Source organism: Hoplias malabaricus, chromosome 10, assembly GCF_029633855.1.
Source record: "Hoplias malabaricus isolate fHopMal1 chromosome 10, fHopMal1.hap1, whole genome shotgun sequence".
In the NCBI taxonomy this organism is placed as follows: Eukaryota; Metazoa; Chordata; class Actinopteri; order Characiformes; family Erythrinidae; genus Hoplias; species Hoplias malabaricus.
In genome coordinates, this window is record NC_089809.1 from 38,088,636 (window position 1) to 38,198,553 (window position 109,918).

Below are 109,918 nucleotides of genomic sequence, written 5' to 3' on the forward strand. Positions count from 1 at the left end.
GAATTTTTATTGCAAGTAAGTAGCAATATGGATAAATAAATTCATATAGAGCCTAATACACAAAGAAGTCGCAATTTCGACATAGTAAGCCTTAACAGCGGGAAGCTACGTCAAAATTCAGGGCATAAAATAACGAATATGTAAGTTTTTTTATCTGAAAAAGAAAAATATACAGTTGTAACATTTGTTTTGGCGGGAATAACCGCGCGTATACACTTCTCAGTTTTCATTAATAAATGCTTATTTCAGCCCTGACTACAGTGAGAGGAGTATATAATATGAATCTTCAGGAGGTATTCTGTGAGTTTGTGCGTGTAAACAGCGCCGTGAAGTCGACAGTGTGGCAGTTGTGTCTGTGTCTCTGTGGCGGAGTTGATAAAGTTTTTTGAGAGCAATATGGCGGCGCCCAGTCGGCGATGTGAACACTCACAAATAAACCGAGTTTCCTGAGGTCTACCTGCGCTATAATGTCTGCTGCATGACCCGGAACAGGGTGCAGAACGGCCGGAGGGGTTATTCACACCGTCAGTGTGAGTACAGCGGGTCTCTGTGAGGTGTAATATCGGTGTGTAGTGACAGTGAGAGAGAGAGAGAGTGATGGGATGATAGAGAGAGGTGCAGTGTGAGTGTGGACCTCGTGTTCGAAGCGAGCACCAGTCTTTCTCATTTTGGGGATTAGACTGTAATTTCGCTCATTAGCTCTATTAAAAATAGTCTGTCGGTATGTGGGTATCATAACTCTGTCTGTTAAAGCCAGTGTCCTCCAAGACAGCTAGCGCTAGCTAATTGCTAACGTCCCCAACGACCCTGTGTTTAATGCTGTTTAAAATGCTCAGGCTGATTCAGTGGTCCCAGGTTTCTTTATGATGTTGTCAATGTGTAGTGGATGAAGGCCCAGTTCAGCTTTCCAAGCCTTTAGGGCATTTCTGTGCTCTCTTAGAATATTTCATCTAATTCCAATTGTAATTTTCCAGTGGGGTTTTGAAATTAATGATTTTATCCAAATTATTATTTTCCTGAGCTCTGTTGGAATGGCACATAAAACTCTTCTGGATGAACAGATTCTGACAGACAGGGTTTCTTACATCATACACCTAATGAACCAATACCATCAGTTTGCAGGGTGGTGCTTTCTAGGTGCAGACACATGTAGGAAGTGTGGGTGAAGGTGGAGGCGGAGGCTAATTACATATTCATTAACCTGCACATTTTAAGGTGTTTTTATGGCTATAATCTATGATTGAATTTAAAGCTTTATCTGTAAACACAGCATATGGAGTCTTTTGAGATTTGCCACACATCCTCTCCTCCTTCTTGTCTTCCCTCTTATAAGGTCTTTGATTGGAGTTTTTAATATGGACATGACACCAACTAGAGGAGGTTTACCAAAGGACAGACGATACTCTCTGGATCTTTGACCTGTTTTTGATAAATGAATGAGAGTATCGTCACTGTCCAAAGAAAAATATGTTTCTCCAAAATAGTGACTTTAAAGGGAAAGTTAAAAAAAAAATACTTTTAAATGGAAGTCAATGTAAAAAGATTTTATTCCAATATTTTTGCCTAATTTCTATTGATTCATTCTTTATGAAATTGTAAATTCGAGGACAGCTGCTGTGTTGAGATGTAATAGTAAACAAAAAATAATCAACAAAAACGGAGATGATATAAATATAATGTGAATATTTGCATTATTTATTTATTTATTTATTATTTTTTTTTATCTTCAGACTGTTGCTGCTATAAACAGTGTGCACGACTAAACCAGCTGATATGGCAGTAGCTTCACTGCATGGGTGGGTCACTAGAGAGAGCAAGAGGGACATGAGAGAGAAGACAGCAAGGCTCGCTCCAAAATAAGTCAATTTGAGGCAGAAAACTAAACAGTAAAATATTGTATAATAATAAAGAAAAAAAAAAGAGTAAAGGAGTCATTCAAGTCTGTGTTTGCGCTTTTATTAAAAAAGAGAAAAAGTGATTATATATTTGCCCCCTTCAGAGTGTGTTCCCGCCTTGTGCCCAGTGATTCCGGGTAGGCTCTGGACCCACCGCGACCTGGAACTGGATAAGGGTTACAGAGAATGAATGAACGATTGCTTATTTATTTGTCTTATGTTACTCTTATGGGACTGTGTTAATATCCTTTACTTTAAATGTCTGCCTTAAATACATTCAGTTGAGGAGGAACATAGCTGTGTGTTTACAGAGTGTGTGTGTGTGTTCAAAGGTTCCTACTTTGAAAATTGATATTATTTACTGTTGAAACAATATAAAATTCTGTTTGTTTTTAATCAATGGACTATTTGAAGTTTGGATCTTTATTGGAAGTTTGTTTTTGTGCTTCTTTAACTTTAGCTTAATACCCTGGAACTAGAGAATGATAGCACCACTGTAACAGATACATGCATATTTTCATGTTCATACATATTTTACATAGAATATTTTTAGTTTCAGAAAGAGAAAAGGGCGGCCTGGTTGTGCAGTAGGTAGGTGTCGCAGTCACACAGCTCCAGGGACCTGGAGGTTCGATTCCCGCTCCGGGTGACTGTCTGTGAGGAGTGTGGTGTGTTCTCCCTGTGTCTGCGTGGGTTTCCTCCGGGTGACTGTCTGTGAGGAGTGTGGTGTGTTCTCCCTGTGTCTACGTGGGTGTCCTCCGGGTGACTGTCTGTGAGGAGTGTGGTGTGTTCTCCCTGTGTCTGTGTGGGTTTCCTCCAGGTGACTGTCTGTGAGGAGTGTGGTGTGTTCTCCCTGAGTCTGTGTGGGTTTCCTCCGGGTGACTGTCTGTGAGGAGTGTGGTGTGTTCTCCCTTTGTCTGTGTGGGTTTCCTCCGGGTGACTGTCTGTGAGGAGTGTGGTGTGTTCTCCCTGTGTCTGCGTGGGTTTCCTCCGGGTGACTGTCTGTGAGGAGTGTGGTGTGTTCTCCCTTTGTCTGTGTGGGTTTCCTCCGGGTGACTGTCTGTGAGGAGTGTGGTGTGTTCTCCCTGTGTCTGCGTGGGTTTCCTCCGGGTGACTGTCTGTGAGGAGTGTGGTGTGTTCTCCCTGTGTCTGCGTGGGTTTCCTCCGTGTGACTGTCTGTGAGGAGTGTGGTGTGTTCTCCCTGTGTCTGCGTGGGTTTCCTCCGGGTGACTGTCTGTGAGGAGTGTGGTGTGTTCTCCCTGTGTAGGTGCGAGTGAGTGTGTGTATCCAGGGTGTGTTCCCGCCTTGCGCCAAATGATTCCAGGTAGGCTCTGGACCCACCGCGACCCTGAACTGGAATAGCGCTTACAGATAATGAATGAATGAAAGAGAAAAGAAGAATCAGATCTCTGCTTAAATTCTATCAATATATGCAAGGAATCTCAAAAGGAAGTGTCAAGAATAATACAGATAATGTATGTGTGTGCTCACCTATAATGCACTGTATATTTCTCTTGCTGCCTGTCTATCTCTCTTTCACAAATGGACAACCTTGAACATAGCGCTGAGCTGAGACAGTGCTGAGACTCACGAAGCATGTGGGCGTTTGGTGCTACAAACCACTCTTCTCCTCGCTGCTCTTCAGTGCTGTTTCCTGTGGAAAAGCCTGTAGCACTCCATGTTCTTGGTCCTGTAAAGTGGTCAGTAGCCTGTGTAGGGTGTTTGGCTCTCAGCTCATACCGTATATAGAACCCAGCCAATCACTTCTTCAGCAGTGAAGAGCATTAATAGGGGCTTTGTCCTCTTTTTCTACCACAGTAACAGCTTCTACTCACCTGGAAAAGCTTTACACTTATAAATATTTCTAAGAGGATTTATCGATTTCACACAGGAGCATTAGTGAGGTCAGTTAACGACGTCGGATGATTAGTTCCGGATCACAAACACCACTCCAGCTCATCCCAGAGGTATTTCAGGGAGCTCCATCCCTCCAGAGATCGTAGTTCCACTACTTCACAGACCAGTCCTTTGGGGCTGATGCCTGGCATTGGGCGTGGTGACCTTGAGTCTGGTGTTGCACCTTAAATTGGACATGTCATATTTCGGGTCCCAAGAAAACGTCTGTGACCTACTTTGGGCAAAACATCACAAAGATCAAGCTCCCTGACTAAACAGCCCTGTTCAGAACGGCTGGTGTCAGCACCTGTTCCTTTAAATGATAACCAGCCGGCCACTGTTCACTGTTCTGCGGGTCTAGTGCTGTGATTGGATAGACTCAGTCGAGGGGGTGGGACAATTCTAAAGTCTCTGTGCTTGTTGTCAGAAGCAGAGCAGGTTACTGAGTTAGTGAGCCCACGTAAACAACCTGTTTTCACAGTGTTTATGTTGGTGGTCTCCGGATCTTCACATTTTAGATGATTTGTTTGATTAAAATCCACTGAAAGTAGCTGAATTCACTACGCTGTGCCTGGACGTAGTGGAGCTGAAGAGGAATATTAGATGCATGCTCTGTTTGATGTAAATACATGCACTGTGTGATCTGTTGATGAGTGAACCCCTACTTTTCCACTTCCCGTGTATGAAAACCTATTTTTATTTTTGTAGTTAACTTCTAGTTTCCAGGGTGAGAAAATAATCACCTTGCGCAATTTCATGTTGTCATAGTAACCGCAGTGATGGGCCTTGGTTTGGTGGCTATGGGTTTAATATGCTTTGTTTTGCAGTAGAAAATGTACAGTGTGTTAGGCCTATGTTCATCTGTTTGACTGGACCAGTTCCAGAAGGTGAGCCAAACATGACTAGGGCTGGGCAATTAAATCTAAGTTGACATTCAGAACTTCTAATTGATGTAATCTGGCCTATTTGATTTGTCTCTTAGTTCTGTTCATCCTATTTTTGTGTTAATACGGTTCCTATGGCAACCACTTTGCATTCGTGTACTGTCCCTTTAAAACCAAACTACTGTGCTGTAGTCACATGATTCCGCTCTGTCACATGGAAACAACACGGAGGAGAACCTAAACACAGAAGCCAACCGAGCCACTTGAGCAGCTCGGTACAATATTTACAGTACAAGCCTCATCAGTGAACTACTAGGCAAAAAATTAAAACAAAATAATCCTTCATTAGTCATAATCGAGGTAAAATGTTCAGTTATTCATGATATTGCTTTGTGGTCATATCGCCCGGCTCTTACCACAAGTTTAACCAAATATCCAAACCTTCCACTTCCCCTTCCCTGGTGTATGAGTATATTTAATGAGTTTGTACCTCCATAGATGTCCAAGGTCTCCATGCCCAATGTCATCACCACCTGACCTTGCTCCTGGCTGAACACAGTCAACTTCTCACATCAGTGTGTACTGTACAGCCTTCCCTGAAGAGTTAGTGTTTGTAGTAGAGCACTGACATGGAGAGTTCTAGCATTCAGACTACAGCCTTGTACACAGTATGTTCTTGTTCATACCAGAGCTATTCTTCTGTATTTAAATGTAGCTTAAATATCATAATATTGTCAGTGCTTTGGCTTCTTGGTAAGGTCTTTATAAATTTATTATTATTATTATTATAAAACCATTTAAAACCATTTGAAAAATAAAAGTAGGGCTGGACAGTAATTCAGTATCAATATATATCACAATATAAAATGTTTCAATAATAATATTATAATTTTTAAACATTCATTCATTCATTGTCTGTAAGCACGTATCCTGTTCAGGGTCGCGGTGGGTCCAGAGCCTACCCGGAATCACTGGGTGCAAGGCAGGAACACACCCTGGAGGGGGCGCCAGTCCTTCACAGGGTGACACACATATTCACTTACAGACTCTCACCTACAGACACTTTCAAGTCGCCAATCCACCAACATGTGTTTTCGGAGCGTGGGAGGAAACCCAGACTACCTTTTTCATTTAATTCTAGCTACTAATTTGAGGGATCAGTTTATTATTATTATTATTTTAGGCCTATATAATAGATTTCATAGTTCTAGTTAAATTGAGGAAATTATTTATCAAATTGAGAGAACCATTTGTGAAATAATATTCGGGAAAAAATAATACATCTCAGCATTAATACAAATGAATATGTTTGAAACACATGAATTATTGGAAGTTTTACAACTGTGGATTCAGAAAATCTGCAGTGGCCTTGTTTCATGGTCCAGGATTTAAAATGTACTTTAGAATGCTGAGGTTTGCGTCCTGGGCGTACGTTTACTGTGTGAGGAGTGCGTACTCTGGGCGTACGTTTACTGTGTGAGGAGTGCGTACTCTGGGCGTCTGTTTACTGTGTGAGGAGTGCGTACTCTGGGCGTACGTTTACTGTGTGAGGAGTGCGTACTCTGGGCGTACGTTTACTGTGTGAGGAGTGCGTACTCTGGGCGTACGTTTACTGTGTGAGGAGGTTGGTGTTTGAACAGTTGAACCTTGAAGTGAATGCTTTCATGAAAAAGTAGTGAAAGGCTGTGTTCTTCCTGCTCATTAAAATAATAAAACGAATTATCCCTTTTAACACACACACAGATAAGTATTCCTAGAGAGCAGCCTATGCTCGTGTGGTTTGTTTATGCCGGGATAATCTGCTGACTGCCCGATACTACACAGACAAATCAGCCCAGCTGTAATGGGGAATGCTGAATGGAGTTGAAGTGCGGAACCTGTTGTGAATGGTTTGGACATGAATATGCTGTTTGTACATGCCATAACCATTTTCTGCTCCATCCATTCTGCCACATGAAGGAGAACCTAAACACAGAGGCCGACCGAGCGACCTAACCATTTTCTGGTGTGATTTCTAACTCTGCCCGACCTAAAATCTCATTTTCTTGTGTCTCTCAGGGCTTGGATACAGATGACCATGTGCAGGCTTTCTGTGTGTACCCTGGGCATGGTGAGACAGGGGAGATGTCTGGGTTTTCTGGTGACCCCAGCCCTGCGACACCGCAGATCCATTGTCCGGAGTCTGTTCAGTGAGACTGGAGTGTGGGAGCGAGAATATAAAGCAGAGACGAGGCGGCGAGTTGAGCGGTGGTGGCATCCTCGCATTCAGAAGCTATGGCAGCAGGAAATGAAGGAGCAGGTGAGGCTGCCTGTGTTATGACTGTAAATGATTAAATTGGGACTTGGGGAAAAGGCTTAAAAGGTTGGAGCTTGTGAATTAAAAGTCTAATAGGCTGGTAGGTTTTGGTTGAAGTCCAGCAGTGGCACTGAGGGGCATAAAAACAACTCCAGCGGCTCTGCTGTGTCTGATCCACTTGCACCAGCACAACACACACTAACACACCACCACCTACAGAGCTGAGAATGATCCTGGGGGTCCTGACCATTGAAGAACAAGGTGAATGGCATTGTTCTCTAATTGTAGAACTGCAGAGTGCTCCTGTTTGGTCAGTGGAGCTGAGAGAAAGGACAGTGAGTGGAGAAACAAATATAGCATTTCATTTTGGCTGATCAGTGAACTGTAGGTTATTGAGAGAGTTTTTTGATGGCTTTACTGTTCCAGGAAGTGTTTAAAGCCAGTATCGGAACATAAGAGACAGACATTCTTTAGAACTAGTTATTTTGTGACCTTATTCAGTTCTGAAAACGATATTCAGGTTGGGTTTTGTTACAGATGCTCAGTAAAGACTACTACACCGTGCACCGACCGGCCTCAGTGCATTCTGCTCTCTCTTTTCACAGAGTTTCACATCTCTGTCGCTTCAGCCTGGATACAGTATGATGTCAAGGCTACAGTATGAAAGATGTGGGTTCGGCTCCATGGAAACCTTTAACTGGGTATAAGACGGTGTGAATGCATCTGGCCCACTGACCCTTATAAGACTTAGCTTCCTGGTGTCATTATGTGGAGCATGATGAAGTGTCTAAACTCATAGAAATCTCTTTCTCAGTGCTATGTAGACAATGTTCTAAGGCTTTTTCTTGCTTTTAGTTTTTTCAGTTAAGGTGTAGAGCACAGCTGTAGTATGTATATATAAAATAAGGTCAAGTGACTGTTTGGTGTGTGTGTGTGTGTTTATCACAGACCATACAGTGCAGGAGAATGTTAGCAATGGACAGTGAATGTAATTTTAAAAAGAAACTTAAAGCTAAATTTAAAACATTTCATATTTCATTCGGTGCAGTGTAAAAGTTGCTGTTCCTCAGTTCTTCAGGGCAGTGCCTTGACATAAAATGCTTTGTTCTTTAGCAGTCAGTGCATGTGCACATTAATTTGGGGCACTCATTTTTTGTGGTCAACAAACAGTCTAAAAACATGGGATAAAACGAGTCATTCTGATTTTATGCTGCATCATACATACAGTGCAGGTAGTCTATGATTGTCCTGCTTCCTCGTCTGAGTGTCCAATCACAGCACTGGACCTACGGTAATGTGAGAGCACAAAGACTAGATTAAGCAGAGCAAATCAAACGCACCGAGCACATAGAAATAATAGCACTGAGTTAAACTGGGGAAAACTGTTGACTGACAGAGATCACATTTCGCCCCACATCTTTCTGCCCATCTGGCGTCTGGCAGCTGATGTGACAGTTCTGGGCAGTTTACATTCTTCTCTTGTATTTACATTTTTAAGAGTCTGGTATAGCACCACTGTTGGGTACATGCTGTGATGTTTTAAACTATTTTACAGTCACAACTGTTAGAAGATGCAGAGAAAGAAATACAGACAGAGTTGCTAAGAAATAAAACAAAAAGACAGGAGCTAAAAAAAGGCAGCCAGGTGTGTGGAGGAAGAAATGTGCACTGGCCTTCAGAGACGATAAATGGCTTTTCAGGTTTTGCATTCATTATCCCTTTTAAATTCACCTGCAGATGCCTGAGAATAACTTCTTTAACGAGACAGTGGGGAAATATAGTGAATGAATCAGAGGAAACATTTGCTAAACCCGGAATTTAACTAAGTCAACCATTCTGCATTTAGCCCCATGTGTGTTCGTCTGGATGTTGTCAGTATACGCATTTTAAAGGAGCACTAGGTAAGATTTGGGCCATGTTATGAAATAAATCACTTGTTTAGAGCATGCACACATTAATTTGGGGATCTGGAGCCCTCCAGTAAAACAGAAATAATATCCCTAAAAACATGGGATTAAACGAGTCGTTCTGATTTTGTGCTGCGCCTTCAAAATGCCTGAATTGTCTGAAAAAGCAAAAACGAGAACTGAGAAGAAAGAAAACGGCTAAAACCCAGAGCTTCTGCTCCTCGCTCGTCACTGCTGTGCGCTCAGATCAGGTAAACAGTGAGTGCCTTATTATCTTTTAAAGGAACGGATGCTGAATCGCAGCTGTGGCCTTTGATCCTAGTGGGAGTTTGACCAAAGCAGGTCACAGATTTCATGATGACCCCAGAACCATGTTTGCTTGTGGAAAAGGGGTTCATACTGTAAAAGGGTTTCATTAATTTATTATCTGTAAGCGCTTATCCAGTTCCGGGTCGCGGTGGGTCCGGAGCCTACTCGGAATCACTGGGTGCAAGGCGGGAATACACCCTGGAGGGGACTCCAGTCCTTCGCAGTGTGACACTCACTCACACGCTCACACCTAAGGACAGTTCTGAGTCATCAATCCACCTACCAACGTGTGTTTTTGGACTGTGGGAGGAAACCGGAGCACCCGGAGGAAACCCACGCAGACACAGGGAGAACACACCACACTCCTCACAGACAGTCACCCGGAGGAAACCCACGCAGACACAGGGAGAACACACCACACTCCTCACAGACAGTCACCCGGAGGAAACCCACGCAGACACAGGGAGAACACACCACACTCCTCACAGACAGTCACCTGGAGGAAACCCACGCAGACACAGGGAGAACACACCACACTCCTCACAGACAGTCACCCGGAGGAAACCCACGCAGACACAGGGAGAACACACCAAACTCCTCTCAGACAGTCACACGGAGCGGGACTCGAACCCACAACCCCAAGGCCCTAAATGAACTTAACAATCAAATATCATGTATTGATTGGTGAAATTGGTGATGACTAATTATTGGGGAGAAAATTCATCCAAATGCATCCAGATGTTTCTCAACATCTCTTTTAAAGAGTTATGCCCACTAGTGTACTGACACATGCATTCAACTGAAAATGTTTGTATAATCTCCAAGAAAAGCAGTGTCACTAGACTGAGATGCTCTGAAGCGGCTGTGCTCATCATGCTCAAGGCCAAGTGTGGGCTACAGGGGTGTAACCTACTTTTTTCCAACTTAACAGATCTAATTGCACTTTTCCAAGGCATGGTGCGCTCATAAAAACTGTCACTGGGGTGGTACCCCTCAGGGAAACATATTCTGTACCTTTAATTATGGAAATATTGTATTATAATTGTAGATTTTATAATTGTGTTGATTTTATGCGTCCCATTTTATCTCCAGGACCTATATTATGTTGTTGTGTCTTACACAGTTCTATAATGAAACATTACAAATACTCCGCTCTCCTTCTGGAGAAGACAATGTAATGCAACTTTAGGGAACACAACTGCATTTTAACACCACAGCTGTACCTTTTAAAAGTACAGTTTGTACCCTTAATGACCAATAAAGTACCAATAAAGTGGCAGGTGTAGTCTACGTACAGAGTGTACCACAACAATGGCAGCAGTAATGTTAGAGTTAATCCAAAATGTATTACATAACATGTTATATACATTTCCCCAATGTATGTTCATGTACTGTCCCTTTAAAACACACTACCATGCTGTAGTCACATGATTCTCCTCCTATTGGCAACATGGCGGAGAACCTAAACGCAGAGGGCAACCGAGCAACTCAAGCAACTTGTACCAAAGCAAAACACAACATCTGTTGTTTGGACGTGTTGCGTTGTGACTATAATTAAGACACTGAACAAAAAAGAAGTCAATTGTAAACGCTGAGAAAACGTTTTTAGCGACCAAAGCACAATCACACAAACACTGCTCAGAAAACGAGAGAGGAACAAGCTCCCAGCAACGTTAGAAAAGTATCCCAGCTTTAATACGGGAGTGGGTTTACAGTACTAGCCTCGTCACTGCACTACAAGAGTCAGTAATACAGAGACAAAATTAATTATGAAATTGATTTGCGCTCATATCGCTCAGCACTGAGTAACGTTACGCGTTGTTTACTCATCGTGTGTTCACGTGTTGTTGTTTGGGACTGAACACAGCATTTTTCGTTCCTTGTTGCAACGTCCAGCTCTTGCTGCATTCTTTCATCAGTCACAGATCCAGGGAGCGTTTGAACCTCTTCAAAAATACAATTTTACAAGCTGTCACTGTGATTCAGAGAAAAGCCAATGGAGATATTACAGAGAGTGAGTTTGTGCTGGATTTCTGCGTTTCATCATAAACTGACGGGTCTCTCTGACCAGCTCTCTGCAAGGTTTACATGTCTGCATTTAGTCCCTCGGCTCGCTCGCTTGGAACAGAATCAGATTCTAGGAACCAAAGCATAAAACAGACAAAAAAAAACCAAAACACTACGTTTATTCTGATTCCAAACGGAAAGGAGTGGCATCATCGGATGAGAAAGAAAGCTCCTCCGTGGTGGTGATCTGTTCCTTTAAGGGGATTTCCATTGTCTAAAAATAATCTGACACTTGAAGCATGATGAGGCCATTTCAGAACCTCTTTAACTCTGCTCCCATGTGTGAGACAGCGGTGGTCTAATTAATTAATTAAAAACACTTTTTTCATATCCAGGGGTGTGTGGGGTTGCCTGCTGGGACGGTGAGTTGACTGTGAGGGATCTGTGTGTGTTACCAGACTCTTCCAGGTCCTGATTTGACCCCTGTTTGCTTTGCATGTTGAAGGAACAGTTTTGCTAGAGTCATGTTCTTTATTCAGACCCCGAGCCCTCAGCTCACCTCAGTTGTACGAGTGTCTCACACACAGCATGTGTGTGTGTGTGTGTGTGTGAATTTAGGGCACAGCTTCCTGCAGGCTTGGTCTGGAGCCCTTGCCTTGTTACTTTGGCAGCCTGTGAATAATTCAAGCCTCTCTTGACCTGATCTGATTAATGCTTCCCGGACCGGCGGCCTTCTTCAAGACCTTATGAATCATTAAAAGTCAGAAACCCAAGTGTGTGTGGGTGTGTGGAGGCATAGCAGTGGCTGTGGCACATCTGCCAGACTCTATTTTGCAGGTCAGCTGTAAAGATCTGCTGGACCTTTATGATTTCACAGAGGACAGAATGTCCCTGACCTTAGAATCCTTTGTGGTAGGAACAGGTCTCCGCTGAGTAAGCCTTGGTATTAGGTTATAACTTAATCATAGCCATGTCAAGAACACTTACAGCGTATCAGTGTACCAGAGCGTCACACACACCTGTGGAAAATCTCACCCACCCGCCCAGTCACTCACTCGCTCTCTCACACACTCACACACACATGTGGAGAGTTCCACACACTCACCCTGTAACTCACACACACCTGTTAACAATTTCAAAAACTCTCTCTCTCTCTCTCTCTCACAAACACACACACACACACTCATGTGGAGAGTTCCACACACTCACCCTGTAACTCTCACACACCTGTGAACAATTTCACAAACTCTCTCTCTCTCACACACACACACACACACACCTGTGGACAGTTTCACACACTCACCCAGTAACTCACACACTCACTCAGTAACTCACACACACCTGTGGACAGTTTCACACACTCACCCTGTAACTCACACACTCACCCAGTAACTCACACACACCTGTGGACAGTTTCACACACTCACCCTGTAACTCTCACACACACCCTGTAACTCTCACACACTCACCCTGTAACTCTCACACACACCCTGTAACTCTCACACACACCCTGTAACTCTCACACACCTGTGGACAGTTTCACACACACCCTGTAACTCACACACTCACCCAGTAACTCACACACTCACCCAGTAACTCTCACACACCTGTGGACAGTTTCACACACACCCTGTAACTCTCACACTCACCCAGTAACTCACACACTCACCCAGTAACTCACACACTCACCCAGTAACTCACACACTCACCCAGTAACTCACACACACCTGTGGACAGTTTCACACACTCACCCAGTAACTCACACACTCACCCAGTAACTCACACACGCACCCAGTAACTCACACACACCTGTGGACAGTTTCACACACTCACCCAGTAACTCATACACTCACCCAGTAACTCACACACACCTGTGGACAGTTTCACACTCACCCAGTAACTCTCACACTCACCCTGTAACTCTCACACTCACCCAGTAACTCACACACTCACCCAGTAACTCACACACTCACCCAGTAACTCACACACACCTGTGGACAGTTTCACACACTCACCCTGTAACTCACACACACCTGTGGACAGTTTCACACACTCACCCTGTAACTCTCACACACACCCTGTAACTCTCACACACCTGTGGACAGTTTCACACACTCACCCTGTGACTCACACACACCTGTGGACAGTTTCACACACTCACCCAGTAACTCTCACACACCTGTGGACAGTTTCACACACTCACCCTGTAACTCACACACACCTGTGGACAGTTTCACACACTCACCCTGTAACTCACACACACCTGTGGACAGTTTCATACACTCACCCTGTAACTCACACACACACCCTGTAACTCACACTCACCCTGTAACTCACACACTCACCCTGTAACTCACACACACCTGTGGACAGTTTCACACACACACCCTGTAACTCACACTCACCCTGTAACTCACACACTCACCCTGTAACTCACACACACCTGTGGACAGTTTCACACACTCACCCTGTAACTCACACCTAAAAACAGTTTTCCATGTCCACCTACCAGTGTTAGTTTTTGGACTGTGGAAGAAAATTGAGCACCTGGAGGAAACCTACGCAGATACTACAAGAACACACCACTCTCTTCACAATGAAAGGAAGCAGGGATTGAACCCACCGCCCCAGGACCCTGCAGCTGTGTGTCTTACAGTGCCTTGCACTGTGAAGAAAAGGGTTTGTCTGCACTGCTTTGAGCCAAGTTCATTAAATACACTGACCGAACCCGTGAATGACTCAGTGTTTTAATCTCTCTGAATGAGGCCAGTTCTGTTGCTTGTTTCAACGTGAAATCATTTTGAAATCACCATTTTTACACGGCACATAATTAGATGACCAATTAGCATCAAGACTTACCTGTATGTAGACAACGTGACAACAGAGTAAAGCGCTGAGGACATTAATGGTAGGTTTTGCATTTAATGATGGAAAAGACTTGTTAAGTCTGCTTTGTGTGCTCTTGAATGTGGTCATTTAAAAGGCTTCTCTATAATTTTCTTCGTTTCACGGTATAGAAAATACAGCTTCTACTGGCTGACGGTCAATTTAACTCTGTTTCCCAAGTAAGAACCAGGAGGGTTTTCTCTGTTGATGCAGCATGGCATGTGAATAATCAGAAAAGGACTTTATTTCATCTTGACATTTTTAAAGTGAAACTGAAATATTAATCAGCAGCTGTGATTTTTACCAGCGACCTACGTTACTCATAGTTCTAAATTGTAACAGAGATGTTTTCATCCTGAAAATGAGGGTGTGCTGGTTTTCCTGACCAACTGACCACTTGCAGAACTCTTCTAGATGTCAGCCAACATGCTTGTAGCAGAGCACTAACTGCTTTATCTGTTGAGCTAGTAAAAGGATAGTAATAATGCTGGTATTGTTGTGTGTTGAGGGGAAAAGGAGGGCCATCTTACCCACCCAGAGTTACTTACTTAAACCCTCAGCCTTGAACTTCCTTGGCATCAATTTAAATAAAGGGCTTTAATCGCAATGCCTACAACTGTGGGGAACTGCAGTTCTCTCTGGTTTGTTTACGCTCAGAAGCTGCTCCTTTTAAGGTGGAGTTTGAATGTTTGAAGAGAAAAATGCAACTTTTGTGAGTGGAAGATGTTTAACTTTTCTGTACGATTTTATTTACTGTTTGATTTACCACAGAAACTCGTTTGCAACATGAGCTGTTCTGTTTTATAGCACTCACGTTCTGTGTTTACTTTCATGCAGTTAGCGCTGTCCCAAATTTAGAGTGGATTCCTAGCTATAATTTGAAACAGCAAAAATAAGTTAATTTTATCCACCTATGGAGCAGGAATAAAGCAATTTCCTCATCTCTTCAAGATTTTCAACGGTTGGAGTCTCTCTTTGCTCTGTTTCTCTGCTGTGAGCAGAGGGAGAAAAAGCCTAGCGTGTCTGATGAGCCACTTTGTTTTTCTTTTACTCGTTTAATGATATATGTTCAGATATTTTATCAAAAGTGTTTTTTTGGTTACAATTGTACACGTTTCCTTTAAATGTACCCTTTTCATTTAAGAAGTTTCATTTCATCAAGTGTCCACTGGATTTTATATTAACATTAATTTCTGATTAATTCCAGGTTCCAAAAGGTTCCCAAACAAGTGGAGTCTATTGTGAAATCTAGACATTTAAAAAATATGCTTATGTTATTTCTTTTCTCTCTTGATGTTTAGAGCCCCCAGAAGAAGAAGTTTTATGTCCTCTCCATGTTTCCGTACCCTTCTGGTCGCCTGCACATGGGCCATGTGAGGGTCTACACCATCAGCGACACCATCGCCCACTTTCAGCGGATGAGGGGTCATAAGGTAATTGCACAGAGAACGTCTCTGTTTCTCGGTGCTGATTCTCACACACACAAACACACTGTGTCTGTTTCTCTCTTCACCTGCCTACACACACTCTCCACTGTCAGGCTTCTGTCCTGTGAAGCTCTTTGCTCCTGGTCTCCTGTTTGAATTCCGGTTCGTAGTCACAGGCATCTGAATAAAAGGGAAGTTATAAAAACACATTTCTAATTATGCCTCCAACTTAACTGATGAAAAGAGTTCACAGGCTGCACTGCAGCATACCTCACCCTCTCTTTCTTTCAGTTCTCATTCTCCTTAATGGAAAGTACACTGATGTATATAATGTTCTTCATAGTTCCAGGATGTAAACAATCTCTGTTTACACTTCATTTTAGAGAAATGAACCGGATCAGAAATGTTCACAGTAGTGGGAACAGGAACCATACTATCTCTGGTTCCTACCACATGATTCAGAGCTGTGTGAACATTTCAAATCCTATATTTTCAAACATATTAGAATCAGTTTTTCTGTGTTCACATTACAAGCCTAATTAATCAATTCAGATTGTTTGTTCAGATCTGATTTGACTCTCTTGAGAGTTCACATTCATAAATGTAAGTGACCCCAGTAAACAATTATCCGTTGAAATAACGTAGTGACTGCCGTCTAATCAACGTTCTCTTAAGGTTGAAAATGAAAGTTGAAAAGACGTCCAAACACAGACATTGAAAAGACGACTATTAGATGTATTTTGGACGTCCATTGACGTTATTAATTGGTCCCAAAATAAATTACTTGTATAAAACGCATTTTGGACGTCCACTGACGTTATCGATTGGTCACCACTTAACTAACTTATTAAGATGGATTTTGGACGTCCATTGACGTTTAAACTATGTCCTTGACGGACACTACTTTTAGACCTTTTTTGAACGTCCAGGGACGTTCCTTGTTTACTGGGATCACTATCCTGTAATGTCTGAAACACATCGAACTTGTGAGACGACTCAATTGGAAAAACAGACAAGCAAATAGCTCATGGGTGCATCGCATTTTACTCGGGAGGAGAGCGGATAGCTAATCTACATAGTTAATTAGGACTAGAAGGCGGGGAAATATGTCAGAAATATGCTTTTACTGCTGCACCCAGAGATTGGCTGAATCTTAAAAGTCTCTCTCCACCCTACGTAGTGCAAAATGTAAATAATAAAGCTTCACAACTTGTGGAACTAGTGTCCTGTCTAGGGTCTAGGTGTAGGAAGTTAATTTTATAATCTGTGAAGTGCACTATAAAGTGAGCATGGTACTATGTGTATGAGCCTGATGGTCAGTCCCATTCTAAAGCTGATTAAGATATCAGCAACCTCGGAAGACTGGTTTTGGATAGGAAATAAAAAGTCTGTATTGTTTTTAGGACACTGCAAGCACAGACTCCTTTCGCCATCACTGTAGAGACAGCTGTAGTCTGTAATTTTCTCCGCAGCAGACGATTTCTCATCAGACCGCTCCTGAGTAGCTTTGTTTTGAAAACCAGTGGAGTACATCTTTAATTTTCTTTCTTTAAGCCCACCCCTCCCTCTTTCTCACTTCATTGCTTATCCTGTTTTTCCCGGTGTGCCCTTTGAATCATCCCATCACCCTTCGCTGTCCTTTCCGTGACCAATGCTTCTGGTCTGAGAGACAGGCAGCAGCTGCTGGGTGTTGTAAACACAGCGTTTAGTGGAGGTGAGGATTTAATGGGCCTTGACCAAGTGCTGGCACAGACTGAGTGGCTGCAGCGGCGCCCTGCCTCTGACTGAATTGAAACTGACAGGGTTCAGTCAGGTTTTCTTATCATGAGAGGTTAGAGAGGGGTGAAAATAGAAGAGTGAAAATGGCCATATCACTCGATAAACTTGATCTTGTGCATTAGAGGCATTATGCCATGGTGGCGGTTGGCCTAGGCTTAGGGGATAGGGCCAAACATCTTATGAGAGTGTGTTGTTTTAACAGTATGTTGGTGATGGTAGGGAGTTCAGTTCTTTACCTGGGCAAACATGACACACTATACTAATAAGAGCCCCTGGGAAAGACGCCTAACAGTACATTCTCCTGTTCTACCTCTGTCATGTTTAAACTGTAATTACTGTAGGTATAGAGCCTCAGACAACTTCTGGATTTTAGTTATCTTATGCATTACCTACTGCATTATTTGCAATTCTTGTTGTAAATTATGGTTATTTTGTGGAAGAGTGTGTGGGTGTCAGAGTTGGGGGCACAGGGAAGGCATGGCACAATATTTATGAAAATATTCGAGAACAGAGCTAATCAAACAAGAAATGTTTAAATACATAGTAAATAAAGCAAGTAGTTTCTCTAAATTTCTCTAAACACAAAATAACACTTTTAATGACTACTGCAGTCTCAGAATTGTCCAACCCGTGAATTAGAATCACAGGCAGCAAAGTAGTGCAACAGGTAGCGTCACTGTCTCACAGCTCCAGGGTTCTATCAGGAGTTTGGTGTGTTCTCCCAGTGTCCACGCAGGTGTCCTCCATGTGCTCTGGCTTCCTCCCACAGTCCAAAAACACATGTTGGTAAGTGGACTGGTGACTCAAAAGTGTCCATAGGTGTGAGTGTCTGTTGTCCTGTGAAGGACTGGCGCCCCCTCCAGGGTGTGTTCCCGCCTTGCGCCCAGTGATTCCAGGTAGGCTCCAGACCCACAGCGACTCTGAACTGGATAAGTGGTTACACACGATGAATGACTGAGTGAATAGGATCCCAGATGTTGTCTTAAAGGCTTTATTAGTTGTATCAGGTGTGCTTCAAATAAAAGGCATCTTATACCTGGACTGGCTATGGGTTTGTATACGTGCTAATTACATGTTAGATATATGGCTAAGTCAAGAGAGTTGTTCAGAAAAGACAAGTGAATAAGTTAGCACCTTGCAAAAAGATATTATAGGTACTGAATGTTTCTAGAGATAAACTTTAAAAACATAGTTACTGGTTCAAAATTAAAGTAACGTGGAATATACTCCCTGAATGTGGCAGAAAGAGGAAGCTCTCCCCGGCTGCCACTAGATCCCTGAGGGGGCCAGTGAAAATTTGGTGGCAGCAGGTACAGGAGTTTGTTTGTACAGTAAGATGCATACTAAATGCTGATGTCTCCATACCCAGAATCCAAGGTGCATACCTCTACTGCCCCAACGGCACAAGAAAGGCCAGCTCCAGCATGCTCACAACCACATAAATAAACCACAGATGTTTTGGGATTCCGTTCTAGGAGCGATGAAACAAAACTGATTTTTCAGGCCTATATCCAGTGGTATGTCTGGAGGAGGAAGGATGAAGCATATGTTGAAAAGAACACCCGGCCTACAGTGAAGCATGGTGGTGGATCAGTGATGCTCTGGGGCTGCTTTGCTTCTTCTGGCACTGGAAACTGGGGCGAGATGGATTCAGTCAAGTATCAGGAAATCTTACGAGAACACGTCATGGCGCCTTTGAGAAAACCAAAGCTCAAAAGCATACTTCAAGGTTTGGTTTCAGAATAAATCCAGACCATTGTTGTGTTTGTTTTGCTTGGTTTAACCTCATGTTTGTCCTCTCTGTGATTGGAGAGACTCAGATGAGGAGACGGAACAGTTCTAAAATGTCTGCCCTCTGTGTAAGATGCAGCGCAGTATGAGAACAGCTTGTTTTCTTCCAGGTTTACTCAATTAGGCAGCTCTCAGCAACAGACCGGGTGGTGCTGTTTCTCAGTATGTGGGTTGGTGGTTACCAGATCCACAAATGTAATGTACATATGCTGTACATTTAATTTAAAAAACGCTGCTCTGCTCATTCAGGAATTCTTTTAGGAGGTGAAGGCGCTCCATGGTTTCTGTTCAGTTTGTTTTTGCCCCTCAGGACTGACAGTGACAAGAAAGACCATGTGATGGGCATCTGCCTTGTCACTGTGGCAATCAGAGCATCAATTTCCAGCTCACACATATTTACTCAGTCACGCACAGGACGAAGTTGTCCCAGTGGTACACAAATGAGGAAACGCTGCTTGTTGAGACACAGAATCACTTGCCTCTGATTCTAACTGAGGCATTTTTCATTTTTAATTCAGCTTTCATCAGCTATTACACTGGCTCACGCTTTCCTCCTTCAGCAGATGGAGAGGGGCTGCTGGGGCTCTTTAAGACAGTAACTTGTGAGAATTTCTCTTCAAAGTCTCCTCTGTCCTTCACCTCAGAGTGTCTGCTTTTCTTCTGCCAACACATCTTTGGAAGGAAAGGTTTTTAGCCCTGATTTAATGCTTGGCAAAATCTGTTGTGTGAAGTTTGTAATGTAAGGGCAACCGAGGTAAAGGCAAAGCTACAGTCATTATTATAATATTAATGTACCTGCTAGGGATGTGCACAGCTACTCGAGTACTCTATTAACCATTTAGATTTCATTGTTTGGAATCCATTCCAACTGGAATGTCGTTTATAATGAGAAATCACAGCCGGCAGCACTTTGTCTTGGAAAACTGTTTACATCCACACCATAAAAATGTAATTCCCTCACATTGAAATACTACCACAACTTCTCACAGGGCAGAGAGCTATGCTGCCCCTCTATTCTGAAGCAGGTTGTTTACAACTGATGAGCGATGTTGAGCCAGAGAATGTTTCCTCACCATTTGCTGCACTCCAGTCTGTTTGCATGTTCATAGCCAGAGTAATGTGTTTACGAAGCCCCATTGTCTGTAAATGGGTAAAAAAAAAACAAATTGGCTCAGTCAGGTATGCTAGACTCTTTCTCGCTCTCTCTCGCTCAGTTTTGCTCGCTCACTTGCTCAAAGCATTTAGGAGATTTTCAGACAATGACCAACAAACAAAGATGAGGATATTGCTTTATTCCTGATCCATAAGTGAGATGGAATTGGCTCTAAATTCAGGAGAATGCTAACTGCATAAGAGTAAACACGGACATAAAGTGCTACAAACTATTTAGTTACAGATAGAGTTTCTGTTGTAATTCAAACGGTGAAAAAAAACTTACATGCAAATTAAATTTCAGCCATGTACATTCATTCATTATCTGTATTCGCGCTATTCCAGTTCAGGGTCGCAGTGGGTCCAAAGCCTACCTGGAATCATTGGGCGCAAGGCGGGATTACACCCTGGGCGCCAGTCCTTCACAGGGCAACACACACACTCACACACTCACACCTACGAACACTTTGAGTCACCAAACAGACAGTCACCCGGAGGAAACCCACACAGACACAGGGAGAACACAACACACTCCTCACAGACAGTCACCCTGAGGAAACCCACACGGACACAGGGAGAACACAACACACTCCTCACAGACAGTCACCCGGGGGAAACCCACACAGACACAGGGAGAACACACCACACTCCTCACAGACAGTCACCCGGAGGAAACCCACGCAAACACAGGGAGAACACACCACACTCCTCACAGACAGTCACCCGGAGGAAACCCACGCAGACACAGGGAGAACACACCACACTCCTCACAGACAGTCACCTGGAGGAAACCCACGCAGACACAGGGAGAACACACCACACTCCTCACAGGCAGTCACCCGGAGGAAACCCGTGCAGACACAGGGAGAACACACCACACTCCTCACAGACAGTCACCCGGAGGAAACCCACGCAGACACAGGGAGAATACACCACACTCCTCACAGACAGTCACCCGGAGGAAACCCACGCAGACACAGGGAGAACACACCACACTCCTCACAGACAGTCACCCGGAGGAAACCCACGCAGACACAGAGAGAACACACCACACTCCTCACAGACAGTCACCCGGAGGAAACCCACGCAGACACAGGGAGAACACACCACACTCCTCACAGACAGTCACCCGGAGCGGGAATCAACCCCCCCACACTTATGGTTTTGTATTGTCTTGTACTGCATTGTATTGTATTGTATTGTACTGTATGGATATTGTTTTGTATTTTCTTAGCCATATCTTTTGCACTTTAATGTGTGTGCACTGTTTTATGTTGCACTAGCTTTGCACTAGTTGCACTTTAATGTTGGGTATTGTTTTATGTAGCACCTTGTTCCTGGAGGAACGCTATTTCGTTTCACTGTGTATTGTAAACACTGTATACTGCTGATAATGACAATAAACTTATTGAACTTGAACTTGAACCCACAACCTCCAGGTCCCTGGAGCTGTGACTGCGACACTACCTGCTGCACCACCGTGCCGCCCCTTCAGCCACGCACAAAATGTATTTATTTTTTTACAGACTTCAAACATAGTGTTCCTCATTAAAAGACACCAAGAACTGAATGTAAACAAACCAGCGAGCAGACGTTTCCTTTAAAGACCTTACAAAGGGAGCTAGTGTCATGAAAATAAAACTTAAGCCCCTGAACTGATTTAACTAGATTCCTACATGACACAAGTGATGTGTGTCTTTGCCTCCACTGCACCCAGTGATACTGTGATGGCTTTGAACGCAACACGACCCTGATCAGGATGAAACAGTTACTCAAAATCACAATACAAATGAATGTGAAATTTCTTGGAGGTGACGGGCTGAAAGTCAAGTGTAACAGAGCAGGGCTGAGGGCTAAAGAGAGAAAGAGAATCAATTTCCCAATTTAAATCAAATCAAGCCTGTGTTTCTGTTGTTGAAAAGGAGGCTAAACCCACACTCGACAAAACAAACGAGTGCTGACAGTAGATGCAGCCAAGGCTTGGCAAAGCATTAGAAACTCAAACCATTTCATGACAACTGTGTCGCAGACTTTATTCATTTATGTGGGTTTGGGAGGCTGGCATCAGCCTTTCTTTATTTGCTGTGAATTGATGCTCAAATAAAAGAACAACCTACAAAGTTGAAAGTAGCAATCATTTTTTTTGGAATGATGTACAAGCATTAAACTTGTCTAAAAATACCTGTAATTTTTTAAACATTGCAAGAGAAAACAGTGCTGTGCAAAATCAGAGATCACATTTAAATAGAGGTTAGACAGAATTTACAAGACATAAATGATTTTAAAGTGAGAAAATATAAATCACTTAATTTGAGGATCTAGAGCCCACGAACCAGGAGAAAACAAGAGCAACAATGGCTAAAAACCAGAGCTTCTGCTTCTTGCTCCTCACTGCTGTGCGCTCAGGGTCAGGGTGAACAGTGAGCGGCTCGTTATCATTTAAAGGAACAGGCGCTTTCAGACAGGGACGACGCTGCTGTGGAGAATGCCTTGTGGTATTTTGACCAAAGCAAGTCACAAACATTTCATCCATTCATCCATTATCCACCGCTTATCCGGGTCCGGGTCGTGGGGGAAGCAGTCCGAGTAAAGAAACCCAGACCACCCACACCCCAGCCACTGCTTCCAGCTCCTCCGGGGGTATACCGAGGCGTTCCCAGGCCAGTCGAGACATGTAGTCTCTCCAGCGTTTTCTGGGTCTTCCCCGAGGCCTCCTCCCTGTTGGACACGCCCGGAACACCTCACCAGGAAGGTGTCCAGGAGGCATCCGGACCAGATGCCGGAACCACCTCAACTGGCTCTTCTCGACGTGTTTTCAGGCATTTTCCGACGTAAAACCTGTGTCAAGTCTAGGCTGTGGTGACCCCTGGAGGGCGCAGCCGAAAGTGAAACAATAACTTATAAACCTTCAAGTTCAGTCTTTGAAGTTGGTTGTAGAATCCTGGATACATCTAGTGATGTTGAGGTCTTGTTTCTTTTTGTATCTTCATTGTTTTAAGCCAGTTTCTTTTTCTTTATCCTTTTTTTTGTCTGTTTCCTTTTCACCAAAAAAGATGGTTTTGCAAATATTCCGAATAGCGACAAACATTCACACATTCCGGCGTCAGCCCTGGAGTTGTTCAGGTTTCTGATTCTTGTTCTTCTTTCCATGCTCCCTGTGTGTCTTCTGAATGTGGTGTTGGAGCTTTGGGAAGAGACAGAGGCCGATGTGTGACTGTGTTTTGTTCATTTGTTCATGCTAATGAACACATCTCGTATAGGTGCTGCCGTTGATGTGGTGCGGGGGAGGGGTGAAATGTGTCCAACACCTCCAGGATCTGTGTCCCAGTTCTGTTAGTGGGCCGAATTGTGTTTGATTTATTTGATTATATTTATTTATTTGTGTATGTAATGCCTCCTTTCCCTGCAGTTCATCCTTCCTTTCGGTTCAGTGGAGTTTTAGCCCCCTCTTGGCTTAATAGCATTCAGTGCTTTGCTTAACAAATGAGGTTCAGCCAGTTACCAAGGATACTGATTCTCTCCTCCACTACAGCCCAGCCTCTCTCTCTCTCTCTCACTCGCTCTCTCTCGCTGTGCTTCGTTCTTCTCACCTATCTCAGTTTTCTGCTTTTCCATCCTCCTCTCTCTCTCTTTCTTTCTTTGTCTTCCTCTACAGGAGTAAAAATAGGACTCTTCCCCTCCATTGTCCACATGTTTTATTGTTTCTGTACTCAGGGAAGAAAGCTGATTTTATCTAATGGACAGAGTGAGAAAGACAGAGTGTTTTTGGACGGTGGAGAGAGGAAGCTGGTGCAGATCCCAAGGCAGATACACTCTGACTTCTCTGATCTGATCACAGCTTAATGAAGTTTCATCCCATTAGTGTGAAACACAGATGACGAATTATAATAGAAGCTCTATCCTGAATTAGTATTCGTCGTTAGGCACGGCTTCACCAGGAGCAGGATTAGAGGTGTACGTTTTTATTGATAGCAGTATCAATATAAAGATCTAGAGTATCGACTGATCTGTAACGATAACTAACCAATCACTCACTCTCTTCCTCCAGTGATTCGGCCTCACGTTTCCAAACCCCCACGTTTCTGACACATTGCGGCCTGGATGTGTCTGAGGTTCTGTGCTAAACTGAATTTAATCGGCTGCCTCCATTTTGTGGACATGTTCTATGGAGCGTACACTTCGACATAGGGCTGGGCAATAATTCAATATCAGTATATATTGCAGTATGAATATATTTTAATATACATTATTTACAGCATCTCTCACTGCCTGACTTCGGTTCATTACACTCAGCTATAAATTTAGTTTAAAATATTAATATTGACAGGTGCAGTCACACAGCTGAAGGGACCTGGAGGTTGTGTGTTCGATTCCCGCTCCGGGTGACTGTCTGTGAGGAGTGTGGTGTGTTCTCTCTGTGTCTGCGTGGGTTTCCTCCGGGTGACTGTCTGTGAGGAGTGTGGTGTGTTCTCCCTGTGTCTGCGTGGGTTTCCTCCGGGTGACAGTCTGTGAGGAGTGTGGTGTGTTCTCCCTGTGTCTGCGTGGGTTTCCTCCAGGTGACTGTCTGTGAGGAGTGTGTTCTCCCTGTGTCTGCGTGGGTTTCCTCCGGGTGACTGTCTGTGAGGAGTGCGGTGTGTTCTCACTGTGTCTGCGTGGGTTTCCTCCGGGTGACTGTCTGTGAGGAGTGTGGTGTGTTCTCCCTGTGTCTGCGTGGGTTTCCTCCGGGTGACTGTCTGTGAGGAGTGTGGTGTGTTCTCCCTGTGTCTGCGTGGGTTTCTTCAGGGCGACTGTCTGTAAGGAGTGTGGTGTGTTCTCCCTGTGTCTGCGTGGGTTTCCTCCGGGTGACTGTCTGTGAGGAGTGTGGTGTGTTCTCCCTGTGTCTGCGTGGGTTTCTTCTGGGTGACTGTCTGTGAGGAGTGCGGTGTGTTCTCCCTGTGTCTGCGTGGGTTTCTTCAGGGCGACTGTCTGTAAGGAGTGTGGTGTGTTCTCCCTGTGTCTGCGTGGGTTTCCTCCGGGTGACTGTCTGTGAGGAGTGTGGTGTGTTCTCACTGTGTCTGTGTGGGTTTTCTCCGGGTGACTGTCTGTGAGGAGTGCGGTGTGTTCACACTGTGTCTGCGTGGGTTTCCTCCGGGTGACTGTCTGTGAGGAGTGCGGTGTGTTCTCACTGTGTCTGCGTGGGTTTCCTCCAGGTGACTGTCTGTGAGGAGTGTGGTGTGTTCTCCCTGTGTCTGCGTGGGTTTCCTCCGGGTGACTGTCTGTGAGGAGTGTGGTGTGTTCTCCCTGTGTCTGCGTGGGTTTCTTCTGGGCGACTGTCTGTGAGGAGTGTGGTGTGTTCTCCCTGTGTCTGTGTGGGTTTCCTCCGGGTGCTCCGGTTTCCCACAGTCCAAAAACACATGTTGGTAAATGGATTGGCAACTCAAAAGTGTTCGTAGGTGTGAGTGGATGTATGTGTGTGTGTCTGTGTTGCCCTGTGAAGGAGTGGCACCCCCTCCAGGGTGTATTCCCCCTTGCGCCCAATGATTCCAGGTAGGCTCTGGACCGCAGTTTTTTCTGTGGTATTTATAATGTTCATGTAGGGCTGGACAATAAATGAATATCAATATATATCACAATATAAAATGGTTCAATAACAATGATGTGATTTTTAAACACATTTTGTTTATTTCAATATACATTATTTACAGCATCTGTCACTGACTGACAGTCATCACAGGGCGTGTTCAGTGATCAATTAAAAATGTAGTATAAAAATATTAATATTAACAAATATGTTTTTGTTTGATGGTGATGTCATATTTCTTGTTTGTTCTTGGCAGTTGTTTGGTGGATTTTATACCATTCATATCGATATCGGAATGATATCCTATAAATATTGTTGCTGTATTGTCCAGCCCTACTTTGGAATTCAGCCCTGTAACGTATTTATCATGAAATGCATGAAAAGACCCTATAAGAGATTCATTTCTAAAGTTGCTGTAGAAGACTACAGTGTCATTGTTGTTTTAGTCACAGAAATAACTACCCAATCCGGTCCTGCACTAAAATCATTAAGAATAAAATGCCAATCGATGCTTTAAAGTGGTGCCTTGTGAAGTCACTCGACAGAGTAAGTGTCAGACAGCTCTCGGATCATTGTTCAGAGTTGGCTGCCGCTGTTCTGCCCTGTCGTTCTGCATGACCGAGCTGTGTTTGTGTTTGTTTGTGGTGGCAGGTGCTGAACCCAATGGGCTGGGACGCTTTCGGCCTGCCTGCAGAGAACGCTGCTATTGAGCGGGGTCTGGATCCTGAGGACTGGACTAAGAGGTGAAAGAACACGTCCTCTCACTCAGGAGTTTTCTCTGTTTATTACCTTCTCTGTTTTCTCATCCTTGTTTCTAGTCCAGGGTTTTTAAAGAGTAATTAACACTAAATTATATTATTTGATTTAAGCATCTATTCTGCATCCAAAGTCTTGGTACGCTCACTGACGTCTGCCCATGTTACCCCCATTATTCAGCCTCTCAACACGGCCTTGCAGCTGCCTACCTCTGATTTACTATGCCTTACGCAAGCTAAGGTCCTCAGATTCTGGTGGTCTAGCTATCCTTTAGATTCAGGCTCTCCACAATGGGTGGTAGGTCTTTTAGTGTTGCTGTCCCCACCCTCTGGAGCTCTCTACCCTCTTCTATTTCATTCTCCAGTTTCAGAACCATGCACCTTTTTTCTGAATACTTTCACACCTTCTAATCTGTTTTAATACTAAAATTCATTAATTAATTAATTCATTCATTCATTCATTCATTATCTGTAAGCACTTATCCAGTTCCGGGTCCAGTTCTGGTTCCAGAGTCTACTCGGAATCATTGCTCGCAAGGCAGGAACACACCCTGAAGGGGGCGCCAATCTTTAGCAGGGCGACACACACTCACACCTACGGATACTTTTAAGTCGCCAATCCACCTACCAACGTGTGTTTTCTGATTGTGAGAGGAAACCCGGGAAAAAAAAAGCACCTGGAGGAAACCCACTCGGACACAGGGAGAACACACCAAACTCAACAGGAACAGGACTCAAACCCAAAACTTCCAGGTTCTACCTGCTGCAGCACAGTGCCTCCCCAGTAAAAATGATTATTATTGTAGTTGTTCAAACACAGAGCCTTAAAAAAAACACAAAGTAAGTTGCAGAGTGAAATTAATTAACAGCACTGTCCTCAGAGGAACAGGGAGGTATTTTTCTACCCTTCTTTAAAAGTTACATAGCACAGTTTCTGCACTGCTGGGCCAGGAGTAGTACCGACAGAGGCCCTATTCTCACTATTACAGCTCCATAGATCATCACAGTGATTTCTAAGCTGTAATTTTATGGTATAAATACTACTTAGTGTTCCTTTAATAAACTGTTTACCACTCAGCTGTGGGTTTCTTCTTACTCAAGACCCTGAAAAATCTTTCCAAATTTATTACCATAAGTATGTGGTGCTTCACCTGTGTTTACAGTGTAGGGGGACTCCTATCCGTCTCACTCCCAAGCTCTTAAAAGGCTCTCCTCAGTGGAAAAGTGGTGGAGGAGGTCCCCGCGGACAACAGCATTTCTGCTCCGGCTGCACACAGCGAGTTCCAGCCAATGGTGAGTATGTTGAACCCTGGAGGCAGCAGTGGAGCAGTGAGCTGTCGACAGAGCTTACTGTGCTAACCTTCAGCTGCTATTCTGCTTCTCCTGGCTGTTTGCAGCTGGAGCAGGGGTCCCGTGGTCCTCGGGGCTCTCCGCGTCAGGCTTTAAGAGAGGAGTATGGAGTACCAGATTTTCCCAGAGCAGTCAATCTGCCAGGGCCAACGATGTTTGAGTGGGATGAATATTACTGTCACTGTTGGCGCACCAACTGCACAACCACCGCTTCTTTTCAAACCGCTAACACCGCAGCACCGGACGGTTCAACACGCTTGGAGGAGATCAGATCTGGACCACTACACCACAGAGGAGCCCCTAACGTTTAAACATCCTGAGTGACAGTAATGACACTCGTTTGCCCAGCCTTGCTGAGCCAGGACATTGTTTTGTCCTTCGTCTTAAGCTCAGTTACAGTTTCAAGGCCAAATAACTGATAGTATTTGTCAAATAAAAGACAGAGTGAAGGAAAGAGCTACCCCTAATTTCTATAAATCAATCTCAGTCACAGTGGCAGTTCAGGATTTATGGGTCAGTTTAATACATTGTTTAGCACTGCCTCAGATGCTGGTACTGTGAGAGGATAAAGGGGAGCCAGAGACCAATGAACTGGTGATATATAATCTGTAATAATAAAGGTCTAAAGTATCATCTTATCTTTTCCATCCTTTCTCTCTCTCTCTCTCTCTCTCTCTTACTCTCTCTCTCTCTCTTACTCTCTCTTTCTCTCTCTCTCTCTCACTCTCTCTTTCTCTCTCTTCCTCTCTCTCTCTCTCCCTCTCTCTCTCTCTCTCTGTCTTTTTCTCTCTCCCTCTCTCTTCCTCTCTCTCTCTCTTACTCTCTCTCTCTCTTACTCTCTCTCTCTCTTACTCTTACTCTCTCTTCCTCTCTCTCTCTCTCTCTCTCTTCCTCTCTCTCTCTCTCTCTCTCTCTCTCTCTCTCTCTCTCTCTGTCTTTTTCTCTCTCCCTCTCTCTTCTTCTCTCTCTCTCTCTCTCTCTCTCTCTCTCTCTCTCTCTCCCCAACAGGTTGGTGTCCTTATTTCTCCTTCTCTCACACATGCTCTTGTATGAATGATTTGTTTATATTACATAAATTCTGATATATACAAATACATACACACCACCACCCCATCAGTCCATCATCAGGCCCCAATCTTTACTTTATAATCCCACTCAGTGTCTGTCTGTCTCTCTCTCTCTCTGTCTCTGTCTCTACAGTAACATCCAGTCTATGCGAGAGCAGCTCGACAGCCTGGGGCTCTGCTTTAATTGGGACCGGGTGAGTTAGTAGAGGTGTGTGTGTGTGTGTGTGTGTAGTAGGCGTGGGTGGTCCTCATTTTGAGGGGACTGCCATTGCCTCACAGGTTCTTCACCGGGCACACGTTGTAACCCTACATTTGTTACAGTGAAGCCCACTAACCTTGCGTCATTCCTTCACTCATAATATTGAGTCTTAAGAGTTAATGTAGCAGTGAATGTGGTGGTTACCATGTGAACAGACCACCGCTGCTCCCGGTAACGACTCTAAAGTCCCTCTCTTCCCGAGCTCCAGGCATGCAGTCATGACTTCCTCAAATAATGACTTCATATCAGTCGTGTCCATAATTATTGATTACAGTAGTGCTTGAGTGGTGTGTGTGTGTGTGTGTGTGTGTGAGAAATTACAGGTGTTTTGACGAGTAATGAAGGACTTTCTTGAGATTAAATAAAACTACAGAATAATTACCATAATTCATAGCCTTTCAGAAATGTTATAGGATTTAATAAAAAGTTATAAAAAATTGAAAAGACAGTGGAAAAAAAACACAGTAGTATTTTAAAGATTCCAGAATGCTTTAATAAAACATACTAGTTCAAAACATAACAGAGATCTGGGTTCGAGCCTCCTTTGGGCAAGCTGTATGAAAATATATTTAAAAAATATGAAGTAAAATAAATAAATAAAATAAAAAAAAAAAACAATAACAGTCATCCATAGGTTTTCCAAGCTTTGTAAATATTGTAATATGAATAAAACCTAACAACAATAACCCACCGGTCACAGACAGAATATATGGCTTTGTTTTGATTCAAATGTTCTTTCGTTGTCGCTCTGGTCATGGTTTAATTGTAATGTGTTGACAGGAGGTCACTACTTGTCTGCCGGACTACTACAAGTGGACGCAGTACCTGTTTGTGAAGATGTATGAGGCTGGACTGGCCTTTCAAAAAGAGGTAAAACAGATCATTAGTGAATGTTGGCTGCAGAACTTGTAGCTCTGCATTTCAACTGAGTGGGGCACATCGAGGCACACCCTACTGTGGCTCTCACTGAATATTTGTGGCTGGAAGGTATGGAGTTTGCTTGTATAAGCCATGTGTCTGCCATATAGATGTGGAATGTGTTTGACGGCCTTTCATCTGCCTGAAAGAAACAGTGAGCTTTTCTCTTACCTGGCAACGCTCTACTGAGAGGGCTGAGTTCACTACAGTCTGTCCGTCAGCACCAAGTGCACAGGTGCCCAGCTGGCACCCAACACTTCAACACGCAGAATTATCTACACTTCCAGGCTGCCTTCAAAAAACACTAGGTTGTTGTTTTTTTACCTTAAAATTACAGCTCAGCACTGCAGAAAACAGACTATGTAACTTATAGAGGACAATGCTGTAAAATTGAATCACCTTGTGTTACTTTAAATGGGACATATTATTGAAAAAAAAAATCACTTGTACATGTGCACTTCTATCCCCTATAAGCATCTCAATTATTCACACGCATTGATGTATTTCACGTCCAGCCAATATGAACTGACTCTGGTTGGAGAGAAACATAAGTTGGTGTTTGTCCTGAAGATGTTGGACTTTGGTTAGAACGTCAGGATCTTTGAATTTAGGTCTTCACAAAATAAAGGCTTAGAAATCTGTTAGTAGCATTTGCCACTGCACATTGCAAAGTCTGGCAACATCCTAGCAACCACCTGGGATACCGTTGCAGCCGCTAGCAACACCAGCACAACCACCACGTGTTAATGACACGCCAAAAGGCAGTAGCATAGCATACACCATAGCAGCCACCTAGCAAGTCTCTTGCAACCACTACGCATCATTTCCTGTATAATTTGAAAATTGACAGGGCATTGGCCAAATGGTTAGAGGACCAGGCTTGGTACCATTGAGCAAGGCACTGAACCCCCAAATGCTCCCCGGGCGCCAGGCCAGGGATGGCTGCCTGCTGCTCTGATTGTGTGTTCACAGCCCCTAGTGCACTTGTGTGTGTGTGTGCGTGTATGTGTGTGTGTGTGTGTGTATTCACTGCCACAGATGGGTTAAATGCGGAAGACACATTTCCTTGTATGTTGTACAATGACAAATAATTGCACACTATCATTATTATTAAAATCTGTTGTTTACATGTCAATAGTTCATAATGATAGAACTAACTTTACTAATATGAACTTACTTTGAAAGTTAAGATGGTTTTCGCTTGCTTCTGCAGATTTACTATGTTAACGATTTGATGGCATTCAGCCACGGTAGGTTCATAAAGATGTTGGGTATTTTGTTCTGGATCATGGCCTTCATTGCAGCTCATGTCAGACGTATTGAATAGAGCTCCATCTCTCCAGAGAACACAGTCTAATTGCTTTACATCCCAATGCCTGCAACCTTCATACCACTATAGCTGATGAGCACTGGTGACCTTCCATTTCTGTGTCACTGCTGTGCAGAACGTTCTATGTAATGTGACGCTTTTCTCTTGAGATCATACAAAAAGTGTGGCCAAAGATGTACCTCTGTGTTCACTGTGGCTGCACCTCAGAGAGCTCCTCACAAATTAAAGGGTGTACCAAGTATTGATGTTGGTAAACAGTGAAATAGTCACTCAACACATGTAATTATTTCTCTCTCTCTCTTTTTTTGCTTTGTCTCTGTTCAGGCGCTGGTGAACTGGGACCCAGTGGACCAGACAGTTCTGGCTGATGAGCAGGTGGATGAGAACGGTTGCTCGTGGAGATCTGGAGCTCCTGTGGAGCAGAAGCTTCTCAAGCAATGGTTTATTAAAACCACCAACTACGCCAAGGTGAATTTGTGTATATGACCATCTTTTGCCTCTTTTGCCCAGAGCACACTGACCCAACTTACTTAACAAACCAGAGAAAAAATAAAAACAAGAGGTCTGGTAGGTGTGCCTGAGTTTCATTAACGTGAAATTCCACCAAGATTTGTGACGCCAACCACTGCATCTTTTTAAACTGCAGCTAAGACAACATCTCTGGGGAGCTGAACGCACTTGGAGGAGAACAATAATCTCTTACGTTAGCTAACAGGAAGGCTAACGGTCACAAGATAGAAATACAAACTGTCCAGCTGTAATTGTTCAATCCGTGTCCTCCTATTGTAACAGCGTCTTTGAATTATTGAAAAGTGCTTTATAAATATCATTTATTATTATTGTAAACACCAATGGACTGCAAAAGTCTAGCCACGTCCTAGCAACTATCTGTGATATAAGCAAGCTACATCACAGTAACACCACGGATACAATGGAATAACAGCAAATGCTTAGCAGCAGACTAACAGCACATTAGCAGACACATGGAATGCAATGGAACTGCAAAAACAATATAGTAACCACCACAGATAACATAGCAAACCTGTCAGCAACAAAAAGTAACAACCTGGCAACCACTAGGAACACCGTACTAACAAATACCTATAGTATGTAACACACTAGCTAGCAACAACCTGGTCTACACTATATGGATAAAAGTATTTTGAAACACCTCATAATCATTGAATTCATGTGTAAACTTAGGCCCTTTGTTTCAGTGAATGCTTAGTGAATGCTTGAGCATACCAAGATATTGTGGAACAATATGTGCTTTCAACTTTGTGGAAATACTTTGGACAAGAATGACTGTTCCAGAATGACTGTGCTCCTGTGCACAAAGCAAGGTCCATAAAGGCGTGATTGGGTGTCTTTGGAACGGAAGAACTTGATTGGTCTGCACACAGCCCTGACTTCAACCCCATCAAACACCTCTGGGACGATTTCAAATTAAGATTGTGAGCCACAGCCTTTTTGATGCCTGTGGATTGAGAATGGGATGTCGTAAAAGCACCTGTAGGTGTAATGTGTATGTGTCCCAATACTGTTGTCCATATACAATGCAATACAATAGCCTCAACCTAGCAACCACTTGGGACCAGTTTTAGGACGTCTGCATGTTCTTCGAGAAATGCACTTTCTAGTTTACACGATTAATATCTCTCCATTGCATGAGAAGGTGCAGTGTTTGCTTCGTTTTCTGCTCTTGAGGACTATAATAAAGGACAATGCAGTGGCAGGGCACTTAAGGATTCACTGAACATCTTAAATATCGCATTTTTATTGGCCTGACGTAAATCAAGACGTTATGGCTCTTTTATTCCTGCCACCCGTTAAGTAGTTGGGGACCACCCTGGACCTGTGCCAGTGCAGGGAATTTGATCACTGCTTAGTACGATGGATGCCACTATTTCCCTGAAGTGTCCTGTCAGGTGCAATAACTGTTAACTTTGTAAATGCAAATTTTTCTTCTAATTTCATGTATTAATTTTTTCAGACTAAAGCATGTTCTTGTTATAAACCAAATGACTTGCCTGTTGCCAAGGAGAGGTCTGTCAGGCTCTTATAATGTGCGGAGGAGCTATTCTCTTCCTTTCCCCAGGGACTGGGAACCTCGCCGTGACCTCTTTGTAGTTTGTCATGAAATAAAATGCTGGAGAGTGAAAGGTGTGAGCTTCAGCAGAGCAGCCACTGCGCTGTCACTAAACCAGTAGAATGAAATTCAACTCAGAGCAGTTGAGAAATGGGAATGACAAATGTTACTGAGTAAAAACAGGATACACTTGTGTTTTTGAGAAATGCTGGTTTTAAAACAACATCATCCCTTATTTATTGAATAGAATTATATCAAATATCTGTTGTAATACATTCATTGTTTAATTGCTTTGAATGGTAACAAAATGGTTTTTAAAAATGCCCTGTGGTGTCTAGGTAGATGCAGCTGAGCACTATCTCTCTCTGTTCAGGACTTCAGAAGCTTATCTGACAGCAAAATGTGTAGATCTGCCCTACAGTTGGGTCTCCTACCCTCCTATAAAAGTTACATAGTGCAGTTTTAGCAGTGCTGAGCCCAGAGCAATAATAACAGAGGCTTTCTGTTATAGGTCAGTGAAGCATCACAATTTCTTTGAAGATGAAAAAAAAAAGCTTTTTGTATGTTTCAGTCAGTAGAGGAGCTTGGGCTGTGTCCAAAATAGCACCATGTTCCTATATAGTGCACATCACAGGTAATCAGATTAAAACCAATGCAGCCAGACATTAATTAGATGGTAATTCGACAGGGAAATATTTAATTTAATAGACTACAATTGGTTTTCAATATATAGCACACTATATAAAGTGCAGAAACTGTTATTTTACACTGTGCCCAACAGAGGGTGTAGAGAGACATTTGGGATTTGGCCTTGACTTTGCTGCCATGCCAAAACATGATGGATCACTCATATTTTCAAACAAGGAATAGTAGTTTATTAAATTTTAAGCCAAACCAGAGGAATAATATAAACAGACAGCTGCGATAAAACATTATCCTCTAAAAATCTGTTCAACCCCCAGAGCTCAGGGACAACGGGATCAGATTATTATCTGTAAACAAGGAAAAAAATGAGATAAAAGAATATACGGCTTTGTGCTTGTAGTCTCTTACTCACTAAAACCATGAGTGAAATAACACGATTAATGAAGCTTGTCTATGATCTGCATATGAATGACTCACTCAGATTCAGAGCGGAGAAATGCACTGGTGTCTAACGTGCTAACAGTTTTCCATTAGATCCTATGATGAAAATGCTAATAAGGCTAACAGAGGATAACAGACATTTTCTGCTCGTTATGCAACATTGTGGGACATTGTTTGTTATAAGACTCTCTCCAGCAAAGGGAGATGCAATGTATCCATCTTTCCCAACTTTTTACATTATTGCCATGCTGAGAGTCAGTCCCCAATATGGCATCCACACCAAAACATCATGTGACTGCAACCAATGGATTTAACAGGCCATTTTGTTTTTGCCAAGTCATTGGTCAGGACTGTTTGGAAGTGGACATTAGGCCTTTAGATGTGCCTGAAGAGGCTGTGCTCAAGTTGACCAGTGGAGAGACAGAGCACAGGGACTTGCCTAATGCCAATCAGCCGAAGTACTGGCAGGCTGCACTTGTTCTGATAATCACAGTCTCGGTGCCTCATACAGACTGGCTGTTCTCTCAGCAGCACTGCCCGGCTGGGCCTGATTGATGAGGGCTCACCATGGCACTCCTGCTGTGCCCAGCTGAAGTGACTCAGTCTCTCCAGCTCTAGCTCAGTCCATCTGTGGGGAGCGACACAGGTGCTCTGTTTGGCTGGAAGTCGCCTCCTGATTGCAGCTGGTAAAGTTATGGCAAGAATGTCCCATAGACAGGAACTACAGTTTTCTGTTCGTACTTTACAGGAAAGAATATCCTGCTGATATTTGCATTGACAGATTTTACATTTTTGCTCTGGGGCTCCCCCTATAGTTGCAAAATATAATTCAATTTTACAGCACTGTCCAGAAATCAAGGGCGAGGGTGATGGTGTGAAGAGTACTTTCCTACCCTCCTCCAAATGTTACATAGCACAGAGCCAGGGGTAGCAAGTTAGAGACTCTATTCTCCTATTATAGGTCAGTGAATCATCACAATGACTTTTAAGCTGTAATTTTAAAGTAAAAATACTACCTAGTATTCCTTTAAACACTTAAATGAAACACAAGGGCCTCTCAATGATAAGTGGGAGAGAGGAAATTTCATAGTGTTTTACAATGTATAAGGGGCTGTTAGGATTCTCCTGCAAGTGTGTTGAACTGCCTTGTGCATCATGGAAGTAGCTGTTTAAAAAGGTGCTGTGGTTGGCTTCGCATTTCTCAGAGGACGAATGCATGTGCTTGCTTTCAACCTCCAAACTTGGTAACATAATGTGAAAGGGTCCAGAGTGAGTTCAAATTCAATAAGGCCCTTATTTAAGACGGGTAGCTGAGCCCTACCTGGTAGAAACAAATCTGTCCCTTCAGGTAAACCTTCAGGTGTCCCTTCAGAGATATTCAAGCACCACTGTAAGAAGGCTACAAACGGGTGTTCTACAAATCTACCAAGATCTGCAGCTTTCTGGTGTCCCTAGGAACAACTCACTCTCCAAACTTTTATTTGCATTACTCTGCCAAAGTCTTAAGCTGATTTGACACCAGAAGCTGTGCAGCAAGGAGCGACAGAACCATCCCGTGACGCTTGTTATTTCGCGCTAGACGCCACACATGCATCATAAGGCGAAAGCGGTTTCTGTTTCCCTAATCATTTTCCCATAAAAATACCATCTATAAAAGTCTTTATTACTTGTATAAGGTCAGTGTTTGCATTCTTGAAATGCTGCTACAATTTCTGCACAGAAAATGCTAGATTGCTGCATGCAGTATGTGTCAAAAATAGACCCAAAGCATATTTTTGTGCATCACATGCCTGTTACCGCCACTGTGCCACGTGATGCACACAGCCCTTGTGAAAGGCTACACTGATTAATATAGCAGCATTTTACCATGTCTGGTGTGAAATAAGCTTTATTATTTATAAAAAAAATAAATAATGGGTGGCATGGTGAAGCAGCAGGTAGCGTCGCAGTCACACAGCTCCAGGGTGACTGTCTGTGAGGAGTTTGGTGTGTTCTCCCTGTGTCAGTGTGGGTTTCCTCCGGGTGACTGTCTGTGAGGAGTGTGGTGTGTTCTCCCTGTGTCAGTGTGGGTTTCCTCCGGGTGACTGTCTGTGAGGAGTGTGGTGTGTTCTCCCTGTGTCTGCGTGGGTTTCCTCCGGGTGATTGTCTGTGAGGAGTGTGGTGTGTTCTCCCTGTGTCAGTGTGGGTTTCCTCCGGGTCACTGTCTGTGAGGAGTTTGGTGTGTTCTCCCTGTGTCAGTGTGGGTTTCCTCCGGGTGACTGTCTGTGAGGAGTGTGGTGTGTTCTCCCTGTGTCTGCGTGGGTTTCCTCCGGGTGACTGTCTATGAGGAGTGTGGTGTGTTCTCCCTGTGTCTGCATGGGTTTCCTCCGGGTGCTCTGCTTTCCTCACACAGTCCAAAAACACACGTTGGTAGGTGGATTGGTGACTCAAAAGTGTCCGTAGGTTTGAGTGTGTGTGTTGTCCTGTGAAGAACTGGCGCCCGCTCCAGGGTGTGTTCCCACCTTGTGCCCAGTGATTCTGGGTAGACTCTGACCGTGACCCTAAACTGAATAAGCGCTTACAGATAATGAATGATTGAATGAATTTAAAATAATTGATGTCCTCATTAACCTTGTATAAAATTATATATAAATACAATAAAAACTAAAACAGAAATACAGTAAAAGGATTTATTTTTCAAAAAGTAGTAGACGTGTTGTGTGATGAATTCTTACTTCTTATTAATATTAGTGTTTGTTGTTTGTTTGAGCAGATTAACTTTCAGTGCTGCAAAATAGCTTTCTTTATTATTTTCCCCTGTGCCGAAAACGTTTGGGATTTTTGTACAAAACAGAAAAAAGAGACCAACATCAGTGGGAGAACATCATTTACAGATTTCATTGCAAAATGGAAAGCAGGTCTCATTCTTAACATTAATGTCTTTTTCGACTAGAAATAGAATAAACAATGAGCTGTGTTTAACGCTGCACCTCTGGATCAGTATCATCCAGCTACACTTTTTGGTTGGAGGACTTGGGGAACGTATTTTTTTTGCTTTTGTCATGTTCTGGGCAGTCAGCTTCTTTAGAGCTCTCTGAAGCTGTTTGAGTGGGACCCAGTACTTTCTACTGTTTCCTTTGCATCTTTTCAGAAGCTAAGACTTTGATGGTGTGCTGTTGTATCTCTGTCTGTTGTCTCTCTGGCAGATGTTTGAGATGACAATGTGGGCCAGTGTGATCCTGTGATCTACAGAGGCTATCATTTGCACAGTGGTGGTGTGTGTGTGTGTGTGTGTGTGTGTGTGTGTGTGTGTGTGTGTGTATGTACAGTTATGTGCAGGAGGATAGAGAGAGCAGGAGAGTATCATTACTCACCTAATGGGCCAGACTGAGCACTCATTATTGAACCTATCTAATTGGAGTATGTGGGTGTGTGTGTGTGTGTGTGTGTGTGCGCACCTTCTTCTCTCCACCAGGAAAGGTGAAGTGCCAGTTTAAATATAAGTCCTTGAGAAAGTAATAGTTTGCACTGACATTAGTGTTGATTTGCGAAACCAAAGATGGATGTCCTGACTTGTATTTGCTGGGATCCTTGCTGCTTTATTGGCAGCTTCATGATCTGTGAAAGCCGTGAATCAGTCCCCTCTCTCTCCGTCTCTGAAACCCAGCCACTCTCAGACTGTAAACACAAGTGTTGCTCTTCTTCAACTTCATCACTTCATGCGCACCGTTTGATGCACATCCATTACTCTTATATAAATCATGCAGATTCCCCTCCGTCTGACGCACGTAGATAAACCCCTCTTCCCTGCCTCACTCCTCACTAGTTTCACATTGTCCACGGAGAGGTTCATAGCAGTGCGTGTTTCCATGGACACACTTTGAGAGACACTGTACATCTCTGTTAAAGCCTGTCTTATGAGAAAGTGTGGATGCTTTCTTTCCGAGGATGAAAAAGCCTGTCCTAAGTCTGATGTTGTTAAAATCGTTTTTGAAAAATAGAATCTTTTTTCCCCTCACCCTTAATTTAACTAAGGCTTGGAGTCTCAGGTCTGCTTCTTTACTTCAGTGCTGGAGCTACACTATAGGAAATAGATGGATGTTTAATGCAGTTATATCTCTAAAGAGCGCAGTTTTACTGCTCCAACATCCAACTCTGGGGGACTTTAAACTCCCTAAGCCTGTGGTAATCTGGGATTAATGCAGCTGCCCTGGAGTGTCTCATTTTATTTAATATGTTTCTGTGCTTTTCCATGGACATTAGAACGGTGGATACCTGTCGAAACTGGGGGTCTATTAGATGTATAGATTAGTCATGTTCTGGTTCTGGTTCTGGTTGATTCACAAACCCCACAGGTCAGTACACAGTGGCATTATACCTCTGTAGGCCACGGTTGGCTCTCTGCATGGAGACAACCAGTCAACTGTGTTTCAGAACAATCTGGATCTAACAATAGTTACGTATTTAGTTTTAACCCAAGTGTCCCTTGAAAGTGGACATTTTTTCCCCTTTGTCTGTGACATGCTTAGGTCAAAATACCACAGGGGTCAAACACAACAGCGTTCTCCTAATGTCTAAACAGCCCTGTTCAGAATGGCCAGTTTCCTTCATATGACAATGAGCCACTGTTCACTCCGCCCCAAGCACACAGCAGTGGGGAGCGAATAAGGATGCGTGGTATCCACTATTTTTCAGTCTGTGCTGAGTCTCATATTGTGCAGTTTAGCACTTCCCAACAGTACACGATGACACACTTGTTGACGATAAAAACTTGAGTCCGAGTGAAAGACTGGTGCTGGAGGAGCTAAAAAGTCAGAAAATAAGCTAAATTCTAGCACGGTTTATAAGCGTAGTGGGCTACCTAGGCTTCAATAAGTGAGTTTAATCTAAATGGCACAGCACAGACCGTGTTCTATTTAACTGAGTCTCAAATCACACACATTTACAGGATAAAACCTCATCTTTCAGCAAATAAATCAAGTGAAGGATCTTTTGAGTTTCTTTGTATTATTTCAGCATCCTTCCTCTCTCCTTTTAAACCAAACTCGACACTAAGATCACAACCGCGGTTACAAGCTACTGGGCTTGTAAATAAATATGTCAGTTTTATTTGAATAACACATTTAAAGGCTAAGCAGCAGCTCTATGAAAGTGTCAAACAAATAAATACAGTGGGATTTGAGTTCCTAACTTGTGTTTATTGATAGTCAGAAAACATGTTATTTCTTACTAATTGAAGGAATAAGGTTTAAAAGACCGTTGGTCCCCCCCCCCCCCCCCCCAACGGTGTTGGGAAACTCTTATAGGCGTCTTGCCTGCGACGTAGATGGTGGACAACAAAAACTGCACTTAATTTAATGCAAAATGACGAAAAGGAGTGTTTTTTTTGGCTGCAATCATTCAATGTACAGTGGGACATCTGTGAACAAATGACCCAAAGATCCCAAAATATCCAGAAAATGGACTAAATTTGTCAACTTTAAACGGGCACTTTGGAAAGGACCATCCGCTCACTCCGTTATCTGTAGCTCATTTCACTGGCGCTTTTCCAACAATATGGGCATGTAAGGACACCAACGAAAGGTGTTCAAGAGCCTCTGTAACATGGAGGTAAACAGGGTAAGGACACTCACTTCGCCTGTTTTAGTTGGTGTTAGTTAGCGTTAGCTTGACTCGCTAAACTCGGTGGCTCAGATTATACTCGGCTACGTAGCTGCATTACGGAGGTTTATAGTGTCGGATGAATTCGAGTTCGACTTCGATCACATTTACAAGAATAACGGTGCCTCTAAATTTGAGTTTAGCTTATTGCTAGGCTATTGTCATGAATAATGTTGGTTATTTAGCTAGATACTGTCATAACAGTCAGTCATAACGGTGTTTTACCGCGGTGTTGTTCAGCTGTTGTCCACCAGTGACGTCACGGTCGCGTTCAAGAATTTCCGTAGCGAACTCGGGTTTTTCCGTCAATTTAATAAAATTGTCAGTTTTAAAGCAAATTAAGCTGCTATCTTCATTTTAATTCATACTTATATATGTCAGGAACTACAATAATGTGAAATATTCATGGAGGTCCATTAAGTGGTGCTTAGCCTTTAAAGAACATAAATCAGTCCCCTGCAATGTGCCGCCCCAAAATGTTTACAGAGTGTGACATCACCAGTCAGAGAGCTCCTACAGCGGCCCCTTCATCTGGCTCCCTTAGATACCCATGACTGAATTCTTTGGCCTGGTACTTAGTGAGACACAGAACAGCAGAACACCAGACACATCACGATTTTTAAATCCCGCGGTACACATTATGTACAACACATCTTCACTGGGTTATTTTTTTCTCCGTCCTCATTCTCCGCACTCTCTGCTTGTTGGGTTTATTTTGCTTGGTTTAACCTTGTCTTTGCACTCTCACATAAAGGCGGGTCCTGTGCTATGATTGGAGACTCAGACGAGGGGGTGGGACAATACTGAAGTCTCCACAGAAGCAGAATAGAATCCGAATGACTTGGGCAGCTTACAAAGAACTGACTGGGGGTCTTGTTTCACTGTGTGTGTGTGTGTGTGTGTGTGTGTGTGTGTCATTGAACATTGCATATTTTAAGCTTCAGTTATATGTAGGTTGCTAGGAGTAGTTTTTCTGGACTAGGACACCAAAGATGTCTTGGTGAGGAACATTTACATAATCATATATTTAAGTGGTGGAATGTGATTTTTTCCCTCCACTGAATCATTGCTTTAGCCTGGTGTTGGCTGACGGAGTGTTGTTGTGACGGTTTGGCAGCTCTCGGCTGTGACTCAGGAGAAGCTGCGGAAGCTGAGAGGGTGATTTCAGAGATTTATCCCAGTTTTTCTGCTGATGGGATGATGGGATGTCTCTTAAATTCTGTTTTCTATCTAAGTTTTGGGAACCCCGGTCAAAGTGTTTTGTCTTAATTCCTACAGTGATGAAACCGAACAGTAACATTTCTGATTGTTTGATGTGTACATAGTACTATCACTGGACACTGTTAGAGTTAGATCTCAGTTGGAGGTATTGTTGTTATGGTGAGGGTTGAAACTGCAAGAGGAACAGAGGGAAATGTCCAGCAGACTTTTGTGTCTGTTTGGGTCCCCCAGGGGTCCTGACCCGGCGGCTCCTTGAGGTAAACAACAGAAACTATAATGAAAACTGTAGACACTTTTCTGCTAAGGTTCTGCTCTTTCTCTCTCTCTCTCTCTCTCTCTCTCTCTCTCTTGCTCTCTCTCTCTCTTGCTCTCTCTCTTGCTCTCGCTCTCTCTCTCTCTCTCTCTCTCTCTCTTGCTCTCTCGCTCTCTCTCTCGCTCTCTCTCTCTCTTGCTCGCTCTCTTTCTCTCACTCTTGCTCTTTCGCTCTCTTTCTCTCACTCTCTCGCTCTCTCTCTCTCGCTCTCTCTCTCTCTCTCTCTCTCTCTCTCTCTCTCGCTCTCTCACTCTCTCTCTCTCTCATTCTCTCGCTCTCTCTCTTGCTCTCTCTCTCTCTCTTGCTCTCTCTCTCTCTTGCTCTCTCGCTCTCTTTCTCTCTCTCTCTCTCTCGCTCTCTCTCTCTCTCATTCTCTCGCTCTCTCTCTCTCTTGCTCTCTCTCTCTCTCTTGCTCTCTCGCTCTCTTTCTCTCTCGCTCTTTCTCTCTCTCTCTCTCTCTCTCTCTCTCTCTCTCTCTCTCCTTCCCCCTGCTGGTCAGTCCCCCGTCCCCATTAATGAGAAAGAGTTGAGGCCAGGGGTGGCCTTAGGGTCCTGGCAATTATTTTGTATTTGCTTTCCCAGTGGGGAGCAGACCCCTCAGGACCAGCCGGCTAATAGAGAGTGACAGTGAGGAGAGAGATATCAAACTGGTTTCTCATATTCTTTCTATCTCTCTCTCTCTCTCTCTCTCTGCCCAGCTGAGCCCCTCTTTTGGCCCCACGTTGTTATTATGCATAGCTTCATTGTCATTCACCCACGCCGCTGTGATCTTCTTCACCGCTCTCCATTTCCTACACCTCATCAGGAAGTCTTTTTCTTTCTCCTGTGTCAGAGGGGTGTGTCTGCATCTGAGGAAGTGGGAGTGTGTGTTTTCTGTCTTCATCACTTTGTGATGCCTTCACAATGACAGGAAAACATTTGTAGCTGCTCTTCAAAAGAAACAAAATGCAGCTTTGGGAGAAAAGCTAAAAGGGCCGCGTAGTACATCAGAGCTCTGAAGTAAGTAGATATCATCAACATCATTAAAGCACCTCTCCAGTCTGTGCATTTATTATGGAATATGAGTCACATTTGTTAATTCATTCACTGGTCCATCGCAGGGAATCTCTCTCTCTCTCCCTCTCTCTCTCACACACACACACGCGCGCACACACACACACACACCCCTGGACACTTTTCCACAGTATACGTAGTGAAAAATTCGGCTCAGTTTTTCAATCAGGTCGACTTACGGAAGTGTGGAGCACCGCCCTCAGGAAGAACCAAAAGTGACGTGACGTCTAATAAGTGCCAGTGGTGTTCACACTGATCTCACGTGGACCCAGATCCAACCGTTTCAGATAATCAGCACCTTGGGTTTGGAGAAGTTTATTAATAATGAGTGAGTGAGAGTGTTTTCCTCATCTGAAAAACGCTAAACCGCACTACCGTCCTTCATTAGACCACACTGCCGTCCTACGTTACACCGCACTGCCGTCCCACATTAAACCGCACTGCCGTCCCACGTTAAACCGCACTGCCGTCCCACGTTAAACCGCACTGCCGTCCCACGTTAAACCGCACTGCCGTCCCACGTTAAACCGCACTGCCGTCCTACGTTAAACCGCACTGCCGCCCCACGTTAAACCGCACTGCCGTCCCACGTTAAACCGCACTACCGCCCCACGTTAAACCGCACTACCGCCCCACGTTAAACCACACTACCGCCCCACGTTAAACCGCTCTACCGTCCTACGTTAAATCGCTCTACCGTCCCACGTTAAATCGCAATACCGTCCTAGGTTAAACCCCTCTACCGTCCTACGTTAAATCACAATACCGTCCTAGGTTAAACCGCACTACCGTCCCACGTTAAACCACACTACCATCCCACGTTAAACCACACTACCGTCCCAAGTTAAACCACTCTACCATCCTACGTTAAATCGCAATACCGTCCTACGTTAAACCGCTCTACCGTCCTACGTTAAACCGCTCTACCGTCCTACGTTAAACCGCTCTACCGTCCTACGTTAAACGCCACTACCGTCCTACGTTAAACGCCACTACCGTCCTACGTTAAACGCCACTACCGTCCTACGTTAAACGCCACTACCGTCCTACGTTAAACGGCTCTACCGTCCTACGTTAAATCGCACTACCGTCCTACGTTAAACCGCACTACCGTCCTACGTTAAACCCCACACTACCGTCCCACGTTAAACCACACTACCGTCCTACGTTAAACTATACTACCATCCCACGTTAAACCGCACTACCGTCCCACATTAAACCGCACTACCGTCCTACGTTAAACCACACTACCGTCCCACTTTAAACCACACTACCGTCTTACGTTAAACTATACTACCGTCCCACGTTAAACCGCACTACCGTCCCACGTTAAACCACACTACCGTCCCACGTTAAACCACACTACCGTTCTACGTTAAACCGCACTACCGTCCTACGTTAAACCGCACTACCGTCCCACGTTAAACCACACTACCGTTCTACGTTAAACCACACTACCGTCCTACGTTAAACCGTCCCACGTGTACGTTAAACTATACTACCGTCCCACGTTAAACCGCACTACCATCCCACATTAAACCACAATACCGTCCTACGTTAAACTATACTACCATCCCACGTTAAACCGCACTACCGCCCCACGTTAAACCGCACTACCGCCCCACGTTAAACCACACTACCGCCCCACGTTAAACCACACTACCGCCCCACGTTAAACCACACTACCGCCCCACGTTAAACCACACTACCGTCCTACGTTAAACTATACTACCATCCCACGTTAAACCGCACTACCGTCCTACGTTAAATTATACTACCATCCCACGTTACACCGCACTACCATCCCACGTTAAACCGCACTACCGTCCTATGTTAAACCGCACTACCGTCCCACGTTAAACCACTCTACCGTCCCACGTTAAACCGCACTACCGTCCTATGTTAAACTACACTATCGCCCCACGTTAAACCACACTACCGCCCCACGTTAAACCGCTCTACCGTCCTACGTTAAATCGCTCTACCGTCCCACGTTAAATCGCTCTACCGTCCCACGTTAAATCGCAATACCGTCCTAGGTTAAACCCCTCTACCGTCCTACGTTAAATCACAATACCGTCCTAGGTTAAACCGCACTACCGTCCCACGTTAAACCACACTACCGTCCCAAGTTAAACCACTCTACCATCCTACGTTAAATCGCAATACCGTCCTACGTTAAACCGCTCTACCGTCCTACGTTAAACCGCTCTACCGTCCTACGTTAAACCGCTCTACCGTCCTACGTTAAACGCCACTACCGTCCTACGTTAAACGCCACTACCGTCCTACGTTAAACGCCACTACCGTCCTACGTTAAACGCCACTACCGTCCTACGTTAAACGCCACTACCGTCCTACGTTAAACGCCACTACCGTCCTACGTTAAACGCCACTACCGTCCTACGTTAAACGGCTCTACCGTCCTACGTTAAATCGCACTACCGTCCTACGTTAAACCGCACTACCGTCCTACGTTAAACGCCACTTCCGTCCTACGTTAAACCGCACTACCGTCCCACGTTAAACTATACTACCGTCCCACATTAAACCGGACTACCGCCCCACATTAAATCGCACTACCGCCCCACGTTAAATCGCACTACCGTCCCACGTTAAACCGCTCTACCGTCCTACGTTAAATCGCAATACCGTCCTACGTTAAATCGCAATACCGTCCTACGTTAAACCGCACTAAAGTCCTACGTTAAACCGCTCTACCGTCCTACGTTAAACGCCACTACCGTCCTACGTTAAACGCCACTACCGTCCTACGTTAAATGCCACTACAGTCCTACGTTAAACGGCTCTACCGTCCTACGTTAAACCGCACTACCGTCCTACGTTAAACGCCACTTCCGTCCTACGTTAAACGCCACTTCCGTCCCACGTTAAACCGCACTACCGTCCCACGTTAAACCGCACTACCGCCCCACGTTAAACCACACTACCGTCCTACGTTAAACTATACTACCATCCTACGTTAAACTATACTACCGTCCCACGTTAAACCGCACTACCGTCCTACGTTAAACTATACTACCGTCCTACGTTAAACTATACTACCGTCCCACGTTAAACCGCACTAACATCCCACGTTAAACCACACTACTGTCCTACGTTAAACAACACTACCGTCCAACGTTAAACAACACTACCATCCTACGTTAAACCCCACACTACCGTCCCACGTTAAACCACACTACCGTCCTACGTTAAACTATACTACCATCCCACGTTAAACCGCACTACCGTCCCACATTAAACCGCACTACCGTCCTACGTTAAACCACACTACCGTCCCACTTTAAACCACACTACCGTCTTACGTTAAACTATACTACCGTCCCACGTTAAACCGCACTACCGTCCCACGTTAAACCACACTACCGTCCCACGTTAAACCGCACTACCGTTCTACGTTAAACCGCACTACCGTCCTACGTTAAACCGCACTACCGTCCCACGTTAAACCACACTACCATTCTACGTTAAACCACACTACCGTCCTACGTTAAACCGTCCCACGTGTACGTTAAACTATACTACCGTCCCACGTTAAACCGCACTACCATCCCACATTAAACCACAATACCGTCCTACGTTAAACTATACTACCATCCCACGTTAAACCGCACTACCGCCCCACGTTAAACCGCACTACCGCCCCACGTTAAACCACACTACCGCCCCACGTTAAACCACACTACCGCCCCACGTTAAACCACACTACCGTCCTACGTTAAACTATACTACCATCCCACGTTAAACCGCACTACCGTCCTACGTTAAATTATACTACCATCCCACGTTACACCGCACTACCATCCCACGTTAAACCGCACTACCGTCCTATGTTAAACCGCACTACCGTCCCACGTTAAACCACTCTACCGTCCCACGTTAAACCGCACTACCGTCCTATGTTAAACTACACTATCGCCCCACGTTAAACCGCACTACCGTCCCACGTTAAACCGCACTACCGTCCCACGTTAAACCGCACTACCATCCTATGTTAAACCGCTCTACCGTCCTACGTTAATGTGGGACAGTAGTATAGTTTAACGTGGGACGGTAGTGCGGTTTAACGTAGGACGGAAGTGGCGTTTAACGTAGGACGGAAGTGGCGTTTAACGTAGGACGGTAGTGCGGTTTAACGTAGGACGGTAGTGCGATTTAACGTAGGACGGTAGAGCCGTTTAACGTAGGACTGTAGTGGCATTTAACGTAGGACAGTAGTGGCGTTTAACGTAGGACGGTAGTGGCGTTTAACGTAGGACGGTAGAGCGGTTTAACGTAGGACTTTAGTGCGGTTTAACGTAGGACGGTATTGCGATTTAACGTAGGACGGTATTGCGATTTAACGTAGGACGGTAGAGCGGTTTAACTTGGGACGGTAGTGTGGTTTAACGTGGGATGGTAGTGTGGTTTAACGTGGGACGGTAGTGCGGTTTAACCTAGGACGGTATTGTGATTTAACGTAGGACGGTAGAGGGGTTTAACCTAGGACGGTATTGCGATTTAACGTGGGACGGTAGAGCGGTTTAACGTGGGGCGGTAGAGCGGTTTAACGTGGGGCGGTAGTGTGGTTTAACGTGGGGCGGTAGTGCGGTTTAACGTGGGACGGTAGTGCGGTTTAACGTGGGACGGCAGTGCGGTTTAACGTGGGACGGCAGTGCGGTTTAACGTGGGACGGCAGTGCGGTTTAACATGGGACGGCAGTGCGGTTTAACGTGGGGCGGTAGTGCGGTTTAACGTGGGACGGTAGTGCGGTTTAACGTGGGACGGCAGTGCGGTTTAACGTGGGACGGCAGTGCGGTTTAACGTGCGGCGGTAGTGCGGTTTAACGTAGGACAGCAGTGCGGTTTAACGTAGGACGGCAGTGTGGTCTAATGAAGGACGGTAGTGCAGTTTAGCGTTTTTCAGATGAGGAAAACACTCTCACTCACTCATTATTAATAAACTTCTCTAAACCCAAGGTGCTGATTATCTGAAACGGTTGGATCTGGGTCCCTGTGAGATCAGTGTGAACACCACTGACACTTATTAGACGTCACGTCACTTTTGGTTCTTCCTGAGGGCGGTGCTCCACACTTCCGTAGGTCGATCTCTACCGTCCTACGTTAAACCGCTCTAGCGTCCTACCTTAAACCGCTCTACCATCCTACTTTAAACCGCTCTACCGTCCTACGTTAAACGGCACTACCGTCCTACGTTAAACGGCACTACCGTCCTACGTTAAACGGCACTACCGTCCTACGTTAAACCCCACTACCGTCCTACGTTAAACCCCACGCTACCGTCCTACGTTAAACCGCACTGCCGTCCTACGTTAAACCGCACTACCGTCCTACGTTAAACCACACTACTGCCCCGCAATGGGCTTTCAGATGTTTATGGTTCTTAAAAATCTTCCCCTGCTGACTAGATTGTCTTTGTTTCAGCTTTAGTTCCAAATGCTCTGCCTCAAAAATCACAGTGATGCAGTTGTCCTTTTGCATAAGTTGATGTACCCAGTGTTTTATTAAAGAACGAGGACAGAGTGGAGGACTGTTAATGTAAGGTGGAACTTGTGGTTGACTGCTTTTCCTGTCGTTTGCACATTGAGGAACGAGGCAGAAGTTATAATTGTAAACAATTAATTGATTAAAGGAACGCTAGGTAAGATTTGGTGTTTATGTTCTGGGGCTGCCCGTACTGTAATTCAGTTGTACAGCACTGTAATGAAATCGATGGGGAGAGGGGGTGGTTTCCTACCCTCCTCCAGAAGTTACATAGTGTAGTTTCTGCAGTGCTGAGCCTAGAGTAGCAATGACAGAGGCTCTGTTCTCGCTGTTACAGCTCAGTGAAGCATCCCGGTGATTTCGAACCTGTAATTGTAACATAAAAATACTATGTAGTGTTCCTTTAAACCCCTAAAATCTCATCTCTGTTCACATATAGAATTTATTTTCAGATATAGAAATTGATTTAAAAACACGTGGATCTTTGAATAGGTGAATAGTCCCCACCTCTATCTCCACCCACCCCTCTGCCCCTCCCTTGTGACTCAGAAGCTCCGCCCTACAAGTTAGATCAGATTGGTTTCTTAGATCCGTGGGGTATTAAACCCATGCTGTCTGAAGCATTGTTTATTAACAAAGTATCATAGCCAGTGATACTTAAACATTAGCCAGAGGTAGAAATACTGACTTGTGTGTGTCAAATCTGCCAGCTCATGAGCTCCCCCAACCCTCCCCCCCCCCGGCTTAAAAGGAGGACAGACGGGGAGTGGGCTGGAGGTCCCAAATGAACCTCTTTTATTGCTGTTTTTCTTGTTTCTTTTTTAACAGGATTTACCATTATGTTCCTATTATTAAAAATAAACACAAACAGAATCACCCAAGTGTAGTCAGGCAAAAATATATAATAAATATGACTTAAAATGTCTATTTAATTTATTCTTCACAGATCCTCCTGTGTATTTTCAGCTATTTGTAAATGTACATCTATGCAAATAGATTTTATAATATTTTGTTTAGGAAAAGAAGCCAAAAGGGGCTGAATATCTGTGATTTTCAAGATTTGTCTGGAAGTCTGTAAAGCGCAGCGCCGTCGCAGGCAGGAAAAGGCTTTCTGGACCATTAAAGACATATCTTTGATGACCTTTATGTGCAGAAGTGGACATTTGCTTTGGCATTTTGTCACGGCCCATTTCTCACGTTCAAATCCGAGGTTTTAGGGGTGTGATCATTTTTTAAAATGCATCGTAAGCCTTGTGTTTGTGTGTTTATGTCTTGCAGCCCCTGCTGGACGCCTTGGCGGATCTCCCTGAGTGGTACGGTGTGAAAGGGATGCAGGCCAACTGGATCGGAGAATGCTCAGGCTGCTATTTCGACCACGTGCTGAAGGTGAGGCTCCTCCAGAGAGATGTTAGTTTTGAGGAAACGGCGGCCTTTCTTTCGGCTTCTTGTTCATATCCCTCTTCATTTCCAGGACAGTGTTCGGCTCCTTAGTGCCGGCGGTTATGGATCTGCGTAATGACATCTGAACATTTTAATGACATTTTTGTGCATTTCATCAGGCTTTGTTTCTTCAGCTCCAGCTCAGGGTTATCTCTGTTATAAGAGGAAATATGTTCACTTAGCCTTAGCCTTGCTTATTGAACCCTTAATTTCATTTCCAGAGAAAATGAGTGAAGACACTGTGTGTATGTGTCTGAGTATGCGGCTGTTGGGGATATGCAGAGATGCGTTAGAAGGGCAGCACTGTTAGAGCTGCTCATTTTTAGCATCAATATAGAGAACTGTGCAAAAGCCTGAGAGCATTATTTACAAACACAACAGGTCATGTGTCTGTGACACACCTCCAGGGTCCTGGGGTTGTGGGTTCAAGCACTGCTCCGGGCAACAGACTGTGTGGAGTGTTCTCCTTGTGTCGGTGTGGGTTTCCTCCGGGTGCTCCGGGTTGTTGCTATGGTCCAAAAACACATGTTGATAGATTTTACGCTTTTATTGAGTGAATACGTGAGCGTGTCCCAGTCTTGAGCCTAGTGCCCAGGTTGGATGTGTAAAATATCCCAATGTACTTGTTATCAAATGGTATCGATAACTATGCTAACCAGCAACAAGCTAACAGTGAAAACCTGGGAAATATTATATTCTGAATGTTTAAGTGTAACGCGCTCAGCTGGGGTGTGACATCATTCCCATCTCTGACATCTGATTTACGGGGTAAAAACAAACACAGGTGCTTTGGTCAAAATACCACAAGAATCAAACCCTACAGCAGTGTCCCCACCCCCCCGTCTAAACAGCCCTGTGCAGAACGACTGACTTGTTTTCTTTAAATGATAATGAGCCACTCACTGTTTACCCCAAACCACTTTGTTCTCTTTATTCTGTTTTTTTTCCCCCAATTTTAACCCTTTGTTGGCACACACACATAATCATGGGTTCAGAAATGTGGTTGGCAAGACTAAGACAGATTCAGCACTCTGATTGGACATACTCAGACAAGGAGGCGGGATCCCCCCCCCAAAGGCCTTGGGGTTTTTAAAGTTACCATCCAATACCCAGTTTTGGCTAAACTTTATTATAATGAGATGTTGTAATATACGTGTGTGAAATCCAAGCAAGCCTACTGTTCCGTGTGAACGCTAATCTCACTCATATTCCTGCCTTTTTTTTTTTGTCCTGTCTCTGTGTCACAGCTGGAGGGGAGAGAGACTGGTGAGGTGCTGGCTGCCTACACGTCCTCCCCTGAAGCTGTGCATGGAGCAGCATTCGTGTCTGTCCTGCCTTCACACCGCCTTCTCCACGGCTCCAGCCCTGTGAGAGCTGCCCTGCTAAGAGCCCTTCAGCCTGGGAAAAGTGAGGGTGACACACACACACACACACACACACAAATGAAACAGGGTAGTCACGTACACAGAGAGAGACCTCAGGGGAAGGCTTGAGCTCCTTCATTTTATACTGCGCAGACTGTTCGAGTGGCCCCTTGGTGAGCGTGTATTTTAATGGTGCCAGACTTAAAGGCTTGTTTTAACAGCAGTGGGTCGGCTGAGGCTCCCTCTCATGACACACAGTTCTCACTTGTGTGTCTTGCTAATGCTAGTGAACTTTGGGAACACAGGGCTGATGATGATGTGCTGTGTGGTGCCTGCTTTAAGTGGGATGTCTTCGATTGTGGGGAAACACAGTTCTCTTTGGTTTATTTAAGTTCAGAAGCCGCATGCCTTTTAAGGTGGAATGGTGTGTTTGAGGAACAAAAACGACTGTTTGAATGTAGATAAAGTTTAACTCGTCTGTAAGAATTACAGAATTCGAATTACAACAGAACCTCATTTGTGACTAGAGTTGTTTTGTTTTGTAGCATATTCTCATGAATTTGGAGACATTTCCACCTTAAGTGAAGCAAACTTAACAGTGTGTTCACGCTAGCAGTCTCTCGTGTGTGTCAAGGCTGCTCCTGTTGTGTCAAGGGTGGGTGGTGTCAGAGAGTGTGGCTCTGGTGTGAACAGGGGGTAAGTCAGTATTTCCCACCCGTGGAGCAGATATAGCGCAATATCCTCATCTCAGTTCTTGCTTTTCAAAGCTTGCCATTCTCTTCATTGACTCACAAAGCTCAAGATGTCTCAGACATGAGTAGAGAGAGAGAGAACGTGTGAGAGCCTAGCATACCAGACACTGGGGCAATGGGGATGACCAGTTTTGAGACCTCAAACAGACAGGAACTCACACAAATGGTTTCTGTTTGCCCTGCATTTCCTTTTATAATAAATCCCTGACTTGCTGCAACATCAGGCTGTTGTTCTTCTTGTACAAGGTCAGGGTCTGCTGATACACTTTAAAATACAGCTGTTTGTTGAGAGGTTCATTATTTATATATTTTATATTCACCAATTTACTGCCTTCTGTACAGTTTCTGCTTAGAAACTGTTGGAAAGCTGCGAGTGGCACGCGTCAAAAATAGACCTGAAGCATATTTTAGTGCTTCACATGCGTTACTGTGTTGTGGTGCTGTGTTGTGAATGATGCGTTCACCGTGTCTTGTGTGAAATCAGCCTTAGTGGGTGTGCGCGCCGTGTCTGTGGATGAGTGTGTTCCATGTTATTGTGTGATAGTGTGAGTCACTATTTGGTGTGAATGGCTTATTTTGAAGTCCTGAAGCTTTGCAGTCAAGTGACAAGGGACCACGAAAGAAGTTGTGCCTGTTAGATAAGTGAGTGTTGTAGTAGTCCATATTGTTTGTGAGTGGGTGTGTGTGTGTAGCGTTCACCATGCTGTGTGTGTAACTGTGTCGCTCGAGAGCACTCACACCTGACTGTGATTTGAAATGGGAGTCCCGCGTGGCGCTGCGCTCTGTGGAGAGGTTGTAGTTAATGAGGTATCAGGAGAGAACACACACTATTAACACTTCACCATTAGTTCTCATTATGTGACGTCTGGCCTGCAGACTGCCTCAGTGAGGTCACCGCCCTCAACGTCTTCACCGGACGAGAGGTTCCTGTGGTCGTCTCTGCCAAGACTGAGTTTCAGGGACACCTGGACACTGTGATAGGTGAGTGCTTACTTGTGGGAAGGAGTATTCATTCATTCATTCATTATCTGTAAGCGCTTATCCAGTTCAGGGTCACGGTGGGTCCAGAGCCGACCTGGAATCACTGAACGCACACCAGTCCTTCACAGGGCAACACACACACTCACACATTCACTCACATCTACGGACACTTTTGAGTCGCCAATCCACCTATCAACGTGTGTTTTTGGACTGTGGGAGGAAACCCACGCAGACACAGAGGGAACACACTACAATCCTCACAGACAGTGACCCGGAGGAAACCCACGTAGACACAGGGAGAACACACCACACTCCTCACAGACAGTCACCCGGAGGAAACCCACGCAGACACAGGGAGAACACACCACACTCCTCACAGACAGTCACCCAGAGGAAACCCACGCGGACACAGGGAGAACACACCACACTCCTCACAGACAGTCACCCAGAGGAAACCCACGCGGACACAGGGAGAACACACCACACTCCTCACAGACAGTCACCCGGAGGAAACCCACGCGGACACAGGGAGAACACACCACACTCCTCACAGACAGTCACCTGGATGAAACCCACACGGACACAGGGAGAACACACCACACTCCTCACAGACAGTCACCCGAAGGAAACCCACGCAGACACAGGGAGAACACACCACACTCCTCACAGACAGTCACCCGGAGGAAACCCACGCGGACACAGGGAGAACACACCACACTCCTCACAGACAGTCACCCGGATGAAACCCACACGGACACAGGGAGAACACACCACACTCCTCACAGACAGTCACCCGGAGGAAACCCACGCAGACACAGGGAGAACACACCAAGCTCGCTCCTCACAGACAGTCACCCGGAGCGAGAATCAAACCCACAACCTCCAGGTCCCTGGAGCTGTGACTGCGACACTAACCTGCTGCACCACCACCACCCAGGAGCATTCATATGTAGCATCATCTTTTTTATTTATTTATTTTTTTTTTGTGTGTGTGCATTTACTTTCCCTGTGTTTTAGGACAAATATTGCCTACAAGGCCACATGTGCTTTTAAATATAGAGCATTTGGCAGACATTCTTAAAAAGAATGTAATGTGAATGTAGCATTAGGAGTCTTTCCCAAGGACTTTTTTTGCTGTACAATGGTGTTCCTTCTCAAGCTGGGTAGTAAACCCTAGCCTGCCCTGCTCTGGTGTTATCCACTATGTTATACATGTTATATATATATATATATATATATATATATGAAATGATTAAAATATTTTATCACAAGTAATCAAGTCTGTTCAGAATGAATCATGTTTGTTTCATTTGTTTCAATTCCTGAGCATCGTATTTTTCTTTTTTAAGTCAAAGCATAAAATAAGCTTCTACTGAATGTGATTAATCACTGCCCACAGCTCGGCAGGAACCTGAACAGGTGAAATCATAAATAAATGTTGTGTAAACAATAAAATAAGGTGAACATAGTTTTGTCGCTGTTAGTTTTACAGAGTTTTAATCACTGGTGGCCAGAGAGAGCAACAGTGGCTGCATGTTCCAAACAATAAAGAGAAATATACAGATATGTGTGTAATATGTATGACATATAAGTGTGTGTGTGTAGGGATGGATGCTTGTGTTCTCACTGCGCAGAGTGAAACATGTCACTGGTTATTCATAGCAGCATTTCCCAGCATGCTCTACTTTGCTTCAGCTGAATCCCTGTCTGGTCTCACTTAGGACCTCTCTACAAACGGCTCCTCTGTGACCGTGTCGCTTTAATCACATGCAGAGTGTTTTTCTGTAATATCAGCTTCGTGTGTGTGTGTGTGTGTGTGTGTGTGTGTGTGACAGGTATCCCTGACAGCAGCGAGGAGGATGCCCGTCTGGCCAGGGATCTGGGTGTGAGTTGGGTTACAGTGCTAAAGACTGAAGAAGATGGAACTCGCACTTTAACCAACTCTGCCGAGGTACACACTGATCACACTCAGCTGAGCACTGGGGAGGTAGCTCACGGCACACACACACACACACACCAGCATAATTTCCCCAGGCTCTTGTTTTCACAATCACACACTCGCACCCACACTCACAGCTCCACCTCCCTGAGAGCTCACACACACACTCACACACCCACACGTACAGACAGGGCCGGACATGCAGAATAATTTGTGCTGGTCACTTGGGCCACTAATCCAGTGAATTGTATGGTTAATATAATCAGGACTTTGTGGACTATATGGTTAATGTTTGTGGATACTTGTGTATCCATCATTTCTTCTGAAATCATGAGTATTGCAAAGAAACTTCTACTGATACATAATGCTGGGGAGCTTTGTACCCCTCCAGCTGACAGTTTGTATTGAGCATAGTGACCTTAGACTCATGTCTGCAGTGTCCCATTCTGGTGTGAAGATTACACAAGTTGGGTGTTCATGTAATTACACACCCTTGCGGTGCACCTTGGAATTGCTAAATGTATTCATTAATAAGTCCACCAACCTCTGGATTTATAGCATCCTTTTGCCCAACTACAGAATCGTTTAATTTAATTTAATTGACCAGTGTCCCTTGCGAAGTCTAATGTCAGCTGAGTATTTGTTGAGCTAATTCAAGTGTGTTAATTCAAGAAAAATCTTGTATGAGCGTCTACAGACTTCTGGACATGTTTATTCATGTTAAAGAAGTTAGAGATGCATTCACTTTCCTGGGCTGGAGTGACTCAAATCTGATTTTTATTTATTATTATTATTCTATAGTATATTATAGTATTTTAAAGTGACTCGGATATTTTTTCAGAGCTAGATGAACATATGTCAAATCCAATCTTTTCAAATCATTTTTACAGCAATACAAAGATAGAAGAGAGACTCAAGCTGAGTTCAAATAGCGGCACACTCCGCTATTGTGTTCTCCCTGTGTCTGCGTGGGTTTCCTCCAGGTGACTGTCTGTGAGGAGTGTGGTGTGTTCTCCCTGTGTGTGTGTGGGTTTCCTCCGGGTGACTGTCTGTGAGGAGTGTGGTGTGTTCTCCCTGTGTCTGCGTGGGTTTCCTCCGGGTGACTGTCTGTGAGGAGTGTGGTGTTTTCTCCCTGTGTCTGCGTGGGTTTCCTCCAGGTGAATGTCTGTGAGGAGTGTGGTGTGTTCTCCCTGTGTCTGCGTGGGTTTCCTCCGGGTGACTGTCTGTGAGGAGTGTGGTGTGTTCTCCGTGTCTGCGTGGGTTTCCTCCGGGTGACTGTCTGTGAGGAGTGTGGTGTGTTCTCCCTGTGTCTGCGTGGGTTTCCTCCGGGTGAATGTCTGTGAGGAGTGTGCTGTGTTCTCTCTGTGTCTGTGTGGGTTTCCTCTGGGTTTGCTCCGGGTTCCTTCCACAGTCCAAAAACACTTGTTGGTAGGTGGATTGGCGACTCAAAAGTGTCCGTAGACGTGAGTGTGTGTGTGTCGCCCTGTGAAGGACTGGTGCCCCCTCCAGGGTGTGGACCCGGAATTGGATAAGCAGTTTCAGACTGCAGAATGAATGAGTGAATAAAACTACTACACAGACAGGGTACTAAATTGACTATATGCTGGTTTTTTATGCTGAATGTAGAAACCATTATTTCTTTACCTACCCTGTGCACTACATAGTGTGATGACATTTAAGGAAGAGCCAGTCTCACGCAACAAATTTTTCACCTCCTCTGTGACCTGTTTGCTGTCCTCATGAGCAATTTGTGTTTTAATACACAGTCCCCTCTCACAAGAGAAATATGTTTTTGTTGTTGGTGACAGGCAAAGTCATTCACATTACAGACAGGTCCTTGGAACTGATGCGCCCTCAGTAGTGTCTTCATCTCTGCTCTGTAGTTCACAGGTCAGACACGTCAAGAGGCCTTCAACTCCATTACCCAGAAAGCCCGGGAGCGTAACGTGGGTGGCCATCTCACCAGTGCAAAGTTGAGGGACTGGTTGATCTCCCGACAGCGCTACTGGGGCACACCCATTCCAGTAGTGCATTGTGGGTCATGTGGTCCTGTGGCGGTTCCGGAGGAGGACCTTCCAGTGTCGCTGCCTAAAGTCCCCTCCCTCACTGGAAAAGGGGCCTCACCCCTGCAGTCCGCTAATGAGTGGATCAACTGCTCATGTCCCAGGTACGGCTCCTTTCTCACAGTAACCTTCTTTTGTACAGAGCTGGGTCAGACTTTTACAATTAAACAAGATGAAAGATACGAGAATGTATTTTACACTGTCATCCCTTCAGTTCTGATTCCCTTGTAAGCTACGACTCCCTCGGGCACAAGGGGCTGTCAAGCTGGTGGAATGAAGTTAGCACATGCTTCTTCTGTGACGTGAAGGAAGGCATCACTTCTTTTTCAAACTCAAGCACATACAATGCCTCTTGGGGACAGCCATGGCCTAATGGTTAGAGAAGAGTGCCTAGGACTGGAAGGTCACATGTCAGTCTCGCATTGCCTCGCATAGTCTCCCTAGGGAGAGTCTGGTACCTTTCGCCACTTAACGTGGGCAAGAACAGCCTAATGCAGAAAAAGAAATTTGACTGACAGGCAAAAGTATCAATCACAAGTCTGTTATTTTGGCATTACATGTAGGAGGCGGCAGACAGCCAATCAGAACGCAACTGACAGAATCCTGACACCGAGGCCAGAGTAACACTGAAAGTGTCATTCATTCATTCATTCATTATCTGTAACCCTTATCCATTTCAGGGTCATGGTGGGTCCAGTGCCTACCTGGATTCATTGGGCGCAAGGCGGGAATACACCCTGGAGGGGGCGCCAGTCCTTCACAGGGCAACACAGGCAAACACACATTCACTCACACTCTCACACCTACTGGTACTTTTGGAGTGGTCAATCCACCTACCAACGTGTGTTTTTGGACTGTGGGAGGAACCCCACGCAGACACAGGGAGAACACATCACACTCCTCACAGACAGTCACCTGGAGTGGGAATCGAACCCACAACCTCCAGGCCCCTGGAGCTTTGTGACTGCGACACTACCTGCTGAATGAATGTCCTGGTGTGTTGTTGTCACCATTAAGAACAACATATCCTTTCTTCATTCTTGTGGCCTAAGCTTGAACACAGAGCTTATTCTGACTATGACGTCACTGAGTTGTGATTGTGATGTCACAGCACACAAGTGTTTTGTTGCTTCTGACTAGCCGAGCTCGTACACAGACAGGTTACAGCTCTGTTACTGGCATTTAAGTTCAACACTTAAGGCAGTGGCTGTAACATTACATTTCAGTTCCTGCTATTAAAAAAAAAAAAAAAAAAAAAAAAAAAAATATATATATATATATATATATAAATTTGCTTCTCACTAAAGGGAACTGATGACGTACAGCAGTCTGCTTTACACTGTGGAAAATCCAACTGAGCGCAGAGCTCAGTCATTCAGGAGGTGAAAGTTTAGTGCACTTATCACTCGGACCCTACGAGTGATACATCTAGTCCTTAATCTTGATTTCTGTTTTTCCAGTAACAGAGGACTGTGATTGGTTGGGTGAGTTAATGATGTGTAAACATTGCGCAGCGAATAAAATCATTTTCATCGTTCAAAACAAAACAAAAAAAGGACTGATGTGCAAGATATAAACACCTTCATTCAATTACACATTCAACTCTTAGCACTGAGCTCTTTGATGTCAGTGCATGGAGAATCCCACTAATCTGTAAGGTCTCAAATCTCATCAGAAGAGTGCACAGGTCAGTTTTCCATTGACGTGCAGTTTTATCAGAGAATTCAGGCGATGGGCACATCACTGAGTCATGACGTCCATACGACTGTGTGGAGATGTGACTCTTGCTGAGTGTTGGCTTGAGTAATAAACTGAGAGCGTCTGTGAAGCGATGTTATTTAGTAAAGATATGAACTCCTGAATCTCTGCGAATTGCTGAAATCATGCTTTTAAACAGCTACTTGAATCCGTACAAAGAAGAACAATTGGACATTAGCAGAAATGTAGACACTTAGTAAGTTAACACACTCTTAAAGGCGACCTTCATTATTATAATCAAAAACACAGATATTTCCTCATCATTTGCTGCTACACAGTTTGATTTAGTGCTGGAAATGGGTCTAATGTGTTTATGAAGCCACAGTGTCTGTAAGTTGGTATGCTAGGCTTTCTCTCTCTCTCTCTGTGATATTAAATATATCAGAGCCTTGTGCTTTTCATAGACGACATTTTATATAAATAATGTACAGGGTGGGCCATTTATATGGATACACCATAATAAAATGGGAATGGTTGGTGATATTAACTTCCTGTTTGTGGGGCATTAGTATATGGGAGGGGGGGGGGACTTTTCAAGATGGGTGGTGACCATGGCGGCAATTTTGAAGTCGGCCATTTTGGATCCAACTTTTGTTTTTTCAGTGGGAAGAGGGTCATGTGATACATCACTTATTGGAAATTTCACAAGAAAAACAATGGTGTGCTTGGTTTTAACATAACTTTATTCTTTCATGAGTTATTTACAAGTTTCTGACCACTTATAAAATGTGTTCAAAGTGTTGCCCACTGTGTTGGATATAAGTGGTCAGAAACTTGTAAATAACTCATGAAAGAATAAAGTTACATTAAAACCAAGCACACCATTGTTTTTCTTGTGAAATTCCCAATAATGTGTCACATGACCCTCTTCCTATTGAAAAAACAAAAGTTGGATGCAAAATGGCTGACTTCAAAATGGCCACCATGGTCACCACCCATCTTGAAAAGCTTCCCCCCTCCCATATACTAATGCCCCACAAACAGAAAGTTAATATCGCCAACCATTCCCATTTTATTATGGTGTATCCATATAAATAGCCCTGTATAAATAAACATTAACTGCAGAATCATTTGCAGAAGTCTGTTCTCTGTAGATGTGTACATTCCTTCTATTGACTGATTTCTGCTACTTTAATTCTTGAAGGGCTTGAAGGGTATAAATCCTCAAGGGTTGGCCGTTGGAGCAGAGGTAATGTGTTTTCTGGAGTGATGGAGCTCCATCCAATATATTTGGGATGATCTGGGGTATTGTTTGCGGCCCTGAAGTAACCGTCTGTCATTAGTACCTGACTTCACTTCTGTCTGAATGTGATTACATCCTCACATAAGGTGCCTATGTCTAGCGTAAAGCCTTCTAGAAGAACATCATAGCTGGATAAAACTATTAATACTCTTAATTTCAGAAGAAAAACGTTGGGAAAGTGAGTGCCTGAAGTCATCTGGCCAAGTAATGTATGAAAAAACACCGAAAGTTCTGTACATGTCTCTCATATAAATATTAGATTCAACGGAGTAATCTGTTTGGACAAGAGATTTTCTGTCAGGTCTGTTCTATTAACCGTTCATTAGGCAATAACACATGAGAGGGAGTGTTAAAGGGGGCCTCCACAGCAGCAGCTGCTCTGTTGTGCCTTGGGTGGGTGTAAATTATTAGACTGTGTTCAGACGGCGGAGTGGATTAGACTCAAAATGACACTTTATATACGACAGGACGCTGATTCTACTGTCTCCAATTGTTCCAATGTGAAGCACATATTTTTTCCTAGTCCCAGTCCAGTTTTCAGAACAGTTAGTGTGGGCAGAACCAAAAAAAATGATTAAATAAACAAACAAAGATTATAATTTGTTGTGGCTTATTACTGATAACAGTATCACACTCGAAGGGTGTTGCTACTGCACATCAGCACAGCTGAGACTCTCTTCAGTTTTCGTCCTGCAGCCTTGTGCCTACGAGCGAGTCGCAGCCGCTCTGGTATTCAGGAACAGCGCTCCCTCTCCTGTGAGACGGCTTGATTAGTGTTTCTCTTCTTCTCGCTGTTTACATTATAAATTCAGACCAAAAATTTGCATGAGAACTGTTTGTTCCACGAGTGAAAACACATCCTGACTCATCCGAGACACGTCCCACTCCCCCACACTGTGATTAGGCCTTCAGAACACTCCCGGGGAATATTAGCCATCACTAATAAACTAAGAAAACTCAGTACACTAATATTGTAACTGGTAGTATTTACCAGCCCCTGCTTATATTACTCAGGCAGTCTTTTCCAATTGATTTCTGACAGAATTTTTACGTTAAAGTGCAAGCTAACAAAGTTAGCTCGATGAAACCAAAGCCGAACATCCTGGTCATCTTTGAAAAATGATAAAAATAATTAATCTATAGTAAAATCTAATAAATAAACACCAGAAGTTAGGATAGGATTTGTATCAATAATGCGAAAAGTCTCATTTTGCCCTGTTCCAGGCTTCATTTGAAGCTAAAAGTATTTCAGTTAAACAGTCCCTGGTCCCCATCGCAGACACCATAACGTTCTTGAAGTGAGACAGTTCTGTTGCTGTAAAAGTTTTGCCGTTGAGGTTCATTGATTCCTGTAATGGCAGTGAGATTAGAACATGGCTCTGTGCAGAGAGCATCGCGGTGACAGTCTGAGGGAAATCACTTCAGTTTTTTAACTGATCCTCCCACATCCAATTAGGCAAGCCGTGAAGCGAAGTCAGATGAAAGATCGAGTGAGAGATGAGGCTTATCGGCCTAGTCCTTGAAAAGAGGCTAAAAAAAGCTGGAAGTCATTTCCTGAGCGGTGATATTGTCTCGGGACTGGCTCTAACCAGCGGGGGAACTAATTGAAAGCCTGCTCAGTTCAGTCCTCATAGAGAAGCTGCTGCTGCCCCGTCCAAGCTGACAAACAGGTGCTAAACATGACCACGCCACCCATTACACGTCTGAAGGATTATTACACACACCAGGCCTGCAGCGGTAATCCTGAGTGTAGTTAAAAACCTCGGTTACTATCAACAGGTTTGGATGTTTGGTTTAATATTTGATTAAAAAATGTGGCGTATTACTTCACAATGCTCAAGTTTCTTTAACACAGCCTCACTCATGAAAACACAAGTGCAGACCAAGGCATGGAAATGACTTCAATTTCTGAAATGCTTCGTGCACAGCTTTGTGTGTCGTCGCATTCTAAAAGAAAAGGAAGAATAACAGAAATACTACTGCAGCCGACTAAAGAAGCATCGTGCCACCAGAGGATGTCTAACACCAGGCAGCGGAGAGAACAGAGCACTTTAGAAGCACCTCATAAACAAGTAGCTCTGGCTCGTTCTGCTCTAGAGATCATTCAAATTGTGGAGATTGAAGGGGTGCCACAGAGGGGTAATTATTTTTATATGCTGACATTCTTTCATTTCTCAGAAACATACTGTAGGTAACATTTTGTATGTTCATTAATAAACAGTCAACATTAGCATCAGGTGAGAAATGACGCATCATAGGGTATTATCTGGGGGGAAAGCCCTCCAGAGCAGGAGCATGTGTTGGGGAATAAACGTGGAGAAGCTCTTATTGTCATGTGCTGCTTGTATATATATTTTTTTGTATCCCGTAGCCACAACATTAAACACAACGATAGTTCACAATAAAATGTGGGACAAGTTTTCAAACAACTGGCAATGGAGGCCTGCAACTTTAAACATCACTTGTTGAATCGATCAGCTTTGGTTCCAGCTTCCTGCAGGGGCTCAGAGCACAGCTGTACTCGTTGTTTATTGAGGATTACAACAAGCTGGAACCAAACCTCAATAAATTCACTGAATAAATGTTTAAAGTTTTGTTTTATTAAATCTCAGGAGGAACATGAACATGAGCTACTTGTTTATCAGACGTACCTGTGTTTTTCTCTGCCGTCTGGTGTGTGGTGAGTCTTTAGCTAACGTCCATCTTTGAGTTTCATTTCATTAATTTCATTCATTTGTCTGTATACGGTTATCTAGTTCAGGGCCACAGAGCGTCCGGAGCCCACCTGGAATCAAAGGGTGCAAGGCAGGAACACACCCTGAAGGGGGCCCCAGTCCTTCACAGGGCGACACACACTCACACCTACGGACAATGTTGAGTCGCCAATCCACCTACCAACGTGTGTTTTTGGACCGTGGGAGGAAACCGGAGCTACAAGACATCGAGCTCTTCACTGGCTTCTGGTGGAGCCTTCAGTTCAGAAATATAATGGTTCCTAAATATGAGAATGTATAATGTTAGGGAGACAGCACCTGAACACCAGAGACATGCAAATTCACTGACGATACACAGGTTTGGGCATGACCAGAACTTGGACAAGGTCTCCTAAGAAAGCTTGGATGTCTGCTGGAAGTGATGATGACGTGGCCAACAGGGGGCGATGTTCCTGAATCACAATGACCGAGCGGCTTTGTCATTCGGATAAGATGTAAAACCGAGGTCCGGACTCTCTGGGGTCATAAAAGCAGAACCCAGGGTATTTCACTGTTAAAAGGAGTGTGACCCACATTTCTGACCTCCTGACCTTCCCCAACTTCATTTGGCTTGATCGCTCTCTCTCATCCCGACCTGAGAGCTGAAATAATGGGGGGACCGGTGCAAATTGGCTTTCGTCACATCATCCAAGTGAATGCTACACATTGAGGGTGTCTGAGGAGAGCCCATATCGTCCCAAAATTGTAAAACACTCTGAGTGTCTAGATGAGTGTAACAATCAGTCAGTCAATCTTTGGGAGATCACGAATTCAATTCCCTGACCATGCCTCAGCCATCGGAGTCTGAGAGTCCGGGAGAATATAACTGGTCTCGCTCTGTCTGGTTGAGAATGCCCGTTCCTTTCCCGTCTAATCACTCAAATCGCAGTTAGTGTGCTCCTTCAAGCACGTTGAACTATTCAAAGATATCAGTTTACTTTTACTTTGGTTTATTTGCACAGTTTAAAATACAATGACAGAACAGTATACAGTGCTCTAAATACGATTACAATATACTGTATGTAAATATGGTCATGCCAGTAAAGCTTATAGAATTATATACAATAAAGGCCCATTCCACAGTGTAATACGCTTAAATCTTATTGAAAATAGACTTCTACAGGTGAGAGGTTTAGGAATCTCAGAAGTTGCTGTGCTACAGTTCTAATAGTGCTCTGGAGTGTGAACTTTCTGAAATGAAGGGCAGATGACACGTATAAATCTGATCAGACTGCAAACCTAATTAAATGTTTCTGGACCAAAATATTATGCAGAGTAGAAAAAGCACGCACCCAAGCTTTAATTATATTATGAAAGATAGGGAATTAATGGCTGTCAATCAATTAAAAGTAATCAGCAATTTAATCACAATTCCATTGTCCTTTTTGAGACCGAAAATATTATTAATATATTTAAATGTTAAATAGAAAAAATTAATCTAAGATCAACAGGCGCAGCAGGTTACTGTCGCAGTCACACAGCTCCAGGGGACCTGGAGGTTGTGGGTTCGATTCCCGCTCCAGGTGACTGTCTGTGAGGAGTGTGGTGTGTTCTCCCTGTGTCTGCGTGGGTTTCCTCCGGGTGACTGTCTGTGAGGAGTGTGGTGTGTTCTCCCTGTGTCTGTGTGGGTTTCCTCCGGGTGACTGTCTGTGAGGAGTGTGGTGTGTTCTCCCTGTGTCTGCGTGGGTTTCCTCTGGGTGACTGTCTGTGAGGAGTGTGGTGTGTTCTCCCTGTGTCTGTGTGGGTTTCCTCCGGGTGACTGTCTGTGAGGAGTGTGGTGTGTTCTCTCTGTGTCTGCATGGGTTTCCTCCGGGTGACTGTCTGTGAGGAGTGTGGTGTGTTCACGCTGTGTCTGCGTGGGTTTCCTCCGGGTGACTGTCTGTGAGGAGTGTGGTGTGTTCTCCCTGTATCTGCGTGGGTTTCCTCCGGGTGACTGTCTGTGAGGAGTGTGGGGTGTTCACCCTGTGTCTGCGTGGGTTTCCTCTGGGTGACTGTCTGTGAGGAGTGTGGTGTTCTCCCTTTGTCTGCGTGGGTTTCCTCTGGGTGACTGTCTGTGAGGAGTGTGGTGTGTTCTCCCTGTGTCTGCGTGGGTTTCCTCCGGGTGACTGTCTGTGAGGAGTATGGTGTGTTCTCCCTGTGTCTGCGTGGGTTTCCTCCGGGTGACTGTCTGTGAGGAGTGTGGTGTTCTCCCTGTGTCTACATGGGTTTCCTCCGGGTGACTGTCTGTGAGGAGTGTGGTGTGTTCTCCCTGTGTCTGTGTGGGTTTCCTCCGGGTGACTGTCTGTGAGGAGTGTAGTGTGTTCTCCCTGTGTCTGCATGGGTTTCCTCCGGGTGACTGTCTGTGAGGAGTGTGGTGTTCTCCCTGTGTCTGCATGGGTTTCCTCCGGGTGACTGTCTGTGAGGAGTGTGGTGTGTTCTCCCTGTGTCTGCGTGGGTTTCCTCCGGGTGACTGTCTGTGAGGAGTGTGGTGTTCTCCCTGTGTCTGCATGGGTTTCCTCCGGGTGACTGTCTGTGAGGAGTGTGGTGTGTTCTCCCTGTGTCTGTGTGGGTTTCCTCCGGGTGACTGTCTGTGAGGAGTGTAGTGTGTTCTCCCTGTGTCTGCATGGGTTTCCTCCGGGTGACTGTCTGTGAGGAGTGTGGTGTGTTCTCCCTGTGTCTGCGTGGGTTTCCTCCGGGTGACTGTCTGTGAGGAGTGTGGTGTTCTCCCTGTGTCTGCATGGGTTTCCTCCGGGTGACTGTCTGTGAGGAGTGTGGTGTTCTCCCTGTGTCTGCATGGGTTTCCTCCGGGTGACTGTCTGTGAGGAGTGTAGTGTGTTCTCCCTGTGTCTGCGTGAGTTTCCTCCGGGTGCTCCAGTTTCCTCCGACGGTCCAAAAACACACATTGGTAGGTAGATTGGTGACTCAAAAGTGTCCTTAGGTGTGTGAGTGACTGTTTGTGTCTGTGTTGCCCTGTGAAGGACTGGCGCCCCCTCCAGGGTGTATTCCCGCCTTGCGCCCAATGATTCCAGGTAGGCTCTGGACCCACTGTGACCCTGAACTGGATAAGGGTTACAGATAATGAATGAATGTATATATATATATATATATATATATATATATATATATATATATATATATATATATATATATATATATATATCACAATAAAGTTAATGCTAGTACTTCCTTTTTTTTTGGGGTGGGAGATAAATGTGAAGTGTGCAAACTGGCTCGAGGAAAACTCCTTACTTCTCAGTGTAGTTTTGAGAGAGAAGAATGAGTAACAGTGAGAGTTTATTATTATATTTAATACAAATTTAAGCATAAATAATGTGTAATTAATTAAAAATTAATTTCTGAACTCAACAGTAGTGACGCTACGTTTACATCGCTAAATAAAAGCAATACATCACTGGACTCTGAGAAAATCGTGAATTATGGGAGGAAGTTGTAGCCAAACTTAGTAAAATTATTAGTGTAAAATAAAATTAATTCCTGCATGCGTTAACACGTTAATTTTGACAGCACTATTAAGAATACTTAAGAATAATTGACCAGGTGACCAACACTTCTACCAATAGAGTTCTTCGCTACTTCTTCTCTCAGACATACATTTTTTGTAAAGATCTGCTGATGTCTCAGGAGCATTTGCTCGCAGTTTGAATGGGGCACACCTGGCTAAAGGGTAGAATCTGCAGTTACAAACTTATAAAACCAACAAACTGCTTCATTTGAGCAAGGGCAGTCAAACACATGACGGTGGATGCACAGAAATCTGGAGCGAATGAACCTTCAGCCACCAATATTTATTTATTCAAATCCAAGATTCCAGCCATGGGCAGCCAAGCAAACTTCTTCCTTCCACAGTGGCCAGTCGTTTGAAGGAGCCGTGCGTGTGCGAGAGCAGCTTAAGCACATCAGATAAGGCATAATGAGTTGGAAAATGGCTTCAAGCAAAGCCGTCGCAGCTGAATTTGGATCACTTCATTGAAGCACCACTCTGTCCGAGTGCCAGCAGTGTGGGCAGACGCAGCTCAGGGACACGGGCCTCGCTGGCTACCGTCTCTCTAATGAGTCTTTCTCATCTTCTCACTGGACAAATGGCGGCCATTATCGCAGCCAGGTACCAGCACGGAGCCTGCATACGGTCAATCTATAATCAACTCGGATGTAAGTCCACTTACACATTACAGACGGACTTAACGAGAGACCAGAAAGGCCTAGATCGAGGAAAAGGCATCTCCTCTTTCCTCCCGGATTCCCTTCCTCGTACACTCTAATCAATCTCAGCGTCAGGGCACTTCATTATTGCACGTATTGGGGATTTTTTCATCCTGAAATGGCACCTGGCTTTCAAAGAATTAACCTGCTCCACCTTAAGCTAGTTGCTAGGCAACGCGGCAGCACTGTGCTCATGGTGTCGAGCGAGCGTTAGAGCGGAGGCTTGTGGGAGAGCAGTGTCCTGATTGTCAAAGCTGAGCTGGAAGCTCACATCCCCAGAGAGAGAGAGAAAGAGAAAAGGCTGGTCACTGACTAGAGACTGCTCTAGAGCTGGACAATGAAGGCCAAGACCCTGTGGTCGTATGCTTTGTGTGTGGGAGGGGGTCATTAATTTCTTTCAGGAGCTGCTGCTAATGATGGAGATCAGCTGACTAAATAATTCTGTTGAGACTTGTTACAGTTAGTGTGAAACTGACACTGACGCAGGCACTTATTAGCTCTGTGATTTGTTTTGTTCTCTCTGTGTGTGTGTGTGTGTGTTTATGAGCATTTCCTGTCCAAGATTTCATTGTCTTCAGCCACAGGAGTGTTAGTGAGGTCAGGCACCGATGTTAAATATATATTTTGGTCACTAACACCACTCCAACTCTTCCCAAAGGTACAGGAGGGTCCTGTATCACTCCAAAGAACGCAGGGCGGTTTTATTTCAGCCGACACTCTGCGTTGACCATGCTGACCTTAAAGGGGACGTCTGCGATTGTGGGGAAGTGCTGTTCTCTGGGTTATGTTCAGAAGCTCTGTGTCTTTTAAGGTGGAGTGTTATATTTGAGGGGAACAAGCAACAGATGTTTGTACGTAGCTGGTGTTTAACTTTTTATCCACTGTTTGAATTACCACAGAAACTCATTACTAACTCGAGTTGTTTCGTTGAAAAGCACTTTGCAGTAATGCAGTTAGCCGTCTCTCAAATGTGGAGACGTTTCCACCTTAACTGATCGAGAACCGCAAAAATGAGACAAGGAGAGCAGGAATAGAGTCCTCATCTCGGTTTGTGCTTTTTCAAAGTTTGGATTTCTCTTCATTGTCTAAAACTTCCAGAAATTCGGGAGCGAGGACCTGTGATGAGGTCAGTGAATTGACCCCATCACCAAGACTGGAATATACATTAAGGAATGTATGCTGGTATTATTACTTACCTTGTGTTTCAGGTCCTGTTCCTGGGGGAATGGCAGCGAATTTCCTGTCTCTCTTTGCGCTAGCCGAAGGGCCCATGGTGAGGTATAGAGAGGGGAAGGGAAGAGCTGGGTTCGGGAACCTGTGAAAGGGGAAAAGCAAATAAGTAAAAATACTAAAAAACTATGTACATAGATAAATACTCACCGTTGAAGCCGGAATAAGAGGTGCTGGGGATATCTGTTAATGGTTATATTGTAGGGTGTAAATATCTTCCTGTAAGTAACTTTGTTACCCCCTTTGCCAGAGTTGGGTTAGTCCAATTAAGACAGGGGTGGGGCTAAGTTACTAAAAGGAGGGGGGTTTGGCTGCGGTAGCCAGGTGAAGGTAGAAGGAACTGCAGTACGGACAAACTATGTCTGTTTAGTCCTAACTCGCAGTTTTTCTTTTCTTTTCTTTATTGGTTCCTCTCTTATTGTGACGTCATCTCGTGTGCTACGTTTGAATAAATTCTCACGGAATAGTTATTTTGAGTCCTGCCTGCTCCTTGCTGAGTGAACCCTCACTTCTTCAGCCGCACCCTCCACACTTCAATCCAAACATCCATCCCACAGGACCTTTTTGGGTTGTTTTTTGTTTGTTTTGAAAATGAATTTACAGACAACTGGGTTTCGAGTCGGGTTTGGAGCTCAGACTAGAGAGCAGGAAATGGTGAGGAAACATCCTCAGAATTTTATAAAATACTGTTTTGCTTATATTTTTGTTTTAATTAAAATCTTGAATGCTGCCTTTAAAGGAACAAAGGGTTTTCATTTTAAAATGACTTCAGAAACATTGTGATTCCCAGTGACTTGTGTTAGGGAGAATACTGTCTCTGCCGTTGCTAGTCCAGGCTCAGCACCGTAGAAACAGCACTATGTAATTTGTAGGAAATATATGTAAGTGTAGGAAACCACACAGCTCCCTTGAAGCCCTTGATTTCAGGACAGTGTCGGTACTGTACACGTGAACCACACTGCAACTGTAGGGGGAGCCCAGGAGCAAAACTAGCAAATCTTACCTAGTGTTCCTTTAAAACTCAATTGTAGCTCCCCATGTGCCTCCCATTGTGATGTCAGTGCTTGTTGTTTTTTAACCATGAAGACGTTTCCACATCCTTTCAGACCCAAAGTATTGATTGTCTTCTCAAAGCATTGTGGATGTGTTAGGATCTGCAGAGCACTGTTTCTGATGGGCACGCGCTTGTTAGTGGTGTACCATGCCTTGCACAGAGCCCTTTTTGATTCCCCTACTATGTTCAAGTAGATCTTCTTTCTTATCTTTTTTAAAAACATCAGAACAAGCCGTGTCTCCCGGGACACAACCTGGGTGCTTCCAGACAGACAGAGCTGTGTTTATTTTCTGCAAAAGAGACGGAGGGAGGCACTCCAGCTCAAACACACACGCACACAGACATCGCTGTCTATTGGAGCATGTGGTGACTGCTGCTCTGGCCGGTTTCTAATCAGCACGCAGGAGCAGGAGCAGGAGCAGAGTGGCAGGGACAGAGCAGTCCACAGAGACGTGCCATACAAGCCCAGTCTGCTGACATTTCGTCCTGCGAGCAGAACCCGCACTGCTGCTAATGAGAAGTCTCCCTTATTACACGCCACTGCTTTCAGTGGCTTTCACGCCGCCGTGTTCTGCTTTATAACCAACAGCGAGACTTGCTTTAAAGTGTCGCCCTGCTCACCCTACTTCCAGCTTGCCTCTGTTTTCCTGCAGAAACAGCTTCTGCTCTGATGGGAAGGCTTTGGAGTAGATGTTGGAACATTGCATTAGAGAGATGATGGTGTTGGATCGCCACAGCCACTCCGGCTCGTCCAGAGTGATTTGGCTTGACCTCCTTTGCACCAAGAACACCGTTCCACTGCTCTGCAGCCCGGGCCTAGAGGGTCCTATACCATACCCCTTGTGTAGGGGTCTGATGTGAGGAAATCTGGAAGGACTCATTCTACACTGAATGAGGAACACCAAACTCGTGTCTACACCCATTGCCTGTTGTATCAGCTCCATTGAACACACTAGAGCACTTTATAGTCCAGCTGTTGCTCTGCATACTTCATATGTCCATTTCACCCTGTTCTTCAGCCCCTCAGGACCCCCACAGAGCAGGCGATCATTCCCAACGCTGCTGTGACACTGAAGTGGTGGTGGTGTTGCGTGTGTTTTACACGTGGATCAGACACAGCTGTGCTGCTGGAGTTTTTGAGCCCTGTGTCCACTCTGTTAGACATAGACCTCATGCATCCACCTTGTAGATGCAAAGTCAGACACAGTGAAGAAAAGAGACAGACAAGGGAACACAATTCTGGGTCCTAATGAAACGTCTATGTATTGCTGTGGTCAAAATACCACAAGGACCTGACACCACAGCAGCTTTCTCGCTCTGTCTACAACGACTGGTTTCAGTGCCTGTTCCTTTAAATCAGGGATAATTATTCAGTCATTCATGCATTGTCTGTAAGCGCTTATCAAGTTAAGGGTCGCAGTGGGTCCAGAGCCTACCTGGAATCATTGGGCGCAATGCAGGAATACACCCTGGAGGGGGCGCCCGTCCTTCACAGGGCAACATGCACACATTCACTCACACACTCACCCCTACAGACACTTTTGAGTTGCCAATCCATCTACCAATGTGTGTTTCTGGACTGTGGGAGGAAACCGGAGCACCCATGCAGGGAGAACACACCACACTCCTCACAGACAGTCACCCGGAGGAAACCTATGCAGACACAGGGAGAACACACCACACTCCTCACAGACAGTCACCCGGAGGAAACCTATGCAGACACAGGGAGAACACACCACACTCCTCACAGACAGTCACCCGGAGGAAACCTATGCAGACACAGGGAGAACACACCACACTCCTCACAGACAGTCACCCGGAGGAAACCCACGCAGACACAGAGAGAACACACCACACTCCTCACAGACAGTCACCTGGAGCGAGAATCGAACCCACAACCTCCAGGTCCCTGGAGCTGTATGACTGCGACACCACCTGCTGCGCCATGGTGCACTGTGTCCAGTTAGAGAAATTTTTCTCAAGCCAAGGTCTGGAACATAATACATAACCTGCATTTTCAGTGCCATGTCCTGCATATTGAAGTAGCCTTGTATTTATAGCAACATTTAATGTAGTTAACAACGGAATTTAAAATCAAATTACCCTTTCAATTACATTCCAATATACAACAAGATTTATAAATACTTATAAATAACAAATTCTCTAAAAGGTCTCTAATTAAATGTCCTTTTTTTATTTCAAGAAAAAATGCCTAAGTAAATAAAGTCCCTAATGACTTTGCAGCTGACTTACTGCTTTACATAACCAGCAATCTGATTGGTTCTTATTGCTGTAGGGGGCGGGACTTTATCCATTAACAACAAGCTGGGAATCCGTGTTCAGCTTTAGGAGAATTTCAATCCGTAACCATTCCCTTATTTTAAAGTTTCTGGTTTTAAACCAGGGCTGTTTTCACTGGCCCCAAGACAGCGGTGTCTGGAGCCCTGTGTGTCACTCATTTGAGTTGCAGCACTCATTATAATGCACAGATCTGATTGGCTGAGTAGCCTCATGTGATTTGCAGAAATGCGTGTGATTAGTCTGGTAATTTCCTGGAGCGCTAACCCTGAACCTTAATGACTAGAGTCACACAATTTAAAACAAACACTCTGTTAAAAATTAACAGGTCCAGGTCCAGAGAGAACAGCATCTGGGTCCCGACTGCGGGCCGCCTATTTGTGACCCCTGCTTTAAATGATAGAGGCCCTCTCTGAGGAGCAGAAGCTCTGGTTTTTAGTCCTTTTCACTCTGTTCTTTTACTTCCTCATTCTCGTTTTATCTGTTTGTACTCAGTGCTCTTGTTCTTTGTTCTCACTGTGAATATTTCATTGTCATATAAGCGCGGGTCCATTGATGTGATTGGACAGACCCAGATGAGGGGGCGGGGCTATTTTAATGTCTCTGAATTCTACATGAGAAGACGCACAAAATCAGAACTGCTGTGTTTTATTCCACATTTTCAGATCTTGGCAGCCATCAAAACTGGCTGGATGGTCTTGTTTCACTGTGTGTGGGTTGGTGGGTTCCAGGTGTCTACATTAATATGCACACTCACTATTTTGTCATGGTATAAGTCGCCTTTATTCTAATTTTGTTATTATTATTAAACAGTTTATGCTTTCATGAAAAATCTTTCATCCCCCCCCCAACTCTGCCTCGACAGGTGTAAAGGTCCCGCTCGGAGAGAGACGGACACCATGGACACGTTTGTGGACTCGGCCTGGTACTACTTCAGATACGCAGACCCCCACAACCAGCTGAGGTAAGGGCCAAGAGGCCAGCACTCCTCCGTCCGTCCCCTCCCCTGCTCCCTGGCTCTGTGCCTCTGGTGTGAGTGGACAGAGCGAGGGTGGACTGTGGTGTTTGTGACCCGTTATGAAATGGGAAATCTCCCGGCGAGCGCTCGGGACCCACGCTGAGAGCTCATCTGTCTGCAGCCGTTAAAGAACATATTAAAATCACTTCAATGTCAAATTCTGGGTGCAGGAAATTGGAGGAATAAAACATTCTCTGCACCTCTGTCTCTCTTTCTCTCTCTCTCTCTCTCTCTCTCTCTCTCTCAGTCAGTCTCACTGTTCTTGCTGTTTTCATCTTTTTTCTCTCCATCTCTTCTCCCATTGCTAACTGTATACTTTTATCTCTTTCTTGCCATTTTTCTTTCTTTTCACCTTTTTTCCCTCTTTCCCTCTGTCTTCTCTATTTTTCTTTCAATCTGTTGCCTTTTTCTTTTTCTTGCTCTCTTTATTTCTCTCTGTCTCTCTTGTGCGCACTCGCTCTCTCCCTCTCTCTCTAGTGCACTCACTCGCTCTCTCGCTCCCTCTCTCTCATGTGCTCACTTGCTCTCTCCCTTTCTCTCTCTCTCTCCCTCTTTCTCTCATGTGCTCACTTGGGCTCTCTCTCTCTCTCTCTCTCTCTCTCTCTAGTGCACTCACTCGCTCTCTCTCTCCCTCTCTCTCTCATGTGCTCACTTGCTCTCTCCCTTTCTCTCTCTCTCTCTCTCTCTCTCTCCCTCTTTCTCTCATGTGCGCACTCGCTCACTTGCTCTCTCCCTTTCTCTCTCTCTCTCTCCCTCTTTCTCTCATGTGCTCACTTGCTCTCTCTCTCTCTCTCTAGTGCACTCACTCGCTCTCTCTCTCCCTCTCTCTCTCATGTGCTCACTTGCTCTCTCCCTCTCTCTCTCTCTAGTGCACTCACTCGCTCTCTCGCTCCCTCTCTCTCATGTGCTCACTCGCTCTCTCCCTCTCTCTCTCCCTCTCTCTCTCTCTCTCCCTCTCTCTCTCTGTGCATTTTTTGTATATTCTTCCATTCTGAGAAACTTTAGCTTTTTCAACCCTTCTTTCTCTCTCTCTCTCTTCTCCAGTTTCTCTTGTTTATTTCCCTCTCATTAAGTCTCTCACTCCTCTCTCCCTCTTTCTCTTTTTTCCTCTTCCTCTCACATTTTCATTATATATCTTTCTATTGCTTTTCATTTCCTTTTTCTCACTCCCTCAATCATTTTTGTTTCTTTTTTTCTTATGCTCTATGTTGCCTGTTTCTCACTCTCTCTCTGTCTCTTGCTCTCTCTCTCTCCCTCTCTCTCCCTCTCTCTCCCTCTCATGCTCGCTCTCTTGCTCTCTCTCTCTCTCTCATACGCTCGCTCTCTCCCTCTCTCTCTCACCCTCTCTCTCTCTCTCTCTCTCCCTCTCTCTCTCTCTCTCAGTCAGTGGATGGTGTAGATTACAGGGCGGTGGTGATATAAAGGGTTTGATAAAGGAGATTAATTTGGAGCGGCGGGGCTTCTCCTCGTGCTCTGACCTTGCTGTGAGTCGGTCGGTGGGAGATTATCCCTCTACAGGAAAAGCAATTATGCTGTTTACAGCTCCACGCTGGCGCGGGGCCCGAGGCGAGGGGTCCGGCTCCACACTAAACTGCATCGAGTGACCCGCTGTGACCACGCCGTGTTAACCCTGAGGTGCTGATCCATCTCCGTTATCAATAACTCATTTACGATCTGCTTAATGTCACTGTCTCAGATGCAGAGATTCATACTCCACTCGCTGCTGCTGGGGTCTGTGGCTGGTCATTAGTTTTATCTCAAACAGAGAAAACATGGGGAATTGGGCCAAGCTTTTACACCTCAACAATTAATCTGTTGAAAATGTAGTTCAGTTTCCGCTTAATTTTCCTTTACCTCCTTAAAGTGACACTGAAAAGGACCACAAACCGTTTGTACAAGTGATGATTAGTTTTACAGTTTATTTTTTAACGTGCGACTCATAAAGAATCAAACTGCTTTTGTAGCTTCTGAATGAATCCGTTTATTCTCCACAGAGAGGGTCCGTGACATGGGGGTGGCCATGTTTTAAAACAGGTTTATGTTTGGTTTTCATTGGTTTTGTTCCAGTCCGAGTCAATATACTTTAGCCTCACTAGGACCACCTTTGATCTGTCTGTCCTCCTGTCTCTCTCTCTCTCTCTCTCTCTCTGTGTTTCTGTCAGTCTGTCTCTATCAATCCTTCTGTCTCTGTGTTTCTGTCAGTCTGTCTCTCTCTATCCTTCTGTCTTTCTGTTTGTCTGTCTCTATCAATCCTTCTATCTCTGTGTTTCTGTCAGTCTGTCTCTCTCTCTCTGTCTGCTTTCGGTCTGTCTCTATCAATCCTTCTGTCTCTGTCTTTCTGTCAGTCTCTCTCTGTCTCTCTCTCTCTCTCTCTCTCTCTCTCTGTCCGCTTTCGGTCTGTCTCTATCAATCCTTCTGTCTCTGTGTTTCTGTCAGTCTGTCTGTCTCTATATATATATTTATATGTGTGTGTGTGTGTGTGTCATTGTCACTCTGTGTCTGTCTGCCTTTCTTTGTCAGTGTATCTCTGTCTGTTCAGTTGTTTTCTTTTTTTAAAGCTGTCTCTGTTGTTCTGTCAGTCTTTCTCTGTCTGTCTTGATCTGTCCATCTGTCTCTCTATTTCTCTTGGTCCGTCTGTCTGTATTTCGGCCTCACAATATATTTATAGTTGTTAAATGTCTTTAAGGCTCTTTTATTTACGCCCAGTAAATAACTGTGAAGTAGATACAGAGAGGGCTCAGTTTGACGTTTTAACTTTTTTAAAACTGATTTTCTCTCACTGTAATCGTATGTAATTGTTAGAAGCAGCTGTGATGTTCCTCTGTGAAGTTGTTAGAACGGGCAAACGGACTTGATGACATTAATGAGTCAGTCTTTCATTTCAAGGGGTCAGATTTAGAGACGGAGCGGTGCACACACAAACACTAACCCTGTGTTACACTCTGAGCTCTACAGGAGCGTATAGTTGTACAAGGATGCCTCCTAGTGGAGCTACTCACCCATGTCCACCCTTACAAGTGTTTGTGTGTGTGTGTGTGTGTGGTCAGACATCCTGAACCTGTCCTGTCCCCTACAGGCCCTTTGAGCGCTCTCTAGTTGACCACTGGATGCCTGTGGACGTTTATATAGGAGGGAAGGAACATGCAGTCATGCACCTGTACTACGCTCGCTTTCTCAGCCACTTCTGCAAAGACCAGGGCTTCACCTCACACAGGTATACGCACACACACACACACACACACCAGCTAACCCTCACTTTAACCTCTGTAGCGCAACCTACAGATGTGGTATTATATTTGGACCACAGAAGTGATATCCACCTGTGTCTTAGTTGTGTATTTACATATCATTTAAATGAGTTACGCTTTTAACGTGTAATCTCCTGGTTTGCTCCTGAAGGGAACCCTTTAAGAAGCTGCTGGTGCAGGGCCTCATTAAAGGCCAGACGTTTCGAGTGGCAGAGACCGGCCAGTATCTGAAGAAAGAGGATATCGATTTCGCAGGTGTGTGTTTGTTTAAGTTTGCCCTCTCACCGAGGCTCGGACATTAATATCTCGCCGTGTTGTATCTCCACTGTTGTCAGCTTGAGCTCGTTAGGCCTGCGTCGCCACTGAGGTCCAACAGAGAGACACACTGACGCCGTCAGTCGAGTCACAGAAACCACTTGAGACAAACGCTTTATAAATCCATCTCTCTCTCTCTTTCTCTCTCTTTCTGTCTCTCTTCTCTTCCTCTGGTGAGCTGTGGACATTACGTGACTGATCTGTTGCCAGGCAACGGGTAAACAGGGGGTTTCTGGCTGGACTTTGTGTATTATAGGTATCAAAGGAATCTATTTTTTAATGGCTTTAGTGTCAGTTAGCAAAGAGATGATGACTAATACACGTGTGTGTGTGTGTGTGTGTGTGTGTGTGTGTGTGTGTGTGTGTGTGTGTGTGTACTGGAGGCAGTAGTTTCCACAGTCATTGGACTCCTGCTCTGAGCTCACATATTTTCAGAGAAGGAATTAAAAATGGCAGAACACCAGCTTTTCTCTTCTACAGATTCCCGAGTCCCTCTCTCTCCCCTTCAGCTGTGTTGAGTCCACTTTGGAAGTCTGTAAATGCACAGATCATTCAAATTTTGAGACGCCTTACTCTCTTTTTGTAGTGTTTAGGCCTCACTGTTACTCGGCCGTGAGGTCAGAAAGTGGCACCCAATGTTTGTAGCATTTTTCAGGCTGTGAACACTCACGGGTGTTTCCAAATTTACAAATGTTTGAATTTTCATTCCCAGTGACACCTTAAAACGGTGCTAGCTTAAAACCTTCTACATCAATCACAAGGACATGCAAACACATCTCTTTCAGGATTGAAGGAGGACTCTGTCAGTTAAAGTAAACAGCTAAAAGGTTTACCGTGTTGCCACTGTCTACTAGTTGAGCTAAATAAACAACTCATCTTTTCTCATTGTGGGAATGTTACTTGCACACTTGTGAACTGGGAGTGGCACTGGTTGATTGTAGGGTGGAGAGAAACCGTGAAAGTAAGTGGAGACGTTCTCTACCTGGACCAAACTTATGCAGTTTTTCTGCAAAAACTAGTGCAGAAAATGTCAGAAAATGCGGCAGTGCATAACTTATGCCACATTTGTTTGTACATACATTCATTCATTAATCCATCCATTCATTTGGATGTTGAATTATGTAAATAAATTGTATGTAAATACACGTGTCAAATGCAGACAATGCCATGTCTAAGTGCTCAGTGTAAATGTGTTAGCTTTCACTTAGAAAGTCAGTAAAATATGTCATCCAACCATTGTTACCCAAACTTTTGCCCACACTTGTACACCATTTTCCCCCCAGGAGAGGAGCCGGTGCAGAAGGGCAGTGGGAAGCAGCTGCAGATGACCTGGGAGAAGATGAGCAAATCTAAACACAACGGACTAGACCCACAGGAGGTAGTGCAGCAGTACGGCATCGACACAGTGCGGCTCTACATCCTCTACGCGGCTCCGCCCGAGCAGGACATCCTCTGGGACGTCAAGAGTGAGTGACTGCCACTGCTCAAGGGCAGTAGAAGTGGTCCTGAATCATTTCCTGTGTTCACATGCGGTCTAATAATCCATTAATGATCAGAATAATGTGTTAGTCAAAATAGGAAATGTAAATATATTGTGGAAGTCCAGTTTAAAAACATGTATCTCCATTTTTGACCCATTTTACTTTACATCATTTGCACACAGCAGTTGTCCTGCACATTGTGTGAATGTTTCATAGTGAATGGGCCAATAGAAATGCTCCAAAACGACGATATGCACCTCAATCAGAATGAACAGATTCCAGCGCTGATTTTTAACTGTTTTAGCTCAGTTTTCTTTCTTCTCCATTCACATTTTTAACCTTTTTACTCAGTGCTCTTATTTCTCCTCACTCGTGTGTGTGTGTGTGTGTGTGTGTATAGCGGACGCTATCCCCGGTGTCCTTCGCTGGCAGTCTCGTCTGTGGGGGCTGCTCACTAAGCTAAGAGAGGCTCGTCAGAGTGGAGAGACCCCCAACCCCTCAGTCCTCAACAAGAAGGAGTGCTCAGAGACCAGGATGATCTGGGAGAACAAGAATCACGCCATTGAACAGGTCCCACACCCCTGCCACGACACTTCTTCATTTACACTCCTTCACCAGCTGGGGGCGCCATCGAGACAATGAGAGTTGTATGAACAAGGAGTCAGTGGGTATCTTGAATCACTGACTGTTTCTCCTCACCCCTTTGTAGGGCATTCAGCTTCGTAAAGGGGCACCCACCGTGGAGACAGGCATTCAGTATCTCACACACTGTCCATAAAAAGCATGAAATGAAATGAGACACAGTGGAGCAGCTGCACATGAGTCTGTTCATATTGTCAGGTTCATATTGTCAGTAAAATAACTTGTTCCTGTTTAATTTAATGTTTTTATTTTTGTTGAGCAACTTATAGTGCATTCACTTATTTTTATTTACAAAGCACAAGGGTGGCTAAAAAAATCAGTGTTCCATGAGAGGTTCTCACGGTTGTTGAGAACAGAACCAGGCTCAGCACTACAGAAACTGCACTGTGTAACTTGTGGATAAAGCTAGGAGTGCTCTAGCAGCTGAATGCCATCGAAATTTGAACAGAAACGTCCCAAGAAAATAGTGTAAAACCTTCCCAGAACGGTTACTGCCATAAAGGAGGACAACCTAAACATCAAGGCCCTTATTGTTCAGAAGAAATGTTGGATGAGCAGGTGTCTTTATTTGGCCACGCTCTGTAGATACTGGTTGTCACTTAACGGCTGGAAAATATTGGGATACGCATTCCGAAACCACACCGTCAGGCTGTAATCTGTGACCAGTAACTTGATCTGTCCTAATACCACTGGAAACAACAGGGAGGCCGTGGAGAGGTGATGTTTAATCCAGCAGCCAATGCCTCAGTGCGTATAAATAGCGTTCTCCTGCATCTGGTGGCCGAGGCTGGTTAAGGGAAGTGGTCTGTGTTAGATCCGACCCAGAGCCACTAAGCCGCAGCGTCCCTTTGATCACCCGTCTGGAAAAAGCTCCATCATCGACCATGCCCTCTCTCGTCTGTGGGGCACCTGCAGCACCGTTTCCCTGATGTAGGACCAGAGACCTCATCCCAGGCTGATCTTACACAGGAAAAGAGAACACACTGCCCTCTCATCAAAATACCAGCGTCCCAAAACAAAACAAAACCTCATGGCCTCTTTCTCCCCAGCTGGATTACAGGAGGAATGCTCATGTGCTCTGTGCCCTTTCATTAGTAAAAGTATCTGTTGCAGGGGAGCATCACTAGGGCAGAGTGGAATTATGTGTGCTATGCCCCCACCCACCCAGCAGCATGTGTTCTCCATACGCTCTGTGTTAGCTATTTTTAACAAATCGTTGATCTCAGTCTCTTAGGAAAAGCTAGTTTACTTCATGTCCTGTACATGCACCTTGGTGCTTCTTAGTGAAGGAGGAATGTGTAGTTGAAACAGGGTGGTACAGTAACACCACACTAAGCAGAAAGTGAAAGAAACGTTGTAGAATGACTTTTCTGTGCCATGTTTGGTTTTCAGGTCACCACTCACTTCACAGAAGATTTCCTCTTGAATGCTGCAATCTCTCGGCTGATGGGACTGACCAATACACTCTCAGTGAGTCTGATGCACGTCATGAACACTCACGCAGGTTACTGCAATATGTTTGGTTCCTTGCTGTTTCTTTAAGTAATGCTCAAATGGTGTGTGTGTATTTCGCGGAAGGGCCTTTGTGTTGTGACGTGATGATGGGCTCTTGTTTTTTTATTAACTAGTGTTAGTAAATGGGGCGGCATAGTGGTGCAGCAGGTAGTGTCGCAGGTTGTGGGTTCGAGTCCCGCTTTGGGTGACTGTCTGTGTGGAGTGTGGTGTGTTCTCCCTGTGTCTGTGTGGGTTTCCTATGGGTGACTGTCTGTGAGGATTGTGGTGTGTTTTCCCTGTGTCTGTGTGGGTTTCCTATGGGTGACTGTCTGTGAGGAGTGTGGTGTGTTCTCCCTGTGTCTGCGTGGGTTTCCTCCGGGTGACTGTCTGTGAGGAGTGTGGTGTGTTCTCCCTGTGTCTGCGTGGGTTTCCTCCGGGTGACTGTGAGGATTGTGGTGTGTTCTCCCTGTGTCTGTGTGGGTTTCCTATGGGTGACTGTCTGTGAGGAGTGTGGTGTGTTCTCCCTGTGTCTGCGTGGGTTTCCCATGGGTGACTGTCTGTGAGGAGTGTGGTGTGTTCTCCCTGTGTCTGCGTGGGTTTCCTCCGGGTGACTGTCTGTGAGGAGTGTGGTGTGTTCTCCCTGTGTCTGCGTGGGTTTCCTCCGGGTGCTCCGGTTTCCTCCCACAGTCCAAAAACACACGTTGGTAGGTGGATTGGCGACTCAAGAAGTGTCCGTAGGTGTGTAGGTGTGTGTGTGTGTGTGTTGCACTGTGAAGGACTGGCACCCCCTCCAGAGTGTATTCCCGCCTTGCACCCAATGACTCCAGGTAGGCTCTGGACCCACCGCGACCCTGAACTGGATAAGGGTTACAGATAATGAATGTTTGTAAATAACGCAGCCACAATATCACTGGCAGGTTCTGCATTGTGTATGAAGAAGACTTCAGTAACCATATATAGCTAAAATATTGTTATTTAGTTTAAATCTATTTGGGATCTACTCTGTGTGCTTCATGCCCCTGTTCTTTTCACCCCGCACCCCTCCACACACACACACACACACACACACACACACACACACACACACACACAGAGGTTGTATTTTTACCTTGCTTTACCTTGTAATGTTTCACTGACCTGTAATAGATTGAAGAGGGCCTCTGTCATTACTACTCTGTCCTCCCTGCAGCAGAAACTGCACTGTGTAACTTTTGCAGGAGGGTAGGAAAACACCCAGTCTTCCTTCCCCCTCCCCCTGGATTTCAGGGCAGTGTCATAAAAGTGAATTACATTCAGCAACAGCAGCAACTTGTCTTCCTTGTGTTCCTTGTCTTCCCTGTGTTCCTTGGTCTGTGTCACTGTGTGAGGTAAATGGTAGTAGAACATCTCCAAAATACTGGTGATTTAAGAATCGGAGCATTTAGCTATAAACAGGGTAGCAACATGTTATTTCTAAATTACTGACAGTAATAAACACATCCGGATGAAGCTTGTTGTGTTGCTATTGTGTTTATAAAAGTTGTAGTGGAGTATGAGCCAAATATGAATATCGGACAATCAAGAAATGAAAAGTTTTGAATTAAAACTTTTCCAGTCTGCAGAAGACTTTTCGTCTGCAACATAGCAGCCCCCACACACACACAACCAATCTAAAGACATCAAAAGAACCCTTTTAAGTAACACATGGCCCCAACACCCCCCTTTTCTCTTTTAACTAACAGGAACTGTCGAGATAACTAACTTAAAGAGACAGGAACCTCAAACAAAGAAGAGAGCTTTTACGGCCCGTTTTTATGACAATGGCACCTAAATGTCTAATCCTTATCTTTCACGGAGATCAACAGATGTTCAAACCAAAGTGACCTCGAGTGAACTCCCGTGAACCAACAGCTGAAACACGGATTAACAACGACACCAAATGGACACTGGCGGAACTACACCTCGCTCGGAGTCGCCGCAAGACAATAGCGAAAATAGTCGATCTCTGAGTTATTTGTGTATAAACGAACGTATGAATGTCACTTTCTGTACCCTCAGATGAATGCCTACCTTCTAATGAAATGATGTATAATGCCGATTGTTTCTATTACAAAGATCAGTTTTGTCTCTGAATGAGAGAAGATGGATTAATGTTTTATTTTTCAGCGTATCATCACGAATTGGACGTGAACAATGTACTCAAGATGGGACCTTATGTAAATGTCTGATATTAATAGTCCAATGTACTCATTGTTATAGGTTGATAACAGGTATAAGAATTTTGATACGAGAAACTCATATTCCTTATGTATGAATCACAGATTCAAACCCCCTCCTCCTACTCTCTCTCTCTCTCTCCCTCACGAGAGTCACGTGAGTCTGGACTCGCGTCCAATCAGAAAGAGGACGCCTCCCATTAGGGCGTGACCGCGCCAGCCTTGAAAAGGCCAAACAGCAAGACAGACAATGAGTTCGAAGTTTGAAGAGTCGCGAGGACTCTGCAGAAGTAACGGACCACGAAAGGAACTGGAAAAGAGAGGACGCCGACAACAAACAAAGGAACCCTCTCAGAGACTTCAGAAAAGCTTACGAGAGACGTCTCGAAATTAGCTAAGAGTATGAAGTTTAACTAATAAGTCGAGTAATTTGAATATCTTTCTTTTCCTTTAATCTTGTTTATGTTTATTACCTATCGAAGTGTGATCTCACGAATGATCAAGGCGGGTGAAACTTATTTGTGGCCAAAGTAAGGTATCAACCGTTTGAGTAATCGATAACAGATATATTAACGTTATAAGCTGATTCCTGAAGACATCAATCCTGGAAAGCTGAACAACGAGACTAGCTAATACTCTGAAAAAGCCTTTCCACTACGGTGGAAAACCAGCCACGCCTGTGAAAAACCGAAGAAGGGAAATCTCGATCGACGCAGCTCAGCTCGGAATCGAGGGTCTTCAAATCGACTGTAAAGAGATCCTCCATAAGCGGGCCTGCTTCTCACCACGTGGGAACGACGAGAACACCCCGGGACACGGAGATTAAACAACAGGACGCGACGGCTCGGTGAAACGGCGAACGAGTAAGCTAGCGTATTTAACACCTTTTCAGTAGCTGATGTCTAAACAAACCCTCTTTATAATTTACCATTTAATTAAACCTTAGTTAGTAACCTTAGTCACAAGTTAGAAGTGCCTAGCTCACCTTAAGGTCAAAATCAGTTCCCCCTGCCGGACACCGTGAGATTACAAGGTTGTGCTATGTTAACTAAATATCTTCTTTTTATTAATAAAACTCTCATTATTTGAAGTCACAGTGTTTGCAATTTATTCATTAGAATTTCTGAAAATCCTGAAGAACTCATTTAGCATGATTATTATTCATTCTCAAACTAATTATTAATGTTCTAATTGCTTAAACCAATTATAAATCTTAATTAATATCATTAAGTCAAATATCAGAGGTTGGAGGAGTTTGAATAAGGTCAAGGCTATAAAACAAATTATAAAATTATATATATATGTATCGGGGTGTATGACCAACATCCACTACAAAGTTATAAAACGATTTTGCACATGATCAGATATGGGCAAATAAAAATTGTGATGAAAATGTTATTTATCGTGATTACCGACACAAACCGATGTAATTAAATGCCCACAGTTTAAACCCTTACTAAATCTATAAAAGGGCCTATTTTGAAGAGGAAACTTTGATGGTGTACTTTGTTGCAAATTTCTCATCACGAAAGTTGCGCTTAGCAGAATTAAAAGTGAAAGGTCAGTGTGATCACAGTGGTACTATGACTAATGTCACATTGTATAAATCCGAGTCACATTCTTTGCCAGAGTCTGATCTCATTTTGCTGAAGTCAGAAAATAAAACAAAGATTTCCAGCAATGACCAACGAAGATGATGACCTCCTGCTGAAATCATTCCAAGCTGCAGCACATAGCTGTGTCACATTGTGAGGATTTGGACCTGTGGAACTGCCAGCAAATTCCAGACCTACTGCCTTCATTTTTGCTGTTGTTATACGATGCTGACCTTATTCTACATTCTGTCTCTAACAGTACAACATGCAAATGCCTTTATGTTCAACTGGACTCTACGTGTCATTCCTGGAAAATGCACATGAGTCATTAATCAGTGAGTCCCAGTCTAATAATAATCTCTGTATTTTCTCTTTGTTCCTCCGCAGCATGCGTCCCCCCGTGTGGTTCTGCACAGTGTGGAGTTTGAGCAGGCGCTGGCCTCTCTCTGTGTGATGGCTGCTCCCATGGCTCCACATTTAGCCTCAGAGCTATGGGCAGGTGAGTGCTAAATTGTTGTTAAAAATCATTTAAACCATAATTAAAGTGCACATATTATGAATAAAATAATCCCTTTTTTACGGCACCGTTTATTAATTTGATGAGCTGGAGCCCACCAACCCACAAACTGTCAAAAAAGACCACCCAGCCAGTTTGCAGTGCGCAAACCGAGATAAAACGAGTCGTTCTGAGTTTAGCTGCTTCTGACGTTGAGTGCATAGAGTTTAGAATTGTCCCGCTCCTTCGTATGAGTTTCTCCAATCACAGCTCTGGACCTGCTGTTAGGTGAGAGCGCAAAGATGTGCAAAAAAAAAGAGCAGACACAACAAGCACAAATGAAACGCTGCTGTAGTGTTGGATCTTTGTGGTATGTTGAACAAAACAGGTCACATATGTTCCATCCTTTTTTTATGGGCAGTGATATATATATTTACAGTTTTCCTATAAATCCTCATTCATCTCTGACTTCTTCTGATGTTCTGATGTAGCCCGCTGTATTCCTTCAATCCCTGCAAAGACTCAGCAACTTAGCACTGACTTAACACCGAAAAGGCCTGGGTTTGGTTTGGCAGAGGAATGACTTGCTACATTTAAAAACGAAAATGTGTCGGTTGTTAGTTAGAAATTGTGGAAAACAGCGGAAGAAACAGGAAGCAAGTGTCCAGAGCTCAATCACATCCAGCTATTGTCAAGCGCACACCCCGTTCAGACCTGCTGTGTGGACAGAAGACCTGAGCACCTCACAAGAGAGAGAGAGAGAGATGAAGAATGGGCACATCCTCATCCTCTGGCTGATAAGCACATCACCACAATGAGGGATTGTAGTGAGAAGAGACAGGAAACGTATGGGGGATGTTTGTATATTTACACGTTACACGTTACAAAAACCACAAAACATAAAGAACATAGTGTGAGCAAGACCCCAATGACATTCCAGCTTCCCCCTTACCATGCAGCCCCACACACACACACACACACAAAGGCCTAGCGGAAACACACATCCTTCCTGGAGGCATGCATGGGTCATACAAGATGGCTAAATTTAAAACACAGTCCCAAAAGAGAAGCTCTTGCCAAAAGCCCACTGTGTTTGTACTCTTCTGTGTTCTATATTTATTCAGCAGAAACACCTATATTTTCAGCTCTGAAGCAAAAGTGGAGTTTAATTTTCTTTCAGAAATAAAGCATGTGAGAGGAAACCCCTGTTTCCTCGAATTCCAACCCGAGATATCTGCTTTTCTAGCCTTCCTTCTGAAACGAAGGGCACTGACGGGGAGTTGTAACAGGTATCATCGCTGTCACACAGCTCCAGGGCCCTAGCTTCACCTCTGGTCACTGTCGCTGAGGTGTGTTCTCCCTGTGTCTGCGTGGGTTTCCTCCAGGTGCTCCGGTGTCCTTCCACGGTCCAAAAACACTCATTGGCAGGTGGACTGGTGTTTAAAACATAGATGTGAGTGACAGGGTGAGTGTGTGGTGCCCCGTCATTTAGGGTGTGTTCCTGCCCTGCGCACAGTTATTACGGATAGGCTTCAGCTACAAAAGCAGTTACAGAAAAAGAGTGAATGAATGTATTAATCTCTCTCTCTCTCTCTTTCTCTCTCTCTCTTTCTCTCTCCCTTTCTCTCTCTCTTTCTTTCTCTCTCTCTCTTTCTCTTTCTCTCTCTCTCTGTCTTTCTCTTTCTCTCCCTCTCTTTCTCTTTCACTCTCTCTCTCTCTCTGTCTTTCTCTTTCTCTCTCTCTCCCCTCTCTCTCTCTGTCTTTCTCTCTCCCTCTTTCTCTCTCTCTCTCTCTCTCTGTGCGCATGCGCGAGTGTGAGTGGAGGTGTGTGAGCGAGTGGTGTGTGAGTGAGTTTGGCGGTTTGTTGGTGAGCGAATTCTGAACTTTTCTATCTTTTTCTGTCTTTGTTGGTTGTTTGTTAGTTTAGTTATTGTTCGTGTTTGTTACAGTGTGTTTTTTGGGTTTAGCGCGGGTTGCGCGTGGCGACGATGCCGGCGTTTTGGCCGGTCGCCATGACGGCGACGGAGAAAGCTCGTCTTTTTCGACTTTCTCGTAAAAACAGTATAAAAATAGCCCCCGAGGCGAGGTGTTCAGTGGATGAGTGCAGCATGGCTGTGGCGGAGGTTATAGGTCATGAAAGTGTGTTGTCTGCTGCTAATATGAGCAGTGCAGTTGTGATCTTTTTGGATAGTCCTGAGAAGGTTAACACTATGGTCCAGAATGGTGTGGTTATTAAGGGCACATTTACACCTGTGCTGCCCCTCACACGACCTGCTACAAAGATCACTCTGTCAAACGTTCCACCGTTTATCACAGACGAGGCGCTGGCTGCAGAGTTGGCCCGGTTCGGACAGATTGTGTCCGAGATTAGAATGATCCCACTAAGTTCTAAGTCCCCTTTACTGAAACACGTTGTCAGCTTCAGACGCCAGCTGTTCATGATCTTAAAGGATGGTGTTGAAGAACTGAATGTGACTTTTAAATTTAGAATAGATGGATTTGATTACACTATTTTTGCAACATCTGCCACGATGAAATGTTTTGGCTGTGGACAGGAAGGGCACTTAAGGCGTTCATGTCCCTTTGGGGCAGGTGAAAGCTCCTCTAGGGTATCTGGCCCTATTCCTGATGGGGCCGGTGCAGGTGCTGGGACTGGGTCTGAGCCCTCAAGAGAAGAGCCTGAGCCTACTGCGGGGGATGGGGCTGAGCCTGGGCCTGAGCCTGTCGTTGAGGGTGAGACTGGGTCTGGGAATGGGCCTGAGCCTGTCGTTGAGGGTGAGACTGGGTCTGGGAATGGGCCTGAGCCTGTCGTTGAGGGTGAGACTGGGTCTGGGAATGGGCCTGAGCCTGTCGTTGAGGGTGAGACTGGGTCTGGGAATGGGCCTGAGCCTACCGTAGAGGGTGGGGCTGGATCTGGGACTGGGTCAGAGCCTACTGTAGAAGCTGGGGCTGGGACTGGGTCAGAGCCTACAGCAGAGGGTAGGACTGAGGCTAGACCACGCAGTCCAAGAAAAAAAAAGACAGGTCACGGAACTATTAGTGCAGGGGAGAACCCTACCTCAGTTGCAAATGCTGACGTTAGTTCTGGCAGTAGTTTGGTGGTCTCCGGGTGTGCTGCGTTGCCTGATGATGTTGCGGCGAAAGATCATGGACGTGAGGAACCTAAAGCTGCTGCTAGTTTAGTTGTGGAAGAGGAGGCCATGGAAACAGACTCAGTATCCGAGGAGGCTGTGTTCAGAGTGCAGTCCGGAAAAAGGAAAATGAGGAGGGCTAAGGCAGGTGTTAAAAAGGGGAAAGTACAGGATGTGGAGGACTCTGGGTCTGTGACTGGTTCTGCTCGGGATGATTCTGATGGTGATCTACCAGAAGCTTTGAGTCAAAGGAGTAGGAGAAGTGTCTATGCTTTTAACAAGATACGGTCTTTTTTGCATAAGACCAAGAATATGAAGGGGGTTGTTGTAGAAGAGTACTTTCCCGATCGTAAACTGTTCATTGACTCGGTACAGACTTTTATGAGAGGGGATAGCGAAGATAAATTTACGGTACAGGAAATCTACAGACTTAAGAAACTGGTTAAAAAATTGAGAACAGAACTTCTAAAAGATGATGGCTGTGAAACTTCATAGTTATTTTCTGCTTTTTATTTTTTTGCTGCTTGTCCTTGACCACTTTTCTCTTTTTATGAGTAGAGTTAAGATCGGCTCTCTGAACCTGAATGGGGCGCGGGACGTACAGAAAAGAGCTCTGTTATTTGAACTGATTAAACAGAAGGGCATGGATATTGTGCTTGTCCAAGAGACGCACAGTGACGGCGCTAATGAAGTTGACTGGAAGAAGGAATGGGAAGGGGAGGTTTATTTTAGTCACATGAGCTCGACCAGAGGTGGTGTGGCCGTTCTTTTTGCCAAGCATTTCTTGCCGGTCTCGTGTGAGGTTGAGCAGGTGATGGCAGGGAGGTGTATGTTTGTACGTGCTCAGTTTGAGCGGTTTAAATTTGCCATTGTTAATATGTATGCTCCCACTTCTGGAGCTGAGAGGGTGGGTTTTCTTAACACTGTTAACACAGCTTTAAAATCACTCAACTCTGAAGACTATCTGATCATGGGGGGCGATTTTAACTGCACTGAGGATGATAATACGGACAGGAATCACATCGAACCTCACGCTGCATCTCAGCGCGCTCTTAGAGAGCTATTGTCTGCTCATGATCTTCTTGATGTGTGGAGAGCTTTTAATGATAAAGGTCGACAGTATACATGGGCCCATGTGAGGGACGGTTATGTGGCGTTGGCCAGACTAGATCGGTTTTACTGCTTTAAACATCATCTTAATATATTTAAAGGGTGTGGTATTACGCCGGTCCATTTTTCAGACCACAGTTTGGTTTTGTGTTCGTTTTTTATTGCAAACCTTAAGCCTAAAAGTGCTTACTGGCATTTTAACACCTCCCTGTTGTCAGATATGAATTTTAAAAAAGCTTTTACTGTGTTTTGGACTAGTTTTAGAACCCAAAAACAGTTCTTTCATAATCTGCGAGGGTGGTGGGATTATGGGAAAGTAGAAATTAAGCAGCTCTGCCAGCAGTATACTCTCAATGTTTCGCGGCGTATTACTCGGAATATAAAAAAATTAGAAAGTGAAATTTTAGAAATTCAAAGGCAGATGGACTGCACTGGAGACCGAGATCATGCCCGGGCTCTGAAATCTAAAAGGAATGCTCTTGGCGATCTCCTGGGTGTCAGGGCACAGGGGGCTCTGGTTCGCTCTCGGTTCCAGAATCTAACACAGATGGATGCCCCATCAAAATTTTTTTTCAGTCTGGAAAGGAAGAATGGTCAGTGCCGGTTTATGCACTCCCTGCGTGCTGAAGATGGACAGGAGCTGACTGAACCCACTGAGATCCGTAAGCGGGCTGTACGTTTTTATGCTGAGCTGTACGAGAGTGAGCGTATGGACGATGGAGAACTGGCAGCAGGATTTTACGAAGGACTACGAAAGATCTCTACTTGCTCTAGTGACAAACTGGAACAACCACTGGGAGAGCAGGAGCTTCATGCTGCGTTGCAGGGCATGAAGGGTGGTACTGCCCCTGGTATAGATGGCCTACCGGTGGAGTTTTATAAGGCCTTTTGGACAGAGGTGGGTTCGGATCTGCTAGCAGTTCTCAATGAGAGCTTGACTGATGGTCTCTTGCCCCTAAGCTGCAGGAGGGCGGTGATCACCCTGCTGCCTAAGAAGGGTGACTTGCAGGACATTAAAAACTGGCGACCAGTGAGTCTTCTGTGCACGGACCTTAAAATATTCTCCAAAACTTTGGGTACCAGACTGAGGGATGTGATGGGGCAGGTAATCCATCAGGACCAGACCTACTGTGTGCCTGGCAGGTCTATACATGATAATGTCTTTTTAATTAGAGATATTTTAACTGTTTTCAGAACTCAAGGGCTTGATGTCGGTCTCATATCTATAGACCAGGAAAAAGCTTTCGACAGAGTGGAACATCACCATCTGTGGCGTACACTAGAATTATTGGGTTTTGGGCCGTCTTTTATCAATATGATACGAGTACTATATAGAAACATTGAGAGTATGCTAAAAATTAACGGTGGATTGAGTGCTCCTTTTGGGGTCTGTCGGGGCATACGTCAGGGTTGTGCCTTGTCAGGGATGTTATACTCCCTGGCCATTGAGCCTCTGCTAAACAAGCTTCGATCTGAAATTGAAGGTATAACGCTGGGACAGTTTCGCTATCAATTGTCGGCATACGCAGACGATGTGATTGTAATGGTAAGGGGGCAGAAAGACATCGGAAAACTTGTTTCTATTGTTCAAGATTTTGGAGTAATTTCAGCTGCGAGGGTGAATTGGAACAAAAGCGAAGCTCTTGCAGTAGGACAGTGGACCGGGGGGCTGCCTTCTTTACCGGGTAATTTAGTCTGGAAAAGAGGGGGGATAAAATATCTTGGGGTTTTTATTGGGGATGACACTGTACAGCAGAAAAACTGGGATGGTGTGATAGAGAAACTGATGGGTCGGCTGTCGAGGTGGAAATGGATTCATGGACAACTATCTTTCAGGGGGAGGGTGTTGGTAATCAACAACCTGGTGGCATCAGTGTTGTGGCACCGGTTGTCCTGTGTGGATCCTCCTGTGGGCTTATTGTCGCGGATACAAGCGCTCCTCGTGGACTTTTTCTGGGACAAGCTCCATTGGATTCCACAAGGTGTCCTTTACCTTCCCAGACAGGAAGGAGGGCAAGGCATGGTACACCTTGCGAGTAGGATGGCGACTTTTCGACTACAGTTCCTGCAGAGACTTCTGGCTGGCCCTGCTGATCTAGTGTGGAGAGAAGTGGCCTGCACCATCCTGCGCAAGGTCGATGGACTCGGTTTGGACACTGCACTGTTTTTTACAGACTATAAAAGACTGCACCTTGCTGGATTACCTCTTTTTTATCGGGGGCTTTTTAAGATGTGGGGACTTTTTAAGAAGCATAGACTGGAGACTACTGCCTCGCTTTTTTGGCTGTTGGAAGAGCCAATAGTAAAAGGGGCTCGGTTGGATGTGTCTGGAGATGGTGTACCGGGCCTTGCTTCAATGCTCAGTAACTCTGGAACAGTGACATTGCGGGACCTGGTGGGTGTGTTAGGGCCAGGCTTAAACGACATCCAGAATGTTGCCTCTGTACTGGGGCTGAGGTCACTCCGTCAAGCTGAAGCCATCACTGACTTGTGGAAGGACAGGCTGTCTTTGGAGGAACTATCTTTGTTGGAAAACTACGGCAATGGGAGTATAATGCCAAATAAGGGGGACCTTCTCCCACGTACTGCTCTTACTCCTGATTTAGATGGAGTATCGGGCCCTTTGTTAGACCTCTCGGGCCTGCAGGACGTGGACCTTCACTCTGTGTCAGGCCGTGTTTTATATGAATGCTGTGTTAAAGTGTTGAATAAAACAGTACTGAATGGACGGCCTGACACGGTGTGGAGGGACAAGCTGGGGGTAGGGACGGAAAGGCTGCCTGTCTGGAGGGTTTTATATAAACAACCACTAACTAAGAGGTCTGGAGATCTCCAGTGGAGGATCCTACACGGGGTCATAGCAGTGAACTCTTTTGTGTCTGTGATAAATCCAGAAGTCAGTGATGGCTGTGCTTTTTGTGGGCTCCGAGAGACCATCTTTCACTGTTTTTTAGACTGTTCAAGGCTTAAGTCCCTTTTTCTCACACTTGAGTTTTTATTTTTGAAAAGTGGGGAATTTTTTAACTCTTGTGCTTTTATTTTTGGGGCTGGTTATCGACAAAAAGACAGTGTTAAATGGCAGCTGCTTAATTTCATAGTGGGTCAGGCAAAACTGGCGATCTATAACTCCAGGAGGAACAAAATGGAGGACAGATCTGGTCAGGAGGTTTTACCTCTGTTCTTGTCCCTGGTAAAGTCCAGAATTTACTTTGAGTTTGGTTTTTACAAAACTCTGAATAACATTGAAGGTTTTGAGCTGGAATGGTGTTGTAATGATCTCCTGTGCAGGGTTGAGGAGGGAGAGCTGATCTTCACAAGCCCTTTGAGTTGAATGCTTTAATTGATACTGTGTTTATGTCTGTGATGTCGTACTGTTTGTTTACTGTTATATGTGTTTATGGATGATTGATTAAACGTTCTGTGTTTAAAAATCAAAAAAAATCTCTCTCTCTCTCTCTCTCTCTCTCTCTGTCTTTCTCTCTTTCTCTTTCTCTCTTTCTCTCCCCTCTCTCTCTCTCTCTGTCTTTCTCTCTCTCTATCTTTCTCTCTTTCTCTCTATCTTTCTCTCTCTCTCTCTCTTTCTTTCTCTCTCTCTCTCTCTCTCTCTCTTTCTTTCTCTCTCTCTCTCTCTCTTTCTCTCCCCTCTCTCTCTCTCTCGCTCTCTGACTTTCTCTCTCTCTACTCTCTCAGGCTTGAGCCAGGTACAGAATCCTCTCACCTCTTTACTCTCAGGGGCTGGGGATGTGATGCAGCAGCCATGGCCCACAGTGGACCCCGAGTACCTTCAGACCCCTGACACACTGGAAGTTTCCATACGGGTGAGAGACATAGTGGTGTGTGTGAGTGAATGACTGGGTGCCTCTGTGGTGCCCTGTGATTGACCTGAGTCCTGTCCAGTGCTTCTTCCTGCTTTTCCCCCAATGATTCCATGTAGGCTCCTGACCCACCCTCAACACTATGAGGCTGTTAGAGGGTTAATAACGTAATAACACTATTAATAATAATAGTAATATTATTTATAGTAATAACGTTTCATGTGTATAGTGTGTCTTCCTTTTGCCACTAGGCAAATATAAAAGTATTGATCCCATCATAAATTCTCCCCTGTCAGTGGGAAAGATGGTTTAATTCAGAGTGGGAGAGAGGAGAGGAACATATTAAATAAAAGGTTTATGTCTTAGATTTCCATCTGAGGGAGGAAAGACTTGTAGAGGCTTGTCAAAGCAATGTTCCAAAGTTTAAGAGACGTGGTGCTGAAGGATGTAGCTCAGTCTTGTTACAGTCCACAGGAGCTCAGGAGTGTGCAGATGAAAGTGTCTGTGTTTATGAAGCTAGTGCAGCACTGTCCTGCCGTGTGTGTTCTTTAAGGAGAAGTGACAGGCAGCTTCCACTTCAGCTCAGCGCCAATGATCTGCTGTCAGCAGCGCTCTGCTTCATATCGTCTCAGTTACTCAACATCTCTACTTTCTCTCTGTTACTCATCATCTCCACATTCTCTCAGTCACTGATTGTCTCCACATTCTCTCAGCTACTGATCGTCTCCACATTCTCTCAGCTACTGATCATCTCCGCATTCTCTCAGTCACTGAACATCTCCACATTCTCTCAGTTACTCATCATCTCTACTTTCTCTCTGTTACTCATCATCTCCACATTCTCTCAGCTACTGAACGTCTCCACATTCTCTCAGCTACTGAACGTCTCCACATTCTCTCAGCTACTGAACGTCTCCACATTCTCTCAGCTACTGATCGTCTCCACACTCTTACTAATCGTCTCCACATTCTCTCAGCTACTGATCGTCTCCACATTCTCTCAGCTACTGATCGTCTCCACACTCTTACTAATCGTCTCCACATTCTCTCAGTTACTCAACATCTCCACATTCTCTCTGTTACTCAACATCTCTACTTTCTCTCTGTTACTCATCATCTCCACATTCTCTCAGTTACTCAACATCTCCACATTCTCTCTGTTACTCATCATCTCCACATTCTCTCAGCTACTGAACGTCTCCACATTCTCTCAGCTACTGATCGTCTCCACACTCTTACTAATCATCTCCACATTCTCTCAGCTACTGATCGTCTCCACATTCTCTCAGTTTCTCAACATCTCTACTTTCTCTCTGTTACTCATCATCTCCATATTCTCTCAGCTACTGAACGTCTCCACATTCTCTCAGCTACTGATTGTCTCCACATTCTCTCAGCTACTGATTGTCTCCACATTCTCTCAGCTACTGATCGTCTCCACATTCTCTCAGCTACTGATCGTCTCCACACTCTTACTAATCGTCTCCACATTCTCTCAGCTACTGATCGTCTCCACATTCTCTCAGTTTCTCAACATCTCTACTTTCTCTCTGTTACTCATCATCTCCACATTCTCTCAGCTACTGAACGTCTCCACATTCTCTCAGCTACTGATCGTCTCCACACTCTTACTAATCGTCTCCACATTCTCTCAGCTACTGATCGTCTCCACATTCTCTCAGCTACTGATTGTCTCCACATTCTCTCAGCTACTGATTGTCTCCACATTCTCTCAGCTACTGATCGTCTCCACATTCTCTCAGTTACTCAACATCTCCACATTCTCTCTGTTACTCAACATCTCTACTTTCTCTCTGTTACTCATCATCTCCACATTCTCTCAGTTACTCAACATCTCTACTTTCTCTCTGTTACTCATCATCTCCACATTCTCTGTTACTCAACATCTCTACTTTCTCTCTGTTACTCATCATCTCCACATTCTCTCAGCTACTGAACGTCTCCACATTCTCTCAGCTACTGATCATCTCCACACTCTTACTAATCGTCTCCACATTCTCTCAGCTACTGATTGTCTCCACATTCTCTCAGCTACTGATTGTCTCCACATTCTCTCAGCTACTGATCGTCTCCACATTCTCTCAGCTACTGATCGTCTCCACACTCTTACTACTCGTCTCCACATTCTCTCAGTTACTCAACATCTCCACATTCTCTCAGTTACTCAACATCTCTACTTTCTCTCTGTTACTCATCATCTCCACATTCTCTCAGTTACTCATCATCTCCACATTCTCTCAGCTACTGAACGTCTCCACATTCTCTTAGCTACTGATCGTCTCCACACTCTTACTAATCGTCTCCACATTCTCTCAGCTACTGATTGTCTCCACATTCTCTCAGTTTCTCAACATCTCTACTTTCTCTCTGTTACTCATCTCCACATTCTCTCAGCTACTGAACGTCTCCACATTCTCTCAGCTACTAATTGTCTCCACATTCTCTCAGCTACTGAACGTCTCCACATTCTCTCAGCTACTGATCGTCTCCACACTCTTACTAATCGTCTCCACATTCTCTCAGCTACTGATTGTCTCCACATTCTCTCAGCTACTGATTGTCTCCACATTCTCTCAGCTACTGATTGTCTCCACATTCTCTCAGCTACTGATCGTCTCCACATTCTCTCAGCTACTGATCGTCTCCACATTCTCTCAGCTACTGATCGTCTCCACATTCTCTGTTACTCAACATCTCTACTTTCTCTCTGTTACTGATCGTCTCCACATTCTCTCAGCTACTGATCGTCTCCACATTCTCTGTTACTGATTGTCTCCACATTTTCTCAGCTACTGTTCGTCTCCACATTCTCTCAGTTATTGATTGTCTCCACACTCTTACTGATCATCTCCACATTCTCTCAGCTACTGATCATCTCCACACTCTTTAAGTTAATGATCATTTCCACATTCTCTCAGCTACTGAACGTCTCCACATTCTCTCAGTCACTGAACTACTCCACATTCTCTGTTACTCATCATCTCCACATTCTCTCAGCTACTGAATGTCTCTGCATTCTCTCTGTTACTGATCATCTCCACAGTCTCTCAGTTACTCAATATCTCTATTTTCTCTCTGTTATTGATCATCTCCACATTCCCCTCAGCTACTGAACATCTCTACATACTCAGTTACTGAACGTCTCAACATTCTCAGTTACTGATTGTCTCCACATTCTCTCAGTTACTGAACGTCTCTACATTCTCTGCTACTGATCGTCTCCACATTCTTTCAGCTACTGTTCGTCTTCACACATTCTCAGATACTGATTGTCTCCACACATTCTCAGCTACTGATTGTCTCCACACATTCTCAGCTACTGATTGTCTCCACACATTCTCAGCTACTGATTGTCTCCACACATTCTCAGCTACTGATTGTCTCCACATTCTCTCAGCTACTGATCGTCTCCACACATTCTCAGTTACTGATCGTCTCCAAATTCTCTCAGTTACTGAACGTCTCTACATTCTCAGCTATTGATAGTCTCCACATTCTCTCAGCTACTGATGGTCTCCACATTCTCTCAGTTACCGAACATCTCTACATTCTCTCAGCTACTGATCATCTCCACATTCTCTCAGTTACTCAGAGAGATACTCCACAGAGACACTGCTGGAATGCAGGAAGTGGATGTCTCCTCCTAACAAAACTGAGCTTTCTCATAGCTTGTCTGTAATTAATGTGTGTGTGTGTGTAGTTTGTCAGATATATATCACATTGTGGAAACCAAAATCTATTTACACACTCACATTATGTGGACTTGTCCTTCTCTTGGGGATAGAGTCTTCTAACATGAATCATCAAGACATGTAAACTGTAGTGTAATGTTAGGCGTGGGGTTAGAGTTAGTGTAAGGGTAAGGTTTAGAGTTAAGGTTAGATTAGCAGTAGTTATGGTAAAGGTTATTGTAAGTCTCCATGAAATTGAGGGAAGTGTATGTAACATCCCCATGGAGACGAGAGAGAGAGAGAGAGTGTTTATGTGGCTGAAGGGCCTGGCTGTGGTTCTCTGTGATCGGTGAACAGCAATTAGAGACTGTTTTGAATGCCCTGTGAGATGGATGAGTGAATTCCTCCACACAGGGGTCAGTTTGAAGCATGCAGGGGTGTGTGTGTGTGTGTGTGGCTCTGCCCAGTCAGTGAAATCCAGCTGTGTGGGCTCGGTCAGTGACTCAGCTCAGAAGTCCCTTCAAGCCTCTGTAGAGGGTAATAGAATTTAAAACGGTCACCATCCTGGGCCTTAAAGGGACCATTTTATAAATCAAACACATTTATCATTTTAAATTGTCAAGGTTTCACAGTGCACTGCTCCAGTCCTCAGATCAAACACAGTGGTTATGATGATTCAGTAATAAAGATGCTTACAAAACAAATAAGAAATCCATTCAAATGCCTGTTATGTTTAAGTTTGAATAAGAAATTGAGATATTTCTTATGGTGACTCTGACTCAGTATTGAGGGCGGCACGGTGGTGCAGCAGGTTAGTGTCGCAGTCACACAGCTCCAGGGGTCTGGAGGTTGTGGGTTCGATTCCTGCTCCGGGTGACTGTCTGTGAGGAGTGTGGTGTGTTCTCCCTGTGTCTGCGTGGGTTTCCTCCGGGTGACTGTCTGTGAGGAGTGTGGTGTGTTCTCCCTGTGTCTGCGTGGGTTTCCTCCGGGTGACTGTCTGTGAGGAGTGTGGTGTGTTCTCCCTGTGTCTGCGTGGGTTTCCTCCGGGTGCTCCGGTTTCCTCCCACAGTCCAAAAACACACGTTGGTAGGTGGATTGGAGACTCAAAAGTGTCCATAGGTGTGAGTGTGTCCATGAATGTGTGTGTGTGTGTGTGTGTGTTGCCCTGTGAAGGACTGGCGCCCCCTCCAGGGTGTATTCCCGCCTTGCACCCAAAGATTCCAGGTAGGCTCTGGACCCTCCGCGACCCTGAACTGCATAAGCGGTTACAGATAATGAATGAATGACTTAGTATTGAGGCTCCACCCACGTGGCCGCCAGTAGTTTATCAGGTCCATTCTGAGCATCGAAGGCATGACTGAAGTTTTAGAACGCAACGCAAGGCAACTTTATTTATAGAGCATTTTTCATTCACAGGGGCATATCAAAGTGTTTTCCAGAGCCTAAAGGAACAGTAAAAAGCTGAGGTAATTAAAAGAATAATTAATAGTTCAATAACACGTGATTAAGATGATAATGATGATAATAAAAGTAAAGTGCCAGTTCCACAATAAAAAGAGGGGAGTATTTTAAACCGAGCTGTAGCTGCTCAAACAGGAATGTTTTCAGTCTTGATTTAAAGCGTCTAAATTCGGAGCTCTTCTAATGTTCTCAGAAAGCTGGTTCCATTTAAGAGTGGCACAGGAGCTGAATGCCACGTCTCCACGTTTAGTTTTCACCTGAGGCAGGACTGACTAGTTCCTAAAGATCTCAGAGTTCTGCGTGGCTTACATCTCTGTAAACAGGTCTGATACATATACTGCTCTTACACCATTTAGACATTTGTAGACCGGGTGACTGTCTGTGAGGAGTGTGGTGTGTTCTCCCTGTGTCTGCGTGGGTTTCCTCCGGGTGACTGTCTGTGAGGAGTGTGGTGTGTTCTCTCTGTGTCCGCGCGGGTTTCCTCCGGGTGACTGTCTGAGGAGTGTGGTGTGTTCTTCCTGTGTCTGCGTGGGTTTCCTCCGGGTGACTGTCTGTGAGGAGTGTGGTGTGATCTCCCTGTGTCTGCGTGGGTTTCCTCCGGGTGCTCCGGTTTCCTCCCACAGTTCAAAAACACATTCGTAGATGGATTGGCGACTCAAAAGTGTCTGTGGGTGTGAGTAAATGTGTGAGTGTGTGTCACCCTGTGAAGGACTGGCGCCCCCTCCAGGGTGTGTTCCTGCCTTGCATCTAATGATTCCGAGTGAGCTCCAGGCCAGTAACCACACCTTAAAGTCTATTCTGTAACAGACTGGTCTCCAGTGTAAGGATTTAAGAACGAGGTCAGATTATTTACCCTCTCATAGTTTATTTCTTTGTGTCTTAAAGACACAGTAACATAAACAGGTCAGTGAGCAGAGGTCAGGAAACTGTTGAGAAAATAATTAATCACGACCACTCGTCAATCACACAGAGGCGTTACAGTTTGGAGGAAATAATATCATTTAAGGGAAGAGAGAGTCAGCTTCAAAAATAAGTTATTATTTTTTCCTAAATAAAATACCACCCACATGTGACTAAAAAATTAGAGAAACAGAGGCTGCAGCCTGACGCCCAAAATCTACCCAGTGAGCGTCGTTACATCAGGACGTTATAGAAGAGTTCACACAAACAAACCTTTGTAGAACCCACCAATAAATAGTGATTTCAGCTGCTTTAATGTCCACCCAGATGTTCGTCTGTGTACTCAGCTTGTTTAATCTCCAAAGATAAGTATGAAATAAAATGAGACAGTCTAGAACAGCAGCCGCACTTGAGCTGAAGACCACAATGTTCAATGTTAAGCATCAGCTGGAAGGGTGTTAGGCCCCCAGCACTGGGCTGAGGAGCAGTGGAGTGTCACTTGAAAGATTCTGAAGTGACTCAGAAAAAGCTCCTAGGGACGTAGTGAAGTAGGAGGCTTTGGCACAGCCCAGTGTGAAGGAGGAGAGATGTTTGCAGTAACAGATTGGTCATAAACTGTCATGTATCTGAAGTACAGGGCCAGAAATCAGAGTAAACATGCTCGATGTAGGAACAAGGTTTTTTTTCAGCTCTGGAGATAATTTGGTGTTCATCCCAGGCATTCTCAGGAAACTAAACTTAAAGATGAAGAACAATTCTCTGTATTTCTTTTAGTCTGAGTGTCGCAGGTAGGTGTCGCAGTCACACATGGACCTGGAGGTTGTGGGTTCGAGTCCCGCTCCGGAGACTGTCTGTGAGGAGTGTGGTGTGTTCTCTCTGTGTCTGTGTGGGTTTCCTCCGGGTGACTGTCTGTGAGGAGCGTGGTGTGTTCTCTCTGTGTCTGCGTGGGTTTCCATCGGGATAACTGTCGGAGAGGAGTGTGGTGTGTTCTTTCTGTGTCTCCGTGGGTTTCCTCCGGGTGACTGTCTGTGAGGAGTGTGGTGTGTTCTCTCTGTGTCTCCTTGGGTTTCCTCCGGGTGACTGTCTGTGAGGAGTGTGGTGTGTTCTCTCTGTGTCTCCTTGGGTTTCCTCCGGGTGACTGTCTGTGAGGAGTGTGGTGTGTTCTCTCTGTGTCTCCTTGGGTTTCCTCCGGGTGACTGTCTGTGAGGAGTGTGGTGTGTTCTCTCTGTGTCTGCGTGGGTTTCCTCTGGGTGACTGTCTGTGAGGAGTATGGTGTGTTCTCCCTGTGCCTGTGTGGGTTTCCTCCGGGTGACTGTCTGTGAGGAGTATGGTGTGTTCTCCCTGTGTCCGCGTGGGTTTCCTCTGGGTGACTGTCTGTGAGGAGTATGGTGTGTTCTCCCTGTGTCTGTGTGGGTTTCCTCCAGGTGACTGTCTGTGAGGAGTGTGGTGTGTTCACCCTGTGTCTGTGTGGGTTTCCTCCGTGTGACTGTCTGTGAGGAGTGTGGTGTGTTCTCCCTGTGTCTGCGTGGGTTTCCTCCTGGTGCTCTGGTTTCCACGTTGATAGGTGGATTGGTGACTCAAAAGTGTCCGTAGGTGTGTGTGTTGCCCTGTGAAGGACTGGCGCCCCCCTCCAGGGTGTGTTCCCGCCTTGTGCCCATTGATTCCAGGAAGGCTCTGGACCCACGGTGACCCTGAACTGGATAAGGGTTACAGATAATGAATGAATGAGTTTCCCCAAAGTGTTTGAGTTGTAAAATTGGGAATATTACATGTTCAAATAAGTTTCCAAGGCTTTTAGTGTAATGTATGATTGTAATTCAAATTCAGACTTTTGACATTTTAGAAGGGAGATGGTGTAAACGAAAACTGGTTTGTTCTTTTTGCTTTTTATTACATTTCAGAGTAATATTCACGTCAAAATGTGTGAAATGCCAAGAGATCCCTATCTTTTTGCTCATGTAAAAGTGTCCTCCATCACAGTACTGTGCCCTCTTGGCACCTGCTGGGCGAGGTGAGGTGGCGTCTTCTGCTCCGGGGCGTGTATACTGCAGTATTCTGGGAATTCCCGGCCTAGTGGCAGCGGCTGAAAAAGTTCAGGACCGGTAATGAAAGGGTTGACTTTCTCCTACAGAACAGGGCGGCTTCCGAGGCTGAATCTAGCGCGCGCGCACACACACACACACACACACACACGCTGCAGCAGCTTTTATCACAATTGCAGTGCTCACACACCGCCCTGCTCACACATAAATGATCTTGGCAGTGGCTAGATGACCACCCTGTGAAGAACAGAGCCTGATTGTTTACCCATCCCTCTTCAACCACTAGGGATTTGACAGAGAGTTTGTTTCTATTTTAAAGGCTAGAGATGAGCTAATCGGGAGGATGGAGATAAATTAGCTTCAGAGTAAAGTCCCAAAGTGTAATTGGGTGGTTGTGTTTTGAAAGAAGGATTTTTTTTAGCTCTGATGACTGTGATCATGTCACGATGGACTTTACAAAACTGCTCTAAACTTTAGAAAAAGAGCGAGAACAGCTTTAAAATGGAGCCTCGCTGTGCCTCACTCTGTGTGAGAGCTGTGTGTGGCTCATTATCATTTAAAGGAACAGGCGCTGAAACCGTCCGGGACAGGGCTGTTTAGACAGGTTTGTGGTGTTTGATCCTTGTGGTATTTTGACCAAATCAACTCAAAGAAGTTTCATTAAGCCTTAATAAGCCTCATTGGAATCAAAGGTGTATGTTCCCTTTTAAAACATTTGAACACACATCACCACTGGTTCATCAGCTGTGTTTACCTGCTTTTTCCACCCCCCCCACCCCCTCTTCCCTCAGATTAACAACAAGGCCTGCGGGAGCGTGACTGTGCCTCAGCAGGTGGCTCAGGACGCGGAGAAGGTGCGCGAGCTGGTGCTGAGCAGTCCTCTGGGCACGAGCCTCCTCGCTGACCGCGTCATTAAGAAGGCCATCCTCTCTCCCAGGACTGCGCTCATGAACTTCTTAGTGGAGGAATAACCAGCAAAAGCACGGGGGGCTCCTGAAGGAAGCATCAGGACATTTCAGAGACTTGGAGAGAGTGTGTTTAAGACTGAAAGTGAAACTGGGTTTGTGCTTTCGCTGCTGAGTGAAAGGGATGTTTGTCAAAGTTGATGATGAGTTTAAAATGTCCGGACCACCACTGTTCATTGTTCAGTCTTTTCTTTTCTCTCCTGACCCCTCTATTGTTGCCTGAGCCTATAAACCCACGGCTCGGCGGGCTATTTCTGTACCTACGCTGATGATGAAGCACTTTCTAATAGACGTGCTGGTCTCTGATAAACAGTCTCTCCTCCTACCCTCACAGTCACCATCGACCTGTGATGCAGCAGAAGAAGTCTTTCACGCTGTCCTCACACACAACAGTTAAACTCCCACCGGCTCCTGGAGCTAAACACAGGGCCTTGCAGCAACCACCAAGCTGTGTCTGCCTTGTTCGGGCCTCCGTGGATCTGAAAGCTCCGTCAGTTCCCGGAGAGTTTACCGTTCTCCCTCATTAAACGCTTCATTGATTTCTTTCGACACAGGAGTGAGAACACGCTCTACACCAGAGCTCTCAAAAAAATGAAATGTTTGTGTAATAAAGGGTGGTGGATCATGCTCTGGTCTGAAGGCACACTGAGGTGTGACGTGTGGATCAGACACAGCAGTGCCTCTACAGTTTTACACTCTCTCTCTCTGTGTGTGTGTCTCTGTCTCTCTGTCTCTCTCTCTCTCTCTCTGTCTTTCTGTGTGTCTCTGTCTATCTCTCTCTCTGTCTTTCTGTGTGTCTCTGTCTCTCTCTCTCTCTCTCTCTCTCTGTGTGTGTCTCTGTCTCTCTCTTTGTCTCTCTCTCTGTCTTTCTGTCTGTCTCTCTCTGTCTCTGTCTCTCTCTCTCTCTCTCTGTCTTTCTGTCTCTCTCTCTCTGTCTCTGTCTTTCTGTCTCTCTCCCTCTCTCTCTTGTGTCTCTCTCTCTCTGTCTTTCTCTCTGTGTTTCTCTCTAATTTAAATTAACATAAAAAAAGAACATAAAACTTTTTCAATACTGTGAATTGAAACAGGTATAAACCAGATTTGAACAACAACAATATTAATAATAAAGGATGGGTAACTTCTCAGAATCAGGGAGGTTTTTAAAAGTGGGGATTTTGATGGTGTTGGCACAGTCTCCGCCCTCTGTGCAGCCAGGTCTCCCTGCGTCTGACCGTCTCTGTGGCGGGGCCATGAGCACTGAGTTTGTATTTCGTCAGGGTTGATCTCAGCTTGGGCTCAGTCTGTGTGGTCACGTGATCCTCCGCTCTGGACTGAGGGTTTAGGACAGAGTTCAGTTTACTCTGGGAGTGAACTGTCTGTGTGTGTGTGTCAGGGGTCTGTCTGTGTGTGTGTGTCAGGGGTCTGTCTGTGTGTGTGTCAGGGGTCTGTCTGTGTGTGTGTCAGGGGTCTGTCTGTGTGTGTGTGTGTCAGGGGTCTGTGTGTGTGTGTGTGTCAGGGGTCTGTGTGTGTGTGTGTCAGGGGTCTGTGTGTGTGTGTGTGTCAGAGGTCTGTCTGTGTGTGTGTGTTAGAGGTCTGTGTGTGTGTGTCAGGGGGCTGTCTGTGTGTGTGTGTGTTAGAGGTCTGTCTGTGTGTGTGTGTGTGTGTTAGAGGTCTGTGTGTGTGTTTGTCAGTGGTCTGTCTGTGTGTGTGTGTGTCAGGGGGCCTGTCTGTGTGTGTTTCAGAGGGCCTTTCTATGTGTGTGTGTCAGGGGGCCTGTTGGGGTGTGTGTGTGTGTGTGAGAGGGCCTGTGTGTGTGTGTCAGTGAGCCTTTCTGTGTGTGTGTGTGTCAGGGGGCCTGTGTGTGTGTGTCAGGGGGCCTGTTGGGTTGTGTGTGTGTGTGTGAGGGGGCCTGTCGGTGTGTGTGTGTGTCAGGGGGCCTTTCTGTGTGTGTGTGTGTGTCAGGGGTCTGTCTGTGTTTTTCAGGGGGTCTGTGTGTGTGTGTGTGTGTGTGTGTGTCAGGGGGCCTGTCGGTGTGTGTGTATGTCAGTGGGCCTGTGTGTGTGTGTGTGTGTGTGTGTGTGAGGGGGCCTGTCGGTGTGTGTGTGTGTGTGTGTGTCAGGGGGCCTGTCAGTGTGTGTGTGTGTGTGCTGCAGAGCTTTATAACGTTGTGTGTGTGCGTCGTTGTGGTGTAAATGTGTCCAGAATTTAATCGAGTGGAAATTGACCTAATCCTAATTTAGAACAGCTCTATACAGTAATATTCAATTACAGCTTCAAATTCTATTTGGAATTCCTACAGGAAAGTGGTCTCTCCTCTGTGACATTTGCCAAAAGAAGAGAAATGCACTCACCTCTTGTGCAGGAAGAGGACAAACAAAAGCCGAGGAGAGACATAAAACCCTTCTTTCATCTCAGAAGAGGAGCTAGGCCTCATGGGTAGCAAAGTCCAAGGGGCTTCACTGTCGGACAGAGGGGCTATTGTTTGTGAATGTTCTTTAGCACAGCTAAAAGTCATTATCTGAGTCGAGGGCGTAGCGTTGGTTGCGGGTGCCTGCGGTCATGGGGAGGACATGGCACGGTCTGTAACAGACGTCTAACTCAGCGCGAGACATCCAGCCTAAACACACAGATATTTTAATGGTGGGTCGAACTCTGCCAGAGAACCCACCCTCCTTTAAAGTTTCATAGGGGGTATGTTAGGAGGCATAGCAGCAGAGTGACGTTATGCTTCTACATTTAACCCAGCTGTGACATTAAACACACACACACACACACACCTGGAGTGATGTGAAGCTATCAAAGCACCCAGAGAGCAGTTTCCTGTTAGGCGCCTTGCTCAAGGGCACCTAAACCGTGGATGTTGAGGGAGGAGACAGTGCTGTTTCTTCACTCCCTGGCACCATTTTACTTGCCAATCAAGTCAATTAAACTGGTGGCCCTTCGGTCTCAAGCCCACTTCTCCAACCTGCCCTCAGCAAGCATCACTAATTTTACACCACAGATGGCTTACGTAATATCAGTAATTTAGCATAGGCATGTTGTCACACACAAAATAGAGGGAGATCCTAGTACAGCCTACGATGGCCCTCCGGTTCCGGTCCCCAACACTCAGACACTGGTGTGTTAGTGTTCTCCTCCAAGCGCGCTGAGCTGTGTGTGGGCTCTCAGCTTGGTTACATTCCTGCTACTGGGGGAGTCCTAAGCTAACAGGAGAAACTCGCCCTCTCTCTCTCTGTGACAGGACAGAGTTACACAGCGTCTCTAGTTGAAAAGAACTCTTCCACATTCCTCATGTGTGCTGCCACCCCCCCCCCCCAACACACACACACACACACCCCTCAACACAACAGCAGACACTGTTCCTCTAGTGTTTCTTATCTATCCTCCATTTTGTATTCTGTCCTTTCCATGTTCTTCAGAGGGAGTGTTTTCAATCTCCTCTTCACCTTCAGCTCCCTGTAAATTCCCTGTAGATTAGGTTTTGTTTTAGATCCTGATTAGGTTGGTGAGCAGGGCCCTCAGGATCAGCTGGGTGTTTTGATTCTGTGTCAGTAATCCTGATATAAACACACACACACAGAGGGAATCTGATACTTGAACAGGGCTCCAGCTTCTTTCACACTGCGAGAGGCTGTGATCATCATCTTCTCAGATGATTTCTTCAGCAGCTGGTCTGCTGACATGTCAGCGCTCTGGAGTCATGTGACTCAGCTCCAGTCTGTTCCCTTTTAAAGGACCAATATCCTAAATCTTCTCATACTTCCCTTGTATAATTATTATATAGTTCTGTGTGGCTGTGTGTATCAAAGGCCGACTGGGTTAACGTGCCTTTAAGACGCCGTAGAAACTATCACAGGTGTCATAACAACAGCCAACCTCCACAGCAAACATTCATACATTCATTGTGAGTAACTGCTGTGGCCTTACTCACACTCACCCAGTCACACACACTCACACACACACCTGTGGACAATAGAACAGCCAGCCCACCAGAGCAGACCAGAGGAAACCCACACAGATACAGAGAGAACACACCACACCCCTCAGAGACTGTGACCCAAGGTGGGACTGCCATGACCTGAGCTTCAGGTCACCATGCTCAGTGTCAAGTGTCAGTGAGAGGGGTAATAATCCCCCTCCACCACATGGCTGTGGAGTGGTGGAAGTGCACTTTAGACCCAGTCTACGATTATAAACACTATCTCAGACCTCCGACAGTGTCGTTTTTAACCATTTCACATCACACCTTTTCACGAGGGGCAGTAAACATGTCTAAGACGTCACTCCTGACGCTCCCTCTCCTCCACAGCTGCCGCTACTGGTTAATAACAGCTCCTCTGTTTAAGCGGCACTGACATTAGAGTGGGTTTAGCTGATATTAAAAAACACAAGCCCCTCTCAGGGTTAAAGGCTTGAGTGTAATGTGGAAAAGAGATTAGCCTCCTGTAATGGAAGTAGCCAGCGTCACTCACTACTGCGCTTTTTATTTTGGTTGGGAGGGTCAATGCGTTACTTTAATCCTTTACTTGGTTCCACCAACTGTTCTTTCACTCTCTCAGCACTGTCTCCTGTCCGAGGTGAGGCACAGCGCAGAGTCAGAGTCGAGAGATGAAAAACAAGGCCTGTACACCATTACATGTGCATTATCAGTGCAACAAAATGGTTCCGATGTTCAAAACGGCTTCCGAACCTTCAAATAATATCATACGGCATTCCACGTGACAGTTGAAGTGATTAAAGTGACAATAAGTGATATTTTCACTTCAGAAGTATAGCTTCAAAATCACTGTGATGCTTCACAGAGGTGTAATAGGGAGAATAGCGCCTCTGTTGTTGCTGCTTAGGGCTCAGCACTGCAGAAACTGCACTATGTAAGTTTTGAAGGTGAGCAGGAAACCACCCTCTTTCTGCTGTTCGTGCTTGATTTAAGAGCAGTGCTGTGAACGTGAATTACACTCTGTAAAAATACAAAACCCTACCTAATGTTGTTTTAAACTGTATTTGTCTGCAGGTTTCTTCTGTTGGATTGTAGTGGGCGGGGCTAAGCTTGGTTTAAACAGTGGACGGGATCCTGAAGGGGCCTGTTGTGAAGCAATGTAAACCCCCAGCACACAGGTTGCATTATCATCACTACAGCGAGTCTCACAAAATGCATTGCACTAATGTTACAGTGTCTATGTAAAGAGGTGATTAGTGCCATGTCCTGTCTGCCTCCCAGTGTTACATAGTACAGTTTCTGGAGTGCTGGGCCTAGTGTAGCAACAACAGAGGCTCTGTTTTTCTTTTTACAGCTCAGTGAAGCATCACAATGATTTCAAAGATGTAACTGAAAGTAAAAAAAATTCTACCTAGAGTTGCTTTAAAAAAATCTCTGGTCAAAAGGACAGTGGTATTAAGTTTTATAAACATAGTATTTTCCAATTTCTTTTTTTTTTCTTTGGCAAAACTGTGCCTTATGTAAGTGCAGTATTTTCTATCTAATCTTTCAAATCTCAGCTATTTTGACTGGACATAAATGAAAGAGCTCTCAGACTTGTTCACAGTGCTGTAAATTTGCACATAAAACACGGAGACAGCTGAATAAACAGCACAAAATAATGTAATTTATAATTTAATCTAAATCTGAGTCGTTTCAGTTGATATATTTGTTGTGGAATGTTCAAACAAAGCAGTGGGAAGCTGGCAACAATGAAATTATGGAAGGTGACTTTGGTGCAGCTACTTTATCAAGCCTCTATCGATATGAACTGACCCTAATGCTGGCTGCACCAATCCACTGTGATTTTATGGTAAACGCTGCAGGGGGCTGAGAGAGGGGTGAGGTTCTGATGATGCCAGGCCTTGTGCGTGCAGCAGTGTGAGTGCGTTTTTATCACAGACAGGAATTCCAGCCCCCTTCACTCAGCAGATAATGTTGCTGTGGAGGAATGTGTGGCGTGCAGCTGGAGCGGAGGCTTTTTTTCTCACACACATCAGTGGTGTGTGGGTTTGGGGTGATAATGGAGGCACATGGGCCCATGCTGCATTCATGTATTTGTGTTGCTTTTAAATTCTTTCAGCACCTGACTGCTCTGAAGGCCTGTAAATGAAGAACTTTACCATGTGCACAAACCTGCTAATGTGGCATAGAGATATCTTATCCTTCACTAATGAGACGAGGGCTATACACTGACGCAGCAAAGCACTAACCCTGCTCACTGATCAGGTAAATAAAACCAGTTCAAAATGTAAGACCTGTTGACACCTTTTATAACGAGTAAACTCAGCTGTTTAAGATGCACCCCCAGTTGTTCTATTGAAAATCTATGTAAGTACAGATAATACTATACATAACTGTACATCCATCCATTCATTATCTGTAACTGAATCTCCAATTCAGGGTCATGGTGGATCCGGAGCCTACACGGAATCACTGAACGCAAGGTAGGAACACGGGAGGAAACCGGAGCACCCGGAAGAAACCCACGCAGACACAGGGAGAACACACCACACTCCTCACAGACAGTCACCCGGAGGAAGCCCACGCAGACACAGGGAGAACACACCACACTCCTCACAGACAGTCACCCGGAGGAAACCCACGCAGACACAGGGAGAACACACCACACTCCTCACAGACAGTCACCCGGAGGAAACCCACGCAGACACAGGGAGAACACACCACACTCCTCACAGACAGTCACCCGGAGGAAACCCACGCAGACACAGGGAGAAAACACCACACTCCTCACAGACAGTCACCCGGAGGAAACCCACGCAGACACAGGGAGAACACACCACACTCCTCACAGACAGTCACCCGGAGGAAACCCACGCAGACACAGGGAGAAAACACCACACTCCTCACAGACAGTCACCCGGAGGAAACCCATGCAGAGACAGGGAGAACACACCACACTCCTCACAGACAGTCACCCGGAGGAAACCTACGCAGACACAGGGAGAACACACCACACTCCTCACAGACAGTCACCCGGAGCGGGACTCGAACCCACAACCCCCAGTTCCCCGGAGCTGTGTGACTGCGACACTATATATGAATATTTATGATATTACAATACAAAATGTGTTAATGTTGTACAACACTTTACATATATTTTCTGCATTTCTGAGTTTTAAGCTTTTTGCAGCTTCTGCAAAACTCTCAAAACATTCCCATTTATTTATTCATGCCCCCAGTCTTCTATCAAAACCATGAGAAACTGGGGAAAAGTCAAAATATGGAAGGGATAATAATCTGTAATCATTAGAGTAATGCATGTAATAAAATGTGATGCCCCAGAGCAGCCACATGCCTAAGGTCCCAGTGCTTAAAGCCATGTGTCATCTAGAGGGGTATGAAATATGAAGTGGTGGTGCCTGTGAGTTCTGGGGTAGAGTGGCTTTGTGTGATCATCTACACAGCTTGGATTGCATTATAAACGAGGCAGATAAAAGGCAGCCAATCCGCTGTGCTATACGTATACGTTCATTGGTCTTAAAGGCACAGTACCAGTTATTACCGAAGTCATAAAATGAAGAGGTCATGCAAAAATGAACGTAGCCTTGCTGACTCCAACCAGCCAGGATGTCAGCAGCACTGAATGTGTTTGAGTGGGTGGTGTTTGCTTAGTTACATCTTGCAATTATGCTGTAACTGTGGTAGCGCTGGGTGGGAGAAATGCAGACATTATTAGGATGGAGCCACATCTAAGGTGGGTAATTTGGCGAGCTCCTTTGAGACTCTCATTACTCAATGGGAAAACATAATGGGAAAATAGGCTGCTCTCTCTGCAGCCACCTCAAAGGAAATCCAATCTGTGTGACATCACGGGGGAAAATGTTTTATATCCCACATTAAAGTATGCATGAGAATAAAAATCTTTTATCTCCGTGACAATTATTAAACTCAGTTATTTTGTATAATATATGTTATAAAACTTTACGTCAAACTGCTATGACACAACAGTCAACAGCTGGTTTTAGAAAGTTGTGGTCTAATAAAAGTACCCCACCTTTATTTAAAAACAAAAAGCGCTAACTGCATGAAAGTAAACGCAGACCTAAAGTGCTACGGAATGAAAACAACTCGAGTTACAAGTGAGTTTCTGTGGTGATTCTAACGCTTACAGACAAGTTCAACTTTAGTCACTCTATTCTCCTCTGCTCTTCTCTATCAGTCTCTTCACATCTCAAACTGTATTTACTCTTCTATATACGTCCACGAGTCTCTACTTTTCTCTACAGTTCTATAATCTTCTCTATCAGTTTATAATCTACTCTATCCGCCCCTATTCTCCTTTACTATTCTCTACACATCTCTATCAGTATTTACTCTTCTACTCTTCTGTCTCTGCTTTTCGCTTCTCTATTTGTCTCTACTCCACTATACATTTCTCTAACATTCGTCTACTCTTCTATACACTCCTCTATCTGTCTCTGCACTTGTATACGTTTCCGTACTCTTCTCGTCAATCATCTACTCTTCTCTACCATCCTCTAATCATCTCTGTATTCTTCTCTATCAGCCTCCGTTCTTCGCTGTCAGTCCCTACACCTCCTCTCTGTCAAGATGTTCTCTATTATTTCTTGTCAGAGTCTACTCTTCTCTACCAGCCTCTTGCCCTTTTTTCTATAAAGTGCTAGATGTGATTAGATGAGATTAAGGATCAAACTGTTATATAGTCCTCAGACATGCTCCTCAGCGTGGGTCTAAGATGTAGTCTTGAAACTGTTGTATAACTAGAGGAAATTGACATATTGCTCCTTTAAATCCATGTTATTCGCAACATCTGAATGTACTTCAGTGAATTTACATCCATACATAGCGCTGCATGTGCCGTGATGTTCTGTGAATGTGCTGTGCACTTGTGAACACGACTAGAAGATGGAGATGATGAGAGTGAGG

General features: G+C 44.9%; 1 protein-coding gene across 1 annotated transcript; it reads left to right on the forward strand.

Moving 5' to 3' along the window:
- The first annotated feature begins 326 nt into the window (after window positions 1-326).
- lars2 (leucyl-tRNA synthetase 2, mitochondrial) lies at window positions 327-101,807 on the forward strand. Its single transcript, XM_066683995.1, has 21 exons — window positions 327-530; window positions 6,734-6,974; window positions 15,382-15,513; window positions 26,441-26,532; window positions 29,095-29,155; window positions 30,001-30,090; window positions 31,793-31,936; window positions 49,656-49,763; window positions 51,065-51,224; window positions 52,810-52,914; window positions 54,750-54,865; window positions 56,737-57,020; window positions 72,318-72,416; window positions 75,547-75,684; window positions 75,870-75,973; window positions 77,317-77,499; window positions 77,915-78,084; window positions 79,549-79,626; window positions 83,828-83,939; window positions 91,868-91,995; window positions 100,879-101,807. The coding sequence occupies exons 2-21, from the start codon at window positions 6,747-6,749 to the stop codon at window positions 101,056-101,058; spliced, it is 2,712 nt and encodes a 903-aa protein (XP_066540092.1). The 5' UTR covers window positions 327-530; window positions 6,734-6,746; the 3' UTR covers window positions 101,059-101,807.
- Window positions 101,808-109,918: the final 8,111 nt, after the last annotated feature.

Coding starts and splice junctions, on each gene's coding strand:
- lars2 (XM_066683995.1), top strand. CDS start 6,747: ATGACCATGTGCAGGCTTTCTGTGTGTACCCTGGGCATGGTGAGACAG. Junction 51,225..52,809: donor AGCCCTTCAGCCTGGGAAAA/GTGAGGGTGACA, acceptor TCTGGCCTGCAG/ACTGCCTCAGTGAGGTCACC. Junction 79,627..83,827: donor GACTGACCAATACACTCTCA/GTGAGTCTGATG, acceptor GTTCCTCCGCAG/CATGCGTCCCCCCGTGTGGT.